We start from the raw sequence: 144,179 nt of genomic DNA, 5'->3' as shown, positions 1-144,179 counted from the left end.
AGACAAGCAGACACCCTCGGGAAGAGCTCAGATAAATGCTGTGTCTGCTTCACGGGGCGACGCGATCCTCCCTGCCCTCTTACAGCTCTCGGGGCACTTTTGGGCGCGCCTCCCGCTCCTCGCTCTGAGGGCTCTCGGCCGCCCTGCCCCGCTCGGCAGCGGTGCGGAGCGCTCCCTCCGGTGCGCAGCGCTCCAGGCTGGCCCTGGGGGTTCCCGCCAGGGCAGAGGCGAGCCCGGGAGCGGGAGCTGAGCCCTGAGCCCCGTCGGGGCCGCGGGCAGCGCGGCTGCGGCCCCGCACTCGGACGCGGGGCTGGCGGCGGCCCAGGGGCGCTCTGCAGCCCCTCACGGCGGGTTCGGGAATCGGGGCCCCGGCTGGGGGGCGACTGCTGTGTCCCCCCCGCTCTCAGCCTCCCACGTGGGGGTCGGCACAGTTCCGGCGGGGCTGAGCGGGATTTGCACGGCAGCCTGCCTCGGGAGGAGAGGCGAGAACGGGCCGGGGGGGCTGGAAACTTTCTTTCGCCTGGCGAGGAAGAAGAGGAGCGAGGCGAGCAGGAAGGCTGGCCCATTGTCCACAGAGGGTGCATTTTTGTCAGGCTGGCGTTGGTTGCTATAGTGAGGAGGGAAGGGGAGAGAGAGAGGAGGGAGAGGGAAAGAAAAAAAAAATACCCGACCCTAAACCAAACAGAGGAGCACAGTTCGCCTCCCTTCGCTCACCCGGCTCCAGCCGGTAGCGCTCCCCGCTCCCAACCAAAATAAGAGCGGGCCGCGGGCCGAGCAGGGCTCCCGGTGGGGCGAGCAGCGTCCGCAGCCCCGGCCCGGCCCTGGGCGCAGCCGCCCCGCCCGCCCCGCGCCCCCTGCGCTGCCCGGCCCGGCCCGGCCCGGAGGCTCCGAGCGCTGCGGGCTGAGCTCAGAAACCCCCAGCGCCGCGGCGGGATGCCCCGAGCGGCACAGCACCACAGCACACCTGAGCCAGCCCGGTCATAGTGCTTCGCACCCCGCAGAGCATCCGTGACACTGATCCTGACACGGACTGCTGGAGGCTTTGTGGGGTGTCCTTTATTTTATTTTTTTTGGTGCCTAAATAATTCAAAGCAGGGGAAAAAATAACTTCTTCCGATGCAAATGAGCAGGTCTTTAATTTTAAAAGAGACTCTTATTTTGCAGCAGTGTTTTTTGTTGCCTTGCTATTGAACTTTGAAAATCGTGTGGTGGGGGAAGGCAATAATGAAGGGTCTCGAAGGCTTAAGATTTAGTTAAGTGAGTGACTCAAGATTGCACAAAGAAAGTTAGTTACTTAGTTAATTGAGAATTATTCACCTTCTGAGATCGGCGCAGCAGTTTGTTCAGATGACAGTGCGAACTTGGGGCGGGGGGTGGCAGGAGGCCGACAGGGGAGGAGGCAAGCTCTCACTTGGGAGTTTTTATCTCTCTCCCTCTTTTTTTTTTTTTTTTTTTTTTTTCCTCCCAGGACAAGTTAAATTGCAGCTGAAGGAGAGAGGTCAGTATCTTTTCAAATCAATCTCTCTGTCGGTCCGCCTATGTCCCCAGCTATTCCCTGTAAAGGGAAAAGCTCCAACTTTGTTCCTCCATCTGTTCTGTATCATCTGCAATCGACAGTTCTTTAGATTGCATGCACTTTTGCTCCCGATGAAGTGAAACTTCTTAGGTGTATAGTCACTTATCTGAAATAGGGAAAAAAGGGAAGTCGTCTTTTTCAATCTCAGAGGAGAATTGTTTTCTTTCCTTGCAGCTGTTTATTCTCTCTCCCTATCTTCTTTCTTTCTTTCTTTCTTTCTTTCTTTCTTTCTTTCTTTCTTTCTTTCTTTCTTTCTTTCTTTCTTTCTTTCTTTCTTTCTTTCTCTCTTCTTTTCTTTTCTTTTCTTTTCTTTTCTTTTCTTTTCTTTTCTTTTCTTTTCTTTTCTTTTCTTTTCTTTTCTTTTCTTCTTATAATTTTCGAATTGTAGTTGACAAGTTTTATTTAAAAAACACTTTACAAGCTACCACTTAATGCATTATTGACATTTTTAAAAAAAATGCTTGAGAGAAATCACGTTAATGAAGAGAACATTTGTAGTAATTTGGTGATAATTATCAGAATCACCAAATATTCGCAAAGGCTTTAACATTACGTGTTGGAAGAAAAGCAAAACACATTACTTTAATAGTCTGATATGCAAACTATGGACCATTCAATTACATGGCTTAATAATGCATACATGATGTGATCTTGTTATTGGGATAGGAAGGGCTGCAGTAATTCACTCCGAAGACCAAGTGTGCTCTTACATTCAGTAAAATCCATTGCCATGGATCAGGGGGCCCTGCCAAACTACATTTAAGAGAATAAAAATTAATGACTGAGAATTTGAGCGTTAAATTAACATTAATTATATGACCTGCCTGCTGGAAAGATTAAATTTCTTACGCCCTAATTAGATAACGTCTCCTCATACATCAAACAATTTCCATTTCCAGATTTCAGGATTAAAATGCAGGCTGGGGACACCGGACTTGTTCGGCGACCGGCAGCGGGCGGCCTCGCAGCGAGCTCCCGGCCCGTCCCGCTCCTCCCGAACCCCGGGGGCTCTCCGCGGGCTGGCATCGGGGAGCAGCTCTGGGTCAGCCCTTCTGCAACTTGAATTTCCCTCACCCACCGCCCCGGATGTGGTGGCGAGGCCGGGTGGGGCGGAGAGCGCCGGGAGCGGAGGGGATGCGGGAGAGGAGGGGATGCGGGAAAGGAGGGGATGCGGGAGTGGAGGGGATGCGGGAGAGGACGGGATGCGGGAGCGGAGGGGATGCGGGAAAGGAGGGGATGCGGGAGAGGAGGGGATGCGGGAGGGGAGGGGATGCGGGAGTGGAGGGGATGCGGGAGCGGGTGGATGAGGGAGATGAGGGGATGGGGGAGAACAGGAGATGCGAGAGCGGAGGGGATGCGTGTGTGCGGAGGGGATGCGGGAGAGGGGGGGATGCGGGAGAGGGGGGATGCGGGAGCGGGTGCGGGGGGATGCGGGAGCGGGAGCGGGGGGATGCGGGAGCGGGTGCGAGGGGGTGCGGGAGCGGGGGGATGCGGGAGCGGGTGCGGGGGGGTGCGGGAGCGCCTCGCCGGCGCCCGGGGATGCTCCGAGGAGCGGCCCCAGGGCTGTCCCCGCCGGCCGCCCCAGGAGTAAGGACAGACAGACGGGGCTATCCTCCCAGATCATGAGTGCAACCAATTTCAGTTTGCTTCTCGCAAGGATAAAACCTCAGCGGTTCTCCCTCCCTCCCTCCTCCACGCAGGCACACGGGGTCCTGCCTTTCCTGCCCATGTGAAACCCCCTGGCTCTCCCCTGCTCCCTCACCCCTCCGGCCCCGCGGTCACCCACGCACACCCGCGGGTCGCGGTCACCCCAGCAGCAGCAGCCGCAGCCTGGGCTGGCCCCGTCCCCTGCCCGCTCCTCCTCCCGGCCCGGGCACGGAGCGGACACGGGCGGGCGTGGCGGGGCCGCGCCACCGGCGGGGCCAGGCGGCTCGGTTTCAGGGCTTCGGGTTTCAGGGCTTTAACCTCGACTTCTGCAGGGGAAAATAAATTGGAAAAAAAAAAAAAAAAAAAAAAGGAAAAGGAAAAGGAGAGGCGGGAGCGTGTGGCAGGGGCAGGGTGCTCACCCGCGGGGCGGAGGATGCCGGGGGAAGGCGACCCTGCCGGCTCCGTCCTCCTGGCAGCATCCCCGGCCTGGTGGTGGGATACTGGCTGTCCTTCCTGGTGTCTGCCTTTGTGCTGAGCCTCCCGGAAAGCTCCTGAAGAAAAGTCCGAGGAAGCCAGGCTGAGACAAACTTTACTACCCAGAGGCTGTTTTGGGCGAGCAACTGTGCAGCAGAGCTGAGGTGGCCTTTGGTAGCTTCATGGTTAAATGCAAAAGTCATAGCAACCCCCTACCCACCTCGAAAAACTGTTAGGAAGAGGAATCATAACATTATAAAATGTTTCCTTGTTCTCACTTCATTCTATAGTACCAGATAATTGCTTTTTCAACTCAATTTAAACTCAGTTTCTGTTATTGCAGTGTTACTGCCCCTCCATGAGCTTCAGCATTTGTCAAAAACATCCATTTCTTGTCTATTAATGCCTCTTGCCCACTTTCTGGACTGGATTGATAACCATTTATGTTTAATGCTATGTTAAGTAACAGCTTCGAGAAATGGAGTAGGTGAGGAGGCTGTGGAAGAGATAAGGGTAAATTGTCTTGTTCCTTGGTCCTGCTCTCCAGAAGCACCTCTCCTTCATGTCTGAAGCTAGGCCATGCAGTCAGACCAATGCTAGAAACAAGTAATTATTCCCCAGGGAGTTAATCTTTCCAATAAATAACAAATACCTTTTATCTTAAATTTGTTGGCAAACAAAGTTGGATAGATAGGGGACCAGAGGCACTGAGGGCAGTAAAAGTTAGCTTGTGGCACACAAGCAGTCTACAAGCTTTAACAGCATCTTCAGCAACACATCCACACTCCAGTAAAGAGAACCTTCACCAGAAACAGCTGAAAAACACATTTAACAGAAGCAGATGCAGAAACCACACAAAAGAATATTGTGGCAATCAGCTAAAAAAGTAGCAACCTGCAGAGCTCCCACTGCTTGCCACTGTTTCCAGCTTTAGAACTACTAACTCTGTAGGAACTTTCTGCCTCTGGTCAAGGTGATGTGTGTTCCTCCATATCCTCCTGTCAGCTTCAGTGGCAGAGCTGAAAATAGTGTTGAAGAGGGCAGAAGTGACGGGGTGGTAGTGATCTTCAACTAAAACACACTGGCACTCCTCTGGTTACCAAGTTACCACAGTGGGAGTGCAATAGCCTATTTGTCATAAAAATCTAATAACTGATCTACAAGTTTCATATTGAGAGGAGGCTACAGCTGACATAACAGTTTCTCCCCTGAAAACACAGATGTGGATGTGCTGGGATGCCCCTTTCTCTCTGCTGTGGTGAGTGACAGCTCAAAGTTTAATTTTAAGTATCTTTCAGTCCGACTTGTTTTCTCACATTTGTGTGAATCCAGTGGTGAGAAGCAAGCTCAGTCACCCCCTTGCTGTGAGTGCAGGGTGGGCAGGGACCGTGGCTGCTACAGGTGATGTGAGAGCTGCACTTGCACAGCTCTGCTGGGCTCTCTGGGGGTGCTGACACCCGCTGGAGCAGCAGGGATTGCTCTGTGCTCCCACACACAGCCCCTGAAAGGCAATCAGTCTTCCTAGGGAACAGCTCAAATAATTCATGTACTGCAATAATTGTACATTCCCACTAAAGTGACACTGAGCAGTCGATCCTTCAATGAAAAAGATTTGCCCATCGCCCCAGATGATTGCTGAAGTGTTACATTTCTAAAAAAAAATCCTTAAACCCCATGATGATATGCATGTATGTAAAAATTAGTGGTGATAACTGAGCCTAGAGCTCTGTGGCTGAAACAAGAGTCTCTGCACAAGAGCTGGGTGGCAGAAATGAGCCTGGATCCATTCCCTTTGCCTGCTAGACCCTTCATACCATGAAGACTGGGTCGTACATCTGCCCCCCTCCACTTTCTGCTGTGCAGACATATGGTTGGTGTTTCCTCAGTGGGGAGCCCCCAGCTGAGAGTGCACCTGTGGTAGAGTCAGCAGTGAACAGGAGTAAAGAGTTAACGCACTTATGCACACCGAGAGAGGTGAGTTTATCCACTTTTATTTACTGCTACACCACCGGCCTGCGCTTCAGCATAAATTGGTTCAAGGTGCCTTGTTTCAGCAGTCGTACTGAGAACCGGCTTCTTAGTTATTCTGTAACTCAAAGGTGTGCAAAATCACTGCCTAACTGGGAATAAAATTATCATAAGCACAATTATGCCTGTGCTGAAAGGACAAGGTCAGAAGAGAGAATCCAGAATGTCAACAAGACTAGTTCGTGATGGATTGTCCCAGACAAAGCTGTCTGATGCTATATATCACAAAAAGTTAAAAGATGATGCAATTTATATGTTAGATTCATTGTCAATTCACACCCAAACCGGAGGAATGGCAAAATCCATTGTCGTATTTTGGGCCATATGGAACATTTTGGGATGTGTGGTGAGGGTGGTTGGCAATATGGAATTTTTATCATTGGCATGTCAGTAAAGCATTTTGTGAGCTGACAGTAGCTTCTGTGTTTGGCACCAGTAATCCTGGGGGACCCTGTGTCAGTGTGTTTTCCCTGCCATGCCTTCACAACAACTTGTTCCCTGCTCAAAATAAAAGATCTTCATGCAGCCAAAAGGGTCTCTGATTTAGTCCTTTTGCTCCAGAGTTTTGGCATTGTTAGTTCAAACCTTTTGGGATGGTGAAAAATGGTTAGGCTGCACTACTCAAGGGCAGTTTGGTGGCGTAGTGGCTTCTGCCAGCTCTCCCAAATTTCTTGCAGGGTTTCTTATACTCCACCCCCATTATTTCCTTTCTTCATATTTTTATAGTCCTTTTTTATATTATACAAACATATTTATCCAGCAACTATCCAGAAAAGCTTGGTCAACATCCAGTGCTCATACATTATTTTGAAAGAGGTCCATATTCATTGCTGTTGACAAAAAATAAATGCAGTAATTAAAAAATCTGCCTGCTTTGGTTTTAAGGGTAGGAGAGGAAGACCTCACTCTTTTCTTTGCCTCCTCTCTGAATGCATCCTGGTCATTACAGGTGGGAATGGGAGACTTGCCCCTTGCTATAGTTGTATGATACTTCCAGTTAAAGATTTTTGGTTTTGTAATGTTGCGAGATATCATCAACAAGGTCCAGATTTTCTATTGCCATGCAGCACTTTAGGAATGTGGACAAAAAATTTTCATTTTATAGATTTTAATCTACAATGGGGCAAAGAAAAAAGTCTAGGGAGTGGGGAAAGGATTGAAAGGGACTGGCTTCAGATGTTATGCTACATGCATAGCATACCCTTGTATGTATATACATAGCTATGCACGTAGCATAACAGAGCTGTGTACATAGCATCTATAACAGATAACAGATCTAGCTCTTCCAGATCACCCAGCTTGATGCTGTATGTCCTGTAGGCATGCTGAAGGTGGAAACTGGGGCCATTTGGAAATTACATGCCTTCACATTCTAAGTGCATGGTTGACACAATGACTGTGAATGGTTGTTCCTCTTTTCTAGGGGTGTGCAGTCCTGGGCCATTCGTTGGACTGTATTTATCATCTTAGGTTGGTCTGCAAAAGCCAAGACCGTAGACATTGCTTCTTGATTTGAATTTAATTTGTAGGTAATGTATTATATCCATAAAGAAAAAGGCACATCCTACATAGAGGTCCAGCATGATGTGGTAAAATCAAAAGTTAAACAGCTTAGGACATCCACAAGCCCTCTTCCCTCCCTTGTGTTTGCTGAAGGTACAGAAAAGAGACTGGCCATGCACTTTAGGCTAGATACCTAGAGGGAGACTGAAACTCAGGGTTGCAATACCTAATTTTTATATACCTGGCTTTCCAAGGGAATTCTCAGCCTGGAAGTGCACTCCAGGTTATCCCAATTACAATCCTCACCTTGAACAGGGCATGCTTGAGCCTGCTGATAGGAAATGGAAGCAGAGACAGCTGGTCATCTCTTACCAGGAATTGCTCTCTGCTCCTCCCTGGGTAGCTCTGGAGAGAAGGATGACGGCAGGAGGGTGATGGCAATATCCCCTAACTCCTGCTGTCTGCAGTGCAGGGCAGCCAAGAGGAGGCACAGCTCATCTGCTGTGCTCTGTGTCTGCTCTGGGAGCAAGTGCAGTGCCTGGGGTAACTCACTCAGATACAGCTGACTATGCCACGGATGCTAAAGTTAAGCAAAATTAATGTGACACCCTAGTTAAAAAGCTAGGCATTTCCAGTGATAAATAACAAGCTTTGAGGATGTAAATTTTGAGCATGTTTGTCTCCAGGGATGAATCAGTGCCCAGCCATGTGTATCCAGAAAGTTGAGCCAGTGTAGTTTTCCTTCATATCTGGTGCTGTTGATGTAAAGGATCAGAGCTCCTATTTGTGTTTTTATTGTGTTTCTGTGTTTGAATCAGGGTTTGTAGCAACCTTAGGCTGCACTTTCAAAAAGCTTGAATCAGAAAGTGAGTCCAGGTTTTTTTGAGTAATGTTTTTCAATTCAAGCACCAGAGCAAATGGCAGTTTTCTAAGGGTTCATCTTCAGTGAGGCAGGAGGAAACTACCTCTCTTGCTATTAACTGGTTTGAATGGGACCTTGCAAAGTATCCACAGAAAGACTGTGTTCACATGATTGGGACAGTTAGAAGGGGTTTTGATGAGTGGTAAATGAAGGAATATGTATGCTTATACACAGTAATATTTGTCTCCCACACCTGAGATATTTTTCTCTATTAGTTATGGGTGAGGTGTCTTTTCTGCTTGACACTGCTGCCACTTCAGAACAGTTTTGGGCAATGGGTCTGTGAGGCCTACAGATAGAAAAACCTCTGAAAACCTTTTACAGCTAAATTAAGTGTTGGCATCTCTCTCAGGACTTTATTGCAATTTTTTTTCCTCCTCAAATCTCCTACTGTTGGATTAATGTAATTAAATTACAATCTCAGTTCTTGTGAAAAATAATAAATATGGTTTCTATACATCATGATTCTAGAGGGATGTTTTAAAAAGTGATTTGAAAGTACCCTGAATGTGCAGCAACCAACAGAGAAATAGAATGAAAACCACATTTATTATTAGGAAAAAAATCTCGAAACTTTTAACCATACTTATCATTTTTAAAGTTGACTTATGGTTTAGATGAGACATTAAGAACAGCTTTCTAACTTTCAGTTGCACAGCACAAGAATAGATTGCCTAGAGTGACAGTGGGAGGATTTTGAAAATAGATTGGATGAATGTCTGCTGGGAATGGTTTAGCTGCAGTCGATCCAGGCCAGTGCCAAAGGATGCTCAAGTGACCTCTAATTCTGCCGAGCTGCTGCCCGGCTTGGCTCAGTCCCTGAGCGCCGGCAGGGCTGTGGGACACTGTGGGACACTGTCAGGGCTGTGGGACACTGGCTGGGCTGTGGGACACTGAGGGCTGTGGGACACTGAGGGCTCTGGGACACTGTCAGGGCTGTGGGACACTGGCTGGGCTGTGGGACACTGTGGGACACTGTGGGACACTGTGGGACACTGTGGGACACTGGCTGGGCTGTGGGACACTGTGAGGGCTGTGGGACACTGTGAGGGCTGTGGGACACTGAGGGCTGTGGGACACTGTGGGACACTGCGGGACACTGAGGGCTGTGGGACACTGAGGGCTGTGGGACACTGTGGGCTGTGGGACACTGAGGTCTGTGGGACACTGTGGGCTGTGGGACACTGAGGGCTGTGGGACACTGGCTGGGCTGGGCTGTGGGACACTGTGAGGGCTGTGGGACACTGTGAGGGCTGTGGGACACTGAGGGCTGTGGGACACTGTGGGACACTGTGGGACACTGTGGGACACTGTGGGACACTGTGGGCTGTGGGACACTGAGGTCTGTGGGACACTGTGGGCTGTGGGACACTGTGGGACACTGCGGGACACTGAGGGCTGTGGGACACTGGCTGGGCTGTGCCCAGGCCCGGGGCTGGCAGGGGCAGGTGGGCACTCCCCGCCCTGCCCAGGAGGAGAGCAGAGCCGGGCCGTGCTCACGGCAGCGCTGTCACGGCTGGGATTCACCTCTCGCCCTCCCTGACCTCTTTGCTTGGCTTCTCCGAGCACATTTCTGGTCATAAGCAGCTCCTCGGGCGGCCAGGAGGGAGGCAGGGAGTCACCTTCTCTGCAGATGTTATACATGAATAAACACCTTCCTGGGCTTGCTTACCCGCAGTCCACCGTGTGCCTGGCTCCCTGCTGACACACCATTAGCATCTGAAGCATCTATATTTCCTGAATCGAAACAGAGATAACTTATCATTCTCCAGCTGCTTATCTCAGACCTGCCCTGTGGATTTGGTGGAAAGATTTCCCCATTAGCACATAACAACAGGTGCCTGATACTCACTTTGAAATGTTCCCCTCTTTAAGAATAAGAAGGTTTGGGATCCTTGCCTTCTACTTTTTGCATCTTTTTTTCCATCTCTATGCCCATGTAGCCCAGTTTATTACTGGACCTTTGTCCCGTATCTTGCTGACAGTGCTATCAGTTTCACACAAACTTGTCCCAGGAGAAGTTCTGGATATGTTAGCATCATCCTTGCATTGCAGTGGCCAAAGTCAGTGTGCCATTTAAAAAGGGGTTAGGTACATGTTGAGGAAACTCTTCTGGAAGCTACTGGAATATAGAAGTACAGGAACAAGCATACAGTTGCTGTTTTTATATCTGTTTTTTCTCTCAACAAATCCCGGGGGTATCAAGTCAGCACATGTAGTGCTATGCATATGTTTACTTTCTGGAAAAAGGGTCAGCAGGGGCAGAAGTGCCCACAGCAGCCAGTGGGATGGAGAGTGGGACTGCAGAGGGGCGTACCCTGGAGACATCCCTTCTTCCATCTTCCAAAGAGTTTCACCCTGCTTCCCAGGGCAGCCAAACGTGGCATCTCTGGAAGCAGCTTTTTCAGCAAGCTCTCCAGCATCCTTTCTTGTAAATGTAGCAGACAGGGATGTGTTTCTTCTCCCCACTGTAGCCTGGAGTGCCAGGGAGCCCCTGGAGCACTTGGGGCTGCACACAGGTGTGCTCACTGATGCCCATTCTTCTGTGGACCCTGGCCCCAAAAGGGTCTGACCCCTCTCAGGCATTGCTCATGTAAGCTGCTGCCTCAGCCGTGGTCCTTTGTACTTCACTGGGGCTTGTTGGGGTTGCTACTGGTTTAGAAAGGTTACAGCTCTTTTTTTATCGTGGCTTTAGGTAGGAAAATAGACATAATGCAAAGAAAGGAGTAGATCAGGGCAAGAAGCTGAACTCTCTTCTTGCTTTCTGAGTACTGGTAGCCCTAAATCACTTTTTTGTCGTGCAGTGAAATCTTATCCAAAGCACTGGAAAGGAGCACATAACTAACCACAGAGCTGAGATTCATTGGCTGGAATTTTATCCTAAGAGATATGAGGAGCTTGATAGACACACTGGTGCTATCACCTATAGATATGTTCCTTGATGCTTTTCATCATGAAATTCTGCTTCCTCTTGCTTATATAGTTGTGCCATCTGTCTTGATTTGAGTGTTTCAGTGCTTGATGTTTTCATCCAGATCAAGATCCAGGAGACAAGTGAAAATATAAGCAGCCTATCTTTCATTTCAAAAGAAAAGCTTCTTGACTTTGCAAAGTTGCAAAGTTTGGAAGGGGAGCCTTGCAAATGCAATGAGAAAGCTTAAAGCACCTCAACGACAGGTGTCTGTTTTTACTGGTATTTAAAAAACCCCAAACAAACTCATTTTTTACAGCTAATCTATAAAGCTTTTTGTGCATGTCCTGATTTGTACTTTCTTAATGCACAGGACTGGCAGTATTGTTTATAGCTCTGTCAAACTTATAAAAATTAAAGAGCTTTTTCTGGTTAGTCTCTGACTCAAGGCAAACTGTCCTGGAAGCAGTCACTTTCATGGTTCCATGGTTTCAGAGAATGAAATTAAGGCAAAACTCATACACTTGAACATCCTAAAAAAAAAATCACTATTATTTCATTGTGAAAGTCTAGCACATCAATATTTGGTAGAGAAGAGCAGAATTTTGCTTTTAACCAAACTCTGATATTTCTGAAAATGTGAGTTTACAGCTGGCTGCTTATCTTGGGCCAGACACAGTCCTTGCAGGCTCCAGGTACCTTTAACAGACTTCAGCTTGTCCCTCCCCTGGTCATGACCAGGCTCTGGATGGAGCAAGGTGAGTGGGCTGGGGGAGGTCTTCCCTGCAACCCCTGCTTGTGATGACTTTATATTTCTGTGTTTCTGGGCAGGGGAATAGCCAGTAAGGGTTGCTCTCTTGTGATCTTATGTGTTTGATCTTATGGCAGGAGGCAGGAGTACTGGGAGGAGGAGAACTGCCAGAAGTGTGGAAAGATGGTGGGAGAATGGGGGTTCACACAAGGGAAAAGAGGAGGAAGGTGGAAAGTCAGGATGAAATTAAGAGGATGAGGGAAATATCAGGGCCCAAAATAGGACAGAATATGACATTGAAGGGGGATAGAGGGAAGGAGGCCAAAGGGTGTGCAGCTCCCTAAGGGATCCACAGCAGGATCCAAGAGTGCCATCGCTCTGCATTTGTGTTCTGACTTGCAAGCAGAAATCTTGAACATGCTCCCATACACCCATGCTCTAATGCACCTCTGGTGAGCAGCATTTCAAAGATAACAGCCTGTTACTGCCATTATTTCAAGCAAGGAATGATGTCACAGACTTCATTGTGAGTGGAGGACTTAATTCTCCTACCCAGTGATATGTTTATTTTAAAACAAGTCATAAAGTTTTCCTCCTCCTGAACTCCATCTGTTTGAGGGGTATGAAGGGTGAATAATTGAGCCTTCAAAAGTTACAGGATGTCAGAATTAAGTTTCTTCTCTTGTGTACATAAATTGAAATGTGCTTGTGTGATTACATATGTGGTCCCAGTTGACTAAGACTGGTCATCTAAAGGGGAGTGACCTCTTGGGAGGAATTGATAAAATGATCAAATTAGTTTTAGGTTTTAATTCTATATGGCAATGATAGATAATAACTATACATTGTGTGTGCATTATTTTTATTCCAAAGCCTCCCTTATAATGTGGGTGGAACACTACTAGCCCTCATCAGCATATGAAATCTGACCTGTTACTTGCTGGAACACAAGCTCGTTATACTCAGTCTTCTAGCTGGAAGTGAAAGAAAGTATCAATGTTTTAATTTGTTGGGGAGAATAGAGAATAGCATTGTGAAATGAGTTATCCTCACTGGGTATCCCAAACTTCTAAAGTGTAGGTGAGCCATGGTCACTGGTTAATACCCCACTAGAACAGGATGGAGAAGTTTCTGATGGTCCAACTTGTCCATGAGAACGGGCAAGGAGCAGCTGCAGGAGCATCATAGCCAGGGCCCTGGTTTGATGCCTGTTTGTCTCCTCCTTCTCAATCAAGCTCCAAAATGACAATTTGAGGTGGCCAGAGTGAGCAAAATGAGTGGGAACAGAGGTTTGGTATTTTTCTGGACTTACAAGCTTAATAATTTCCAGGGAGGGCACAGCAAAGACAGAAGTCTTGGTTGCACACTGAATATTCAACACAGTTCTGCATCTACTAATTTTTAAGTGGAGATGAGCCATTGCTGCACCAAGGAAAATTAGGTTTGCCAGTTCATTCACATTTTAAAAACAATCTTATAAATCTGCAGTCTCTCCATCCTACCCATAGCTCCTCTGTCTCCAGCTTTGCACAGCACAAGCCCCAGGTTACCTGGGTGCCTGCAGTACATGCAGAACACACAGTGATCAGTTCAGTTTTAATGCAGAGCATTTCCAAAATTAATTACCCAGAAGCAAATATTAAATGACTCTTCTGTAGAATACAGGAAGAAGAATTATTGCAGAGCAGTGAAGGAAGGCTGTTATGAATGTTGCCCTTGTGCTCTGGGGTGCAGCCTCCCCACCCCCCTGAATGGAAATGTAATAGCAACGAGAGCTGATCTGCTCTCATGGTTTAGGTGTGGGCCTGATTTCCAGCAGGTGGGTGATGCTGGTGATCTGATGTGCCCTGAATTAAGCACGTCTTTAAAGTGTTTTTTTTTCCTCCTTTCTGAATAGAGACTTCCAGGTCTGTTATACTGAGGCTGGCAGTGGCTTCAATTAACTCTGGATGTGACTGCAGGACCTGGACGTTCCCAGCTTCCTCTCAGGCTTTGCCAAACTGCTGCTAACAAGTTTATTATCTTTTGCCCTGATGTTTTATATATCAGTTAGGGTGGGGATTCTGTGTGTGAATCTTAAAAAAAAAAAGAAAGAAAAGAAAGAAATTACAAGAAAAATTGAAAGCCATACGGTCACAGGTGTAGGTGGGCTTAGGTAACAAGGATTATATTGCAAAATCTAATATGAAGATGGGTTATATCTAGCCCTTGCCAAAATTAAAAAAAGGAAATCTGATCAGCATGGTAGGCAACTGAGTTTGACCCAAAGACTTACGGAATAAAGTGTCATTTGCACCCCTCTTCTGCAGTCTCAAAGAGGTAATAAATAGAGCAATAGAAAAGTGGCAGTGGAATGACTAATTTTAAAACTTTTTTATATTAGTCTGTTTTCAAAAGGAATACAATAAGAAACTGAAGGTAAACAGTTCTTTTTAATACACAAAACATATATAAAATGAGCCATAAGATTTATGGTTTTATGTTTATACTTCTTTGATGACAGCAAAAAACCGATGAGAATGAAGAAGTGACCTTCATATTTTTTTTACTGTGCATTTCACATGCATCTTTCTTTTCCTACGGTGTCTTGGCATCAGAAACCCCTTGCAATATACATGATACAGGGATTTACTGTGATACACTTTTACCAAATAACAGAGTATTTAGGAGACTGCATGTGCAGTAAATGGAACCTAAGTATTATGTTATGCAGTAGGAATTAAAAATAAGACGGTCTGTCTCCCCCTGTCTGCCCTCCCAGCAGAATGCCTGGCTGACCCTGTGCCTGCCACCCAGAGCTCAGGGGGCAGTGCCTGTCTGGGCTGACTGCGCTGTGCTGGCCCCCTCCTCCCTGGCACCTGGCATGGCCAACAAGGACTGGGGTTTGGAAGGGTTTGCCCAATGTCTTGGGACTGGTGTTTTAAAAGAATTTGACTTTAATGCACAAATCTCACTCAGATTTTTAGAAGAGCTTTGCTGCTGGGTTCTGGGCTGCTTGGAGATGCAGGTGTTTCCTTTGGGTGCCTGTACAGGAGTACAGGCAGAGGCAGGTCTGTGGAGAGCTGCAGTCCATGGCGGGATCTCTGTCCCAAGGGAACACTTCCAGAGCAGCAGTGCCAGCCAGCATGGCTGGGACACACACAGGAATGGTGCTGTGTGTCCTGCAGGCTGGGCCTCCTTTGGGCAGCGCTCACAAATGCTGTCAGAATGAAGCAGAGCACTCAAAGTACATTTAGGGTGGAAGACCCACCCTGAGTGAGGGTCATGGGCCTTTTGCTGCTAATTGAAGTGAGGTGAGCTTCTTCTGATGAAGAGCCAACACTCATTACTGAAAGCTTTGAATAAATCTTTGAATGAAGTGCAGTATGTCTGCAGCTACAAACCACACTTGTGCTCGTATGGAAAATGATGAAAAAAGTGTGTTTGTAAGGACACTCATAGGCTGTACAATGCTGTGCTGAAAATGTTATTACATTGATTCAAATAATTTCTGCAGTTTATGTAAAGTAATCTTTCTGTATCTCATGGAATTTGCATCCTGGGAGTGATTGATACTCTGAGTGGGATGAAGCCGGCTTCCATTCCCTACCACACAGGTGTGTGATGAATCCTGGTTTGAGGTGTGCTATTATTTACTGCCAAGGTTATTTCATAAATTCAGTTTCACACTTCTAATTCAGACTTGCATGCTTTCTGTGAGGAGGGCTCTTATTAAACCATCGTTTCCTGAGCAAGCTAAACCAAACTGAAAGGCACCAGTAACAGACTGGTTTTATTCCCCTCCATAAATGTGTGAAATATTTTTTTTATGCATTAAAAGTGTGATTAGGTGAGATGGCATCTTTGGACAATGGACAAGTGCCACTCTTCATTACTAACTTTACACTGTGTGTGGATCACTTTTAGTTATCTAGGTGATTTGGTAACGGGATTGAAAAAACTAACACACCGACTGGGAAGGAGAAAACCAAGTATGTAAAACTGCCACAGAGATTAGTATTAATTTTCAGACTACCTGAATATTGGTGTATGTATATCACTTGCTGTTATAAAGCCAATACTCTTATGAAGCAATTATTTCCCACATTAGGAACAGGGAAATAGCAAAGCTTCTTGGAGAAGAATGCACTCAGAGAGCACAAACTGTTACTGCTGGCAGCTCAACCACAACCACTGGATTCCCTGTCTTTGCTTTACCACCAAAAAAGTATTTGTGGTTGGCCAGGTAGTTGCAGAATTCAGCCTTTATAACCTCTTCCAAGAATAAAAACAGGGCAGAACTTTTAGAAAGGAAGGAAGTCTGGTGTTGGTTTAGCCTAGAAGCAGATTATAGAGGATGAGAACACACTTATGGGTAGGCTCAGTCATGAAACAACTCTTTTTGCACACTACTCTTCCAAGCTCAGCTTGGAATAGCCTGTGTACTTATTTGGTCTTGATTTATTTGGAGTCTTTCAGGCATCTAAAGAACAGAATCATCCCCATCTTTTTGTTCTCTGAGATATACAGGATAGTATTTTTTTTCTCTTTTAGACCTTTATTTAGAGCACTCAGAATATTTTGTGCCCTGGATCTGTGATCTGCAGCAATTTAATTCCTGTATTCTTGTTCCTCATGTGTCTGTCTACATGTGAGGCAGAAGAGCAACTGCCTGGCTCCAGCTGTGCCATGTGAGCCAAGCAGGCACTGTACAGGCTGGATGCTCAGCACAGGGGTAGACATGAACTTTATGGGTGCTTTTGTCCTTTTGCTAGGTCTGGCCTCATGCAACACTGTTCATACCTTGCTAAGTTGTTTTGAGTACAGTGACTTCTAGCTATATCCTCCACAAAGTTTATTTGGATGTTTAAGGCTGTTCCTTAAGTCCTTGTCTGAAAATTTTCAATGAAAAAATTATTCCACTACTTTAAAAGATGAGAACAATTGAAATATCAGTTGATCTTCCCTCTCTTTCTCTTTTCCCGAATACTGCTTCAGGTGTGCATCCCTTTGCACTGCATCCCTCACCTGCTTTCCATACTACATTCCCACTGTTTCCTTTCTGCACAAATAGAGGGAACGTGATTTCCAACAGCAGTGGCTCACTAGGCATCTCCACAGTCACTGTGTGAGTAACCTTTGTTATGAGCTTCTGTCTTGGTGGTGGGGTCGGCCAGGCAAAGCAGGGACTTGGCTGGTGCTGGGTGTGTAATGCGCTGGCCCCTGATGAACAGAATTGGTGGCAAGCTGTCAGAAACTAGGAAGCCACTGAGAAGGGAAAGATCTAAGCAGGCATTAATCAGCCGACCTCTGTCTTTTGCATTGAGAATCAAAATTAGGCTTCTAAATTGACTTTGTCATGGTCCTCTAGACCTGTATAATTAGCTTTCCAGCTGAGGTGTCAACTCTATTTTCTTCTCTTGGCTTTTACTTTTGTTGGTTATCATCTGATGGTGTGCACATCTTACTATAGAGTTCACCTTCTTGAGAAGGAATCTACCAGTGTCTGACTGCCCATTTGTCCTGATGACAGGGAAACTTGGCACAGCTCTCCAAAATAATCCTTGCAACACAGAAGCCTGAAGTGTGGAAGTGATTGTGGTGTGAGTCCAAATCAGCTTTTAATACAATAAATTATCATGTTCTATGTAAGTAAGAAGTAGTTTATTTTTCTTCAGACCTTCAGCAGTTCTTTCACATCTGTCTTCAGAAAGGATATTTTTTATGGGCAGTGGAGTAAGAAGTGCGCTCAGACACAGACATGAATTTTCTGTACAGATAGTACAGTAATCCACATGGAAAAATTAGTGCAAAGACCACTCATTCTGAAGATGTGAACATAGCTAATATGCTGTCTATTTTACCCCTTTTAAAGTAGAATATGTGTGGCACTTGATTAGAATGAACACTTGGCATTGCTGTCAGAGTAAATTCATATACTTCCCTTATATTAGATCACTGTTTTATTTCCAGAGTTACATGCATCCAGGATGACAGCAAGCTGATTTTCCAAATTGCTCTGCTTTGTCACTGTTAACTCCCAGCACTGGGCCATCTAGGGACTCTGTTCCTGAGGTGTGCTCTGCCAGTTCCAGAGCTCTTCCTCTGTTGTAGTGTGTTCTGTTAGTTTATTTAATTACTCCCCTATTTTCTGTATCACTCCCCCATTTTTCTGTAATGGTTCTGCCCTCACCAGTTCTTCCCGCCATGGTATTGTCTGTCATTTGGCTACCTTGGTTACTCCCGCCTTAGTTTATGTCAATCCTCTCTGTTATATAATTTCCCCTCCCCTGTGTTTCCTTATATGTGAATTTGTTCTCCTCCCTGGGCCCAGTCAATCACTCCCCTCTCCTCCTAGTTTGCCAGAATCTTCTGTGCTTAGGGACACTTGATTGGCTGTGGCTCTGGGGCCCCTCCTTTACATTGTTTCTATTGGGTTTTCTCTCATGCCCGTTATCCTAAGTCCACTCCCTTGCCTTCCCCTATTGGTTCCTTGTAAACCCCTCCCATGAATTCCTTCCCCCTTTATAACCCTGTTGCACCCTTTGTTCGAGGTCACTCGCTGGAAGACACGTTAGGTTCAACATCTGGGTGTCTGTCACTCCCTGGTTGACAGTAAATCTGACAAGTCCCCAGTGAGTGTCCGGACTCTTTACTCTCGTTGGCCAGCTGCGATTCCATCCGCTGTGAGCACAGCCCGAAGCCTTCTGACGCCGAGGGGTGCTCACACATTTGCAGTTGGGTGTTGGCTGCCCTCTTGCTAGCCAGACAGACACCGTATTAAGGCCTCACCTTGCCGCATTCCTCCAACTGCATCACCTTTCTGAAGGTTATTTGTGCTTCTATAGTAAATGCTACATTAAATTTCTTCTTTTTGTTCCTTTTCTTTTCATAAATAATATTTTCGTAGCCCTAAAAAACATGCTCTCTCACAAAATAGTGCTCTGCTGAGAAACAATAGGAAAGAACCTATCAAGGCATGGGACTTATCATTGCCTCTGATTTCTATGAATATTGTCCACCACAAGGATCCTATTAAACAAAATGGTATTTTGAATAAAATACTTCTCAGGATTTTTTGGTTTTCAATATGACCTGTCTGGCATACCAGGAATCACCTATCAGGATAAATATTTTCCAAGCAACAGAGAGGAAGGATTGGAAGTGCTGAGGAGGCAGAAGCACTGAGGAGGGAAAAAAACCAATGCTTTCTGTTTTGCCGATAATTTCTTGGCTGCCAATTTCCACATAGAGCTGCAGATGTTACATGGGGGTGGAAACTTTCAGATAGTGTCACACAACTCTTGAGATTCACTGCCACTGAAAATATAATTAGAGATCTGGTTATCCAGCTAGAGGTCAGAAAACCAGAGTTAATTGCTAACCTGTTTATCCTACTCAAGGGATAAAGCACATAAATACAGTTAGAAGCTGCTTAAAGCCTAAGAGACCTCAGCTGAAATCCTGCTGCAGGCTTAATGCAGCAGTTTTGCAAGGGCCTGAGGGAATGAAGGATGTGGGATGGCAGCAGGTCTGGTACCCTGCCCGTGCTGGTACATCCAGCCCTGCAGCCTGTGGGGGTTCTGCAGAGCCCCAGCCCCACTCACTGAGAGCCTCCCCCAGCCCAGCACAGCCCCTGTCATCCAGCATGGAAGGGGTAGATGCAGCCTAAATAACTTAAGAGGGGAAGGTCCTTCAGAAAACCAGACTTAGGTGCTCTAGAAAAAGGTGCCTTGGACTTCTGTTGAAGCAGCTGGGGTTCACAGGCCCAGTCCTCCAAAGCCTTACTTCTGTGAATAGTCCTTACCCTGCAGCCCAGTGTGGCTGAAATTAATGCCTCTTCACATGCCCCTGTCATGCTAAAATGGCAGGAGCCACAAGTCATTTGTTTCCTGTCCTTTTCACCACCTGATTTCTTACATTAAAACCCTCCCATCTCTCTTTTCTGAGCAGGCAGTGAAATCCCTTATGCCTGTACAATACAATCCACTTTCAAATGGAAGAGTTTTTGTTACCCCTCATTCCTATTTAAGTAACTCCTGTGCATATAAAGAATTTGGTTATCAAGCCCACATAATGCAGCCAAAACTGAACAGGACATCCATGGAGCTGGAGAAAGTCCCTCCATCACTCCCTAAGGGCAACTTTCTTTCCAAGTATCTTCCCTCTCCTTAGGAATACTTCTAGGCTACAGCACTTGTAAGAAGCAAGAAGAATTATTTTTATACCAGGGAAATGCCATTTTATTTTTATTCTGTTCATACTGGAGAAAAACCTACTTTTTTAAAATCAAAAATTTGAGAAACATTTTTCTCTAGTGCACGCTGAGCATGGTACTCCTCTTCCCTCATTTTCACTATTGAGAAGCCAGCAGCCTGGTTCAAGCCACTTGCCTGGGCTCCATCAGCAGCTATTGGGAATTCTTGGAGGGGAGAGGGGAGAAGGGGCTCAGGGAGCTCCCAGCACTCTGCTGTATGGCAGATAAAAGGGCAGCTGCTAAGGTGAGTCTCACACAAACCACGAGGATGAGGAGCAATTGTAAATCAGGAAGGTTTTGCTGGCATCAGCTGGAGTGACATTTCTGCCCCTGCATTCAGGATGATATGTAGGTATATGACAAAATTGTAAGTACCTGGTCACTGCTGGCAAAGAAGATTCAGAATGTGCTTTGGCTCTGCCCTCTCACTGACACACTCACCCTGACACACCATAAGAGAGTTCTGGTGCCTGTTGCTTAATACAAACGTGATGGAGTCTTGATTCATATTATTTAATAAGAAGATGACTGTTCTGCATTGTCTGTTTGCATCCTAGGAGCAGTAAAATGAATCCATTAACTTATTAACTTTTATTTTGAAATCTTTCATGCAACTGTCATGTTATTTTGATTTGAGTAAGCGATTCATCTTTTTTAACAACTACTTTTTTGGTCCAGGGAGACTCATGTACTTCTGTTAATAGGTCAGAATTATGAGATGTATCACTCATGTTCAGAATCTTTTTTGTAGCGTATAGCTTATTAATAATAGATTTGAATATCAAAAATAATGATATGCTGTTTCAGCATTTAATTTTGGGGAAACATTCAGACGATTTCCCCCTTGTGCTGGCACAGTCAGTGATGGAGACAGAGGGAGACGAACTGTACTGTAGGTGGGAGCAGAGACGCTGCAGCAGCTAATGTGAGGTTGAGCTTTAAATTTTTATGACAATTCATAAACTATTTTTCTAGTCAAGACTCTGGCTAATCGCAGCCTTTCCCTGACAAGTTCCTTGTTCTGATTCTCATGGATTTACCGGAACTCGTGGGGGGTGAGCCGGCTGAGATAGCTGCTCTTGTAAGCTGCTTAGGCTTGTGTACATTTTTCTTCAGGAGTGTCAGGTCTTCAGCAAGCTGTTTGCAGGAGACTGATTCCTCTCCTCTTAATTCTTGTCTGTTTAATGCTTTTACTAGTGGAGGGTGGACATGTGGATTCAAAGTGATGACTCTGAAGCCTTTATTCTTGGCAAAATTCTACTGGGTAGTTATCTTTTACATCTGGTATCTCTGTGCCTCTTCTCCCATCTCCTTTCCACCCCCAGCCCCCATCCCCTTGGGGTCCTCTCCAATGCTTGCCATATCTTCCTTTCCAGTTTTACTCTGCAAAACTCTTCTCATCTCTCACCTTGATTAATGTCATCTTTTCCTTTGTACATCCACACAGCAACTCCAGCATCTCCTCACCTTTCCCTCCATCTAACTTTCCCACCCTTCAGGGAGAAAGAGAAGACATCACAAATATGATTTTTCTAGTCTGAGATTTTAATTTCCCCAGTTTTGACCTTGCCAGCAATAGCTCTTACACTGCAGGTGAGGACTCCTAACACTTTTCATTTGTGGGGAGCTACTGGCAGCCTCCTAAGTCACTGCTCTTCCCTTTGGAGGGCAGAAAGGACTTTGCTCCTCACCACTGCAGCAGGGTTGGGTGACTCAAAGGCTTTCCACTGTTAGGCAGTTCTTTGGATCTTTTTTGGCGCAGTTTCTCCACTGCCAGCTCTGCATTATCCTGGCACTGGTGCCCTGTGGTGTTTAGTGTTGTACCCACAGTGTTTGCTGTTGTTTTCCATACTATGTGCCAGGACAAGATGGTGGAGCAGAACATGATTTTATAATGGGTACAGATTTCCCCCTGGTGTGGTGAGAGTGCCTTTGGCTATGCATCCCAGTTATCCCTGTTGGGATCATCATTCTCACTGGTCTTTCACATCACATTTCTCCCTTTAACCTCACACCTTGAATCTCTCAACCATTCCACTCTCCACCTTATTGAGTGCAACTTTCCTGTCCTCAGTGAGACATAGGGCAGCTCCAACATCTTCCTGATCACTGTTGTGCCTTTCTTTAGCAGTTCCTGATTGCCAGTGCCGGCATCTGATGCTCCTGTCTCTGTGCAGGGGCTGTCCTTTCTGAGCCAGCCAGCTCAGCCACTGCCACCCCACCTCCACAATTCTCAATGCCATTTCAGCTGAAATTTGCAAAAATTGCCTCCTGCTTACAGCCAGGAATCTTAAGCCCTTTAAAAATATCTTTTTTGGATATGCTTTTAAAAGATGTTTGGATATATCCCTGGCTAACTCTAGCCTCCAGAAGAGTCTCTCTAACCCCAGTTCCTGCTGCTCTTCCCAACATCATTCTCCCTCCTATAATTCAGGCTGCTCAGTTCCACCTTTTAGCTGCAACCTGCATGAAACAGGTGCTTTTCCTCCTCATGTGTGTCCTTCAATTACTTTTCCCCAGTGAGTATGGACAACCTCTGGTGATTCAAGGCTTGGCATGGGAAGGGAGGGGGCTCCCACTGGCTCCTCCCAGCCCCCTGCTCCTCAGGGCTTTGGATGCAGCTCCTCTTCAGCCATAGGGGGACGTAGACTGGGACAAATCCCTCTTAAGGTGCTGCAGAGTGGCATTGCTGGGGTGTGTCTGCCAACCTCCACCTTCCACAGTGCCAGGAAAAGCAGCCTTGTGTCATTTACCCCAGGACGCTGGCACTGGCAGCCATCGAACTTGCCCAGCCAAAAAATTGTTTCCCAGTGCACACTTTGGACTGTGGCATGCCCACTTTGTTGGAAGACATCTGCAAGTTAAAACCCTTCCCAGCTGGAGCAAAGGACTTTGTCATGGAGAAGTGTTTAGCTGGAACCAAAACATTTTACTGCAGGGACTTTCAGTGAATTTATGCTTTGAGTAAATTTAAGCTCCCACCATGGAGCTTCAGGTTTGATTGCTGTGTTGACTACACAGCATAAAACACACAAGAACAAAAAATTGATGTATGTACAATGGCCATATGATAAATGCTGCTGGCCCTGAGGTAACAAAGTGAAATTAAAGGCAGAGCAGAACTTGTCCTTACGGCTTCTTCTCCACCTGCTGCCCCTTTTCTCCCACTGCAGTTCCACCCTGTGAAGGATTTGTGCCCAAATATTCTAAGTGTTTCCTTCCCCATCTTTTACATATATAACACATATGCCTTACATTAGTGAAAAGCTTTAAAATTTTTGTGTGGCTTACCTCACCCTCTCAAGCAGGCATTTCATAAATAAATCACTGTCTTTCAAACCTTTTTTGCAGATTGCATCTGTCTAAAGCGTGTGCGCTTCAATAAGTGTGCCTGACAGAGAAATTAAAAAGAAAAATCATCTCCCAAACAGAAACTATAAGAGGCATGTTGAGCTAAACACTTGCTGCACATTATTACAAGGGAAATATGATTTGAGAAAGAGTGTTTAGAAAGTAAAGGTGACATTTTGTTTCTCTGAGCTCAGTGGGCCAGAACTTCACCTGGGGTAGACTGACACAAGTTCATTGAAATCAGCAGCTGATTTGCACTCACTGGGACTAGTTCTGGTGTATTTTAGCCATTGGTTATTGAAGGGCTACGTTTTTCCTAAGGAACGAAATATTCCTTCCTAATATGTCCTGCTGTTGGTATTTGTTCAGTTTTCCGTGAGCAATTCAAAAGGGATTTTTCATTGAGACTGTTTTTCACTAGAAATGTGGGTTCTTAACTAAAAAAAAAAGATTTTTAGAAGCAAAACATAAGCCTTTCCTGGAAAAAAATTTGCCAAGTAAATAGATGTCTTGAAAAAAAATGTTTTATTTTTTGTTAAGACTGAGAAAATTAAGTTGAAAGTGACCCCACATTTGATCTGGGAATACTGTGCCAAAGCTTGATGGGAAGTGTAGTTTGGGGGTGTAAAACCTCTGCTTCCCTGTGAATGCTGTGTTCCCTCTCTTTGCAGGGTCTGCAGCCTGCCCAGGACAGGAGCCTGTGGCGCTCCCTGGGTGAGCACAGCCTGCAGGGCCAGCCCAGGAGGCACCACCACGCCCCTGAGGTTTGGCCAATTTCCCTTCAGCTGGAGCATCACTGCCTTGAGAAACCCCGGAATCTTTGCCATGGTGTCCACTGCCAGCCTCTGTGTAAGGAGCAGGCCTTGTTCTTACTCAGAGTTGGCACCTGTGGTTCATACAGCTGAGCAGTGATTGTGAGCCAAAGTGTATTTTTGGCAAATAATAAGCCTTTATGCCGTACCTGTTTTCATTTGGAAGCACTGTGGATAATCTGAGTGATGCTCATTTGCCAAAATACCACTACACACCAGGACCTTAAAATGACAAATGTTAATTTTGCCCCCTCTTTAAGAATTTTGTTTATTGCCAGAAGGTGTGAAAGTCCCTTCTGTTAAAGAGATTATTTATTCCAAAGGCAGTTTTTCTTAAAACCTGCAGGAAGGATATTTTTCTGTGTTCCCCCAGATTCTTGTTTGCATCATGCTCAGAAGTAATATATTTAGTATAAACACTAAATATACAGTCTTCTCTTTGTTTTCCAAGTAGACAACATGGGGTTGCCCTGACTGCTTCCAGCAGGTCTCAGCATCCCTCTGTGCCTCTCACCTTGCTTGAGCTGTGTGTGAAAAGCTCTGCTGCTGTGGCCTTGGGATCACCCGAAAAGCAACATTGCTTAAAGAAGGCGTGTTCATACTTAGAAGGAGCTTTGCTGCATTTTAATTGCCAGATCCCTAAACCTATAAATATACCCTAATGCTAAAATCAAATTTGAACTTTTAAACTTGATTTTAAGGCTGCCTTTTCTTCCCTCTCCTTTGCAGAATTGTGAAAAAAGACTCCAACAAAAGTCTGCATAGTGATTGTGTGCTGTAAGTTGCTGTGCTCTTTTGCATAAAAGATTTTCCATATTACAGCAGGGGGCCTTCCCCGGTATGTCAGGAAGAAGAAGAAAATTCATTTCCTACACCCGCCTGTCATTTGCCCTTTTATGATTGAACCACACACCGTCAGACAACCACGAAAGTGACAAAAGCTTTTGCAACTGAATACATCTGATAATTGCAGTGTTTGGCTAAATTTAGGACTACAGCAGTTGATACTGCAGTGTCCAAGAGAGAAAAATAAAAAAAAAAAAAAGAAATGTTGTGTAATCCTATTTTACAGTCTGAGAGTTCAGTGATTACCTTACATGATCCATCACCTTAAATAGTGTTTCTATTTTGTTAATCTTCTAGACTTTAAGGAATTTTTTTTTTTATTTTAAGGAATTTTAATATAATTATTTTTTTAATAGAAACCAAGACTCTAAACAATTCAGAGAAGCAGGTCCACATGAGATTACCTTTTTTGTTTATGAATTTTGAGGTAAAAAGTAATCCACATTTGCAGAGCCCTGCACAATATGCCCAGTCCTTGGGGTTCACACATCATTGGAGCATGAGGGCTACGGGATCTTCCCAAGAAACAAATTTGTTTTAATGATACTGTGGGGAGTTTTGGACAAGTGAGAGAGGTTTGGCAAACAAAAGCCTCACACAGCATTTTCCCTTTATATGAGGATTAGGGTTATGATTGTAACACAATGATTATGGGCTGTCTTTGGAAGTGTCCTGTGCAAGCACGTTCCAGGTGCTTGTGTTTACCAAAATACTGTATATATTCACATGAAGAATAGAAGAATAGTAGGAGAAATGGAATTGTAGAATAGTTCAAAGAAACAGGCTCAAGATTTTGATGCATTAATAAAATGATTTCAACGACTCAAGAAAATTTATTCTATAGTAATTATTGCGTGACTCAATTAAACATAATCCAGCAAAATATAAACCATTTGGGGGACCCTGCTATGCACCTTGCCCAGCCCAAAACTCCTGTGAGAGGTTTTTCATAAGATGTGAAATGCTAAAGCTTTGAAAACTCCAACAGTCGATAGTCAAACATGAATCAATATAACTAATAGTATTAGACAGATATTACAAACAAATATTTTTCTTCTAGAGCAGAAAAATATTTCCATCAGACCATAAGAGGGTACTGAAGTGAGAAATGATTTTATATGGAGCTCTTTCCAATGTTTATCATTCTTATATGTAGCTATTTAGTGTTTTCTGAGAGTAGTTTGAAGTTCTTTTTATTGATTTGATGTATTTCAATGTATTTTCATGACCTTTCAAAACACATTGTTAAAAGTTTTATATTTACTTTGTTGCTGTGTAAAGACATTGATATAATGAATATTTAGCCCATATACCACCAATATAAATCCTTTCTTCCTCATCCCCATCATATTCATAGCAGTCAGGAACATTGTCCCTCCCCATTCCTGCTGAATTGGAGAGAAGCACCAGGATCTAAGAGGGGTGAAGTAAACAAGGAAGGAGGTGACAGAGGTGGCAGGCACCAGTCATGTCAGAGGAGGGTGCTTAAAAATATTTTTCAAGTTCCAGATGTAAGTTTCATGGCTATTAATTCATCAGGAAACTTGGAGGACAGTGAAAACATGTTTGTATTAGTGTAGGATGGGAGAGAAGAAGGTGCTGGGTGGCTGAATAATGGGGTTTGTCAGACCTGTTCCAGCGGCACCAAGAAGGGACCAGAAGCAGCCTCAGGGTGTTTGTGCTGATGGAACCTGATGGGATATTGAGATTTTCATCCTATTCTAGAACTTGCAGCTTTTAGCTCTCTATGAAAGGAAATGATAAAGCAGGCCAAGAAGAGGAACCTAGAGGTCCTGGGTGCGTTTATCAGGATAAAGTTATTAATGGGACTGTAGCAGTGATGTAAACCCAAGCCATTGACTTTAGTAATGGTTGATGATAATATTATTAATATGGACATTTCACACTCTATTTTTTATTTCAGACTGTATCTTTAAATATTTAAAATGGTCCTTTAAGTATGGCTATTATTAGGACTTACCTGATGCTATGCTAGATTGTCATGTCCTTTGGATATAGTACATACATACAGGAGCTATGGAACTCACTCCATCAAATATCCTCCCTGGAATTCCATATGCAAATTATGGGACTGTAAAATTTGAAGTAATATGTTTTTAATGTGGAATATGTAAAAATTATTGTTGGGGCTGCAATGTAGCTTTAATGAAGGATGGACAATATTTACTATCCCCATGTTAAGGTTTTGCTGCCTCAGTTCTGGAAGGCTGAGGTGCCTCTGGTTTCTGATGGGGCTTAGTCATCCTCTGCACAATCAGAGCTCTCCTACACTGTGTGCTGCAGCACAGGACCAGTCCCCATGGCCAAATGCACAAGGGCTTTGCTGAGCTGAAGTTTTAACCTTGCCAGAGGTGACGTTCAATGCAGAGTGGATTGATTCGCTCCCTTGGCCGTGGTTGAGTGATAGCATTTGTATAAAGGAGCCATAGGCAGGGAGTGAGTGTGCAGGCCCAGCAGATGTGGAGAGCCTGTGGGGCTGCAGCAGCTGGACAATGGGCTATGGAGCTGAGGGAAGAGGGGCTGGGGCCCAGGGGGTCCCAGCTCACCCTTGCACCAGTCATATTGTGCATATTTTTACACTCCTTGTGCTCCTGGGCTTGGGAAGGTTTTGGGAGCTTTAGAGCCAGTTTGAGTTTGTGGGGTGGGGAGACCCAGCCTCTGTGAACTGGCTGAAATGGGCCTCAGTGTAGCTTGTCAGCATCAAAGGGGTGACCAGCTGCTGTGGCTCTGACAAGCTAAACTCAAACTCAGCATCTCTGCGCTCGAGTCTCCTCTGCCTTGTCTCGCCCGAGCCGGGCAGATGGAGAGCACACGTCTTGCCAGAGGTCAGACAGTAAGTCAATAGCTTTACCAAGCTGAGATACCAGCACCTTTCATTTTCTCAAAACCATATGCTCCTCTCTTTTACGTCTTCTGGGAGTGGCAGATGGGCAGAAGCCACCTCCTTTCAGAGCAAAGGTGGCTGGTGACAGTGCGAATGCCACTACAGCCTCCCAGAGGGTGCTGTGCTTTCTTTGCCACTTACACAATAGAGAGGGCTTTGGGGAGGATGGGAACAATTTTTAGCACCAATTTAGCTTCTGTTCTAGGTTTGCTGGCACTCTTTAGCCTAGTGGAATGCCACCTCCTAGTTTTTACCCAGTAAGGTTTTCTGGAGTGTTGGTTGAAATACACAACTCAGTACAACTAGTGGACACTAGCTACCCTCTGGAAATCCTGATGGGTGTTCATGGAGTAACCAGAAGATTTTATACTGTCAGATAACAATGTCTGGATGGACACGGTCTCTGCCCTTCTCTGGTTGTCACTTAGTCCCCTTCCTGCAGCCATGTGATGAGGCACCATTGGAAGATGGTTTCCCAGAAATTCTCCCTGGAAGCAAAGTTTTCTCTTTGAACCAAAATTTTGTGCCTTACTTGGCTCAGCTTCTCCTCCCCACAACCTCCTTCAGGATCCTGTGGGCTGCTCTCTCCCTCTCTCTTCCCCAGATATTGGCTCTGTTGCTAGCACCCCTCTGCCCTCTGCAACCTCTGCAGGGCTGCCATCACCCCCAGGCTTGCAGAGCCACTGGAGCCCTGGGGGCTGGCAGAGTTGGTTAGTGACTGTCTCCAGCAAAGGGTTTTAGAGACACCCAAGGCAGCTGAAGCAGGGCTGGAACTGGCACAAATCACCTGCAGAGGGACAGCAAGGGGGGCTGTGTGCTGTGGCATTACAGGGTGTCACACCTCTGGAGGAGCAGGAGCCCTCTTCCCTCCTGAAAACCAACAGCAGCTTTCCCTGAGAGGCTCATATTTTACAGGAGGCATGTAAAGTTGCTGTCCTGATTATACAGCTGCTAGCCTAGTTCTGGGAAATGAGTGCACGAAAATGTGTGCAGAAAATGAGCCTTCTAATAAGGCTCAAAGACTTTGAACTTCCCCTATTGTCACCGTAGGTCTTCCCCTACTTGCTTAGCAGAGGGAGAACTATTCAGCTACAATCAAATAATGCAAATGACCTGAAGGAAATTCATCCTAGAGACACTTGCTGGATAAACTGCTAATATGGTTTCCTCTCTTTCACTATTCAACCAGAATCTAGGATGACCTTTCCAATGAAACATAAAACCTACAATGTGCACCCTTACTAATGTATTCTAATGCAATTAGTTCATACAAAAGGCTTGTTAAATTTGCAGTATCTGCTTTCACCTTTACAATAATTGCTAGTGATCCCAAACCATAAGTGTGTGTCATTCTGCAAGGCTCCTGAACTGTAAATAAAATGGAAAGTTTATTTGATAACTGTCCTGCCTGTCTCCTAAATGGTCCTGCTTTTCTCACAGAGGTATCAGCATGAAGCTTACCAGAGGCTCAAATCTGCTCAGGAGAGAGGGTCAAAAGCAAAGGTATATACTGTAGTCAGGCACTAGGGCAGGAGAGATACTGTCAGTCCACATAATTGTGCTTTTTGAGGGGCAAGAAAGGAAATGCTGAGGTTAATGAGAAATAAGGAGGCTTAGAACGATGCTGGGTGGTGACTCCATTTTACTGGGGAATTAAAGGAGGGCACTCCTCCCTCAGTTGTGTTCATCAGATTGCAATCCCTTCTAAATAGTTTTGTCACAGAGAAAAACCAGTGAATAATTACCTCCTTATAGCTCTTGAATTTTGCAGGAAAGCTGCCATCCCAAATGAATGTCCACTATTCCATTTAGCTGCTGTGTGACTGATTTCTAAGGGCTTCTGGAGGAGTGTGACACTTGGGTGGGTGGGATGGTGCCACAAGCAAGCCTGCTCCATTAACCAAAGCCAATTCATCAGGCTCACTGGGCTGACACCAGCATCACTGATTGAGACAAGCCTGTCTGGCTTCTCCCTGGTGGTAGAAAATCCACCTGCAGTGGGGTGACAGCACTGCAAATACCCTGAGCATCTGGGTGCTTCAGAAGGATTTGAGACAATAATTTTGGCCCATAAAGTGGATGAAAGCAATGCTAGTGTAGTAATTCTATCACAATTTCTGCTGTTAGTATATGCTGCCTGAAGTGTCAGAGGCAGAAACAGGGATGATCTTGCACTTTTTGCTCTAAATTGTTACTATTACTTGAATTGCTGCTGATATTTTGGTAAACCTTTCCTAGCATGAAGCCTTTTTTCTTCTCAAAATAAAACTTTGCTACAAACACTGTCACTGTGATGCACTGAAACAGGGTTACATTTCCATTTCCCTACTCCTGTGAAGTCACAGGAAGGGAGGGATCCCTTTTCCAAGGGATAGAGATGAGGTCAGGGAAAACAGTTCTTTTCACAATCCAGTAGCTCTTTGTGTTCAGCTACAGCAGAACCAGGGTTTCCCCGATCTCCTGTGAGATTGAGGAATTTTTGGTAATTTTTGGAGGTAGGAAGCCACAGATGAGGTACCTATGTCTAGTGGAGGACTCCCACAAAGAACATAAGGCCATACAAAGATGGTTTCTCTGTGGCTGATTGTCTTCCCCAACCTAGAATACTTCCTAAGGAGGATTTTGGAGCAGGTGCACATTTGCTGAGGATTTCCAGCCCCTGGCTGCCCTACCCCTGCTATGGCTGCAAGCAGGCTGTGGCACACACAATGAGCACAAGCATCCTCTGTGGCACAGCTCAGAGGCTCCACTCCAGGCTGAATGATGGCCCAAGCCCTGCCCTGTGCACTGGACACAGGCTGAGATACTTCTGGCTCAGTTGTTTTTTCCCTTCAGAGACTGAAACCACCTTGTGCTCTGCAGCCAGACATCCACACCTCCCACGCAGCAGGGCGCCCAGGAATTTTGATGATGCAGGGCTTGAAATTGCTGCTAGTGCAGCCACTAAAGGATTCACCTACAGTGAGTCACAGGCTCAAGTGAACTCCAAGGATGAGCAAAGAGCTGGGCTGAAATACTGCTGGACCTGGGCAAGTGGCTTTGTCAGTCCTACCTGGACTTGTCCTGCTGCAGCTATAGGAGCTGAGGAGGGGTTTTGTTGAGACAAGAGCTGGCTCAGTGTCCACCTTGTGTAAACCTTGCCCCTTTCCTTTGTGTTCCAGTAGGTTTGGCTGAAGAATTGGCAGATTGCAGCTGATAATCTCAGTATATGTTGTCTTTTTATCCCATTTGTTTGTATAGGTGCTCAGTTACAGAGAAAGGAATGAATGCTGTAAGCACACAATGAAGAGTTTATCCTTCTTTGTTATGAGCTCTTTACTATTCACATTCTCATGTGTCCTGTGTTTTTTGATGCAAAGCCTTACTGTCTAAACAGGGAAGTGCTGGGATTTATTTATTTTTAACATCAATATTTAATTGTGGGCAGTTCCTAATTATCTACTGCTAATTTACAACGGGAAGATGAAATCCTTGATTTGACAAACTGCCTTCTGAAGCCAAGAGAAATGTTGTTGTGCAATAACTGTGTCCTGCACATGCTGAGAAATAGGTTTTATTTGCATTTACCTTAAGTGTAGCATCTGCAATGGCTGACTTGAAAATCCCTCCTCAAATACATTGTCAAACCACAGTAACAGAAAAGTATTTGACCTGCTTTTCTTTGGTTGTTATTATAAGAAGAGAGGGAGGAGCAGGTTTTCAGGAGCAGGTATAAATGGATGAAATCAGTGCAGGAATACAGCCGGGGATCTGGTCCTCTGCCTCTGGTGGGGAGGAAATGAACTCTTTACATTTTGCCCCTGGGGCAGGGATAAAGCACTGCCTGGTGATGGAACCTTTGCTGGGTTCTGCTGTTTGCTTTCCCAAACCTGCGTGTGCCCCTGCAGGTGTGGGTCCCGCAGGTGTGCCATGCCCAGCCCCGTGCCTGGATTTCCCTGCCCGGCACCCGGATCAGCTCATCCCAAACTCGAGCTGAGGACCTGGGTGGACACTCAGGGATCTGAGCTCCAATGAAGTCAGAGCCTGCAGGACCACGCTGCTTGTGAAAGCATCTTTATTCCTGATCTGCAGCAAAGATTTCTCGTGCTGCTTTCTGTGCAGAACAGATGGGCTGGGGATCGCTGTCTGCCAGGTGACAGCTCACAGGGGGTGTGTGATTAGAGAGGACCCCAAGGTGAGCCCATCCCAAGGGGGCTTGCAAGGGAGCACATCCTGCTGAAGCAGCGCTCATTGCTGGCTTCCACTGCTGGGAAGGCAGGGCTGGCATCACTGCAGACACTCCCCACCAGTGGATGTTGCTGCAGGCACATCAGAATTTCTTAATGTAGTGAAGAAGAAAGGGGAAAGAGGACAGCAGGGAAGAGAAATCAGGGGAAAAATGTATAAAAAATTCACTACATAAATTAGCTGCGCTTCTTGCAGCAAAACTAACAGTTTCTTTTGAATGTGAATTCTGTTGCTTCTCTTAACTAAATGCCTAAAGGAATTGTATCACATAATATACAAGGGTAATTATTAAAAATGCATAAATAGTCTTGTAGGTACAAAAAGTTGCAACTTGTCTCCTGCAAAACATTAAAAGGTTTGCATATGTCAATGAATTACAGGCTGTTTGCTTTTAATCGCTGCTATTTTGGGAGTTCCTGTAAGGATGTTTTTAGAAGAAACACATTTGGTAATTGGAGGAGGCTGCCCCATTGTAGTGGGCAGTTGAAACCCAGAGGAGGCCTGGCGGGGATTATTCAGGGTGTCTAACGGTTCTGGCTCTGGCTTTGGGTGTTAAGTATCGGCTAACATGTTTATGCCTGGCCTTCAGATGTCCAAACACAAAGGCCCTTTTCTTCTGCTCCTGGCAAGAATCCAGGCCAATCTTAGAATATTTGCCCATCCTCCTCTTCTGTATCCGACCCATCATTGAGGACAGTGTTTCTCTTGGAGTTTCATCTGAAAAACACTACAGCAAAGGAATGTTCACTGACCCAGAAGCCCAGTGACAAGAAGAGGGAATTATATGTGTATGAATGTCTGCCTTTGGGAAAAAAAGCACACGGAAAGAAAGCTACAACAAATCCAAAGTTTCTTTCCAAATTGAGCCACCTGGATTATTTCTTTTTAAAAGTCAGTTCTGGTGGGATACTCTTGTAGTTTTTTTTAAGCAAAATATTATGTGAAGACAGCCTGCTTAGCATTACAGCTCTGAGATGGAAGAAATGGAAAATGTGCATTTGTGTTCAAGAGCACAGACATCAGTTCAGATTGATACTTGGAGATTATCTTGAACTAGAATAATGTATTTATGACTAGGGTCAAAGGGATTACCTACATGAATAAGACCTAGCTGGATCAGGCTCTGCTGCTTGCAGCCAGCCAGGAATGGATAATGTGATATGAAAACAGACCTTTTTGGATGTTTTTTTCAAGCTTATACATGTTTCTATCTCTGTGTTTGAAGCTATTGAAAGCATTTGATGCAGTCCATAAATTTAATCAATATTTTAATTTAATTGCATATTTTGGACCTCACTCTTGTAGTTGTTTCTATCTCTGTGTTTGAAGCTTTTAAAAGCATTCCATGCAGTCCTTAAATTTGGTAAATACTTCCTTTTACTTGCATATTTTTGACCCAAGTCCTGTAGTTCCAGGCAATAGAAAAAAAAGGTGTGTGCTTCTTGCAAGCAGCTAGAAGCCAGTTTCCAAGGACCTGTGCTATTTGTAAGAGGAAGGATCACCAGCATGAACACCCAGATCAGCCCCTGGGTTTGTCGTATGAGTGCTCCGAGGCTTCTGTTAGCAAAGATCAGGCAGAGAAAACCTGCATTCAGCTATGTCCTCATGCTCCCAGTCATGCAGCTCTGCACAATATCTGTAACACATCTCCTTGGTTTAAAGTCTGATGTGCTACAATGACTGGCCATGATGGGATACAATAAATGCATTTTACTGCCTAACAAGATGGGAAAGAAAATGAAAAGCATTCTTAAGTCTTAGTCATTGGCTTCTGTATTCAGGCTTTGTTTCAATAAGCACAATTCATCAGCTGCTTACAAGAAGTGTTTAGTTATTGAGAGTATTTGCATTCTGTGTACATGTCCTTCTAATGTAGTTAATGAGTTTGTTTTTATTACAGAAGAACCCTGATTCTTTTGATGTTCATACAACTCTGTATCTGCTGAAAGGGCCTCTCCTTTCCTTAATCCAGATTACCAGTCAGTGCATGAATTTCAGATTTTTAGTAAGGAAGAGCAATGGAAGAGAAGTTAACTGACAGTAGAAAAGCTGGAAGGCAGGTTGCTCCAATTACACAGGTAGTGTTTCCAGCACTGTTGTGTCTGCCTTCTGCCATTAAACAGTGATTAGAATGGAAAGACTGAGGGACCAGCCATCATTAACACCCTTACAAAAGCTGCTCCTTCCCCCTCTGCTGCTGAAGCAAAAACTCCCAACTGATTTGAAGAGGAGCAGGATTGGGCCCTTAGGCTGTACACAAGTGTCTGTGTTGGAAAAGAGAATGTACAGTGTTGGGTGCTTCATATAATATAAGATTAGATCAAATCCCTTCAATGTCCTGAAGCACCGAATGCTGGGCTACCTGTGGCAGATAGCGAGTGAGTGTCTGTCAACATGGATCATCCTCTCTAAACATGTACAATTCTCGTTTTGCAGCAGTTGAGATCTTTTAAAAAGTAGTCTAGGGGGAATAGAATGTAACATCAAGACACAGAATTCACAGAATGACTAACTAGAAGAGACCTTCAAGATCATTGAGTCCGACCCATGCCCTAACACCTTAACTAAACCATGGCACCGAGTGCCACATCCAGTCTATTTTTATCACATCCAGGGATGGTGACTCCACCACCTCCCCAGGGAGGTCATTCCACTACTTTATCACTCTTTCTGTAAAAAAAAAATATTTCCTTATATCCAACCTATATTTCCCTTGATGGAGCTTGAGACTGCATCCTCTCGTTCTGTCAGTGGCTGCCTGGAGAAAGAGCCCAACCCCACCTGAGCACAGTCACCTTCCAGAGAGTTGTAGAGAATGATAAGGGCACCCCTGAGTCTCCTTTTCTCCAGGCTGAACACCCCCAGCTCCCTCAGTCATTCCTCTCAGGGTTTGTGTTCCAAGCCCCTCACCAGCTTCTTTGCCCTCCTCTAGACACACTCAAGGGTCTCAATGTCCTTCCCAAACTGAGGGGCCCGAACGGGACTCAAGGTGTGGCCTCACCAGTGCTGAGTTCAGGGGAAGGATGACCTCCCTGCTCCTGCTGGCCACACTGTTCCTGATCCAGGTCAGGACACCATTGGCCTTCCTGGCCACCAGGGCACTCTGCTGGCTCGTGCTCAGCTGGCTGCCACCAGCACCCCCAGGTCCCTTTCAGCCTGAGCACTGTCCAACCACACCATCCCCAGCCCCCTATAACATTGTAGGGGGTTATTGTGGCCAAAATGCAGGACTTGGCACTTGGACTTCTTAAACTTCATCCTATTGGACTCTGTCCATCCATCCAACCATTCCAGGTCTCTCTGAAGAGCCCTTCTACCCTCCAACAGATCAACACACACTCCCAGCTTAGTGTCATCTGCAAATTTACTGATGAAAGACTCAATGCCCTCCTCAATGTCATCAATAAAAATATTGAACAGAACTGGCCCCAGCACAGAGCCCGGGGGACACCACTGGTGGCTGGCTGCCAGCAGCATGCCACCACCACGTTCACCAGCACTCCCTGGGCCCGGCCATCCAGCCAGTCCCTAGCCCAGCAAAGAGTGCTCCTGTCTGAGCTGTGGGCTGCCGGCTTTTCCAGGAGGATGCTGTGGGACCAGCAGTGTCAGTGTCTTGCTGAAGGCCAAAAATACAAGAAGACAAAAGGACAAGTAGCTTCAATTTTTACGTGATCATTGGCACGGTCAAAGAGTTTTACATATGGAGATGCCTGACAACCAATCAATGGGCAGTCAGAAAACCAGTTAGACTATCAAATCTTTCTGTTGAGGTATATAAAAATTATATGTAGCTAATGTGAGTGAATGGCTCACTGGGCAAATAAATGGGTGTTTTCAGCAAAAGCAAAAATATGATGATCAGGTGAAAGGAATTTCCCCTGTCCCATCTCTAATCTGCCTGGGAAGGAAACGTTTCCTTGGCTCACTAGTACTCCAATGGCCACAGCTCCAAAACACGTCCCCTTGCCATCACTCTTTAGGCTGGCTGACAGACTCTGTACCTGAGCTCCCATGCAGGGGCCAGCACCCAAGGCCATCCCAGCTTCAGTGATGACACAGCCACAGTAGGAAACTGAGAAATATGGTGATTCCACCTGATTATAAAGATATAATATATAAATATATAAACAAAATAGAGCATAGGACAATAACCACATGCTAGCATGTGTTGTAGGAGCCTTCCTGGAGTGTTTAGATGTCCAAATGTATTGACTTTGGGCAGCTGACAGGCCCTTCCCCCGGTGCGTTTCTATGTTTGAGGACAGCACTTCGCTTTTTGTTTCACACCTCATCTTCCCTTCATGGCCACACTTTAGGGACCAGACACTCCCCAGAAAACAGGCTCACCTTCACACCAAACCCCAGAGTGCAATGGGCTGGGGCATGGGGCACAGGGTAGCTCAAGGGAGCAGCACTTTATCCTCCCCAAACCCGGTGTGCTTTCAGCTGCCTTCCCCTCATAGCCCAGGCTGTCCCCAGGCACTGGGTAGGATGTGTGCTGCTACCTGCAGAGCTGGGCATCTTGTGCTTTGTCCCTGCCTCATTTGCAGGTGTGGGCACTTCACAGAGTGATGCTCAGGTGCCCTCACCACCCCTTTACTCTCTGGCAGAGGAGAAATCTGTGCAAGGCTGATGGCTCCTGGGCTGAGGTACAGAGGTGAACCCTGCAGACCCCTGCCCTGCATTTTATGCTGGAGTAGGACAGAGTTGAAATGAGACTAAGTGTTTCCACCCCACACTATCATGACTGGAATTTTGAGCCATTAATTTTTTTTGGAATTAAAAGCTGCTTTTTACATAAGTAATATACAATAAGTCGGTGAATACCAATTAAAAGCATATTTCACAAAATTAGACTTTCAGTTGCCTGTTCTATTGAATATCAGTAGGTAATAATAAGCTTTCCTCATTTCCCTGAGCATGTAATTTTTCCCTTGAATTCTTGAGTCACTGCTTTGATCACTTCTTGATTGCTTAAAGGCTGTGAGTCAGTAATATTTCCCAGTTTCGTTGTCACATCAAAGATCTTTGAGGGGCTTTCTCCATTAGAAGGCAGCCAAGGTTCCTGGTTGACATAGTTCATCACCATGCCAAAGCTGCGCTGCACAAATGAAAATAGGGAATAATGCAACACTTTTAGCCATTCGTGTAATCACTTGAATAATATGTATCACCTCCTTAAATGGGCCAGCTGCTACACAGCAATTTTTTTTGCTTGAATTTCTACACTTGAAAATATGGAAGACAAACACTAAACAGGAAAGGTGATTTTTTTCCAGACATGCTGATCAGTGGAAGCAAAGGCAATTGCTTTCCTCCATTTAGAGACTTTAGCTGTTGCTTTATTCAGGCATTTATGACATGAACAATTCCAGCACTGAAAAGCCTCACATCTTTACAGAAATATCATTTAATGTGATAATATGAAAAAGAAATTATTTGTGCAGGATTCTGACTTTCAGTTTGGTACAGGAATTCGTATCCCACAGTGGCAGTTTGGATCAGCTGAAGCCATTAATGTGGCTCCCACAGCATGCCAGACCCTGACATCCTTGGTCCACTTTGTCTTGGGTTCCTCTTGGGCAAAAGTCAAGAGATTTCCAAAGAAGCTGGGTTTGAGAAAAATGAGGGTCAGTTTACCATGGAGACTCATCAGAGTTTTCCTTGGCTTGCAGGAAGGGGAAAGTCTGTTTCCCCAGCAGCTGCTCTGTCCTGTGGAGGCAGTGACACCAGAGCCTCTGGACTTTCATCTTTGGATGTGAAACCCTGCCCAGCCCCACCTGAGCTGCCTGAACCTTCTTGTTCCTCCCTCGGAGGGAGAGTCAGGGTGTGCACAAGCACCCTGTAGGGATGGGTTGGGGTCCCATGTCCCACAGAGGGAGAAATGTGTAGGGGAAGAGACTTGCTTTGGGATGACCTGAAAGCAAAAGCTCTCTCTGAGGAAGGGTGTGAAACTTGTGGCAAATTTGACTTCTTCAGGAGCTGCAAGTATTTCCAGTGTGAACCTCATCCCTGAAGCAAATAAATTACATTGGGAAGGCATTTAAAGGGACACTGTCACCTTACAGCTCCTATGTTGAAAACAAACAAATGCCTTTACCTGTGCTACAAATCCCACCTTAACATTATTAAAAGTGAAAGAATTTTTAAAAATCCAATTTACTTGTCACTCTTTCTGTTTTGTTTACCAGTTGTGTTTTCTCACTGTGGACAATAGAAATCAATGAAGTCAGGTTTGCCTGTGTCTGAGTCACTTTCACTTTTAGGTTTTCAGGCTTAGGGTGGAAAGTTCAGGGGAATGGTTATTTCATCAAATACGACTGTTTTCATTTGCAATTAAAAAAAATCAATGCCAATGTTTCTATTCAGACATATGTTTGTAAAAGTCTGCTTCTGTGAGATTTAAACTTTGGACCAACCTTGGCAGTGTTCTTTCAAAGATGTAGCTAAGTAAAACCATAGTGGCAATAAAGGAATTCTTTCCATTATCATGGCAGATTGGAGACCAGTTATGCAGCAGGGCTCCATCTTTATAGGTATCACAAATGTAGGAGATAAAATATGGTCACAGCCTCTGAAACAAGGGGCAGATACATCCCTAACAAGAAAAAAGATAATGAGATTCTAATGTTCAGCCCTATGAGCCACGATTTCAGCAGCCCAAGAAAGCACAGCTGCTGCAGATAGCATTGCAAAGGTTTCTCTGGAAAGAAATGTGAAAGCAGATAAAGGAGTAACTTTGCAGATATTTACATGAGATTCTCATAAGCACAAGGGGCAGCTTTTGATCAAAGGATATAAATCTGGGTGAATCTAAATGTGGTTTTTTTCCTACAGTGGAGTTCTCTGTTCTGTGCTACTTCAGGAGGGCTCAATTTAAGTCCTCATAATGGTATGCAAAACTTGCAAAATGTATCCCAGCTGGGGCATGCTCTCTTGCTAAGGCTTCCTTCTTGCTCCAGCAGGACTTCATTTCAGAGTGAAACACAGAATAGCAAGTGCTGTTTGCATTCTGGGAAGTAGCCCCAGCCTTCTGCTTCCACCCATGTCAGAAAGGATTTCAGGACTGGGCCTAAGGCTTCTGGCCCTGAATCTAAATGTCAGCAAGTGTACACAATTTGAATAATTAAGAACTGGTCTATTTATTAAAAAAATGTAGAGTCAAACCAAAGAATTTGCAATCTGAAGTATTTTTTCATTCATAACATCTTAATGGAAGTGACATTAATTCCAGGGGCTAGGTTTTGTGGTTTCATATTGGCTGGGATGTACCCCAGGTGTGGCAGAGTGCCCCTGGGGACCCAAAAGACTCACCCCTCTTCCTTGCTGAAGTGACAAGTGTTGGACACAAAAGTCCCTCCCCAGCATGATGGGCACTGCTGGCCAGTGACTCACACGGATAGGCTGCTCATTTGTGCTGTGTTTGGCACACACTACAAAATTCTGCACAAGTCAAAATAGCAGAGGTAGCTGTTAAGGGACAGATTCTTCTTTTACTTAGAGAAGTAATGAAGCTCCTAAATCGAGGCTGAAAACAATAGAAAATGGTAGCTCTCAGTTTCAAATGCAAAGCATTGGGAGATGCTTGTGCCAGAGCCCTTTATTGTTCCCCTTCTGGACTGAGTGTTAAAGGTCTCATCCAAAAGGAGCTGCTTTTTGTTTAAAAATGCTGAGAGTAGAGATTTCATCGAGTGAACACCACTTCATCAAGGAGCTGTCTGCGTGCCTTTCAGTCACTGCTCCTCCTGACAAGCTCATGTTCTTACAGGCAGCGTCTAATTGCTATAAATACCTGCAACGTATCATTCACTTCTCCTCCTTAACACAAAACTTTGGCTTTAGAGGAAAATTGAATCTGTTATTCCTGATGTTTCTTAGCCTCTTGCGGCTGCTAGATGATACCAGGCAGGGTGGCAGCAGGAGGAGATCAGGTTGCTTCCAGGTAAACTGGCAAATGCTTCTGCAGACCCGGCAGGGGCCACCAGGTCCCCTCCAAGGCTATAGGTATCATGGGGAGGGAATTCCCAGACAGTGAACCCTCTTGTACTGGCAGACTGGGAGTTGTTTTTAAAGGGGGGAGAAATGGGGGATAAGAAAAGAAGACCTTGTAGAAAATTCCAGTCCCTATTCATAAGGCTTGTGCTAAAAATGACCTCGTGTTTCATAGTGCAGCAAACAGAGTTGAAGAATGCAGTCTTGTGGCCAAGAGGAGGGTGTTTCAGTGACCACTTAGGAATATTTGAATCACACAGTGGCTTATTTTGCTGTTCTTTCTTATTCCTGACAGCACAGTGTTTAGAGAGGCTCTTTGAGTGGGATGAAGACACTGAGATTTTAGTATGGATAATTCAGCTGCACTCTTCCAGTGGTACACAGCTTTGCAGAAGGAGGGACCAGATTTTCGGCCTTCTAAGACATCTCATAATCTATCTATGTCACAGATTCAATCCTTCGAGCTATGATCCTAAAAGCCCTCAGGGGCCAAACCTCTTGGGGAATGAAGCACTTAACACAGGGTCTTCTGCAATCGATACTTCAATACTAAAAATGCTTTTAAAATACTTTTATTTTCTTAAAAGAGAAAAGAACCAGCAGAGTTGAAACCCACTCATCTCTTACTTTATTGCTATTATAAGCAATTTCTACAAAGCTTAGAGTGACCAGTGACATTTCTCTTTGGGTGACATGTTTGTGAACTTCACTGTTCTTTCATTTGCACCACACAGCATCAGTTACTTTGTCTTTCCAAAGCAAATGGGTCTATGAGCACTGACTGGATTGCCTGGTTTCTCAGCCCAGCTCCCATCCAAAACTGTCCAAGAAAAAATGGCCTCTTGCTTCCTACAGCCAGGTTCAGGCTCTGAGACATGGGATGACCACTTGCTCAGCATGTAAATCCAGAGATCCCAAACCTGTGTCAGCAGTGGTATGCTCAGGACAGGACAAATGTAGCTTTTGATTGTGATGTGTCATTCGCTGCTCAGTCCTTAGCAACATTTCCAACTGCAGTACTTTTGACTTTTTCCTTACCTGCAGCTTTGCAGAGATCTGCCCTGGGATGGAGGTTGGCGGCAATTGCAAACTCCATCTCCTGTAACCAAACCTCTCACAGCTGCCTGCTCCTGGCTCTTTGTCTGCTTTTTTGGAGAGGCCCTACTATCCTGTGTAGACACAAGAGATTTCAGCTGAAACACAGGTCTCCCCTCTGCTGTCTGCCCCCTCTTCTCAAGACTTAAGAGGAAATCAAATGCTGCAATATAAGCATGCAGGTTACACTTGTATTTAGTTCAATGGCCTCTCCTTTCTAACAGTTTACTTTGTCTCTTCTAATTCAAGCATGTCAGTAGCAAGTATCATATCTGTGACATCGATAATAAAAATCCCATTGTAAATGCCGGGGTGTCATTTTCCATTCTGCCTAAACAATCCCGAGCTTTGTGCCTTCTGGAGCGGCCCCTGTCCCTCACAGGTGACATTTGCAGATGGGGACCCGCAGGTGTGAGGCACGCAGCTGAGCCTCTCATTTCCATACGGACAGCCTGGCATAAGTGCACTTTGTGTCAACCAAGAGGCCAGTCTGCAGCAGCTGGAAATTTGACCACTCTGGATATACAGGGCCCTATCCCTCCCCAGGAGTGCCAGCCTGGCGGAGGCAGTGGAGGAGCACTGCGCAGTACCCGGCATTTTCACGTGCAACTCCATGTGCTTTGTTTGGAGGGGAAAATCAGGAAAACCATCCACAGATTGTGTGCTTTGACTCTGAAATGCGTTCATTGGCATGCTTTGGCCCAAGGGTGCCTAGGGAAGTTGACACCTGACTTGTGTGGAAAGCAGCCAGTGGTGGCACTTCAGAGCTCTAGAGCAGCTGGACTGCTCTGCAGGGTCTCAGAGGTGTGGAAGATGCAGCTCCCAGATGGACAGGGCTCCTTTGGAAACAACCAACACCTTTTCTGCATCACCGCCATGGCTGCTTCTGTGGCTCTGTCACTGTTGCAGTGGCATTGTGGAAAGGACAGCGCTCCCTTCTCAGAAGAAAATAAATGAATAATTTTCAGAAAATGTGACCCTTGGGAAGGCTTAGTTTACAGAGTAGGGTGTCAAAATTGTGGTTTTTTTTTGTGATCTTACCCTTCTTAGAATTACCTCATCATTTATATACTCTCCTAAATCACACCAATTACTCTAAATATGTACAGACATATACCAAAGTAGCTAAAAAAGGAACAATTACGATACTATTTGGCATGGTTACAGCATCTGTGAAAAAGACATCTTTTATATGTAACACAATTTGTCCAGAATTAATGAAAATATCCAGGGCTGTTTTTATGAAGTAATTTGTCACATTAAACTAAAAAAACCTAAGGTTATGTTGGACATGAAAAGAAACTCCCTGAAGGTCAAAGCAATTAAACATTGAAACAACCCATCAACCCAGGGGTCACCGAGGCCTCATCTAATGAGAACGTTCAAACGGGAGGAAATCCTGCAATCGTCTCTACTCATTTCTGCGCCAGGTTAAATACCCATTTGAAGTCTTGGCACAGCAGAGCCAATGGAAAAATTCCCATGGGCTTGATTGCGACTGTGTTTTTTTTTCCCCTCACATTTTAATAAAACCTTTGTATTTCAATCGGATCTGGAATAGTTTGCATCTTCTGTGAATTCCTGTAAACCAAAAGACCAGTAAGCTTAGTAGTAGCATCTTCGATAGTTTTTTCTTCCTTCTTCTGTATAAATATTAACAGCTAACATTTGGTTGTTGCAAATAGATTCAGATTTAGTTGTTTCTGAGGGAATCTGTGTGTGTTGTATTCACAATCAAAAAAGAGCTACTGCAGAAAGCTTCTTTAGAAGAGAGCACTCCAGCAGGAGGAGTGTTCATATTGATCTGGCAAGATTATAGTGTGACTTTAGCATTCAGTCAAATATTTTCATAGTTTGGTAATCTTGATAATAAAAAGGACTCATCACTAACAAACTGAGAATGTGTGTGTTGCCCTAACCTTCTGGAATTAGATATAAGAAGACCTATAAATACCTCTCCTTTAAAACTGGTTTTGAAAAATGCCAGGTAAGCTCATGCAGGTTTGTAGAAAGAACTATGTGGGTCAGGTGCTACCAATTTCTTTGTGAGCCTCACACTGGAAAACTGTTTTATATCTGGTAATGATAGCACAGCACAGAGCAGTTTCTCAATGCATCTTCCCTTTTGTGCCTTACTGTTTTGGTATTGTCATTAACACTGCTCCCTCTTGTTTTCCACTCTTCCTTCCTATTCTTGGTGTATGAATATATGAAAAGTGTATGTTACTCAGTTATCAGTACTATGTTCCATAAGCTATAATTTCCACAGGCAATTCCCTGCTTTGGAGCAGGTTCTTTTACTATAAACTGACAAAGCCAAGGAAAAAGAAACTAATGTCTTTGTGAAATATTTGTGCGTTCAACATATTTTTATATTAGACAGAAGGATAAAAGACAAAATAATTGCTTCTGATTATGTACCACAATCCGTCCAGAGTACAGAGGTTCAGGGGATTCTTTGCAGGGACTGGGAGTAAAATCAGAGCAAGTTTGGAATTCATTAAGTGGTGATGAAACATGTGATAGCTTTTCATTTGTAGCAGCTGAAGCCGTGATCCAGTTAGATTAGGAACATGCATTGTTTATGAGACAAAATTTGGTATTATATGCTGTTTGGATAAGTGGGATATAATGCATTCCTCTTTTTGACACTTGACTGCTCATCAACTTTTAGTTCAGATGGAACAAAATTGGTATTTTGTAGTGTGGAGATGGTGTTACATGTAAAGAGTGCAGCAATCACTGATGCTGATGTTTTATAAGTGATCACCATATACAAACAGGAAATGGCTCAAAATACACTTCATAATGATTTATCCATAACTAATTCTCCACTGCTAAGTAGTGATATCAGTGCTCTAACCATGTCAGATGTCATTTATGTCTTGGTTTCCTTCCACCGTTGTTAAGGTTGAGGGTTCATTTAATGGGCTTTCTCTGGTAGAACACATGGAGCTGGCAGTGATGAAACGTAGTGGTACAAGGACATGGAAGTACATTTAGGAAAGGGAAAATTCAAAATCTACTTCCCCACTGTCAGAAGCTCCACAGAAAATCAGTTTGAGACACCGATTTTCCTAAAGGAATTAGGATTTAGACACGCCACAATCATTAATATTGTCAATGCATAAAACAGCTCAGCAATGTTTCATGTCTGAGGAGTTTTTTTATGTCCTGTCACTGTCTTTACAGGATGCACATACATGGCCAGCCAGGTCTCAGGCACTGTCTGCAGGGGAAGGAAGAAGCTGGCGAGTTCCTGTAAAACTGTTCAGCTTTAAAAGGAATGTTTTTAGGGCTAAATGGGTGCCCTTCAAAAAAGAAGAAATCAGAAGGTTCCACCAGATTAAGAAACCGATATTTTGAACATTTCTGAATAAAAATACTACAAAAGGTGTTAACCAAAAGTTTGCAGAAAACAAAGGCAAGGTCTGAACCTGTGTTCACTCTGCCAGGCAAGCTCACAGCCCAGTGGAGCAGGGCAGGGCAGAGCGGGGGTACCCAAGGCATGGCAGGAACCACACTGTGCTGTGGGAGCATTGTGCTGGCAAAAGGGATTCTGCCAACAACAAGAAAAGACAACCAGGGAATGTTTGTTTCCCCCAGGAGCTGTTCTCTGCCCCAGACATTGCTTCTTCAAAGCCTGCATTCAGAGCTGGCAGCAGCACCTTCCTGTCATCTCTCCCTTCAGTGCCTGCAAAGGAATGCATTTTCCTCTGAGATGGTACTTATTGTCTGCTTCTCCTGGCAGAAAATATATGCAATTTTAGGGCATGATTCCTCTTATCTACTACTGCTTGAGGAGAAGGATTACTTTTTGGTTTGATAAGTCAGACTCCAAAGCCTTTGCGGAGATCTATGTTTTCTGGGGCTTATGTTGACCCATAAAGTTTTTCTCCTTTTCCTCTTTCCAACATTTTCCTTCTTCTTTTATCAGGCTGTAAAGCCCTACAATCTGAAAGGAAAAGTTTGACATTTAATTTTTGGTCTTTGGTGTTCTCCAGCTTAAATGATTCCATGATTATAAATGAACACAGAACCATGGCTGACTGAAACCTTGTCCAGATTCTGTGACCAGGGCCTGGTTCTGTGTGAACCAGAGATGAGGAGATGCCTCATGAGCTCAGACTCACCCACACAGTCCCACAGGGAAAGCTTCACGTTCTAGCTTTCACTTTCAGTGGTTTGCTATGGAAATAGAAGTGTTTTTTCACAGCTTGTTCTACCCCACCAGCACAGCCCAGTTTCTTCCAGCTCCTGCCTTTTTTACACTTGGTTGATAAAATTGCAAAGTGTATTGAATTTTACCATTTTACAAATGGTATTTATAGATGGAGCTAATACCAGTTTTGGAACCAGGCAAAACAGGAGTGCAACCCATGCAGATAATGACAGACAACAGGGAGCAGTGGGCTCTGATCTCGCAGGGGTTCCCAGGAGTAACTGGGGAATCTGCCTTGTTTCGAAACTCTCCCTCCTCCAGCCACTAAATGGAGGAAAGATAATGAGCTTTTGTAATAGGCATGGGACTGCTAATAAAAGCTTGTCTTGCTGACATCCCTTTATTGAAATTATTACGTGTTCCTTTTCATGTTGAAGCAAGATTAAAACAACCCTAGGATATTACTTTTTTATTGGAGCCAGAAATCTACACAGTGCCAGAAGAGACAAAAATCTAACCCAAATTCATACCTACAAGTTGGAGGTGAGTATTTAATCATCTTTTCCAACAGACACCATCAGACAAAGTGATCTTTTAAAAAGAGGCTGACATTTTGTTGACAGAGATGGACAGAGACATTGAATGATCTCAGTGCCAAAACTGAAAGAATGATGTAGCTGGATCAGCAAAATGTCATGGTTGATAGTATCAAAAGCCACCAAAATAATTAAAAAGCAATAGGTCAGTCACATTGCCACACTCTGAAGACTGTAATAAATAATTAAAAATTCAAACCAACCCAGCCTCAGTATTATGGAAATCAAACTGGACTTCAGGGAAATTTTTTTGTGACTAGATGGTCAGACATAGGACCATTTTTCCCTTCAAACCACCCCCCCCAGTTCTTTTCCAAGCTCTTAAACAAGGGAGGTTAAAGAAAAGGTGATAATCCAAGATGATTAGGAGACAATGGCAATTTACTTATGACACCTGAATAACAGCAACACAATTCAAAACAGATAAAACAGAATCACAAACAAGTTGTAGGATTACCCATGTTGAAATAAAAGGATCAAACACTCACAGAGGCATTGATTGCACTTGGGGGTATTTTGAATCTGGATCATGTAAAGCTTTTGCATGAACTTAATTTATTCCCATTAGCTCAGAGAATGTCAATGGAGAAACTCCAGCACACCCAATTATATGTGTGCCTAGATGGTTGCAGCATCAGACTGGAGGGTGAATATCACCAACACAAGTTGAAATAATCAGCTAAAAGTCAGTCAGAAAAGAGAGATGGGATATGCAAATAGTTAAAAGGCAACAGGAAAAGGCAGCAAAATTTCTGCAGATGTTTCAAAAAGGAGTTTTGCTGTATAAGAAATCTTGATCAACTTGAAATAACTTAGTAGGACTGGAAGGGTACCCAGGCTTTTGCTTTCTAAAACTGACACTGTCAAACATTTGAGTATATTGTCATCTAATTATATTTTATAAAACAAAACTGAAATTTGCTTTTGATTTATTTTCCTGTTATTCAGCTCCAGAGACACAGAAATACAAAATTCATCCCATGAAGATGAACTATTGAGTCACTGAGATTACTGACGTGACTTCCCAGGCACTTGGCCACGCAGGCAGCAGGAGGAGCTGCATTTGTTCCGTGGGTCAGAGCCATTGTTGGGGCACTATGTGCTGCCTTGACAATGTGCCCTGCCTGCTGTGGCTCCCCAGGCCAGGTGGGCCTCTCTGGCCATTTTGCTGTCCACAGTTAATTTTACATGATTAGGTGAAACAGCAAACCAAAGTACAGAAATAACCCAAATCTGTAAGTCCTTACTCATGTAAGGAGATAGTACCTTACAGCCAACCTTATCAACAAAGTAGGTATGAAAGAAGGCAAAAGATGCCTTTTGACATCTACCTGAGCTTCTCCCACTAGAGCTGTCAAAGGAAAGTGTATCAAAATCCCTTCTGATCCAGTTGGCTCATTAATCAGCTCTTTTCTTGACAATTTCACCATTAACTGAATGATCCATTCCAAGATTGGTCCATAAATCCAGTTTAATGATTTTTCAGTAGAATGGAGGAATTCCAAAATCTCTTCACCAAAATCCTGAGTCATACCACTGTTAGTTTTGAATTAAAGTTTAAATAGGCTAGAATACAGAAAGACATAGGACCAGATTTCACGTCTGTTGCAATGGCATCAATTTGAGTTCCATTTGCATCCATTTCAATTCCACTGAATTCAGTTGAATTGTAAAACACCCATGATTTCTGCTGAAGCTGAATTTGATTAATAAATCTGGCTGTTGGTAGATAGCATAGCATATTATCCTTACTGACACTTTGCACATTGTTTTCGGCTGCAGATCCCAAAATGCACACTGGACACTGAAGATCCCAGTTGTGACCTTGATGCCAGCAAACCCATAAAATGTCAAGACTCATACAGAGGTTTTTATGATGTTAGTAGGAATATGTAGGTCTCAAAGCCATAAGGGACAGGGTGTCATAACAAACACAGTGGGCCAAATTCACTGCTGACATTGACCATGGTGAAACGTCAGCACAGATAAGATCTGAGACTGGTGCAAGTGGTTCAAAATGTAACACACTGATTCCATACTGATTCTGAGTCAAAGGATCCTGTGAAGCTGAAAGTAACAACTAGCAGAGCAAGAGGACAATGTACAGACATTGATTAACCAAAACATTGCCTTCACCAGCACCTTTTTGTGTTACAGCCTTTTAAAGGCTCCTCCATTGGAGGAGCAGGGTGGTGCTAGCATGAGAACATCCAGAGAGGTCATGATTCTGCTTTTCTGCATACATCCCTCGCATCCCTTGGTCCCCCAGGCTTCTGTAAGTTGCTAACTTAAACAATTTGCTACAACTTCTTAAACAACTTGGTGCCTACATAATGACTTTCTGCTCGGGTCTACCCATCCAGTTTACAGCTGCTGTAGAACTTATGCTGGACATCAGAGTTTGTTTAGCTGCTCTTTTTTTCCGAATTCCCCAGGAAATTGATTAATAGGGAAATACCTCCACATCTTTTCCCCCAGTCTAGCAATCTTATCCACAAACCAATTATACTAACTTGTGATTACATTTTATTAAAAAAAAAAAAATTGGTTGGAGTTTTGATTCAGAGAAAAGTACAAGATAGGGAGAAATCTTGTGTCTTTGCAATAAACATCAATTAATGTTGCAACTACATAAACAGAATCAGAAAAGAGTGGTGCCCCTGCTCCAGTTTGTCCTGAAACAGATGTAGCAAGATACAGTCATCCTCAAAATAACGTTACATTTTTTTTTTTTTTCCAGAAAAGGTGCTTGCTGGAAGCAAAGCTAATAAGTTGCTCTGTTAGCACTGAGATTTACAAAAATTGATTTCCTATTGCACTGTGTCTTCTGACTGGACCCTACGGTGTCTGGTAGGGCTTAAGGAATGAGCAGAGTGTCAGTGGGGGTTGGGGTGTTTTTCCCTCTCAATGCCTTCTCCTGACACCTCTTGGTGGGCACAAGCAGCTGTAGCTGCCTGCTCAGAGAGGGCCCTGCAAAGGTCTGTCTCTTCTGCCTTTTGCTTCTCTGCATGAAACATTCAGGAAGAAGAATGGCTTTGAACATTGTGCACTTCTGCTGGGTTAAGCTGAAAGTGCTCATGAGTTCAGGAGGGAGGTGGGGCAGAGGGGCAATGGTACCTCTGTCTTTCGCACCCACAAGAACACAATTTGTGCAAAACCTCCATGACCATTCAGGCCTTTTTTTCTTAAGAAAGCTAGATTCAAAAATTCCCATTGACTTTGCAGAGCTCTAAGCCAGGATTGTTGTTAGGTATCCACAGAGGGTCAGCTGGGTTGGTACTAGAATTACATTGAGAGTTACACTAAATGTGCTGAGCATCATAGGATGGGCATCTTACACGGGTTGTTATCCTTGTGGTAGATAAAGAGTATTTCCAGGCTGTGCAGGACAAACCTGCAGGACACTGCAGGGACACAAAGGATAGCAGGGCTGAGGAGGTGGGATGCATAAACCTGGTGCTGAGGAGATCATCCCAGATGTAGTTCTAATGTCACATCCACCTGACACAAGGACCAGGGAGAAAAGGATCCCTTTGGGTCAGCAGACAGAGGAAAAGCACGTGGCTCAATGGGTTAAGGAACAGGCGAGTACAGGCCCGGCCCAGAGGGTGGTGGATGAATGAGCTTCCTCCCCTCTCCGGATTCCTTTCCCAGCCCGCCCCCGGGATTCCTTGGGCAGGGGGAGCAGAGCAGCCCTTTCTGTCTTGGGCAGGGGGAGCAGGGAGCAGAGCAGCCCTTTCTGTCTTGGGCAGGGGGAGCAGGGAGCAGAGCAGCCCTTTCTCTGGTGGGCAGGGGGAGCAGGGAGCAGAGCAGCCCTTTCTCTGGGCGGGCAGGGGGAGCAGGGAGCAGAGCAGCCCTTTCTCTGGGTGGGCAGGGGGAGCAGGGAGCAGAGCAGCCCTTTCTGTCTTGGGCAGGGGGAGCAGGGAGCAGAGCAGCCCTTTCTCTGGGCGGGCAGGGGGAGCAGGGAGCAGAGCAGCCCTTTCTCTGGTGGGCAGGGGGAGCAGGGAGCAGAGCAGCCCTTTCTCTGGTGGGCAGGGGGAGCAGGGAGCAGAGCAGCCCTTTCTCTGGGCGGGCAGCAGGGCACGGAGCAGCTCCCGCCCGCGCATCCCCAGCGCCCTGGGCTGGCTCTGGGTGCTGAGGATGGCAGCTGAGAGCTGCTCTTACAGAATGAAAATACATTTTCAGGACTTTCCCTTCCATTGAGGGCAAAGACAATCCAAGTGAGGAAAGGCACACGACTGAAATTTAATGTTTACCGTGGTCTGTTCAAGCAGAAAGATGAATTGAGACCCCTTTGAAAATGTGGTCCTTATGATTCTTAGAGCAGAATAAGTAAGGTGGCTGCAGCTAATATTACTTTTCTAACCCTGTCACCTGGGGGTTTCAGCACATTTCTGAACTTTCCACACTTACCTCTCTTAGAACCCACCTCTGAAGATGGCAATTATTACTTTCTTCATTTTGGAGGGGGAAATTCTAAGTGCTAATGAAAGGTTTTCCCCAAATACTTCAGGAAACCTGTAGCAGAGAGACAAAGCAAAATAATTGGAAAAATTATTTTGCCCTTTCACATTTGCATGATTGTTTCCTTTTAATTCGAATAACTTCAGAGATTTGCATTGCAACAGACATTTTCCAGGGCACTTTCTAACATCCTGAGCCCACTGAAGTGTACCAAACCCACTGAAGTCAAAACCCCACCCTTATACTATGTTGCTCTGTGAACTTGTCATAATTTGGCTTAGGATCAATAGCCCACAATAACACAGGGGCCAAGAGATTGTAAACATTAATCTTGACTCAGAACTGTTTAGGATCATTGGCCAACCCAACAGAAAGTCAGTCTGTAAATTTAATTCAACTTAAAAACATTATCTTCTTCACATCATTTTAAAATATCCTTTAACCTTTCCCTGAGAAGAAGAGGTCTTAGCACACTGGACATAGTTAGAAATGCATTTCTCTCTGGTGTATTCTATCTTTGTCAGTAAATCCTACTGTGGTGCACAATTGATGAAAAAGCAGACCTTGGTTTTCATTTTTTTTTCGTTTGGCGGATGATTAAAATGTGTGGCATGTTGGCCAACAGCCAGCCATACCAGTCATGCTTTGCTGGTTGCATGTGTACCCACTGATAGACAGTGTTTAGAAACAAATTAGAGGGCTGAGTATGAGCAGAGTCACAGATTTGGTCTTTTGCATCCAATGGTGGAAGCAACTGTATGCGAGCATTTGTGACTTTTTCAGGAGTTTTCAGTGCTATTGTAAACACTTCCAGTTTAAACCCAGGTCATAGATCAATATCTTCTTAGAGGCATACCAATGTCTTATCTGGAGATGCATTTGTGTCCCTTAGCCACGTTTACAAGACTCTGTTTTGGGCCAAAATATTCCAAAATACCATCTTGTATGTGCTTCAGCCTGTCAACCGGAAAGCAATCTTCTTCCCCTTCTACTCCCCTCTTCTCTTACCATTGCATATTCTGGATAAATTGGTGCTGAGGTTTATGGGGGAAAAAGAAAGAAAAAGAGTAAAAAAAATTATCTGGGTAATAACTGGGTGGTAGTTTCTCCTGCTGCAGTCATTTCAATGTGTTGGCTGAACTTGGTATCACTTTCTCTCCAGCTGGTTCACTGAAGAAGCAGGTGTCACCAGACCTGCACAAAGCTGATTTGGGACTGCTGAGATGCCTTTTCCCATCCATGTCAGGCATGTGGCAGAACTGGTCAACACGAAACCCTGTGTGAGCTGAGACCCAAGTGCTGGGGGATGGAGTCACGGCTCACCTTGTGCTCTGCTCCTCGCTCCAGCAAAGAGGAACAGTGTGGGGAGCAGAGGAAAAGAGATCCTGGCACTGAACTGCAGGTATGGAAGGAAGGAGGGAAGGAAGGAGGGAAGGAAGGAAGGAAAGGAAGGAAGGAAGGAAGGAAGGAAGGAAGGAAGGAAGGAAGGAAGGAAGGAAGGAAGGAAGGAAGGAAGGAAGGAAGGAAGGAGGGAAGGAGGGAAGGAAGGAAGGAAGGAAGGAAGGAAGGAAGGAAGGAAGGAAGGAAGGAAGGAAGGAAGGAAGGAAGGAAGGAAGGAAGGAAGGAAGGAAGGAAGGAAGGAAGGAAGGAGGGAAGGAGGGAAGGAAGGAAGGAGGGAAGGAAGGAAGGAAGGAAGGAAGGAAGGAAGGAAGGAAGGAAGGAAGGAAGGAAGGAAGGAAGGAAGGAAGGAAGGAACTGCAGGGATGCATTCCCAAAATGATGTCTGGTTTAGCACGTCTGGTTGCAGTGTTTAGCATGTCTGCATGTCTGGTTGTATGGGTGCACCTTCATGGAAGATGAGACAGTTGCACCTGTTTACACCAGAGACACTTTTGGAATAAAAGACACAAAGAAGCAAATCTCAGAGAAGCAGAAATCTAGAGACAGAATTATAGATACTACTGAATCCCTGATGTATTTTTAAACTTCATTTTAAAGGGAAAACAATGGGAAAAAAGCCTCAAAGGCACATATTTAAGTGTTAGTTTCAAAGTAATACCTCCTCAGAGATCTGACTTTATCACTAGTGAAGGGAGAAAGCAGAAAATGGAATTGTTTTTGTTGTTCTATCATGTTTATGACATGACAAAAACGTGGAGTTCTTCTGCCTTTTGCTTTTCACCTTGTTGCCCTGCTGTCAGACTTCTGTAAATCGTTTGCACCATAAACAAGCTTTGTGAGTGAAAGGGCAAGTGCTGAGAAAAGCCAAAGGCAGAGACTTTATATTGAATTTTTTCTTACAGAGATAACTGACTTCAGCATGGACCAGCTTCACCTAGATCTGTGAAAAAAGCCAAGCACCACTGACGGCAGCAGCATAATGAAGCTCAAGCAACAACAAATGGGCTAAGACTCTGAATGTGTTGGTTTTATTCTTAGGCAAAGAGTAAGATAATTGCAGCTGAGAGGATTTGGTCTTGAGCAAGAGCTACTGCCTTGTTTCTCCTTAGCATTTCAGCCACAGATGTGGAAAGACTGACATCCCTTACACAGGAGTACTACCTGGAAACTGCCCGCTGTTGTGAAGCCCTGACTGTTACTAATTGAAATGTAATTGTAATTACTTTGGAGGACTATCTGTCCGTGCACACCAGTGATGGGATGCAGAGCTAGGAGGAGGAGAGGATGCATTTTTCTCGCACATGTGGCTGTTGCAGTGTCAGGATCCAGCACAGCAGGCAGTTCTGTTCCTTTGGCAGAGAGCCATCACCAAGGAAAAGGCATTGGTGTGGTTTGGGCATGGCAATGACAGGCTGGGATAACCTGGTCCCATGGGGACTGCTGCTTGTTTCAGTGCAAAGGGAGAGGCTTAGCAGGGGAATGTGCTTCTGTTTTATCTTGCTAGGTCTTGCTGTACAGAAGCACAGGAAGAAGGCTGGAGAGGTAGGGCCACACAAATAAATGCATCTTCAGCTCACTGAAGATTGCATAAGTTCTGTCTGTTCCCATAGTGTCCTCTTTGCAAGTATGGTACTCCAGGCAGATGGAGAATAGTACTTAAGGAGCTTGAGAGCCATTACTGATCTCAATGGATAAACCCAAATCCACCTGTGCTGGAGCCCACTAAATCCAGGCACATCTCATGCAAATACCTGCAGGCTGAGTTCAGCTTGTGCCTCCAAGGGAGAAATTTTTGTGATTGGTCTCTTCAGTCGTTCAAGGTGCAAAAATGTTTCTGTCTTACATGCTTAGCTCTGCTTTGCTTGTTACATCTGGGACCTTTCAGAAAATGTGACACAGTCCAATACTAATTACTTTTCTTTAAACATCTTTTTTTTTTTCTTCCCAATTTGCTGCCACCCTTTCACCACTGCTTCAGTATGTCTACCTGATTTATGTAACAGGTGTCTTAATGTAACAGTGAACTCTTAAAAATATTGCAATCTCAATAACTGACAACAAAAAGCACAAATACATATCTTAGAAATGAATAAAAAAGGCACAGAGCCTGAGTTTAACTGGTTCTATGAAGTTTCAGAGGGCTGTCCACTGCTGGGTGCTCTTGGCTGGCTATTCTGCCTTTGGAGAGCTTAAGATTTTGACACCAGGGATTCTTTCTATAAATCCACTATGAATATGGAACTCAGATTAATTATCTGCTGTTCTTACTTCCTTACAAGGGAAGAAACTGAGGAAGGGCTGGGTGAGACCTCTCCACCTGAAACAGATTAATGATAGAAACTTCTGCTGATGAGAAATTCAAATAGAGATCATTAGGGAAAAGAGGTGGATTTGGCTTAGAGAAAACCCATTTTTCCTATCTAATCCAGAAGGGGAGAAAAAAAAAAAAAGATAGAGATGTGTGTCTGAAGAAGCTGATCAGAAGTTCACACAATTAAAGGACATACAGGTTATAGAAAAAAGGATTTCTTAGGAGACACTGGCAAAACACAGGTGAAAGACTGACCAAGCACGTCCTGCCCACCAGCCAGGAAGGCACCTTCCAGGTGGTCTGAAGGATGTCAGGGGCAGAGAGGAAGACCAAAAGGATCTGGTTGTAGCAGTATGTCTCTTCAAACCAATGGACAAGGTGAGGAGAAAAAAGATCTGAAGAGGAGAGAGGGATCATAAAGATTTATGTTCTTTAGGTCTGTACATTGCTGTGTCACTAAAGACAAGAAGTGTGATTCTGGAACTCCTGGCTATTTCATCTCAGATGGCTACCTAAGGTACATGGCCTGAATTCCTTCTTGGAGATGCTTGCTTCTCACCATGGGCTGCATATGGAGTCTCGGTAGGAGGAACCTGTCCTTCAATACTCCTGATTTTTGTCTACAAATAATGATCTTGTGGTTTTCTTGAGTAAAACTGGCAGTCTGAATCTTGTCCCCAGTATGTTTCTTAATTGCACTATAGCTGTTAAGCTGTAGAGATGCTCCTTGAAGAATGGTCTGAAAATAAAGCTCAGAATAAACTCAGATGCCTTGCTGAAGCAGAGCCTAAGTACTAATTTTTAAAGGCAAGACCCCAAACACCTTTGTCTTAGCCTCTAAGTGACTATGAAATGTGTGAGGATTACGAAAAAGAAACAATATGCATTTATGGGGTAAGAAGTCGAATTATGATTGGCACTAGCAATCTTTGTATCCCACATGGCTTGAGAATGCTCTGGTGGATTGCATTGATATCCACTTCATTCAAACAGGCATCAAAAATGCCTTTACATCCCGTTTCCAGGAGTTGTGGCTCACTCCAAAGGGTGAGCTCAGCTCAAGCCCGGGGTCAATTCTGCAGCCATGGGTAGTGCTAAGGAGAGCCTGGCAGGAGATTAGACAGAAATGTACATTCAATAAAATCAAAAGGATTTTGTCTCCCTAAAGGTTTGTAAGAAATGAGTTTATAGATAACTGTTTGCCCTATGGACATCATTCTTTAACTTTCACTGAGGCAGCACATGCTGTTATCCTATAGATGTCCAACGAAGCAAATTATAAGGAATAGATGATTTTCCTGGCCAGTTCTGTAGCACATTTAATTCTTATTTAAGGACAGATCTTCTATGAAACTTGTATCAACTTCAAGGTTATTTTTAATGGCTTTACAGTTTGCCAGCTACTAATGGTATTTCTTTGGAAGCCTTCAAAACCACCCCAAACCTCCACTTTCAGACTTTCATTTAATTGTCCAAGAGCCTGTAACTCTGAAGACAAAGTCCCACAGCTTTGATCTTCTTGATCCTTCTTTGACTTCAGCTTGACATTTGGATTTTTCTGTCTCACCCTTATGCAAGTGAATTAGAAGCATTTTCTTTCAGAATCAATATATTTGATAATTTTCTACATGGCTTAAAACTCAGAAATTAATTGATAACATAGTCTTTTTAAAGCCAAGTTAAAGATTAAAAGTTAGTTTCTTAGTGAGCAATAGAGTAATTCCTAAAATATTTTTTGTTTCCTTGCCTACTCTTTCCTTGCTTTCTTCCCTTGTCTCTCCTGCTCCTGGACAAGGTGTACTGAACCCTTCACAGAAAGATATCACCCCACTGACTAGGTGCTTTCAATTATTTTTTTTTTTCTCAGAAATTTTTTGGGACTCCCATTTGAAAGTTGATCTGAAAATTTTATTTTGATTTAGAAATGCTGAACTGACTTTCTGAAAACCCCCCTTTATCATTACAGAGACATTACTAGTTAATCCTCTTTTGAAAAGGCATTTCTTGCTCCAAAACTCTGATATTCTACTTTACTGTCAGAAACAGGTTTCATGTTCCCTTCTCTGTTTGAATTTTATCTTCTTTGCAGGAAGGACTGAATAAAAGACTTGCAATAAGCAGTGTATTTGGTGATTTTATTCCCCCTTTTTGGGATTGCCAGTGAACAAAGCTCTCAGAAATTAAAAGATAAGTAGATGATTACTGGTCACCAGGCTGTGTGACATTTCATGGGGCCACCAGCACAAATCAGCTGCTGCTGTACAGCATATTTCTAATTGGAACGTTGGGTGGTTCCCCCAGCTGGACAGGACAGCTGGGCAGCTGCTGAGCTCACTCATCACTGAGGGTGTTTGGTGTGGAGGGACCAGGCCAGGCTGCTCTGAGTGTCCCTGTCACAATCTGTGTGTATGCTGAGCTTCATGAACTTCTCCTCTTGCTGCCACCTATGGCTGTGACAGGACAGACCATGGAAACTCTGTGTGAGCTGTTTCTTTGTGAAGGGTGGGTGTTGACACAGTGAGGCAGCATTTATACAGTAGAGCATCCTGTGGTTGTCACCTGGGGAGCATTTCCTGAGACACAGACAGCAGCTGGACATAGCTGAGTGATTTATGGCAAACTTGGGCTGAAAGGATGAAATACTGTGGCTGCTGCTGCTTCTTGGTGGAGTCAGAGAAAATAATGGGGTGAGGTTAATTCATCTCATCCCACAGAACCAGAATAGGAGCCTCAGGATTTGCAAGCAAAGCCAGGGGCCTTTGTGGCACTGCCTGGTGTGCAGAGCTTGCCCTGACCCTCTTCCCACAACATGTCTGAAGAAAGGGATGCAGCAAGGAATTGGCACTCGGTTTCATATTTGGGATCAGCTAATTCCTCATTAGTTGTATTTCAGGTGCCTCTCTGCTGTCAGGAAGAACTTTGCACCACATGTACTAGCAGTCTTTGAGGAAGAGAAGGCATTGAAAGCAGGACAGTGCTGTTGGCAGCTGTCTAACTTGGCCAGTGCCATATTTATGCTTTAGATGATGTGCCCTGCACACTTGCTAGGCTCATGCAGAGTATTTTTATTTGGCACTCTCTCTGCACACTGGAAGTTATTGATTTGCAGGTCTGGTACAGGTAAGCAGAACTTGTCTGCCCCATCACTGTGGGTATGCATGGAGAGGGAAGGAAGCAAAGGGCTCCATGCAAGTCAGGGTAAACACCATGGGATGCATTAAGGTGAGACTTACATGGTTTGAACTGATTTAATCAATTTTTAATCAGCTTTAACTACACAACAGCAATTTACTACAGGAGTTATGTGATTATAGACTTACTGAGATTTTATTTGTTGGCTTACCATAGTTTTTATGGGTTTATGATGGTTTTAGGTTTTATGTGCTAATGACATTTTCCAACTTTGCTAAATGCATATCTGTACAATGTCCCTGTTACCCTTGTCTTGGCAGAAGAGAACATTGCTACAGGCTGTCCCATTTATTAACCAAATATTCAAATCAGGGAGAAAATAATTTAACATGCATTACAGACTTTTTATAAATGCAGAATAAGTGATGTTTCACAAACACTGTGCAAATGCATGCACCTGTAGCCACATGTGCTTGCATAGCATATTCAATGCTGTAAAAGGACAGGAAACTCGAAGCCCTGAGCATCAAGGTGCTCCATCTGGAAGGTGCATTTGTTCCTTCAGAAGCTGCCAGGCTGACAAGACTTCTACAGTGGTGGAATGGAGCCTAGGTGCCAGAGCTGTCTCCAGAAATTCCTGTTTTTATCACCTCTGCTACTGAACAGAAGGAGCTTCTCCAGCCACAGGGAGCAGGACAAAAGGATTTTGAGTGCTCAGGGACAACTTCTGAGGTTTTGTTCAGTGGATAGCTTATTGGTGACCTGGTAACTCTTGAGACAGCACCAGTGTGGTCCTGGCATGAGGAAACTGCCCAGAGGCTTCATGAACATGCTGCTGATACCAATGGGCACAGTGAACTCACAGCCTAACTAAGGCAAAGCAGTAAAACTGAAGGAAAAGTGGAGTTTCTCAAAGTTGTGGACTCTTCTGTAGATTATGCCATAATTGCAGCACCTGTAGCATTCACATCACAGTACCTTGGATCTGGCTGAGCTGCTCAGGGACTGGCACAGGCAGGGGCAGGGGATACAAGGCAGCAAGTAGCATGGGGTGTGTGCACAGACAACTACAAGTATGGTTGTTAAGGACTGTATTGACTGGACTCTAACAACCCCTCATGACACTCTCTGAGATTTGCCCACAGTTTTGTGTGTGGACTCTTCCTTGCCCACAAAGCAAACCCTCTGGTTTGGGTACAGATGTCCCCTCCCTCCACCCTCCAGAGCATGCTTAAAAGTTTTGAGGGGAAGTTGGGGGCCTCACTGCACGCCACAACACTTGATACTTCAATTTCAAAATGAACTTTATAAAGAGACCAATCTAATCTACCTAAGCCACGGAGCTCTCCAGCGCCTGAGGAGGGTGTCAGGAGGAGGATGGCACAGTATGTCTGAGGACACTTTGGCACAATCTTGCAATTCAGGACGTTATCTATTCCAAGCTTCCCTTGTGCTAGTCTAGATACAGGCAAAAGATGCCGTGGGCTGTTGTGAGCAGAAAGGTTATCCTGGCTTTGCTGCTTGCTTTGCCTGTGTCACAGCCTGAGAGAAGCCAGCAGGCTGCTGCTGAGCATGAGATCAAATAGAGATGGCCACGGCGGGGAACAGCAGCAGCCAGCCCAGCTCTGCAGATCTTTCCCCAGGCTCCTTGTCCCAGCTCCATCCCTTCTGCCTTCCCTCCGAGTCCTGGGGCAAGAGATGCCCCAGATGTTCTCTGCCTGGTAGGGAAACCCCACTGTGTCAGTGGCACTGTGACCCTTTGGGCTGGCTTTGGCTCTGAGATTCTCTACACTTTGCTGGGTGGGAGGCTCCCAAAAAGCAGTTAAAACATCCTGGGAATAAACCTCAAACAAATAAATTTGCCTTACTGGTCAGCATTGCATTTTTATTTTCCATTTCTCTGTTCAGTGTCATGAGGAAATAAAGCATGATTTAGTATTGTAAGCCAGCATTCATGTGAACCCCATCATCTGTTTCAGTCACTCAGACTACTAAGGTTGGCTTTTAGGGTGATTCTCGTGTCAGAGATGAGAAAATTACACAACAGACATTAGAGAATCACTTTCAAACCCTCCACAATCCTGCATTGAAATCCCATGCAGTAAGGGAGAGACCCAGCCCTCGGCTGGCTGAGGCGCAGTCACATGAGTGTCCAAAACAATGAACACACAGTGTCGACAGCTGAGGCCATTGAACTTTATGTCACTTCCCAACTGCAGCATTTCTCATAATTTATGGTTATACTCGCCTTTCAACCTTTAAAACCTTTTCCCAAGTATTTGCAGCATTCTCACATAAATATTGCTACAATAAGTAACATCAACATTTAGTAGCTGTTTTTCAAGAATAGCCGTGTGACACTATTATGGCATTCCATTAAACCAGCTGCAATGTGGGGAAGGCCTAAATCAAATCATGCCCACTAAAGGTAACGTTTACACATATACAAGGGAACAATGGATGGGAAAAGTTTATTCTGTTTCAAGACTTAAATGACAGTTCTGTCTCCTTTCATGGTTATGCAAGATGCCTCTCTCCGGTGAAATGACCCAGAGTGGACACAGACAGCAGCTTACATTCCAGTGCTAGCTGTTATCTCCTTGAGAAAAGTTGCAGTTGCAAAATCTATGGTTTGGTCTATTTATTTATTGTGGTATTTTTAGGGAGAAAACCTTATTTCAAAGGAACAGAGAATGTTGTCTTTTCCTTAAAGCTATCAAATGTTGTGAAATGATTAGTAAAAAAATTCCTTGCCAGAATTGTTCACTGTCCAAAATGCATCACAACGACTAAATGTAAATGACAGATAGCTAGCTTGCATATAGATACGTGCTTAATTGCCTCCATCCCTCCTGTCTGAAGAATGCACTTAAGCATATGCTCATTTAAACACATATGTTTCGTTTCTGTTTAGGTCAACAGGAATTGAGCGCGTGCTTAAACATAAGCAAATGCTGAAGTGCTCCTCTTGAATAGGGATGCTTTTCTGGGGCAAAGCCAGAAAATACTCTGGTGTAATATTTCTTCTTACCTTAGCCCGCCTCTTGCTCCAGCTGCACTGCTGGGGTGCTGCTTCTCCTCCTTCCCAAAAACCAGCTTTCCTTCCCTCCTCATCCCCCCCGGGGTGGTGTCAGACACGCACAGACCCCATCGTTCTGCCAGCTCACCTTGTACATGGGGCTGGCAGGGCTGCCCGTGGGGGCGACAGGCGAGGGGCAGGGGCAGAGGTGTGTGCACGGACAGAAGGGAAGATGCAGTGAGGGACGCACAGAGGTGTGTGCACAAACAGAAAGGAAGATGCACTGGGGAACGCACAGAGGTGTGTGCACAAACAGAAGGGAAGATGCAGTGAGGGACGCACAGAGGTGTGTGCACGGACAGAAGGGAAGATGCAGTGAGGGACGCACAGAGGTGTGTGCACAAACAGAAGGGAAGATGCACTGGGGAACGCACAGAGGTGTGTGCACGGAGAGAGGGCAGCTGCACTGAGGACTGCACATTCTTCCCCGAGCAGGGCAAACATCGGCAGTGCTGAGAGGGCGAGAGAGGCCAGCAGCCCCTCGCTTGTGCCCAGCTTGCCGTCCCGCAGGTGCAGGGACTGGGTGCTGTGTGTGTCTGACATCTGGGTGCTGTGTATGTCTGACATCGGGACTCTGTTCCCGCATGGCCCCAGGCCAGGCTAGCCCGTCCCTCTGCCTCCGGCAGGGCTGGCTGATCTCACATCGCCTGGCTGTAACTTTTGCGTGCATCCTGCCCCCTCCCCGCCCAGCCGTGCCTCGCTGCGGGCTGCGGCTGCTGCAGATGGAGCCTCTGCTCGCAGCTGGACGTGGGTGCCTCGCTGCCGACACCCGAGGCTGGGCTGCGGAGCCGCGTGGGTTCCCTGCAGGAGAGACACCAAACCTCCTGGCAGCGACGAAACCTTGCCGCAAAGCGCAGGGCGATGCGGGGCTCGGTCCCTGCTCGGCAGCAGGTGCTGCCCGGCCGGGCGGCGAGAGCCCCGCACACACACGGGAGTGCCAGAGAGAGCCCGCAGCGCTCTGCGCTCCCCGCAGCTGCACTTCGGAGCTGGATCTGTTGAGCCTTGTCAGCTTAGTTAAGATAAGGATATGGAGTTTATGCTGTATTTCCGTAAATGACAGGGCAGGGATATGAATGATTTATGTGGCATTAATTGTACTTGTGAAACTTATGTCTGTCGATATGCATTAATAAAACCATCGTTTGAATCCAAGTAAGGGAATGAAAGTACAAAGCTGTTTTTTTTTTTTCCTCAACAACTTTCAAAAGTCTGCTGTTTGCAAAAACAACCAACATGCAAACATGCAATGGGCAAAAAGTTGGAAGGGTCAGAGTTTGGACCCCCTGGGCAATAATTAACAAAAACACATCCAAAGGCAACTTTAGGGAGTGAATTTGATTCAGTGAAAGAAGACTGGCTCCTCTCCCTGCCCCGCAGGTAATGTGTGTTTGCCTGTGACGACAGCAGATTATTTGTTCGTTTTTTTTTTTTTTTTTTTTTCTTTTTTTTTTTCCTGCCACCGAACTAAAGAATGCATTGTGGGAAAACCGTCCTGACACATGACACTGTGCAAAGGAGGATCACAGCGTGAGGCAGCATCAAGGGGCTTACTTGGTCTTGATGCACTCTTGCACAGCATGGGGCTCCAGAGATGAGTGTCTCTTCCAACGAAAGCACTGGTGCAATTTGCACAACTCTCATGAGAGCGCACGGTGAAGCTGCTCTCAAAGCCCTCATGTAAACAGGGCCGGGGAAAGAAAAGGGAGAGTAAAAGAGCCTGCACCATGCACGGGAAAAAGCACAAAAGGAGATGGTTCAAAAGAGCCTGAGCTAAGGAGGAGGGGAGTTGTGAGGCTGGTGGGCATGGGGCGGGGAGGAGAAGGGGCAGAAAATTAAATCCAAATATTAGAAGCAGAAGGGAAAGTCTCGGTAAGGAAATGGAACAGTTAGCAGCAACACAGCGACGGGAGCGGTCCGGAGAAGCGGAGTGTGGGAAGACACTGGATGGCAATGCACAACTAGAGATTTAGCTTCCAAGGCAAAACCGCAGCTGAGATGCACTCTGAAGACTGTGCCTCAGATATGCAGCCCCTAAACTTCTTCAAAACCTCCTAAGTTCAGATAATAAGTTTGCATAAAGAGAGAGAGGGAGGGAGGGGAAGAGAAAAAATAAAGGCGGCTGTAAGTGCTCCTCACTAGCCTGTCTCTGAGCAACAGGCCCTCCTGTACTCACTCTCCCTTGTTGCTCCTGCTTATCATAATATGCCACTTTTGCGCATCAAATTTACATTTCAAAAAATGCTGTATCGCTGCTCTAAAATTAATTATTAATCTTTCATCAGTCCCTTCCACAGATACATTTTTAACTTTGATTTTGCTACCCGTTCGGGGGAGGGATGGGAGAAGGGGGTGGGGGAGAGAAGATCCTTTAATCTTGTCACTTTTCTGTGGGGTTCTCCTCTCGTGTGCTGCTACTTCCAGGCCTGCCTGTCCCCTAAGCACTCTGGAGGTACAACTTCAGTTCTTCTGCTTGCTCGGAGAAGAATCTTCCCACACTTTAGAGAGCATGAATATTTTCACCCTGCAGGATGCAAGGCAGAGAAGTGCCTGCTCCTCTTGTTTGACCTGCCATTTCAGCCTCAGTGAGGTGAAGCTGTGCTGATAAATCGAGTACCCCAGGCTAAAGAGGTGAGTGGATTACATGCCCATGCAGGGGAAAGAGATCCATGTGGGGTTTATAGGGCCTTCCTAGAGTGCAGAATGACCTTATTCACCAATCAGCTCATCACTTGTAGGCAATGATCTGAACTTTAGTTATTTACTGTTCAAGGTAAGCAAGTACTGGAAATGAGGAAGGGATATTGGCTCTTAGTTATTGAAGACTGAGTCCTTCTCCTGCCTGAAGTGTAAAAGAAAGAGGAGCTAAGAGGGAACGATGTGCATCAGATGGATACCGGAGAGATGTGAGCTGCTGGCAAACCCACATTTGACCCACCCTGGTCTGGAGTTGTGGCAAATGCTATAACCTGTCTGAAGGAGGGGGAAAGGGCTCACAGAAGATGCAGTTACCATGAGATGCTTTTATGAGTTACAGAATAAACACATTCCTTTTTACCTCTACACTGTGAACATACTGATCAGTGTCTTCATAGCCAAATGCACGAGTGTAGGTGTCCCCACACACACAGACACACAGACACACAGACACACAGACACACGTGTGCTTTTACTCACCCCTTCCCCCAGAAATGTGCCATCTGGACATTCATGAAACTGAAGTGCTGTGTGTAGGCTGCTTCCTCGAGTTAAGGTGGAAAGTCGATGCATCCCACCATATTCATTGCCTCTTGCTCAAAAGGGACAAAAAACTATCACATTGGAAGACAGATGTCAGCACAACATGGCATCTAGTTACAGGCCAAATTGTCCCAGTTATAAACAACTATACTTTACATTGCACTTTTTATTTTTCTACTCACACGTACAGCACAGAATGTGTACTCTTTTCAGAAGCTCCTGTGCTGTGAGCTGCTGGGTGTATGCGTGGGTGAATGTCTCTCAGGATGTTGGACTTAATCAGAGGTGAATTTGGATCAATAGACTATCACTTACTAGAAAATCAGATAAAGTATAGGGTGAAAAGAAAGCTAAAAATTCAGAGCAAAACACACTATGCTTGTGTTCCAGACCCACATCCCCTGCATGTTTCTTTCCTGGTAGTACTTGCCCAGATTATCAATTTATCCCTGTGGTCGTCACCTCCAGGCTGTGCGTAGGTTATGCAGCCCTCCCAGATAAAAATCTGCAGTGCCAACCAGCAGATCCACTTTGAAGGCTGCATGCTGTAACACTTTCATCTGGGCTACACTTCACCAGTAATAAATTAGCATTCACACAGATGCAGCCAATAGCTCTCACAGCACACCTCTACATAAACATTATCCCCTCTGCCTTTCACAGTTGGAGAAACCCAGCCAGCAAAGTTGCTGGAGGTGAAGAGGGAGTCAGCAGCAGCTCTGGATCAAAACTGAAGCCTTGCTCAATCACACCTTTCTTCTCCATCTTCTAGACAGTATCTGAATACAGCTGCACATCTCCTCTATGTGATTTATTCTGTGTAATAACACGGATTTTTTTTCAAAGCAGACTTTGATTTCAGTTTGTTGACACTAGTTCTGCATATATGTGTAATTATGTAGGATTATCAGTGTGCTACAGAAGGCCCACTTTGTATATTATGCCTCTACAAACCACTGGAAATTAAGTGCTGTGATTCTCCTTGCAGATTCTCATTTGGGGGATGCAAAGTGAGAGCCAGTAACTGTAAGCATAGCTCATGTTTCATAAAAATAAACAATGCTTCTGTGGATGTGTGACAGATGTTACACCTTGTGGAAAGCATTGAAATCCTTTTAGCCAAGTAAAAAAAAGTGACATCACATAGGCCTCAGAGTAAATGTGGTTTCAGTAGGAATGCAGCTCTTGCAAAAATCCACTACTGGCCTTGGGAAATGCCCCTTTTTATTCTCATAAGAGCTGAAAAATGTTCACAGCTGAAAATGCTAAGGATTCTTCATTGTGCACAGTCTCTCCTCAATCAAAACACAGGCTCCATTTTCAGTGAGCTACCCTCTCTGCCTGCCCAGCCTGCCAGCCTAGCTGACAAGCTGCATGTGTCAGAAGGACACAGAAAGAATTTTCTTCTTCTCAGAGCATTTTCTTTCCTTTTGAAATGTTACAGTTGTTGTTTTTTTATTTCATCTCAGATTCTTCTACGGGTTAATCTTGGGCAATTTTTTTCAATTGATCCAGGAGATTGCCTTGATTCTTTTCTTTTCTTTGTTGCTTGGGACAGGTCTTTTCAGTAGAGTGGGGCCATAACAACATTTCCTGATGAACAAAAAGTATGGCTGGCATGGGCAGGACAAATAAGGGAAGGCAGTAGGTCTTCAGCACTTGAGACATGAGTCTCCAGAGAAAACATAAGCAGATCAGAAGCATTTATCCCATATGTCATAGCTATGCTACAACACCACTCTCCCTAGCAGAAGTACGCCTGCTGGTCCAGGACCAGGACATCATTATTCTTCCCCACCTGCATTCCCCTTCTCGCACCATGGGCCTGTGTAAAGACTTTAGGCCAGTGCTGCCTTCCCCCACCCACAGCTCTCCCCTCCAGAGTGTGCTGGAAAGAGACCATTTAGCTCCTTGCTCCTGCTCCTGTCCTTGCAGTGGGACAAGGATCCAATCCTGCAAGTGGCTTTTCTGTCCTGTGAGCTCACTGGTCTGTGGGCAGCCTCAGGTGAAGGAGGCACTGGCTCTGTGCTGCCAGAGCCCAGGCTCCGCTGGTGGCTGCTAGCCAGTCCCACACCTGCTGAGCAATGCTCATTCAGAGCTTGGGGTGGTGGAGCTACCCACTGTTTGCATGTGGGGAAAGGACAATTGCCCAGAGCTGGCTGCCTGAAGTACCAAAAGGTGCTGTCCTCCTCAGTGCCCTGCTCCCTGGGGAGCTCAGCAGCTGCAGGAGCCTTGTGGTGCCTGCAGCTGCATCTCCAGGAGAGATGTGAAAGTGAAAGTCAGCATCCTTCTGCAGCTTCTTGCTGTGTCACCCTCCCCGTCCTGTATGACTCTTTGAGCTATGCTTCGCAGCACTGCTAATTACAAAGTGAAGCCATCACAAAAACCTTGGACTGAAATAGAGTGGAAGTCACAGCAGCAGGGTATTTGAGGGCAACTGACTCAGGAAAGGCAGAGGAACAGGGGCAAGCTCTTGGAAGCTGGAGTGCAAAACTGCAGCATGTCATGCTTCCCAGACTACAGACATGCTGTCCCAGCCAAGAGTTTCCTTCCCAATGGACACTGGATACCTCACATGAAAGTCCAGCAAATTATCCAGGAGGTTTCTGCATGGAAATAATTTCAGTATAGCTGACACATTGCAAGCTCACGTCCTAGCTGGTAAGGTCAGCATCCTCTTTGGCTCACACACTTGCCAAGCTATTTGTAAAGGTGGGCCCATACACTGAGGTTAAAAAGGATGCATTAAATTAGAGGACTGAATCTTAAAGCCTGGGGAAAAAAGAGCATTGTCAAACTCACATGCCCCCTTTGGTGCAATCAGCCTTGGCAAATGACATCCAATTGGATTTAAAGGGATCCAGAAGTGCAGACAAATTCCTTGCATCTAACTCTCCTTCCAGGCTTGGGACTAAGGTCATTATTGCAGGGCAGCAGCACTGGAAAAGGCCTATGGTCATTGTCCTCTTCCTATAAGCATCTTTTGGATCAAAGTTGGTTTTTTGTTTGTTTTTTTTTTTTTTTCCTCTATGGAGAAGTAGAAAGAGGAAATGTTCCTTAATTTTGAAATTCTTGCCAGTGAGAGAGTTTGGATGGTTGGAGAAAAAGCATCAAAGATATTTCACATCTGTACAATCCAAAGAAGTGAAAGTTTATCTCTCTGCATCCCACTCCTCTCTCAGTTTGTACCATGCTGCAGAAAATGTTGCAATGAGTCCAACAGTTGGGAATGCTTCCCTGAGTGTTGTGGAGCTTCTGCAGACTACCTTCCCTCCACAGGGGACTGCCTGCCTGTGTTTGGTCCTGTGAGTGCCCCACAGGGCTGTGCCACAGGGCTGTGCCACAGAGCATCCTGGGGTGGCAGGGACTGCCTCTGGCTCTGAGTGAGCTGACAGAGCAGTGGCCACAGGAGTGCTCTGTTCTGGTCCATCTTGCTGCAGGAGACATGATGGGGTGATGAAGGATCTGCAAAACTGCTCCAACTCACCTGGCATTAGGGCCATAGTGTTAGACAAGATGCATTTTATTTTCTTGTGACTGACGATTTGTTTGGTAAAAACTCCCTCTTTTTTAAAAATACACTTTATAATATATTAAAATATTCTCCAATGAAGAAAAGAATTTGAGAGTTGAAGAAAACTATCAGAGCATGTGAAGTAAAACATTTAATATTTATTTGGTGAAATGAACCAAAATGAGGAAGGGGGCAGGACAGAATGAGAGGGAGAAGGGAAAGATTAAAAATAGACTGATTGCAAAGTGTTTCTAAACATTTTGTTTACTGATGCATTTACCTCTTGCCCACACAGGCTTGAAGAAGACGGTTTTGTCATTCAGGCACAGACGTACCCTGTGGGCTGGGAAGCAACGTGCTGTGGTGAATGGGGAGTAGGTGGGAAGGTGGGCACTCCTCCATGCTGAGTGCTTCTCTGCTGAGGCTCTGCTGATCCAGCCTGGGGCAACTTCCTTCCACCAGTCACCCTCCTGAATGCCAAGGAAGGGCAGCAGTAGGCTGCACCATTTGCACCCCTCTGCTCCCACCAGGAGTGAGTCAGGTGCAGTGGGATTCACCTCTGAGGATGGGCTGGACCTCCACCTAGAGATTACTGTCTGCCTCCACTTTTTATAGAAAGAGGCCAGGAGCCAAATCTTGAAAAAGCTAAAATCAGGTGAGGCAGTGACTCTTCCTCATTATATCAGTAAGGAGCAGCACCTGGAGCACAGTAAATGGGTATAAGCCTGCTGTAGTCATTCAGAATAAGTCCCCTTGTTCAGCAGCTGTGTGAGGAGGCAGAAGGGGCAGACAGACAGGCTTACAGGGGTTCAGCAAAACCCCCTGGTGACTGTGTAAAAGCCTCCAATGGGCATTAAAAACTCAAGGGTGGCACTACAGGTATTCACAACAAGGTGGCAGTTCCATTGCTCCTCTAAGAGCAGTCTGAATGTCCTTGCCAGAGTGCCCAAAAGGGGAAGCTGAACTCGTCAGGGTAAATGTGCATGGTACCCACCACTGGAATCAGAGCTATGTGCTGGTAACTGGGGAAAGCCCTTTGTGAGCTGGTATCTCCACATTTACACTTATCTGTGAGAGACCTAAGAAGGAACATTTAAGCATGGCTGTGTTTGCCATGTGCTCCAGCATTAGAGAGTGGAGAAGCAGCAAAGGCAGAGCCCTTGGCCTTAGCACTGTCTTGCACCATTAGCATTTTTAGCTGGGAACATCCAGAAGGAATGAGAAAAGGTGCCTGCTCTGCATGCTAGCACCAGCAAGGGAAGAAGAAGATGTCATCTAACAAGGACATCTCACTTCTACTGAACAGCCCAGCAGGAGTATGCTGGCAATTAGGAAATCAAATATAATTTTAAATGCCCCAAATCAAACAAAATGAAGTCTGAGTCTGAGACCAGATGGAGCTTGTTGAGACTCAGGACAACATTCCTCTGTGTAGGCCACTGCCACCTCCAGACTGTTTTGGTTTCTCCTGAAACATGAAGACAATCTGTCTGGTTGGTTTTTTTTGGGTTTTTTTTTTTTTTTTTTTTTTTTAATGTGTTTTGAATGGCTTGGCCAATAGCTGTGAAACAATATTTAACTATTGGCAAAAGCAGCTTCTATTTATTCTGGAAACTGTATTTTCATATACTGTATTTTTCTGCTTTTGTATTTTGAGCAAGTAATCTCAGTTACTTGACTGGGGATCACAATTCTCCCCTGCTCCAACTCTCAAGTCCCCTGCACCGGCCCACGGTGTGGAGATGGTCACCCTAATGGGCTGAATGATTAAACTATACATACATTTTCTTCTGCAGAATAAACCTGTCTTATTCTCTTTTGTCTCTGCTCTACCATACCACATATGTGCTAATTGCATTATTTCAGTGGTCTCAGGAGTCCTTTAGAGAACAAGAAGTGCCCATGTTAGTGGGATAAAGGCATTTATGCTTTATTGGCCAGTATTTTCCACAGGCATAATGCTAAAGCTGAATAAATAGGCCAGCCCTAAATGCACACAAATCCACAATAGGCAGCTTAGAGCTGCCAGACCTGGCTCTGCCTTGAGCAGGTTTGCAGGGTCTCCCCAGGTGCAGGGCCGTTCCCCAGCACTCCACAGAAAGCCCAGATGTCTCAGGAGGGTCCTCACTGATAAACAATCACAACCTTTGCACATCACATGGATCAAGGGCTTTACATTGGAAATGGGTGATCCAAGGCAGACTGTTCCTCTCCCTGTACCTCATGAACACTTCCTGTGAGACAGACCCTCCTGCAGGCTTTGAAACCAGCAGATGAACAGCATGGTGTTCACATCCAAAAGGTTATATTAGGAATAGAGCTCCTGGCACAAAGCTTCCTTTTAGCTACATCAAGAAAGCAATACTAAGAATCCACATTTTCCTTGAGCATCTAATAAATAGCACTTAATTCCTATGTAACACTTCTCAGACTTCTGAGTGCTTTACAAAAGGGATCAGTGTCAGATGAGGAAGAGGAAGCAAATACCATCATCAGGGTCACTGATGTCTCCTGTTTCATCTCTGACCATAGATTTTATTCCTTTCACAGGTTCTGTAAGACTGTGGGGGACCTGATGCTCTTTTAGGGCCTGTTTTCAGCTGCTCTGAACAGCCCTAGACTGTGCCCAGTACATGGAATTGGGAAATGATGGGAACTGTACTGAGTGTAAGGGCACAGAAACATAGGGACACATGAAAGTTTAATTCTCTTCAACATCTTATAATCATCTATATATCTATTCTCTAACTACCTTTCTCCAGAGAACATAATTCCTACCCTTCTGTGGATGAAAAAGGCAGTGTTCTTTCCACTAGCCTCTCCTCCAGAAGGGCTAGTGATGCAGACCCAGTCTAGAAAGGGGCTCATGCTCACTCTCCCACAGCCCAGGCAAGCAGCCATCCTTGCTCCAGCCCTTCCTGACCAACAGTGTAAGCAAACCCATCCACAGCTGCCTGCAGAAAAGCTCTCAGCCTCTACAGAACAGGCATCACTATTTGCCCCTTAAGGTAGTAATAGAAAGCTAATTAGAATGGCAAGTAAAGTGTACAAAAGGAAAGAAAAAAGAAGAGAGAGGAGTGAAAATGGAGTTTCGTTTGACTATACAAGTAGACAAAGAGGTAAAACTTGGATAGCAGCAGAGGAGTTTCAAAAAGCTTTTGGTGCATTCAATCTATTGCCTCTCTACTCCTGGTGGAAAAGATCACACATATCATCTTACAGTGTTTGTTGTTCTCTCTAAAGATCTGCTCTGATGGAGCTCTCACACTGGCTTCATACTCCATTGTATTGGCTTCTTGTTAACACTTATCAGCTGAAACAACATTACAGCAACCCAGAGTCCAGAAGGAGTGTATTTTACAATACCGCTAGAAGGCTGTGTGTATGTGTAGAGAGAAATACACTTTTTTTCCCTTTAAAAAAGAAAAGTATGGTAATACAACCCCCAGCAGATGCAAATAATTTGAGCCAGACCTGCTGGTTGCCCAAAAGTAGCTGTTGACATAAAACAGTTTTGCAAAGGCTACAATTTAGTAAGTTGGGACCTTTTCTAATTACAGCAGGTGCAGTCCTTTCATGATGTGTAAAGGACAAGACGGGATGGATGAAAGACCTACTTCTGCATTTTTTCCTTACAATTTCTGAGGTGTATGCCCTGTGAGCATAAGGGTATTTGATTGCCTAAATACAGGAAAGAATGGCACCCTGGAAATCAACAGTGGAACAGCCTTTGCCACTGCTTTATCACATCCTAGTAATAAAAAATAAAGCTGCATGGAAAAGCATGGAGAAATTCTACTGTGTTCAGTACACAAGATCATGACCTAGCCACTGTCAATAGGAGAAATGTCTTCCAGTTTTCTGTGATGCTGTAACCTAAGTTCCAGCTTACAGGTTATTCGAGTTCAAATATCTATTGTTGGCAGTGCCTGAGCAGGCTGTCTGCTGCAGGCTTGTGGATGAGGGGTACAAAGATTTCCAGTTAAACACTAACCAGAGAAAATGGTCTGGATCCACTGGATCCACTGCAGTTTGAGCAGTGATGCAGGAACATGTGTGTGTCATGCCGTACCTTCTGCATCCTGGTGTGTGTGATACCATTAGGCCTTAGGAAAATGCAGTCAACAAAATGAACTCTCTCACTTGTCTTGTGAAGGCAATGAACTGAATGAAGTGTATAATGGAGCACAGAAAAAGCACATAATGATTTATTTGCATGTTTCTTCCAGGGAATAGGCTCTGTAACAATTACAGCTTACACACAAACAAAATACAAACATGTATTCTTACAACAGAGCAGTTGCAGTCTATCTGAGTTTTATTAATACCAACCAGTGAACAAAAACAGTTGGTCAGAAGTCTCAAATACATATTTTCTGTAAATCTGTTGTTTGTCCTCTATTTAAAACATATGGTTAGTCTCTTACACGTGCTTTCTTGGATCAGGGACAAGACATCCTTTTGAACAAAAATGAGACACACTAGAGATGTGTCTCTAGTGCAGAAGGGAAGGGATCGATGGGATATGGTGGATTTACCCAAAAATCACCCTAAGGATCAGGATGCCTATGAGAGAATTCTCTGTCACCCTTCCTTTCAGGCTTACAAACACCCAGCTACCCCTTCTTAGAATGAACAGTGTAGCCAGCTGAGAAAAGCATCTATATGAGAGCCTTGTATACATCCCTCAGTGCAGGGAAAGCAAAGGGTGAATATAGAAAACTGCAAATTTGGTTCAGTTCAGAGTAAAAAGAGGTGTGCTACTGATCCTTCCCAGATTCCTTTCTCTTGCAAATGTTTCCCAATTACACATAATATATCCCAATTACATATAATTCTCCCTTAAAGTACTACAAGTGTTTTATTACGGACTCTGGAAACTGACCCTAGAGGAATTACTTGAAATTATTTCCTTAAATGAAATGAAAAAAAAATTCATTCTTGAAATGAAACACAGGTTCTTCATGGATTCTACTATTCCATAAACAAATCTAAGCTGTTTTCATTGGTCTTCAACAAGAACACAAACTCCATTTCTGGTTTAATGCTAATCAGAGTTATTAAACAAAATAAGACAGAACTGGAACAGGTCTCTGGATCACTGTCTGAGTCCTTTGCCACTGACTTCAGTGTGGTGTTTTCCCCTTCATTTACTCATCAGGCTCTGACAATTGCCATGTCTTAGATAGACTTGATGGCTTTTCCTCCTCAAATAAAAGTCACTTCCTCAAGGCAGTTCCAAGACAAGGGCAAGATAAAATCCAAGCATCTTCAGTCTCAGTCACTCACTCTGCTACAATGCCAAAACCAAAACATGTCCCAAATAATGTTGAAGATGGATCATGCTCATAAGATATATAGGGAAAAAATGGATTTATTTTTTCTCCAATTCACTGGAATTCTCATGAGAGAACAATATCCAAGATAAAAGCTCAGCAAAGACAAATAAAGAAACAACTCCACCTCTTCCTGAAAAGATGTGAAAATAATGTTAACTGGAGAGAGCTTTGTTTTGCTTCGCTTCCTCTACAACACAGAGAATGTTAATGAATTACACTGTTAACTGGAACATAATCTTGTCTGTAAGGAATCAGGGGAAATTTAGATGTGGGACTATCAGATAATGAGAGGCAACTGGGAGTCTTTGGAGGAGTTGAGATATTGGCATATGAAAATAATAATTATAGATTTTACAGTATTTACTGACAAACACTGTGGAAGAAACCTCTTTATTTTTAACTGTGAACCTTGGTAGAAAGGGAATTAGGATACCTGGCGTTAAAATCTCCTCAAATCCTTCAAAGATTTAACTGAAGATCTAATGCTTTAACTGGTACACTGGAGTTTGCTTAGCTGATACAAATCATATTTCCAGGAAAATTTGTACATTATAGTCCCAGATGTCAGCCAGATGATACAAGGATATTTAGGCTTGGAAGCTTCTTTTCTCCTTTTCTGTTTTGCTTAAGAAGAAAAGAATTGCTTGTATGTTGTTTACAAAGATTTCAGCATGATGACTGTTATTTTACCCACTAACACAAAAAAACCCTTGACAATCAGAATGCATTTTTTCAACCTTCTTCATCCAGACAAGTAAGCAGTCATCAATTACAGTCCCACACATGAAATACAAATTTAGCAGTACAGAAATGAAAACTAAAGCAATTTGTACCTTTACTATTCCAAAGGGGATTCATTCTTGCTCCGCTTAGTATGAAATATTTCCTCTCTTGAAGTCAAAGTTACATCAATGTCACCAACCTTAAGCTGAATCATAGTAAGAAGATGATATCCTGGCATTCCTGGCACCATCTCTTCATTATTGAGCTTTCTATTTACCATGTGTTTTAAAACAATGCTCAAGCATTTGTTTTCCTTAGGTTGCAGTCAAGTTTGATTTATTTGAGTTGATATCATCAAATTTAACACTAAAATGTGCATTTTATAAAACCTAATTTTTAATTGATGTCCTTGAATGAATTAACTTTATCAGCAAAATATGTGAAATGTTTTTTACCCACTACATAACATTTCTTAATAACAGCTGTCATGACACTAACAATCTGAAATGCAAAGGCATATGAATGTCTATGGAAACATAGGTTTGTGTGAACAGCTTGGAAAACAGAAAGACATTTCTGACTGAACATTCCTATTTCACTTCCTGCTCTTATCCTTCTTTTGTCTTGGAAAAAGCCAGAATATTAATATGGGTGTTCATTCTTCTACTGTTGATAAAATTTTTTCCCTTTTTATAAAATGATTGCTCCCAGTAATACAGCATTTCCCACCTGGATGTGCACGCACACACATCCCCACACCCATACACACATACAGCCCCCTATACACAGACACATGCTGATCACAGCACATTCTAAATTAGCAGGGGAAATAAATGAAGAGAGCTGTGTGTATTGCTGGCTCTTTCAGGAAGCCACATCTCATAAAATGCAAGGGAAATGCTCTGAGTGGGGCACCTCAATCCCCTACTCACCTGAAGGTCCTCTGTGCCTTCACTGCTGGAGTGCACGCTTGAGTGTATGGGCACAGTTACCCTGAGCTTCTCAACACTTTCCTGGGTCCAACACAAAAAACTTTATCACTCTGCTGCCCAACCCACATGTCTTAATAAACTTCTGCAGCTCAGCTCCTAACCAACTCCAGCATGGTGAATGAAGCCACTCAGGATTTAGACTTATTTAAATGAAGGCTGAGAAGGTGCCTCTGCACCCTCCTCTTTCCCACAAAGCTCTTCAAAGCTATTTCACTGCCCTTCTTCCCTTTTAAAACTCTACTCCTGGTGATGACTGAAAACATAGGTGACTAAACACCAATTCTACTGATTGGTGTTACCCCTTATTTGCCTTCTTTTTGGTTTGCTCCATCTATTCTTCCACTCAAACTGCTTGTAACAGGGATCCCCTCTGGGCTGCTCTGACACAGACCAAATGCAATGTGGCTCTGCAACTTCCCTAGGCTACTTGGGCACTAAGGGCCATGCTCATCCTTCTTTATTCTAGGGAGAAATGCAGATGCTGAATTTGGGAATGTGTCCACACTTCTATCTTCACTGAGGTGAAAACAGCATTTTGTCAAGACAACTAAGCCTCAGTAATATCTGGAGAAGTTTTAAAGTTCTTCTCTCCCTCCTTGATCTAGAGAGAAAATCTAGAGCAGATATGGCTCACAGAGCATCAAAAACTAGTTGGAATACTGGGCTTATGTAACAAATATAAAAACCTTCATGTACCATATCACAGTCCACAATATCCACCCTCCCTGTGCAGGGCTCTGTTGTACTACCCCAGCAAAGCTAATTTTGTGTGATAGGCTGGCATGGAATTATCATCCTCATTTTCCTTGAACATGAGGCCAGAATTTAAATCCAAACCCTGATGGGCTTTTTCATACAGTATTTATTGGTCTGTTTGTATGGGAAAGTCAAAATAACTGCATCAGTTCCTAAGATATTTGGCTGAACCTGATGTCTCTATTTTTGAGCATATGGTTTATTGAATTGTAATACTTTTCAAGATAATTCCAACTGCCCTGTTCTGAAGGATTAGTATTCTCAAGTAGAACATGCATAAGAATAAAGATTTTGATTGCAGCTTTAATATCAAAGTAATACGTTTCAATTGACTAAGCAGGCCACTAACAATTTAGATAAAGGAATGCAATATAACAATTAATGAGCTATACACAAATTCCTCATTGTTCATTAACCCTTCAGAAGCTGCCTACTTGCATAAACCCCATATCTTCCCTCCCTTTTGTCCACACTCCAAAACATGGTAGAGTACTCAAAATATGTTGCTAAGAGGTTGCTTTAATGTATGGTAAGCTATTATGAAATAATACGTACAAAGCACTGGTAATGGTCCTAACAGGGGTAATGGAATTTACTGTAATTTCTACAGGGTAAAATTCTAGATAATATCCATTACAAAATCAGCTATTTCAGTCAGAGCTGGGTTTACAAGATCAGTCAACCTGGGACAAAATTCTACTTGAAAGACCAGCAGGATAGGAAAATTTCTAGGGAATGGGTTGAGCACATCTTTATTCTTGAATTCAGGCCCAGCAAAAAGCAAAACAACCCAAGGCCTACTCTGTTAGTTTGTGCAGTATTTTTCTTTAGCAGCATGGCAAACACCTCGTGCTATTGCTGCACATGTTGCAGCAACTGGTTTGACCTGGAAAGGCCCACATTCAGCAGTCACATGGTTTCACGAAAACCATCACTTTTCTCATGTAGTTCTTTGACCTTGTGAGTTGTAGTAAAAAGGCTGGAATTATGAACCCCGAAAAGCATCATAAAAGTCCAAATTATTTCTTCCCTTTTGTTTTCTGGACTCTGCCAAGATTTCTTTCCGAGGTCCTTGGGGTGGGAGCATCAGAGTCGGTTACCACAGCCGCATCTCTCCTTTGGATGTTGTCATTTCTCCCTATCCTTTTGGCTCTATTTGCCATTTGTTTGATTATTTGGCAGAGTAGTTTAGGTTGGAAATGGTATATAAATATAGATATATATTAGGAGGAGTAAGTAAGAGTATTTCTACTGATGACAGGGGATTACAACTAAGAACTTTTACACAGTGGGTTACAACTTAGAACTTTTCATTACTGAATTTGACATTCAAGTGACCTACCTACAAATGACACAAAATTACCATTCCTGTTTCACAGATGGGGCGCAGAGATGTGAGGTATATTAAAGAGGTTTTCCCAAGGACGCACTGCAAGTCTTTAACCAAGCCGGAGCTCAAGCAAAGGCTCCTGGAGGCCATCCCAGCATCCCATCCTCCTGGCAACTGAAAACACTAAAAGGTCATAAAAGTGTATGAGACAACTGAGTGAATCATGTCCGTAATTCATTCACTCAAGCTTTGTTTTCATTCATAAACTCATCAAAGATCAGAGCCCCTGAAGTGAGTTATAGTGCCGTCTCCACTGAAAAGCTGTTTGTTAATCTCAGACAGACCTTTGCCTTTATGGCTATGCAGTGGGTGCAGTTAATATACTTTCATTTCCCTTTTTATTGTTAGCTCAGATATTAATGATGTCAGCTGTAATCCCAGCTCCAGCAATAGGCTGGGGTTAAGCCACAACAAGAATACCTGTACAGAGCAGTGTCCCACCTGCACGATGAATGGATCACCTTTTCTACAGTGCTTGTGCAAATGTCCCTCCAAACCCACGGTAGTCAGAGACCCTTCAAATTAAATGGATTTTGGGCCAACTCTACTCTTCCTAGCTCTGAATCCCCAACCAATTTATTGGACCAATATTGCTTGATGTTCACACACAGATATGAAATAGCCTCTTTTAGCTCTTCATCTGAGCCTCAGAAAGTTGGGAGTGGAGGAGTCTGCAGGGCAGGAGCTAGTTTTTCCAATGGAGCAGAGCAGCCCAGGAAGAGATGTCTTGTGGCTGTGGCTTCCTCACAGCTCATGGACAAGGTAGCAATCCTATTGCAAATTAAAGGCTTATCCCAGGCAAGTTATTAAATTTTTTCCTTAGACAGAGAAGGAAAGGTCTGCATTCACAAAGGAAAAGACTCCCTTGCTCTAAGTAGCACTTAGTGACCAGTAAAGATAGAGAATATATTCTTAAAAATAAGTACTTTCTCATAAAACAGAAGACCTTTGACAACCTGGTTCCAAAGCATTTGTAATTGCTAAAAATTGCTAATTGTAAGGAAATTAGTGCACTAGGATTGCATTATCACCAGAGATTGTGGTCATGTAGGTTCCTGTGGCTGACAGGTGTGCTTGGTAGCTTTTTCAGTTGTTTCATATAACATTTGTAGGTATAGCAAAAATGAAATTGTTACTGAGATTCACCAGTACCATGAAATTATAAATTTTAATTTCAAAATTTACAAAAATGTTTGTATACAATGAAACAAATTCAAGGTGGACAGTAACAATATTCAAGGTACAAGTAAATATAAAAGGAGACAGACAAAAAATAACCCATCATGTTACAGCTGGGACTCTTGACTACTTTGGAAAAAAGATTTCAGAAAAAATCCTACTCTGCATTTTCTCCCCTGGTACATCAAAGTTAAAAATCAAATCAATACCATCTTAGTATTAGATGGTGGTGACAGCATGAGGACATCACTGTTGTAATTAAAAAGCCATTCAGCTCAGTTAGTAAAATGTAATTTTAGCTGTAGTCACTGGCTGTTTCTAAGCAATCTATTTACCCCAAAAGGTCCTCAGGCATGGACTGAAGAGTGTGAAATGATCGAGTTTTAGTTATCCTCATACATAACAAATTTCAATTATAATTCCTACTGTAAAAAATGTTACAATAATATTACGCTAAGTCCCTGTGCTAACTGACAGCAGGGACAGAAGAAGAGGAAGAAACTTTCTCTGCTTTACTGCTTTCATTAGTCTCATTTTCCATGGGACTTCTTCCCTGAACCTGTAGAGGGGCTAATCCCAGCTGGTGATGAGACAACACCCTGTGCTGCTCCTGTCCATGGCCCACACCAAGAGACCATCGTGGAAAAATTGCTGTGAGATTTCCCCCTGCTCTGACAAGGACAGTCACAGGAATGTCCCTCATTGCTTAAAGACTGGCAGAGCTCTGGCTTCAGATGCTGCTCACAGGAAAAGCTTAGGGCCACTCATTAAAATAGCAGCTAAATTATTGGTAAGCAAAACTAAGTGAAATGCACATAGCATTTAACTTTCTAAGCTAATACCATCAACCAATTAAACCAACTAGCATGCCTGAATTAAATATTAAGCTTATTTACAGATAAGAAAACTGAGGCAGAAAATCAAAAGGCCAGTTTTGAGGCTAGCTCTTAAAAACTGTTCTACAATCAGCATTTCTTTTGGGTTAACTTATTTCTTTCTAAAATGCTGTGTGCCCATAAGCAACTTTGTCACAGTTGTAAATCATTTGATGTTCTACTGCACATTATGAAATCCACAGAGATGGACCTGTCCTCAATGCCACAGGTGTGCTTGCATTCCCAACCCCATCCATACCCATATCCCCATCTGTATCTACCCCTCCTTCACTGTTTGCACATCTGCTTGCTTCTCCAGCTGCTTGGCCAGCTCCAAAGGTCCCCTCCACTGTGTCACCCTGCCACAGACTTATCCTGGAGGGAGCCACCTGGATGGTTAAAAGCAAGTGCTGCTTCAGAACCCCTGAACCCCTGAACCCCTTCAGTGATCACTATTTCTCCCTGCTCTCTTCTCAGCGGGCCAGGGGCAGTGGGATACTCTTCCCCATCAATCACAGAAAAAACTGTTGCACCAACACATGGAACTGAGGGTGTGCAGGCTTTTGGAATGGTTTATAAACATCTTCCAGAGTGTGACAAGACTTCTAGACCTCAGGAGATCTGTGTCTGTATTAGCTAGTTGTTGTAGCCAAGGGCTTCACAACTCATCTCCATGTACCAGTGGGGTGCAATGCAGGCCAGCAGACTGGTTTTGAAAGCCAGAGCTTATCAATCTGATAAAATCACAATCTGTCAGAGACTTGGAGATCCAGCAGGTCCCCAAATCACAGGTCGGACTGGTTGGCACAGGGAATGTAAGTTCAGTAGTAAAAGCAATAATTTTGGGTAAATATGGAATAAAAGGTTCTTTTTTTTTTTTCCAGGAAGGGCAGAAATAAAACTAGAAGCAGAGATATAATCCATGTGCTTAATTCTGTGCTAGACCTTACAGTAAAAATAGGAGATGTTCAGATAAAAAGACAAATCACACTGCAATATGCAGTGCAAATGCATATGCAACTTGTCATTTTCTACTCTCTATTCTTGTCATAGTAGGTATTATTCTCTCACCTTTGCTCGGTGGCACTAGCAAAAGCAGTGGTGGGCAGCTAGGAATACCATATATGTTACAAGGCAGATGGTCAGAAGCACAGCCACTTCAATTGTAGTGTCAGGTAAAAAGTTTAGAACCATTTTCCCGACTCTCAATTTCATCAGCACCCTCAGACTCGAGGCAATGAGCTAAATGGGCCAAGTCTCACAGAACAGAGGTTTCCATCCCTTTGGGCTGCTGTAGGATGCAGGTTATTGTATGCTGCATGTTAAGAAGTGAAAACATTAATCAGACAGTGTGCCATACTCTGGCATGCAGATGACTCCTGTTCCTGCAGCAAAGAGGAGGCACCAGGCAAGCAGCAGCAAGAAAGGAAATTCTCTTGGTTTCTCACATCCTCTCTCTGCAGAACTCTTCACTCCTTGGGGGGAGGTGCTGCACAGTGGCATCCTTGAAAGGAAGGTCAGCTTGCAGAAACACACGTACAATTACTGCCCTGCCTCTGCTGCTTCTCTTTAGCTAGTCAAGCCAAGTCCCTAACAACCCTATTACACCTGGCATTTTTTCCTTTTCCTTGAAAATTGCCATAGCTGCTCTGTTTCCTTTCCATATGTTTCCTTCTTATGACAGCTCAGAAGGTCTACCAGAATGGGGGATCTTATGCTATGTCTGTCACAGTTTGCCATGGCCAAACCCAGTGAAAACTGAGTAGAAACATTCCCAAATGTATGAAAAAAAAAAATCACAATTTTATCACTGTTTGCATGGCCAGGTTAAAATTTAGGGGCAAGCTGCTTGGATTTTAGAGCAGCTGCTGACACAGAGAAGTGACCAGAGAGTGGGGCCCTCACTGTCTTTGATTTGCATCAGAGGGAAAATGAACCCAGAGAAGAGAGGACGTGTTCAGACAACGCTCACACACATCCCAAGGGAAGGGTGAAATGGTGGAAGAATACAATGATGTGTTCTGAAGCATGGTAAATGGGAGAGAAAAGGACAGAGAAGGGTTAGAGGGAGCTCATAAGGATGACTGAGAGGCAAACAGACCACCCTGGTGGCTATTGGGGAGGGCAAAAAGCCTTCCTCAGCCTTTGGTGCAGCACAGTCTCCAGCCTGTCAAACTGCCTAATTTTGGGGTACAAATCTCCCTCTATTCCTGCAAGGCAGCAAGGACAAGGGGAGTCCTGGAATGCTCCAAATGTCCCCTTTTGCTGTCCTCTGAGAAGAGAATATCCATTAGCTTCCCATCTGCGTTGCTTCATATGGTCTTGAAGGCACAAACTTATCTGTGCAATGGTTATTTTTGGGTTTTTAAAAGATTCTAACTTACTGTATTGACATACAGTGATCACTATTTCTCCCTGCTGTCAATAGTTAAAACAACATTAATTGACTTTGGATTTATATGCATGGTATGTATCTGGAGGAATTAATTAAAATGTCCAGGTTTACTGCCATAAAAACCAAATATGGACTAAAGCAGATGTAATGTACAGTCTTGTAGGACCCCTGTGATGCACTGGAAGGGTTTCTCATCACAAAGTGACCAGTACCTTACTCATTACCCACATGTGCCTATCTATTCAAAATTAAGAGCAAAATATGTTCCTCACCCTTTCCTAGACGCCTTCTTCATTTCTGTGTACAACATTCAGCTGAACAAGCTGTTAAGTGGGAAAAGGAGTAGGAGGTGACCAGCTTTCCCTTCATCCTTTCAACTAGTGAGCAAAACAGCACACAGTAACTATCAGGGGGAGCACATATTTTTTAGTAGCCTGCAGGCTAAACATCCCTCCTCCATCTACCTGTCTATCTTCCCAGTGCATGTTGCACTGTCACTCCCTAAGTGCTCAGAATATGCAAAAAGAGCTCCCAGGAAAGCCTGAGGAGCAGAACTCAACCTGGCTCTTCCCGGATAGTTAGATGAATATCAGTACTTCCTTTTTCTGCCCATATATATAAGAAAAAATGTCATTTTATCACTGCAACAGACAACGCAGTATTTCTCAAGACTGAAGGATCCTAAGCTATCAAATACCTAAACTACAAACTGCTGATATTCAGGAAAGTGTAAGAGGGCTTTTGTACTGATTTTGTACTGCTCCCTAGATATCCCTTCCTGGCCACTGTTGGGCACAGGCTACTCAGTAAGGTGGCTCTTTGGTCAGACTTGATGCTGGGAAGTTCCCTAAGAGCTTAAATGATTTCCAGACTTCTGAAACACCTTAGTATTGGTGAACCTTCTATGCCAAGCATTGCAGCAGGATGAGGAGATGGTCTAATGTGCTCACAGAGTGCAAAACGTGGTGCCTAGGACACAGAGTATCTGTATTAATAACCTCAGCACACTTTGGATGCATTTATATGGGTGAATCAAACATGCCCATGACTGTTTTCTGGCCAACTGGCCTGGAACAGCTTAAATCCATAAATACACAGACTGCCTAATGGGAATGGTCTCGGGACTGACCTAACTTCTGTAGCATGTCCAGAAATTGGGAGAGCACTAGTAGGACTGGTCAAAACTGTGCCAAGGACCCTTCTAGCAATTTAATGGTTCAGACAATCAAGTTTCAGTGCCAGAAGATTTTCATTCAAGTTGTTTAATTTACTTGGGTAGCATTAGCCTTAGGGAATCCAAAAGTCTAAGCTCATTGACAGCCTTCTATATATCATCTACTGTTATTAGCAAGAGTAATAGCACTTTCTTGATTGATGTACATATCTTCCTTACACCAGCTTTGAAATGGTCTGCTCTGAAGGAGCAATCAGGAGTGGCAAGTTTCCAGGTAGTCCCATCTACTGCCAGTCAGCCTAGGTCTGAAGCTCTATTGTCCCTGCCAGCTGGACAAGCCTAAAAGAACCAAACAAAATTGTTCATAGAAAGAAATAGGTCAGCAGCCTTCACATCTTTTCCTCCTTAATACTTTGGTTGAGAGCATGGGTGCCCATATGTTTGCAGTGACCTGCTTGTGGCTGGCACCCCGGCCATCTTTCCTCCAGGGTGCCTGATCCTGCCCTGGAGGTGGTGCTGGCTGCAGAGAGCAGAGGGGTGTTGGGATAAACTAGGACAGCTATGGAAGCTGTATTTTTTGACACTAGAATTCCTTTGACTTTTACAGAGAAGAAAATGTCACCCAAAAAAGCATAATGGAACACCCTATGAAATGGGAATTTTTACCATGGAGCTAGCAAGAACAGAGCTCTGCACTGAGTTTCTATCCCTGTTCTTTAGCAGCTGACTGCGTGCTGTTTTGCCATTCTTTTAGCAGATGGCAAAGGCACTTAATCTGAAACAGCAGGACTTCTCTCTCAAACAAATACAAACATTTCCTGCAGAACACAACATGATGTAAACCCAGTGGCCAGAGTGGTTTTCTGCTGATGTGTTCCCAGGGCTCTAAGCAGTATTTGCAGACAGGCAGCTCTTGAGTCCCAGGCCATGGTGAATAGTGGGAAGCTTTCACAGCAGAGCCACTGTGTGGGGAGGACTCTGCTCCAGGAACTCCACCATGGGTCCCATCTGAAGCACCCCACCAGTGCAGGCCCAATCCTGCATTTCAGACTGGTATAGGTCTCACAGAAGTAATCTGGGAATCTTTTCAGTTGATTTGTAGTGTCATGCAGGCTCTCATCCCTAGGAATGCATGAACCGAAGGTCTCCAAGTCATACTGAGAGCACAGGAAATCACTGGATCCCCATTTTTTTTCTTTATAATTGAGACAGATTAGAGACAGTGTACCCTGTTCTTGGCCATCTCACATTTCCATCTTTTTCCCAGCTTTGGCTAAGCAGAGACAGCATTTAGCTCAGAGCCGGACTTACACTCTGATGCAGGATAGTTGCATAATGTCATGTGTTCTCTTCTGTTCTCCTTCCTCACCTCACTGGGGATCTCTTGTGATAAAAACAGTAAAAGGCTCTTGATTTATTTTGCTGACTAGAACATTTCATTATATTGATTCAGCTCATGAAAGCCCCACAAGGAAATGGAAAATAGCCCATTATTTTTAATTTCCAATTGGAAAAGTTACAACACATTTCTATTTATGATGTGCTTTTTTTTTTCTTTTTTAATCTAAATCATCAAATTCAGCACTTATTTTTAGAACAGTCTATTTCCATCGTTAAGGAAAGACTAAGGTTTGAACTCGTGTTTCTCTGTATCACAAGCTGCTGAGGTTCAAAGAAATTATTCATATATATTTTGCAGAGAGTTGGTGAGGAGGTGAAACTGCCAAATATCCTGAACTTCTCTATTTTGGGAAAAATGGTGGGCTAGGATGATCTTATAAAATATATTCACGGCTTAAATTGAACAATTTAACACTCTGAAGCTTAAGTAAAAAATTAATAGAAGGCAAATCTTTGAAGTGGTGGCATGTGTGTAAGCCTCTTGTCCCCTGCAGCCAAAAAAAAAGTCATCAAGGCTTCAGACAAGCAGTATTAAGCATTTGAATTCTCCACAAAAGTATTCGTGATGTAGAGCAATTACTTGTTTCTGATATTAGCGAGAAGTTGCTCAAATGTGTTTATTTTGCCTTTTTCTGTATAATATCCTTTGGAATATGTGCTTTACATGACTTCTGCCTCATGGTAGATTCATCTTTTGTGGTGTAATCATATACCTCCATGCACATTCACATGTGTACACATATTTATACACACACACACTCACAGAGAACAAATAAACGAGATGGCCAGAAATTCTTGGCATGCTCTCTGTTATTTCTGTGTTGCTCTTGCTTGAAGCACATTTAACATTTTACTTGACTTGAAAACTTAGTAAGGTAGATGGATTAAAGAAAAAAAAGCCAAAGGTTGAAAGGATGAATAGCTTAGAGAATAAAGCATCGGGCACTTACAGTACTGCTGGCACTGAATGCAAGGAATCAGTCCTGCAGACCTCAAAAGGGTGAGGAATGAAACTCAAACACACCCAGTTTGGTCAGCCCCGAAAACCTAACTGAACAAAGACATCCCAAACCTGCAGCTTGGGTTAAAGAGCTAAGACACTAATCCAGTACAAAGGGCTTTATTCAGACTGTTTACCCTTTTGTATGTATGTATATACAATCAAAACTAATTTTTTTTCAGACCCTGATGTGAACCAGTGCTCTATACAAATCTGTGGGGAAAAAGTCCAGCAAGTTATTTCACTGACAAAAGTGGCCTTTATGTTGCTTCAAAAGTGGCCTTTACTCTTTGCAAAGTTCCTTTAGAATAAGGTCTGCGAGGAATTTTGTGGAAAACAGAGCTACTTTACAGTATTTTCTCCGCATTGACTCTTTAAACATACTAAATCTGTGCTTTGTTAACTCAGCATTCAAATGTAGAGAAATCCAAAGAGCAGGTCAACTTTCTGTCCCTAACGACAGCCTTCCCTCTCAACCGGCCAATGGCCTGGTCACACAACCTAACCTCCTGCCCTGGAAGATTTATCATCAGCTTTGCATATGTCCTTGTCACTTTGAACTAAATGAGGCTGCTCAACTGTGCCCTAAAACCTAGTGCCTGTGTGTGCCTTTGCTTGACTGAACCCCGAAGAGCTCTAAGTGCTGAAAGCCAATTGTAGGTGTTTTGCTCTCCATAGTGTATCCCAAATTTAGTGTAGCATGTGTCTTGCTGTCTTGATTAAGGGCAAGCTCTTCAGGGAATGAGCCACCTTTTATTCTCTGTAGTTTTCAGAACACCAGGACTCTAACTTCAGATGGGGCCTTTAGGTGCTACCATGATATGGAAAAATAAAAAACAATACAAAATGGTGCCAGCAAAGGAAATGAAAGATGTGAAAGGTAATAAATAAAGCTAATTTAATCCATCTGAAAACAACTGATTAAACCAGCAAACAGATCAGAAATAAGGTAAAAAATGGAAATCTTTCCATAAACATTTTCTACCTTTCTCAGAGGAGCAGTGCAAAGATGATGTATCACTCATCCCTAGACAAACCTTGCTTTGATTTATTACCTCTTAAATAAAAAAAAAAGACAACCTCTGTGATTTTTGTAGCAAACTGTTTTTGCATCGCTTCTCAAGAGAAATCCATGCCTGTACTCACAGACCTTACACATATCTCCTTAACTTGTAAAAATACAAGCTTCCAAGACTTTCCAGAAGCTGGATAAGGAAAAAATAACATGGATCCAAACCTTCTGCTTCTTGTCTGCGGACATTAAGTATATTGCTGTGAATATAGAGCTGAAAGACTATTCAGATGCAAGAAGGCAATACTCAATTTCTCCTCCCAAAGACAGTTTCTTTGTCAGAATTAGAGGAATTCTAAAGGGCTTTTCACTTGCACAAAAGGCCGCCTGCCAGCAATGATCATGGTTAAACAAAAAGCATGTCCAATAGAGCAAGCCACTCATGTGACTATCATTTGCAACCCAGGTACTGGGAGCAAACGCTGGCTACATACTTTGATCTAAATATACCCCAATTAAGGTTTGACTGATTATCTGTGCTCACAGAGTGCAGGTAGGCAAATTTAACAAATGGCAATGAGGAAACTTGGGTTTATGGAGTAATTTAACAAAGGCAACATAATGGCAATAACATAGGAGCAGCAGACCACCTGCTCCTCGGCTGGGTTCACTTTCTCATGGACCTGTCACACTGTAGAGCTCCTCACACAAATAAAACAAGAAATAAAAAAAAAATTGCTCCTGGAGAGCAATTGTTAAACCACCAGTCCTGAAATACACCGTGATGGAAACTGATCTTAAGAGACATTTTTTAAACCTGTTTGAGGAAATCAAAGGTCTCATTGATTAAAGCAGAGGTTTTAACCAAGAGAAGTGTGAAAACAACCATTTCTCCCTTTGAAAAACATATATGGATATTGCCAAAAACCTCTAAGTGCAGAATACCTTCATGAAAACAGCCTACACTAGATAATGGAACACATTAGCTTTTCTTTAAGCTCTTTAATATCACTATTTAACATGATTGTCAGAGATTCAGATTTTTGTTATTTGGGTAAGTTATAATAAGATTTTTTTTTTATCTTGTGTTGGCTGTTATGGAATTATTAACGTATTTGTTTAATCACTACTGAGCAACACAGACTGAAATTTAGAAGTAAGAAGTACAATAACACATCTTAAAATCAGGTTGTGCCATAAGAGTGATACCAATCGATCTAGAGGACAAAACTGTGATGTGAATTACCTTTCTTGTTTTGGTGGATGGGAGGAAAGAGGCTAAAATGTAATGGAAATGTGGCATAACCAGACAAAGCTCTGAAAACACTATTAGCAGGAGGTTATTTTACATTTGTAAAGGAAAAGATAGGGAAAAAAATCAGCCACTAACAGTTGCTTCAAAGATTCAAAGACTGTTGAGATGGGATATTTCCCCAGAACATTTGGCCTAGATCCTAAGGGATTAATTTTATTTTCAGGTGACCTATGGATGTGAGTCAGCACCTCGGGTAAGCATTTGAAAACAGATGCCCATGCACCATTTATTCCTTGCCTCTTGCCACTGAAATAAATGACAATTAATATGCACATCTGAACATGCATACTCACTGTGGGACTGCAGGCACCAGAGACCTTTGCTTTATTGTCATAATGTGCTTTTTCCCATGAGTAAATTTACTGCTAATTCTTTCAGCTCTCAAAACTGAGCATTGTTAAAAACAGAAAAGAAATTTAAAAAAAGAAAAAATATTGCTCAGACACTGTTGGTGAGAAATCCTAAAGTTTTGATTAAAAAGATGTTGACACAGATGTTGGGAGAGCCTGCAGACTGGATTTCCTGGAGAGAGTAAGCAGAGTAAGGATTTAACTCACCTCATTTCAGAAGGCTGAAACATAGATATCCTAGCCACTCTGTTTTTTTCTTCAGTGAGGGTAGAGAAAAAAAAAATCTTTTCAGTGAACCATTCACCTTAAGATTTTAGCTACACTGCTCAAATTGCCTCTAGAGGGGCCTATTTTCCACCATTACAGTGAAAGTCTAAATTAAGGAGCTTCAGCTGAGATGACTAACTCCTAGGCATCAGCTTTAGGGTAGATCTCTTCCAAATATCCATGGAGCTTTCTTGCATGTCAGGAAGGCTCTGGTTGGTGTATGCTGGGGTACTGGATGCCTCCAGGGAAGCCTGGACATGAAGGTAAAGCAGATGGCTCCCAAACTTACAAACAAATTGTGAGGAAAGAAAAGGGATCTGTTCGGAATGGAGCTGGCTGTGAGAGGCTCAAATCTGGATCTAGACCTGGACTTTGGGATACAACAGCCACTGGAAAAGAGAGGCCAAAATTTGGCTCAGGGTTGGCACTGCTCTGCCAGTGGTCACAAGAAGTCTCAGGTCAGTGCTTGGTGCTTAGTGCCACGTGCAGCAAAGGGCCTCCACACTGTGGGAGCAGCTCAGGGACATGTGTCAGCATAAACTCACAATTTCTTCTCTTTATTAGCTAGTGTCACAACTGGAACATTACTTTAAGGCAGCAGAGATTCGGGGGGTGTGTCTGTTAATCTTACTTTACTGCGAAATGTTCATGATAGTCCTTTTGCTATCAAGATGTAATGCTGCTGATTAAATTACAAATGACACACTACATCAATTCTTATTAGAGATGCTCAGGTCTTTGAGTATGTACACTCATGTGGCTGATACCCTTCCTGCCCATTTCTCATACCATTCAAGCCAGTAATTATCAGCAAAGATTTCAGAGCAGACTTGAGGCAGTCACGCATCTCACTGTCAGTCAAGGGTTTTATTTTTTTTGGCAATGTTTATGTGATATCAGGGGTCAGAGGTTTTTAACCCTACTTCCCCTGGTGAACTATTACAATCCTCTGCTGGATTCTGCTGGGAAAGGAACATATCCTATTATGCTGCTATCAATTCTTCATCTTGTAGCATCGCTTCACAATTCACAGATATGATATCATTAAGGCTGAAATTCTACCGTATGTTGAACCCTTTGTTTATTTCACTAAGACCTGAAAGATCTTGGGACTAGGCTTCAGATACGATGAGACCTGTCAAAAATGAATTCACCAGTTTTTGTGTACTATCAATATTTTATTACTTAATGATAGTTTAAGGCTGTACTAGATACAGCTTGTTTGTAACTAGTCTGAAAAATGAGATTATCTTTTGCAAACAGTTGCCTTTTATCCTTTTCACCCAAAACACAAATACATTTGGCTGAAAACTGAAAACGTTTCATTATTTAATGTGATTGTTAAATTTTTTTATTGTGATAGGTAAGAACTTTCTGTGGGAAAAAAAAAAAAAGAAGTTATGAAATGAACAGGTTATTCAGTGAAAAAAATCCACTTTGGTAGAAAATTCTTGGCCAGGCTGTTTCTTTACAATCATTAGAGCCCTGCACATGCACTCTATGAAAAGTTTATAAGTCCTGGATAACCTCTATATGTGGATAAACCAAAAAATGCAGCATGGTAGTTACTGAGAGTGGCACTTCAGCTATTCTGGTTTTATGGCTGATTTAAAAAATAATATACATATGTAGTAGTAGTAGTAGTAGTAGTAGTAGTAGTAGTAGTAGTAGTAATAACAACAACAATAACAACAACAACAATAATAATAACAACAACAATAATCCCTTTTTAATTTTCTACCAAGCTACAATATGATGAGAACACAAAGTTCCCCTCAGTAGAATTCTCCAGCACAAACTTGGCAAAAATTTTTAAGCAGTGCTGTGACAGCAGAGCTGAGAAAATGAAACACATACAATTGTTGACAAAAGTAATGTGATTCTTAACAGAATAATAAATAGAAGCCACCAAAGCATTTTGACCAATAAAAGAGTAGTTCCTTTGTATAAAATTGACTTACAAACACATAAGACAGAGAAGAGTGGGTTTTTAGTGTGATGCTGCAGAGGCACAAGGCACTGACACAGTCCGAGAGTCGCCTTTTAATAAGTGAAGTGTTAGGGGGCTGGGGAGCCCACGGGGGTGACACGGAGCCGCTTGCTTCCAGGTCACTGCTCTGGATCTGGCCCCTGCTGATGCCAGTGAGAGCCGTAACTCTCTGATGCCTGCTTGGTGGCCTTCAAAACTTGTCCTTTCTTGGGTGCAGCACCAGTGGGTGCTTGCTGCACTGGCGAGCCCTGTCTCTGTGGCAGGAGCAGAATGGGGACTGTGGGGCTGGGCCTGGTGCTCTGTGCACAGAGGGAGGGTATGGGCAGAACACGCTGCTCCTGAGCCCACAACCCTGTGCATCGACTGCTCTGCGGGTGCAGCCGTGTTGGCAAAGATGCTCCCTGCAGAACTCCAGTCTTGAGGACAGAGTGCTTTATTCTGCATGGCTGTTCCTCAATATCATTCCTGGAAAGTTTTCAGTAAGTGACCTAATCCTAAAAAAATTTTAGAGTAGGTCATTCTTATGCCATTTTATGTCTATTCTCCCACCTCCCATACTGTGCACCACCTGGGAGCCGAAGAGCAAACTCATAAAACAGTATAATATTTTCTAGCTATTTATTTATTTGCTACACTTACTTTCTAATGGAGTGTGTGCAGCATCATATTTAAAACATGACCTTAGAAACTTAAAAACACATCCATTTTTCCCAAAGAATATACAGCTGCCAGAGAAAAGGGGACATTCAGTAAACTGCATGTCACTATCAGCTATTGATAGCCAGTGATTTGTTCTGAATCCAAAGGCTAAACCAACCCTCATGCTGCTGTATGTCAGATGCAATTGGTCCAAAGTCAAAGTTTTACAGCTCAGACAGGGCGCACTTTATCCTTCAGGCTGCTACTTAAGATAGCCATGACCCTGAGGAGAACCAGTCAACAAAACAGACAGACAAGAGGATGTGATTTGTATGCATCCCTGAGCCTGCTCAAATCACCTCTGACCTTCAGGTCAGGCTGCAAATGACAGCAGAGTGCATGCACCTGATCAGACAGCACATTCTCATTAGAAAGCCTGGGAAAAGGGGGCAGCTACACTGTGTTTACTCATAGACCAAATGCAATCTACCCAGGAAATGAGAAGAAAAAAGATCAATTTAGCTCAACAGAAGGATGTGAGCAACATGTAAGTATGTTATGAAATTCCATATCAAACTGCTTATTCTTATAAACCCAGATGGGAGCTCTCTGCCTGGGTGAGTCACCAAGAAGACAGGTTAGCAACAAAAAATGGGTATTTATTTGCTGCACAATACCATCCTAGGAATCTTTACTGGGGTGCATAACTTCTAATAGACTGAGATCCATGGTCAAAGACATTTATAGGCTTGATTTGCTGCTGGTACCAGTTGATGATCAGTGCAGTTTGCTGATTTGACTATTTGTATAGTCGTTGCTGCTAATTTACATCAGTAAATGTGAATTTACCCAGTAGAGAGGGCTGGATTTATCCAGCAGAAGGGCAGTGTTCACATGGAAATCCAGGCACTCCTAGATGTGGCTGTTTGGATATGGCAGCCTGTCAAGTTACCAGAAAGAACAAACCTATGATTTTTCTGCCAGGCTCCTGGAGGTATCTGTGCTGAGGTTTTGGTTTTGGACAATTTCCAGCACACTCGGACCAAGTCTGTGATTTGAAGGGTGAGTGTGTTTGGTGACTGTGTTACTTTGTGCAGAGACTGAGGGCCACTCTTCATTGGTCCAAGTTGGCATTACATTTCTAATAAATTTCATCTGGCATTAGACTGAAGGCTGCAGTGCTGCCACGACCCATCTATGCTAACCAGGCCTGCCGATGGCAGCGAGGGACCTGTGGCACGGCACACGGCATCGCTCGTGCAGACACTGAGGGAATGTGACTCATGCCTCCACTTGTCAGGGGCTGCAAGGACTGCTCTGGCCTCAGCATCAGGGGCTGTGTGGGGAAAGTGCTGCCCACCTATTGCCTCGGTCCCAATGGAGATCAGCTTAGCGTGCAACTCATCCGACTCAGCCGCTTCTGCTTCCAGCCCTTGCCGTGCCACCTCCCTGCTCCATCCCACTTCTCTGCCCAGGCATGAGACATGGCACTGATTGTGCCAGGCAAGAATTCTGCTGCAGTCTGACTGCAAACTGACTACAGCATGGAGGCTACACCTCAGCAGTAAATTTAGAGAGTCCTCCTGGATCCAATCTATCTCTAAGACACACTAGAAGCATACACTGATAGGCTTCCTGAGTGTCTGGCTCGTGAAGCTGCTGGCAGAGGTCAGCACCATTACCTATAACTACTCTCTTCTGAGAACAAAACTGAATGGTTTTATGCAGTAATGAATGATGCTCCTTGCTAGACATGAGATTTTGCCATAAACATGAGATGGGAAACAAGGCTGAAACAGGATTTAAGACTGGTCCTTTGCTTGGGTTGAGTTGGGACTCAGTGTGTGAAGCTTAGTTATTTTGCATTTTCCACACAGATCCACACATTTATGACACTTTTTAACTATGACATTTAGATTCATGTTTTCCTCTGGTGATATCCATGTCAGCAGAAAGTAAAGGAATCCTACACAGTGGGGTTATTTTAGTATCATTCCTGTGAATTAAATAAGTGCCTTTTCTAAAGCTCTCAGTATAGACAATATCTGGTGACAGACATATTCTGGAGAGGAGCCATCCTTACTTTTACATAGGTGTCAAACTACCCATGTTATGACATTAATGTTGTTTGCAGGCTTACTAGACAACCACGGAGGCCTGTGAGTATATTTCCTCCTGACTGTAAGGCATTTCAGCACCCTGAGCTGGAGAAGACAGAGAATGCCTCTGACACAGCTATCCTGTGCAGACAAAGAAAGAAAAAAAGTGTCCCTGCGTGTACCATGAACACTCACAGCAGTCTGGATTCCTAGTAAAATCCTTTCCAGTGTGCTGGCCACAGTTCTAGGGAGACGAATAAAAATAGACTTTGTTGCTGGAATAAAATAAGAACAGAGGAACAAGAGAACAGCTGTACTGAACGAGACCAAAGGTCCTTCTGCTCCTGTCCCTGACAGTGTCTAGTAATAACTGCTCAGGGAAAGACTGTGAGGAGAACAGCATGGAGTGACCCTTCCCATGGCAGTCTGCTTTCAGCTATCTATAATTTAGGAATTTACTGACACAGATGTGGTTATCCACTGGACTTTTATTTTCTGGCTTTGTGTAGTTGCTTTTAGAGCCCATTTACCTTCCACATCCTCTTTTAGGGTGGAGTTACACGGTACAAGGAGCCCAAGCATGCCTTATGTTAAAGGAGGCTTTTGTTTGTCTTAGAATTACATTTAGTAATTTCATTTGGTTGTTTCTCAATTACCAGACCAAGAGAAATTGCAAGATCCTGATCAGACTAGGATGAAAACTCACAAAGCCAGAAAATCATCCTGTTGTTTTTCTTTGTCGTGGTTTCTTCTGCTTTACAAGCCACACAGTCGGTGAGCTGCATTGTGCTAATATCAGCATATTAAAAGTACAAGAAGTGACAGCAAAGTCTGGAAAGAAATGCATTTTTGTATTGCACGTGCACCTGTAGGTGTGTGCCCAAGATCTGGGAAAAAGATTTTGAGTGCTTACTGCAATGTGTCTCACAAACTGCACATCCACTTTCAAAGGCAATGGAAAGCCAGGCATTTTACAGGGATCTTTCTCCCAAAAGAAGAAGAACGTGGCCAAATACTTTTGTTTCATCTTTGGTAATAATTTCATTGCAATTTGTTTCTCTGCTTTGTCACCCATAAAATTTAGCTAATTACATCCCAACTATGAGCCCTGCACAATAGTAACATGTATAATGGATAGGATATAGATTATTGTAGAAGTCCATCCGAAAATCCTTCATTTTTTGCCTCACAATTGTCATGAGAAAAGACTACCGAAGGGTTAAAGCTGCTGAGCTGGTTGGGAAAGAAAGTCTCCTGCTTATCTAGTGTGTTCACAAGTGATGTTTGAAGAACACGCCATGCTGTACTCGAGGGGGGCATGCTGCCCTTTTCTGGACAATTGAACTGGACTTTCTTCCAAACTCCTGATCTGGCTGGACTGAGCTCTGGGGTGGCTCCCCCCCCCGCTCCATGAGAAGACCCCTCTTGCCTGTCTTCAACCACCGTGACGGACCAACAGAGATGCGAATCCCCTCATCAAGGAACCAAGAACCCCTCTGGCACCCTATTGGCACCCCCATGGCAACCTCCTTCCAGAGACTGGGACTGTACCCCCTCCCAACTCAGGGAGGGGGAAAAACCTAACGTACCTGTGAGCATTCGGCCATGAAAACAATGGACTTCTCCCCTCCATAGAAACCTAATTTCAGCTACCCTTCCCCCAACCAAGAACAGTATATATATTGGGGTTCGGTCCGACTGTCCTTTGAGTACTCCCCAAGACGTGTACCAGCGAGTTTCGGCGGCGGGACCCCGAAGACATCACGTTTTGGTAGCTATACCCCATTCCCTGACCTTCTTTCCTTCCTTTTTTCCTTGTCTTACCCTTCTCTTCCCCGGATCCCTTAACCAAACGCATATTTAGCTGTGGTAATAATCAATAAAATTGCACCTTGTTGATTTGTTACTGCAAAACCCCTGTGCCTTTGTTGGTTATTTTGCACCCAAAAATCATTCGTCACCCGTTCATTTCGGGCGGACCTTCACAATTATGGAGAGCTAGGCAAAGCAGAGAGATTGCTGTTTTCTTCACGTTTCAGCAGTGACTACAAGTAGAGAGGTTTATGTTTTTGTGAACCACTGGGCTTTCCAAGTTTTCCAGGCAAACTGATCAATTCATATGTAAATAAAATATATCATATCCTATAAGAAAAGAGCAGTTGATAAAGAGGATCTAGCGCTGAGGGTCTTTATGACCAAGAGAGGGAAGAATTTCTTTGTGTCACTACAAAATGTTACTCTGCCCCTCAAAGGAAGGAGACAGAAGGCTAGCTCTATGCAAAAGCCTGACTGCATGTGACTGACCCAGCAGGAGAAGGGCTGGCTCTCTTTCTCGGGCTCCTTCTGTTGCAAGACACAGATCCTAAGTACGTGCCGGATGCCTCTGCCTGGTTTCTGGGGGTATTCAGGCCCAGTGATACATTTTAGAACAAGAAGGGGAATGAGCAGACCAAAAATGTAAAGCACAAGCTGTTTCTCTTGAACTCTGTTGCTCTGCTGAAAGCAGAGCATAGCAAGTACATGTGCGTTTCACTTCTTTTACGTTACACACCAATGGTGACTCCTGCTCTTGTTACTATAAAAGATTTCATCCTTTTCGTTCGTTTTTCCTTTTAAACAGCAGTTCTTATTTAAAATTATCTTGTCCCTTCTGAAATGTGCTTTTTCAGGGTGAGTGAGCCTAGAACAGCTTGAGAAAAAATACAGTCCTTCCAAGTTGGACTGCATCTCATCAAAGTGTTTTTCCCCTTAGGATTTTATGGAATGTTACCTCACTTTATGACAGTTCACATCACAGTGTAAATGCTGAACATTTCTGTAAGTGAGGCAATGCACTGTGAAATGTCAGGCAAACGATAAAATCAATAATCTGCAAGTTACCAAAGAGAAACGAAATTCATGGATGTCAGTAGTTTTTGGGTCAAAGGCAGATGCTCCAGAACAGAGCAGTTTGGAATGGCCAAACACTTCTGGGCTGTTTTTGTTTAAGTTTTACTCTCAAAGAGCACTGAAAAATGACTCTATTCTGAGCAACTAGGAGCATCTTTGCATACACTTCTTCCATCTTTTATTCTTTTAGCTGAGAAGGTGAGATTGAAAAAGTACTTGTTTTCTTTTGTATCATCTTTTTATGCCCTGGATGTATGTTCTGTAACGAAGTTAACTTGTATTCTTAACAAGCACAGAAAGAAACCTTTGAACAATACCTACCTGAGATCAATGGTACATTTCTTTTCCACTCAGACCTGACTCCAAAATAAAAAAATGAGGATTGGGATTCTGTTGGAACTAAAAACACGTTAGACAAAGATTTTAGCCAAGAAAGAAAAACATTCATAGAAGTGTTCTGTGCAAGTCTGAAAATGAAAAATGTCAGAGTAAGCATCTTTTTGTATTTTTTTCTCATAAATTAAATATTTGAAACCAAAATTGATTTTTGACGTATCAGCACTGAAAGACTTTTTAGCCTAGTTGTTCAGTTCTGGCTTTCAGTTTTTAACTGAAAAAAACAACATTTTTATGAAAATCTCCTCACAATTTCCTCTGAACAATTATAGCTACTTTTCAGACAGCTCTATTTCATTTCTTAGATGGCCATGTTCAGGAAAGAAATCCTATTGGAGCTTCCCATATTCACTTTAAAATATATCAGGGGAAATGCATTTAACACTGGGCTTACAGCATGTTCTGGGTCACAGAACAAGTAAAATAAAACCGACTGTTGGTATGTTTACTGAGCTGTGCTTATTTATGTGCAGGCTTCTGAAAATAGAATACCTTTGGAAAACTTGTAGGATAGGTATAGCGGCTGCTGAAATATCTGCAGATCCACTGACAGATGTACGGCATATAGTGCTTCCAAAAAAAATGTGCAAAGTATGGATATGGATGCTTTCATCAACCCAAACCAAAAAATTCCCTGGCAAAGCCAGGCAAGTGAAAACATCCCGGTACAGTGATGTACAGTGACGGCTAAAAGGTCAATCACCGTGGCTAAAAGTTATCAAGATCATTACTGCTAACGCCTTGGCTGGGGAAAATAGGCACGGCCACGGAAGCTGCTCAGCTTTGCATCCCTCGCAGCCTTGGGAGAGCTCCTCTGGCCAGGCATTATTTTATCGATAGAAAAGGCTTCGGGCTTTCTAAGCGCCGCACCTGCGGTCCCGCGGCCCCTCGGGGAATCATTCGGGAGAGGGGAGGCCAGCACGGCCCTCCGACATCAAAAGTCCCCTCTCCTCTCGCTCTCCCCTTTCAGCGGCTCCCTCCCTCCCTCCCTCCCCTCTCTCCGGGCGGCTGCCCGCGGCCTGGGGAACCTCTCACTTTTTGTCCTCTCCCGACCCTTCTGGACCACATTCTATGTTTTTATTCAGGCCATCTGCTCGCCGGGGAAGGGAGAGCGGCTGCGGCGGCCGCCGGCCCCACGGCCCCTCCTGGCACTTCTCTGCCCAGCGACGGTGCCGCTCCCGCCGACCGCGGCCCGGCCCGCGCAGGCTGGCGCTGGCCCGGCGGGATTTTATTTCCGCTTAAATATAGACGGCGAGGGGTAGGTTTGTGTTGGTGGCCTCCCCCTGCTCCCCCGGAGTGGTACGGCCGCCTTGTTCCTGACAGAAGTCTTTCTAAAGACCTGCTCAAGCCTCACTAAGCAGCTGTGAGTTAGGTCATTTTCCCAGGAGTTTTACATGTGGAAAACCGGGCATTAGGAAGGCCTCAGAAAAGGACACCATCTGGCCCCAGTGAAAAAAAGGATCATGACACTTTCTGTGGTACCAACAGGCCCTGATGAACCATAAAGGAATTCAGGCCTCGACTGTGATCCGATGGTGACTGGCCCAACAATCCCCCCCGTGACAGCCTCCCCCATTCAGCCCCGCAGTTATCTCATAGCACAATGGACTTTTGTGCCACGCTGTTTACCGGGGGCGTCGTCAAATCCAGTCGGATTTCTGGGCTCGGCTTCAGCGGCCCTGCTCTTTGCTGCAACATGTAACACGCATCGGGAGAGATAAGGACACAAAGAAGGCGGCTTTTTTTTTTTCTCTTCTTTTTTTTTTTTTTTTTTGCTTTGCCTTTTCTCCCCCCGCCCCCCCCCCCCCCCCCCCCCCCAGCATTCAAACCCCCTTGCATTTCTTTCACTGTACGATGGAATAAAGACTAAGGCTCTGCAGTGGATGCAAGAAAGATCTTTGCTGGGAATCAAGAAATCTCCTCCCATCACCCCCCAAGTTAAGTCAGACTTCGTGGATTAAGGGGAATTTGCACCACTGTTTTCTAAAAGTGAAATTTAATTAATGCAGGTCAGGATTTACAGCTTACATGGGCTTGTTGTGAGAAAATAAATGGATTTGTTTATTTTTTTCTAACCAACATGTCACTATTTCCTCATTTTGATTTTGGAATAATTTCTGTCTTGGTAAAAAAAAAATAAATTACTATTAACAATATTGGATATACCATGCTATTAATTTTGTGTCCTGGTTTCAATGTGTGGGTGTTTATTCTTTAATACAGGAAGTGTCTTAATTAGTTTGTACACTGGGTGCAAGCTCTGTACGGCCACAAGCAGAAGTAAGCCCCCCTTGCCTCCCTCACAAAGGATGCTACCTTCTCCCTGCCATTGTCGTCCCTCTGCCCCACTCCCACTGCAAGAGAGAGCCTGGGAAAATAAACAGGCGTTGTAGCTTGCCCTCAAGGTCACTGCATTGACCTTGAAAGGGTAGGGGGTACCAAAATCCAGACTCAGGGAGCCTGCAGGGAAAGAGACCTGCTGCCTCCCTCCCCTGACTCCCCAGTTTAACCCAGTCTTGGTGGTGCTTCTGCTCTCCAGGCTCCCATGGCACCACTGGTGGTGAGGACATCTCTGTTGCTGGCACCCCGAACTAGACATGGATCCTGATGCAAACCCAGCAACTCTGACATCATCAGAAAGCTGTCAGGGGGCTGACACAGCTTGGGCAGCAAGGACTGGAGGACAAATGCGACATGTGGATCCCTGTTAGGGATAAAATGGGCTAAATTTGACAGGAGGTTTTGGGCATGCTGCAACTCCCCAAGAAAGATCTGGTGCTGACATCTTGGGGGTATGGTGTGGTCATGATTGACTTTCATTTGAAATGCTGACAGACATCAGTGTGGCTGTTTGTCCTTCCAATTTTGTGTTTGTGTGCCCATCAAGGGAGCATTTCTTGTGCCCAGCTTGCTGCCCTCTCCATTCTGTGCTGCAATCCCTTTAGAGCCTGGATGCCCTGGGTGTGAAAGGGAGCAGGCAAGCAAGCCAGAGCATGACTGTATGTGACAACTAACAGAGGTGTCCCCAGGGACAGAAATACCATTTATCCTTCTTTTGGGAAGGAGAGAGGAGGAACTGAGGCATTGAGGGCTCTCAACAAGTCATTGCAGAGAGGGGTAATAAACTACATCTCCTGAAGTGTCAGCCTGATGCATTAAGGTATTTATGCAAGTTTCTCTTAAAACAGATCTCCAAACTCTTGAGTGCCTAATTGAGCTTTGTGCACCCAAACAGAGGTAGGGAGGGCTGGGGAAACATTTCATTGAGGTTTCATAGATTGCCTTAATTGGTGACCTCAGGCAGCAGTGCATTATACCTGTGGCTTCATTACACTGCTCATTACACGAGCCTCCCCAGCACGAAAAGCAGACCTGTGCAAACAGCCCTGTATTATCCAGCATGTGCCTAAGAGCACATGTGATGGCAACCCACAGCTTTTAATGGCATCACTCATTCTCTCATTTCACCATTCTTTTACTACCACAGGTAATGTTTTGCTCCCCGTTTAAAGAAGAAAAAACAGAAAGAAGAAAACCACCGGAGTAATCACATCCAAGTAAAACATTGCAGAACTTCTACAAAGAGAGGACTCTGCTCACTGCTGAATTAGCACATTATTTGGCAAGAAGCCATATTTAAAATCAAATACCAAGGTGATTTTAAGAAAAGGCTGGTTCTTAGAGGAATTGCTTTAATATTTTATTTTTGAGACAATGATCCCATTTCCTACGGGTCATAATCTCTACCTGTAGCTATTTATGGCTCCCAGTAAGTAGAGGATTTACAGTTTATGTATTCTGACTTTTGTGCATGCTGCACTGAGAGATGTCAGAAAGGAAGAGCTTGACTCTGAGACAAGGAACCGCGTGTTTGCAAAGGTGTAAAGATGAGGTCTGCAGCAGCTCATATCCACTTACTGAAGTGTTTTTGCAATTATGCACACAGTTATTGATCCTATTATGAGTTGCAGCCTTTCAGAGGTTGCCTTGAGCTGCTCAAATGAGAAAACCACCAATGCTACTCTGAGCCAAGCAGGAGGGAGAGCAGCCCTTGGCATGGGTGTGCAATGACAATCAGCTGAGCCCAGCTCATGGTAAAGCCCCAGCGAGCCCTGGTCTTGCAAAGGGCTTTGGGGGCCAGGAAGAGCCCCAGCTAAAACAGGAAAGAGCAGGAGGAGGAGTCTGGGATACCTTTGGGCTTCGATCTGCCACCACAAAAGACACTTACCTAGTCTATTGGCAACTCTTTCAACAGACTGAAAACCCAGAGGAAGACTTTATCATGCAAATAGTTAAATGTTCTGTAATCTGGGGTACATGCTTACTTTTTATTCAGAAAGCCCTGCTCACTGTAATGAAAAATGTCAGGCTCTTTTAATAAAAGAACAATTTGAAAACTTGATATATCACAAAACCATTAATTTTAGCTATTATCTGTTTGACACTTTTCATAGCAACGATTTCACTCTGTAACATGCTTCCCGAGGATTAAAATGATTTTAAAGGATTAAAATGTTAATTAAAAATATAATAGAAATATCAGTCGCTGGGAAGACCAACATAAGTATTTGTCTCTTTAACTGTATAATCATGCTGCTGCCGTTTCCTCCTGACTCTTTACAGTTTGGAGTTTGAGTTTGTGAGGAGGTAAATGACAGATCCAGGAGCAATTCTGTTCTTTAACTATTTGACAATGCATCTGTTTACACTTCACAAAGGCAGCGTTATGTCCTTGAAATTTCTAAAGGTCATTGTTAATGGTATTTTTTTTCCTTTTTTTTCCCCCTTTTTTTTTTGGTGCCAACTGTGTCTTTCTTAGCTTGTAAGAGCACTATTCCCGGAGAGAGGCTGGAGGGGGTTGGAGCAGGCAGGTCCAGCAAATTCCATGTGACCAGTTCAGCTGCAATAATCTCTTTTCTCCTTCTGGTCCAAGCTACACATGAGAGCACTCTAGTGTCTTTCATCATTATTTGTCACCCTTTTGTGTTGAGCAACTTATATCCACAGCCATTCCAGCAATTAAAATAAAAAAGGACCAAACATTATTCGCAGTGAATAGCTCTGAGACCAGTGACATCAAGTACCAACCAAGCCATTGAAGAGTGGGTACCTGATATCCCTGGAGTATTTTATGGAGTGAAGAGAAAATGCAGCCCAAGCTCAAATCCAGCAAACACACCGTATATGGAGATTTCAGAGCCTGATTAAAAGATAGTCTCTCTACAACAATTTGTCTTACACGTTCCTAGTAATGAGAGGAGAGGGGAGTGGGGCAGAGGGGTGAGAGGACAAGCTCTCAGTTACTGTACAGCTAACTTTTAACACCTTCAAAGATTATTTATGTGTTCAGGCACCTAAATGGACCACAGGGCTGCATCATCTGCACCCGCCTTCTCACATGCTGTAATTTAGGAAACCTTTGTCATCAGTGCTCTGACAAAGTTAAGATTTTCTCTGGTGCTTTTCAAGTGAATGAGTGACAGAGCCCCCCTCAGTTTTTCCTCTCTGTGCAATTGCCTTCCCTGTACATGTGCTGTGAGCAGGAGCAGGGGGATTTGTATGCCTAGGGAGATACGGCTCCTTCCCCACCTGACCAGGTAAACAACTATTCATCTTCTGGAAGCTGATTGTTTTCTATCCCATATATTCATTTTCCTTTCAGAACAGCACAACCCTGAACAAATCCTTGGCTTCAATTTCTCCTAAAATATTAAGAAAAAGCATGTTCTTGTATTTTTAAAGGGTCTTCAGGGTAAAATGACTGAAATAATAAAAAAAAAAAAATCCCAGCCACCCCAACAACAATGCATTTATGCTGTATCTCTTAGAGCCTGGATTAATATGCCTAGGTATGCACAGTGGCATGAAGAGAAATGATTCTTTTGGCAACAAGAGGAGGCAAGAGATTCATCTATTTATGGAAGAGGACTGATTGTCTAACCTTGGAGCTGTGTGGGGCTTTCTGGAATTATTAATTAACAATTTCTGCAGTGAACACATAAATACTTCATGGTGTTTAAAAGGCTACCAAATCCTTTATAATTACTCAATTAGTTAATTAATAGCACTGTTAAAGAAATGTCCTTTATTTCTGATCATAATTTGTGAAGACTGACTTTTCAGGTTCAGATTGTCAGGCCTCTTCTGCATTGGAGAGCCATCTGCTATCAGGAAACTTCCTTCTTTTTAGCAGGTGGAGCTTTGTATGGCATAAATTTGCTCTTACCCTTTTCTTGAAGAAAATGAACACATCAAATTATCTAACTTCTTACCACACAGTGGAATATTCCATAATTCTTAATGAATAATAATAGTTTTCTGGATTATTTTCACATTTTTCCTATATGTGTTTTGAAGTGGCTGAAAGATGGGGACAATATTCCAGTAATGTTCTCAGTGGTGCTGTTTAGACACAATTCACTTCTCTGTTTGATATTCCTCTGCTTAGAAATTTACTGTCCCTCACAGCCAAAGCACTGGACTGGGAGATTTGCAATGGTACATAATACCAGCATTAAGTGGGTTTTTAGGGTCAGTGCAGTCTGGGCCAAGGGATTTGCATCTTGTGAGTCTGAAATTAATTAATTTTTTTTTTTTTTGTTCCGAGATGAATTACATCATGTTTGGAATATCAATAACTTTTGATGTTCAAAGGACACTACTTTATCAAGCAATCCAGATTGCTTTGTTCACCTCACCTGCCTCTATCATTAATTTAGGACTGCACCAACTTTGAATCACTACTTAACCTTATTGCAAAAAATTCATACTTTTTTTCCCAGAGCACTTTTAAGGTATCATGTGAAAATAAACAGAAACTGGATCCTGACAACACTGTTCTAGAAGCTTTCTTACTGAGGTTGTCCTTTTCATTATTTTGTATTTGTTCCTCTCCTGGATCTGGACATGAGTCTGGGAAGCTGGCAAGTGGATGGTGACTGTGTTGAAAATATTCCCAACTTTTGGCTACTTTAGTGGTCCAGCCAGTAGATGTTGCACAGATTTGTCACAGTGCTGCATTTTAGGCATTGACATTTGGTGATGGCAGAGATTCTGCCCCTGATTCTGGGGAACTGAGCTGGGGAAACTCAGGGCTCTCAGTCTCTGGGGGAGATCAATGTCTCATTGAGGGAGGAGAGGAAAATGCAAACTTGAGAGAGAGTTCCCACCTGTACTTTCACTGGACAAGCTCTGTGCCTCTGGAAGGATGGGATGCAGGGTAAACCTCCTGGGGCTCTGTCTGTGCAACCTGTTCTTGGGGAGGTTTGGGTGGGGAATGTGTGTGCCTGCTATTGCCTCAGAGGGCTTCTGCCATTACGTTTGAGCTCACAGATGCAGAAGGAATCTTAATTTATAAGCGTTTTTTAAAGGGCAAAAGAGGAGAAAAAATACTGACATTGGCAAGGATATCTTTCTGTTTACAAATGACATGAATAAAATAGTGATATATTAAATGCAGTGCTCTGTTTGGACCAGACACTTTCCATTTGTGAAAAATGACCATGCTTCTCTCCCTAGGAAAACCAATCTTTTTCTTTAATGCTATTTATGAAAGAAATCACCATTTGTACATTACTTTTAAAACTTGGGGCACTAAAGAAGAATGCTCTTAGAAGTTTCCTCAACTTTGGTGAAGGCTGAGCTGTTTGTAGAGATGTCAGCTACAAGATTGGTGGGGAAAGATAGCAGGTTGCATTCAGAATGGCTCTCTGTCTGTTTTCAATTTGAAAGGAACTGGCTAAAGTGTTGCAAACACTTGAAGCCATGCATTCTGCATTACAATAAAAGTGGTGTCATTATGCACATTACCCTCAATAACAGCTTCCTTTTTAATATATACAGGACATCATCATCAAAATCTGCTGAGTATAAATCACAGGAAGGAAAAATCCAATCGAGACAACACTGGATGGACCAAACTTTGTAGCCAGTGCTGTGTTCATGGCTTTTTGCCAGTGATGTTGCCATAACTTATACATAATAAAAATATGTGTTTTTAAAGTAATGCGTTAGTGATAGCTGTCAAAAAAGACATTCAGGATAACTTCTGTTTCATTTTCTTTACTTTTCAATAAAACAATATATGCAGCATATACAGTGACCAAAAAAATCCTAAGCAATGCATGCACCACCATGACTCCACTGTGAACTAAAGGCCAAAGTCATATTGACACAGCCTAGTATGGATCCTTCTTGTTCATTCCTGAGAAGATGAGAAGTCTAGAGCTGGAAATAGCAAATCCATTGGTACATTGGCTGCCTAAGCCCTTGTGATAGGTGACCCATTTTTGTTCTCTGAGAAGATTTCTTTTGAAATCCCAGGTCTCCCCCAGCAATAATTCTCCTGGTGAGATATTTGATCAGAAGTAGCTATTTCCATCCTTTCTTCTTTGTAGACAAATACAGAAATGAGCAGAGTAGTGCTAGACAAGTGCTTAAAATTTTTATTCCTGAGATTTACTTGGGAGTAAGTTTTATTTTTACTATTTTCCAGTGGAATAAATAGGGACAAAAACTCCCATGTTACTTGAATGGCAGAGTTGCACATTGAGTTGACAGGATAAGGCACCTGAGAGCTCCTTTCTTGGTGTCAGACTCCCAGGGCCACCCCTGACCATCACCTGGCCATCCTTGACAGAGCAACATCTGAACTAAGACTCTGACCAAGACTCCTGCCTCTGGATAAGATGAACAAGAAGTATTTTCCCAGATGAGTTTTAATCAAGCCTTTAGCAGAAATGTCACCAGCTGAGTTTGTCTCTAATAGGCAGAATCATAAATGCAGGAATCCTCAGGAGTGCTCAGAATAAAACCCCCCATTTTCACCGTGAAGAAAAGTCAGTGTCATTGTGGGAGGTGATGGTGGGAGAGAGGGCACATTGGCCGAACATATTTATTTTGTTGGAAACAGTTTGATTATCTTACAAAGAGATCTGCCACTGCTTTGCTTTCCAGAACACTTGTATTAGAAACCATCTCCCTGTAAACATCATAATAAATTGGAGAAGGAACAAGAGAATATTGTTGAGCAGATAAATCTTCTCCATGTTTGTTTCCATCCTTGTAAGGACCAACTTTCACTTGGCTTCCCACCATGTACTAGGATGGGAACAGAAAGAGGAGAGGTTGTTTACTCTACAGTGTTACATCTTTTCTGAAATGCAAGATTTTGCCACTGGCTGTTTTGTTGAACTGGGTATGCAAAGAACACATGGTAAAATTTGCACTTACAGCAAAGAGACAAGGACTGAACACTTCTAGAAATCCTGCTTTGTGCTCACAGAACTATTGTGGAACATCTGAAAAACTTTAGATACAAGTTACTTACTGGAATGCAAATGTGTGATTTTTTAAAATGCCATTTCTGAAAAGACAGAACATAGGAGCAACATTTAAGTGTGTTTTGGAGAATACAATTCAAAACTAATTGCACTTATCAGTTGAATTCATACTCAGCCATTCTGGATCAGAATGCAATGTGATTTATATTATGTTTTTAGATATCTTCAGTCAATTAAACGTCAGAGTATTCGTGTTGTTGATCAATTCAATATTTGACCCTATGTTCATTTTGTGGACCCTTCACCAAATTCTCATCTTGACATACTTTTGTGGCTGATATATGGATTAAAAAAAAAAAAAGCCCCACAAAATTTTGACAATACTGGGGGTTACAGAGAAGACTAATGAGCAAGAAAAGAACTCTGAAATGGGGTAAAAATCAAAGTGATATGTGCTATTTAAATATTTTTAAATTCAAGGGCTTCTCTTTTTCCATACTTCCTTGCCACATTCTAGTTATTTTCCTAAAAACTGGATAAAAGACATGTCTTTCATATGTGAAAAACTTTAATGAGAAGATGAACTTTCTTAGTGATGGGATTAACTGTTTCTCTGAATGCTATCCATACTTCCTGACAGCTCTTCAGTAAAAGGTCCATGAGCCAGCATGGAAGGGGCATCACAACATCAAAATGAGGGAAGGCAGCAGGTACTGAAGAAGAAAACTGGGGCTTGGACAGGAAGCTCCAATGGATTGAATAAAGCTCTAAAACCGAGAAGAACAGGACATAGAAACATATCCTTCACTGACTTCACCTTACTGAAAACACCACCATGCTCAGGACAGGTTTAGTTCTGCCTGATTGGGATTGCTGTTAATAGAATTGGCAAATAACTTGTAAAAGGGACATAGCAATAAATCTCAACTGCTTGCATGTACCTGGCTTCCATCCCAGCAATGAGACATGGCATTATTTGGAAAACATGGAGTGAGACTTGAAGGGATGGTTTTGTACTCAAATCCCTACAAAAGTCTGTGGTAATGGAGCAGTCTTTGGTTCCAGCTCTTTGGGAGGCAGGAGTGAAAGAGGAGGGCATGAGGGACTTAGCACTGACTTGCAGTGGGAAGCAACAGAGCCCTTTGTGCTTGAAAGACTCAGACATGGCACTTGGGAATTTGCTAAAGTTATGCCTTTATTTACAACGAGACCTTTGTCAATTGCCAGTGCCCACACTCATAGTCCTTGGAGCAAAGGCAGCCACAGCACAGGCGTAAAAATATTTCAGGTGCAGATTCTCATCTCACATATCTCAGTGTTGATCTGCTGTGTGATGGTATGGGTAAGTGAAAGTTCTGATCCCCAGGGATCATCTATTGGGGTCCTTCTGACAATCTGGAAATTCCTGTGTGGGTAAAAGGGGCATAGAGAATTTCAGTCATACAGACCTGGCCATCATTCAGTTGACCTTCTTGACTGTTCAGTAAAGAATTCCAGGATACATTTTCTGCTCCTTTAATTGGTGCAGCAGGCAGCAGCACTAGCAATAGGATTTTCATGCTCCCTTGGGTGGATGGAGAAAACTTCCACTGGGTCTAGCTCAAGATGTTACTGAGGCCAGGAACTTGGGAGGATTCGAAGAAATGGTTTATTGTTCATGCATACATCCTGGTATTAGTCAGTATAAATTAACTATACTGATAGTAACTTTTATTTACAACATCAAGCCAGGGAAAAAACCACTCATTTTATAGGTTTAAGATGACACTTTGCATCTGGGAAGGATAGTTGGTTATTTTCCAGGATATTAACAATTTTGTATTTCTCTTTTGTTTCCTAAAATCTACTTTGGTTGTTGTTCCAGAAAAAAAAAATTTTGCTAGAAGAACCATTTTCTTTATTCTCTTTCACATCTCGTGTTTGTGGCTGGTCTTGATCAGGGTCTTGCAGTGGGTGTGGGGAGACACCTGGCCCTTGAGTGGAGCACAACAACGAGTCCCCATGAGCACTGGGTGCTGCTGCCCTTGTCCAGAAAGGGAAGTGTGAAGAGGTGGATCAGCCTTCCAGTCTAGCTGATGAAAAGAGAAGAAATCTGGCCAGTTGTAATGCTTTCCTAAATGCTAAGCTTTATAGGGATGCAGAGAACAAACCTTCCCCAGCAGTGAAGCAACATGGCCCCAAACTCTACCACAGAGTGTTGTGGAAATTACACAACCTAGTCACACACACACACAAATCCACTGTGCCTGCGATGTGTTATTTGATGTTTCATGGAAGAGCTGATCTCTCCTCTTGGGGATCAGGGATAATACCAAAGGGGTCCAGTGCTTTTTCTTTTGGCCTGGTGGGTAGCAGGAGCTCGTATACTAAATAAGTTATCTGCTAGGAAATGTAGGTGTGCCGCTCCTTCGGAGTGTCTGTGGGATGTTAATTCAGAAGTGGTGGGAGCTGATGGCTAGCGGCACTGCACAGGGCTTCTGGGGACAGGCAGAATCCTTTGCAGTGTACTTCAAAGGGGGATTCTCAGTTAAGGGAAAAAAAAGCATAGATTTTGAAGTTTCTTTCTGCCAGAAGGCTTTACTGTGAGCCCCTGAAGTTCTTTTTTTTTTATAATCAGGGATGAGATAGGTACTTTTTCTTTCTTTTCTGCTTAATTTGGGCCAATGCATTTTGAGCCCTGTGTAAGCTCTTTGAGGAGAAGACTGGATGTTATGTTTATTTTTTCATGTTGATCAGGTTTCTTGTTTATTTATTTTAAATTAGAAACTGAGCCTTGAAAGATGTTTACAAGGAGACCTTAACCACTGGTTTGACATTCAATCGACATACATTCCCAAAGTCAGTGGAATTATTGTTTGGCATTAAACATTGTATGAAAATAATGATTTGCTGTACTCAACTGAGTGAGTCACCATCTTCCAGGACTGAGCCCCAACCTTTTGATACATTCACCTTCACTCTACTTGAGGGCACATGAGATGCATCAGATCAGGCTCATCCCTGATCTGGGTGATGAATTATCACTGTTTTTCAGCTCTCTTTCTCCTCTCCTTCTCGTTAGTTTCTCCTCTAGCCTTCCTAATGAAAAGTGACTTTACCAAGTGAGAGACCTTCAAGTTCTTGTATTTTGAAAACAATTTTTGTCCTGGATCAGGATTGGAACGGGATACTTGACTTACACCTGCATCCAGTAATACAGTACTCTCCCAGGTCCCAACTAGAATGCTGGTTGCATGCATAGTTGCAGTGGGAATATTCTCTGAGACCACAGGGGCTGGACAGAACACATGCAGTGGCCCAGGCCTCTTGGTTTCTCAACCTTTTACAGAGCACATGAGGAGGTGATTTATTTTTCCTGTTAACCACCTTGAATTGAGTGGTTTGTTAATGATGTGTGGATGGGCGTTGGGAGCTCTTTGGATGTCTCCTGGCCATGTCTTCCCAATGGCATTGTGTTGTTTGCCTCAAGTCTCTCTCTCAGACAGGCTCATGATGTGGAAGTTTGAAAAATGTCAAAGTCTAGTTCAGAATGGGATATAACAGGCCTGGAAGTAGACATCCTATTGCAAATGAACAGGTACAACTTTGGGCACAACAGAATCCAACAGATCATTTCAGAGTGAAAGTCCTTCTTAATTAAAAGGTCTTTGAGATATGTTTTGGATTTTTCAAAAATCATTCTCTTGAGCCACATCTCTTTCAGAGCTGGAAATGTTCCAGCCTGTCATCACGAAGTTCAGACTAAATTTTGCTTTCTCAGAAGGTCTTACAACATTTTTCTCACATTGTCATACTATTTATTAACTGCTTGCACTAATTGTGGTGAAGTCTGCAGATCCATGCAATGAATTAGAGCTTGATATAGCAGAAAAAGTTTTTTCCAGATGCATGTAGAGACCTTCTGTGACCTAAAAAGTGCACCTTGAGTAAAATTTAGCCCTCAGTTTATGAAAAATAACTGACTGTAAATGGTGTTCAGATTAGATGGTACTTTTAGTGGCATCAGAATCTATTTGTACTCTGTCGTTCTATTCTGGAAATAAAATCAGAAGACTTTGTTATTTTCAGGGATAAGACTAAATATTTTTTCACTGTATATACAGAGAGCCAAGTAAGTCATGTTGGCTGACTTATTTTGCAGTCTATATCAGCAAAATATTATCAGATTCTAGAGAGGAGTGATAGTTCCACGTGAATTACTGGTGGTGCAGTTTGTGTTGCTCTATGATTTTATGTAGCTACAGTAACTACTATCTGATCCATTTTAAATTTTTAATTTATTTCAGTCAACAAGGTTTAATCTTGCAGGAAGATTAAAAAAAAAATCACAATTTTTTCAAGGCCACCAAAGGACCAACAGCCTTTCATTTAATCCCTCATAAGCTGAATGCCTTGAAAAGACGTGTGACTTGTTTGGCGCTGACCCTAGCAGAGTATGATATTAATAGGTTATTGACTTGGTAGGTCTTAAACAGCCAGAGGGAACATCATTTGCAGGAGCTGCAATGCACTGGAGGTTTGTTTCATTGATTGTGCTGTTTAACCCATCATCTCCAGGCATTTAAACAATGATATACACTTGACAAACCTAATATTTCATTCTCTATCTGGGGACCAAGAAACAGAAATTAAAGGAAAGAAAAAGATAACTGGACAGATACATAGCAGAAAATGATGATAAATGAGAGTGAAAAAGCCAGACAGATAAAAGGCCCAAAATTTGGAATGTGCCATAACTAAAAAATGGATCAAAAAAGGGACAATTTTCTATGAGAAATGTGGGGAAATGATAGCAAATACATCTGAGTGCTGAAAGACTCAGAATTAGCATGAATTTTGAAATCTTTGGAAATTAGGAATTCTTTTGCTGTCTGCTGTCAGGAAATTTTGATGGGGCAAGTAGTGCATTGAAAGACATGGCTCTTTCTATTTACCAAAAAATATGTCAAATATAAATAATGTGTTGAGCATGGACAGCATGAACTGAAGGAAAAGAACTTAATTTTCAGGACTGATGCTCACCTATGAGTAAAGATAATTTTAGTAACAACAATAATGATAATAATGGTGGGCTTCTCTCTATGAATAGATAGAATATTATACTGAAGGTCCACCTGTGATATTTAAAATACTGGTTGTGTCATGAGCTGTGTGTGTGTGCAGATGAAGTAGGAAAAAATATTGGAAATTTATTTGTATTTTACTATCTTGGCTCTGTTAGAAGAACACAACTACATTATAGGGGCTCCTCAATATGTTTTCACAAAAATTGTAGGTCATAAATTTATAGGAAAAATCTCAACATGGATTCTGTTCTAATAAAATTAAAACCCCTCTTTCAGTCAGAATCTCATTTATACTAGGTGCTAATAAAACATCAAGAAACAGGCCCCAATAGTAAAGCTGGGATTCACTTAGTTAGGTGATCAGTGTGTAGGAGCAGTGAGATTCACTCCACTTCTGTCCGTACCCTGGAAAGTCAAGTGCCTTGGGCACTGGAATGAATCTCCAGCTGTTTAAAAATCAGGCATTCATTTTGAGTCAGGCACCAAGAGAGAGTCTGTGATTGGCTGAGTGAGGTTCATGGGCACCTCTGAGAGCAGCCTTTGTGAGACATAAACCACCCCCTGGAGATGCTGCTCTTTTTCCACTGACCACTGGCACAGTCTGATGCTCAGACAGCTAAACAGCCTGGGTGAGCATGGCTGGTTTGGGATCCCTTCATCCCACTGTCTTTCCTTAAGTAACCCACTCACTGTATGAGCAGAAAGGTTTTGGCCTCACTTTTGCAAGGTAAAGTGCCCTGGCTACATTTGAAAACCCCAACATATTCCCACACTGAAACAGATCTAGCAAGAGTCTCCAGCACCCAGCCAGGGCAGAGAGAAGGCTCCATGGTCTTGAGAGATGGCTCTGATGAAAATTATTGAATGGAAAATGAAACAACAGTGTAAGACTTACACAGCCACTTGCACACTGTGCAAAAGAAGAAAAAAAAAAAAAGAGAAGATGTTTGAAGATGTTTCTGGGTAATCCTGAAATGCACATGGGAAGAAACAGTTGAAAAATTAAGAAAGGACTGTTACGATTGTTCTTATTTTTAATTTGCCACTTCCAAAAGGCCTGAACAGAAAATAAATCACTCAATGGCATAATCATTGCCTACATTTTGGCATCTGAGAGTTGGTACCTGATCTAGCTCAGCTATCTAAGCTCTCTTTCTGGTCATGAAGATGGAAAGGGACTTTGAGAAGGTGCCTCCTCTCACTGGTACTAGACGCACACATAAGAATTGTGTGCATGATTGCCTAAAGTCACAAAGCAAGTGACACTGTCATTGCTCTTGTCATTACTCTTTCACCACAAGAAACTAACTGTCCCAGATTATAAAACCAACTCTTAGATGTTTAAAGTTGGGCTAGAGAAAATCGTCATTTTGTGAATATTTTCCATCTGCTTTCATAGCCTCTGCTCTTCTCTGTTTAGCTTTTAAGTAATTTAGAAAAATGGAAAAAGAAGTGAAACAGATAAAGATTGTAATTGCAATATGTATGATTTTGCACAGTGGATCAAGTGGATGAGTTGACTTGGGGATCTTAGACACCTTTAGTATCAATGAATCTATGTAAAATTGCAGTTGTGAGGGATGCCTCATTTACAATATGGATTGTATTAATATTTACCTACACACTTGTCATATTCTGTATCACTGAATATATTGCATGGCTTTTCCTTTGTTTTCCCAGAAGAGAAAAACTGAAACTACTAGATTTTACTGGCTGAGGTACTTTAAGTTCTTTAAAAATTATTTCCTTGATTTTAGAATATACAAACATAAGAAATGCAGGACTATGGTTAATATGGAGCAAAAATCTGTATCTGAAGTTGTGATTTTCACTAGAAATATCAAGGTGTTACTGTTGTGTTTATGAGAAAAACTGTCTGAAATGCCAAGTTTCATCAATAAAGTATGGTAACACAGGGCTTAGTAGATGATTGCTGTTCCCAATGTATGAAATTCTGACTGTGAATTTTACTTAATTTAATAGATTTTTTCCACTAGTTTCAGGTGGGTCAAGAAAGGTCCATAGGATGCAGAAGCTTAAATGGAAGAAAGTATTTCTGTTTTCCTAACAACATGATAAGAATTGAACACATTCATGTGAATTTGTAAGGAAGAATCTTCTTAATTCATTCTGTCCATGCAGTTGAGGCTTATTTTCTCCTCTACCCTTCTTCAGTAATCTAGGCACCACTGTTAAAACAGCAAGACTAGCTATGTGCTCCTGTATTATTCCTTAAAAACATACGTCCTGCTCCTGAAACACCACTGTTCAATATAACACAAGAAATGTGTTGTCTCCACACAAGAAAGTACTCTGCCTAAATTGCAGATATACAGTCCTGATCTGCCCCAGCAGATCTTCAGCAGAAGCTGAAAGCAGAAGTTGAGTGCACATTGAGAGGGAATTGTGAATTATTTTAGTAATATCACATAAGAAGGTTCAGAGGGGAGAAAGACCCTCTTTAAACAAATATTTACTAATGGAGTCCTGAGCAGGTGCTATGAAAGCATCATAAGCATTTCTGAACATTTACTATAATGATAAATCTTTATTGTTACTAATTAATTTTCCTTTGCTAGTACCAGCTGGTATTTATGTGTATACTTCCCTCTTCAGTAACTGGGTAGTTGGTTAGGTTGTACAAACCTCTCCCTGCCCTGAACTGGCTGCATTAGCTCTCTTATTGCAGCAAAGTTACAAATACATAGCCTTTATCTACTGCATGCAGATGTGAAACATGAGACCTGAGAATCAGCACAGAGATTACTCATTTTTAAAAATCTCATGTCATGGCAGTGTTGAAGTTTAACTCCAGTTGGCAACACAGCTCCACACATCCAGTTGCTCGCTTCCCCATGTTCATGAGGATACTTGGGGCATAAATCTGCTGTGTGAATTACATCATACCACTCTGAGAAATTGTTTTCTGCTGAGTAAACCTAACATGGGACTACACATGTAGGTTGACCATGGGAGGCATATTTCCTACAAGGCAGCCTTGCTTAAATCAGCTAAAGATACGCATAGCATATATGTAACTTTGAACCAATTTATACATGAGCTACCCAATAGCACACTCTATGGAATCAATCCTCCCATTTACTCAGAAAATGTTTAAATTAAGAAGGATGTGTTAGAGATGTAGTTTATCTCTAAGACTGTAAGCAAATATGTCCCACATGGCATCCATTTAAAGTACAAAATACACGTTCTGCAAGATCAAGCTCTTACAATTATGTATCTGTATGTAATTCTGTGCATACACAGTTCTAGTTATCCATGCTCCTTAACTACTAATGCTCCTGAGCATTCTGTGTCTGGAGAAATACCTTCCTTTTTGCTTCACCTTTCTGGTTGTATGTTAATTTACTAACACACTCCATCATTAGTGCAAATGTTAAAAGTACAGGTAGCCAAGCACTTAGGCTCTGTTAAGAGTCACTCAGAAAACAGACCTTTTCACAGACTAATAGAAGAGCAGAGGAAGAGACGTGGGACACTCCTGTCGTATCTGCCAAGTTGATGAGGAGACCCCTACCATAACATCTGCTGGCAGGACCCCTCTTTACCCCACTGCCTCTGTGGTAAGGAGGGGTGGAAGTGTGAAAGCATTTTGATCATTATTCAGGGCTGAAACTGCCTCCTAACTTCCCTCTGACGTTCTTAAAAGAGAAAATCTAGACCAGCAGTGAAAGGAGGGAAATGTAGAGCATCAGCCTCTGGTAGCTCCAGAGGCAGAAGTGAGAACCAGATATGTGAATGGAAAATGTGCCTTGCTTCACCCAAATCCTTTAACACTGATGGAGTAAAAGGGATTGTTCACTCCGGAAATTAGAGAGCTCTGTGCTTCCCCTTGGCTCCTTTGCCGAGTCCCCAATGTGATGAACATCTCCCAGGTGGAAGGAGGCCTGTTGTGTTGCTTTTGAGAACCAATGGAGAGCTAAACTCCAAATAATCCACCCTATTTCTCTCTTCAGGGAAGGAAGGGACAATAAACAAGGGAGGTGCCAGGGTCCACCACTCCCTTTGCCTGAGTGAGCCAGATGAAATGGGCTCCCTTCTTGTTCTGGCTACATGAAACCATGCTGCAAACCATGCTGAAACTATGCCCTGGCTATGACATAAAATGATATCTGACAAAACAGAGCTGACAGCTCCACCCTCTTGTGTCTGTACCCAGGACACCTGTTCAGAAAAGAATGGATTGATGCTACTTAGGTATTCCCATTACATATTTAGAGGAAACGTTATTTTGGTTGAAATCTGATCTGAGTCAGGCTGAGAGGAACAGTCTGAACTGCTTTTTAGCCATTCCTCTATTTGTTTCTAAATGTATATGAAAGTGTGGAACTTAAAAGTCTTCTTCATGAGTCACTTTGACTTGATGTCCCTGCTAGAGGTCACTAAAGTTAAAACAGAAACTCTACCACTGAATCATTTAATGACTGGAAATTGGAGGTAATAGACTTGAAAACGTATTCTCATTTCTGTAATTCAAAACCCTTTATCTGTGCCATGTAGTCCTGCTAGAAAGAGCAAAATGGCCTTTAACAAAGTCTATTTGCAGAATAGTAAGAAGTGTTAAGATGCCAGATGCATCTCATTATGAATTTTAATGAGTAGATTCACACCTTGTCTTCCATTAAATAAATTACATGGTCTTTTCCAAACTCTTATCTGGCAAATTTGAAATTTGTTTCTAAAAAGTAGACTTTAGAAGAGTTTGGGATTGTGCATCCTGGGTCCAGGACCTGTGGTCCACAGTCAGCCAAGGAGGGAAAAGGGGTTGTGCTCACTCATGTGGCAGCACCCCAGAGCTCCTCTGTGCCATTGACACAGACAGCACTGCCTGGAACATGATTAAAAGTGAGAGTCAGAAAGCAAGATATTCTGGATTGCAATTAAAAGAGAAATCAATCATCTCATTTTCTTTTTATCTCAGGAAATAAAGAGCTAAATTCATCTTCATCATGCAGAAACCTCCAGAAAAAGAAAACAGATATTATAGGGAATAGTGAAGCATATTCTAGTCCCATTATCACAGCAAATGCAATCTTTTTCAAAACCATTTTTCTTTTGGAACATGGTCAGAGATATTTGTTTCACAATAGCAAAGTAAGAGAGTATTTGTGGCTGAACTCTTCTATGCCACTTCACCTCTGAACAGGTTTGAAGCTTACAGAGCCCTTGAAGTTAGACATTGATTGTGGTGAGGGATGTTTGCAACACTGCACTCTTCGGGAGTGAAACTGAGAGGAGGAAAGAAGCCTCCTTTTCTTTGCATCCTGAAAGGAAGGATATTGAATGCAGTTGTTCAGACTACTGATAATTGCAAAGATGAGTCGTAAAATTGAAAATATGAGACATTATACTGCTTTGAATCAGTGTAGTTTCACAGAAACCAGTAGCTGCACAGTGATGCAGAGAAGCAGAGGACTTGGTCGTTCTCTCTTGTATAATCATGTTTCAATTTTTTTCTCTATTTATGGATAGTCAGGTCTATTTCTGCAGAAATAGGTAACAGACAACCTCCCTGAAATAAGCTCCTGTGCCCATGGTCAGAATTCCTCTTGTGAGTAACAAAACCTGTGAAATCAGTGGGATGCCCCATTTTACTCTAACCCTTCCTCATGAGAAAGAGGGACAGTTCAAAAGTTCTAAGCACAGCAATAAAAACTGCAAAATTTCACTAAATATTAAGAGCTAATTAAGAGCTTGCAGCAAATATCCAAGCAGAAAACACATGCATACTCTTATCATCCTGGAATAACTTGAATCTGGTTTTTGCCTTTAATTCCTTCAGTCTACCCAAGTTCTGTATTTTGCATATCAGATACAGAATATTTATAATTTTATTCTTTCTGACATAGAGATGAATGCAATCATCACACACTTACATATATGGGAGCATATCTTTTTAAACAGTGCACACAGTGTCAATAGGATAATGAATGATGCTGAAGAAAAGTAATGTCTTTGTCAGGAAACATCTGCTTTAGGTTAAGGGGAAGAATTCAGGTACTACATTAAATCCTATGCATTGCATATACAGGTATGTATACATAAAGAACATTATTGAATATGTGGATCTGGCTTTAAATATACCCCATTGAATGTAGGGACTATCTGATGGCCAGACTTTATCCCCATATTATACATTTCCACGTCTGTCTGTGTTGACAGAAAAAAATAATCTGCCAAATTCTAGTACCTAATTTCTAGTTCAAGAAGCAAAGCAAAAAATGTTGGGTTTGCTTGTTTATTTCAAAGGGGAAATATCAGAAATTAATTACTACATTTTTCTGGGTCAGGCAAATACAGGTGAATGAGATGAACAGGAAACCAAGTGCAAGCACCAACTATCACTAAAGCACCACTAGTTAAGATACGGGAGATTTATGAGCTTTATTTTCTACCTAAGGCCTGTCATATTTTTTCACCTTTATGTTAGTTAATTGCAGAGTAACATAAATTAACTTTTGGAACACAGCAAAAATGGGAACTTTATTTATGAATTTCTTGGATTTCTTTACCCCAAGCCAAACAACTAAATTGCTACTTAGCATAAATTATTTATTGGCCCTGGCTCAATACCATCCAACACCAGCCCCTGGAGGTCTGGGAGATATAAAAGATTTAAAGCATCTGTGCGACAGCATTGGTGCAGCCACAAAGCCATGTTTCTTTCCAGAAGGGTCCACTTTATTTTGTTGTAAATAAATAGAGCCTAAATTTCAGGGGAGGGCTGGGTAGCTTCTAGCAGGACTGTGGTGTTTTGCATATGTTAATTACCCATAGTTGCATGACAGAGAGATATACACTGTTTGCACAACTGTTCTGGAGAGACCTGTTGGCAAAAGGATGCATTTTAATCTGCACATAATACAGGAATGCTATGATTTTCTATCACTCTGTTTTATGCAGAGCAAAAGCATTGCAAAGCAATCATATATACATACAGTCACTTTGTAATCTATCTTTATCACAATTATCATTATAATCTTTACCTTTATCTTATTTATGTATCTCTACATACATGGAAAGTAATTATGAATAAAACCAGAGTGAATTTGCAAAAGGGAATATGCCATTCAGGACATGTTGATGTGAAAAGCTAATCTCTAATCTGCCAAATATGTCCAAACTATGCCCCCCTCTAGGGTCTGCAAACTGCAGCTGATGCCATCCTGAGCTTGCTCTCCTTTGATGCACCATCTCTATGTGTGCACTGGCTTAGCCCTTCCCCTTGCAGGCTCATTTTCCATCGTGCTCTCCTCAAATTCCACACACCCCCTCACTCTGGCAGCTGCAGGGGCCTGCACATGGCAGGATGCAGGATCCCATTGTGCTGGCCCCTCTCTCCTGAGAGAAAGTTCCTGAGTGTCAGAGCTGAAAATGAATATATAGGTCATAACTCAAGCTCTGAGGGACCCTGTACACAGATGAACAATTTTCTGCACACTGACTGTTGGCCATACAGCTGGGCACTTCTAAAAGTACAGGTACAGAACATATTTTATTGTACTGTAGAAGGATTGGCTTCTACAAACTTAAGTGTACAATTTAGTTGTCTCCTGTTATTTTTTCAAAAACCATCTTATTTTTCTGTCAAAAATTTTAAAAGGAGGCACAATAAAATTTTACAGAAAGTTCTAGAAAAACTTGGAAAGACTTGTGGAATTATAAAGTGGTTTTTTGTTATTGTTTCTGGAAATGGGAAGTCCTTCTATCAACAGAGAACAAGTACAGCAACACCAGTACAACAGTCTTTAACAATGGACCTTATTCCATATACATACATGTATGCTTAGCTTGTATTTCCTTGGCCAGTACTGTTGGTTTCACAGTGAATCTGGTTTTCAGGACTGGAGCTCAGGTAACATGTTCACAGTAGGGTCTTTATATCACTGGATATGAATTTACAAGACTATTTTAATACCTAAGAACAACAAAGGAAAATTTTAAATTGCCTTCTTAATTATTTTTACAAGCTTTAAAAAGAAATCCATTTTCAGTTCCATTAGCACTTAGAGAAACTGAAAAAGATAACTGCTCCAAGCAGCCTACAAGCAAGCAGAAAAATATTTACTTCTCTCAACATCTTAAAGCCAACACATAAAAAACTGATGAAGAGTGAAGAATGAAGAGTGTTTCAAGAGGAAACAGGGCTGTGAGGTGATTCACAACTTGTTGCAGAACAGAGCAGAATAGTTTGGATGAACAGATTTCCTCTCTGCCAATTCCTTGCCCCATCCACTAGAACAAGCATCTCATCAAAAAGATAGCTAAAATCCTGAAAGGCTGTAATGATTTTTAAATACAAACCCACTGCCACCTTCTGTCCATGGACTTGTTCCAAGAACTGAAAATGAACACAGGCAATTATTGTGCAGAGAGTTATTTTCATAGTTAATAGACATGAAGAGCGAGAGATTCCAGTGGGTCTGAAAGCAAGGCCGTGTTTACTTGGAAATAGCCCTGGAACCCAATTTCATCATGGAGCCCCCATCAAGGGGACAGTCATGATGTGCAGTGAGCAGTCATCATCTGGGCATACAAATATTTTTTGTGTAGGCTGGCACCCCAGTACCATTAACAGAGTAACACAACACTAAAACATGTACATCCTCTTCTTAAGACCTCTCTGTATTTTACAATATTAGTAATGAGAAAGAAACAGAACTCCAAAACTCCAGCAAATTTAAATACAAATTGAACCATCAGACAACTTTTACTTTATTTATAATACTTTTTTTATTGATGTGACTATAGAATTTCTAAATAAATAGCTTACGCTGTTGGAGCCATAGAGCTAATAAAATTATAAAACTGATTGGGAGAAAAAAAAAGCAATTATGCAGGGGTGAAAATGCTGTTTTTGAGGCATATCCAGAAAATCCATAATCATCAATAAGTTTGGCCGATGTGCATTCAATAAACCCTTTGCATGTACTCAAAATTATTTCATGCAAATAATGATTTCTTACATAAAAATCTTTCTTCTTCATCATCTTTCTTGTCTTTCTTTGACAGTATGTTTTTTAATCACGTCCACTTTAGTGAGTTTAATTAATCAACCTGTGTCTCTGAAGAGACAATTTTATAAAAGCTCTGCAGAACTGTAGAGGCCCTGCTTATTTTCTCTCAGTGCTCATTCAAAAAAGAAGACCTCTAACCCTATCTAGGGCTATTCACACTTACTGACTCCCCATTGGTAATTCAGCTCAGAGTTTGGCATCACTGCTCATGAGGTCTGCCAAGGAACCACATCTCCTGCTTCTGTGTTCAACACAATTTGCTCCTTGCTGGGTGTTTGGGATCTGAAAGTCCTGCTCTCGGTATGCCAAGTGTTTTGTTGCTACTCATGTTCAACGCAATCCTTTATGACAGCAAAGCCAAGGAAAATCTTTCCTGCATTTAAAATACACTCTTTAAACAGCCGTAGCCGTTTCCCTATGTATTCTTAAAGACTTTGCTTTAGATCAACATTAAAACCAATCTGTCTAGGGTCTGCTTCCTTGTTTATGAAGAAGGGATATAGAAGGCCATTCATGATCTGGCATCGTTTAGTACTGAACCATTAGAAAAAACAAGCTTGGATAAAGGCATTCTAGTGGTGACCTAAATAAAAGAAACTAGCTGTGAATCAGGAAACTTCTTCCCTTGCTGACTATGCTCTTACTATCTATTTGTTTAGAGGCATTGAATTCTTCTCGATGCTTACATTTTTTACAATAACCTTTGCTCACATATAATTAAAATTTGCAAATGAAAAATCAAAATAGCACTAAGTTTTAAATAAACCTAGATATATAAAACCATCTCTGAGCTCTGTTTTTTGTTCATGTTGACAGTTTTTCTCTCTCTGTACCAACATGAAAAATACCCTGATACTTCAATGCAAGCTGTCACACAGAATCCTCAGCTGCCAGTATCCAGCGTACTTGAAAAGTATGAGAAAAAACTGTCAGTGCCAACAGATTCCCTAATAAAAAATAATAATGAAGTCTTGAGAACTGTCAGTCCTTCAATTATGTAGCTCTGACAGTGGCTGCACATTTGCAAGAATCTAACCTTGCTACTGGAGGGCATAAAAAGGCCAATTGAGCTTTGTCAGAGCTAGACACAGTCAGGGACAATGTTTTTGTTCTGTCCTAAAGTGGACAACCATATCTTCAGAAAGTTTAGTGTTCAATCCAGGATCAGCTTTGCTGACATCCAGAACTGAATAAGTTAAACATAAGTGAATTTTAATCCTGACACAAGGGAAAAAGAAGCAGCATAGTGAAATGCTCAGAATTAGTCTTGTAGAGCTCCTTGGATGAGAGCTCTCAGTGACATTAAATTAAGCAGCTAGTTAAAAACCAGGTAGAGCCAAGAGAAAAATATGATCTATTCTTCTACACTGTCTCTAAAACTAAGGTCAGGTACAACTTTTGTTGGGAAAATAACATTAGGAGGACATTTGTTTTGAGCCTGTCATTACTTTGGTAAGGCTGACCCTGAAACTAGTAATCAGTGAAATTGGAGGGATCATATTTCTTGTTTGAAAAAGAGCAAGATACTGACACAATGGAAGAATCCATCCCAATTTGTTCTGGTATTTCCTGATTGAGATCTATAAAAATGGTATCCCTTGCTCAGTCATAACTTAGGTGTAACTTTCAGAGAAAGCCACTGTCAAAGTGAGATTTAAGGCATAATTATCCATGACTGGTAGAGGTCAATCTTTCTCCTTTTGTTTAGCCAATTAGAAAGTGACTCCAATTTTATTTAAAATGAAGTCACTTTCTAATTGGTTAAACAAAAGACAACTATTAAAGCATGAAGTCTTGTAATACTCTCTTGTAATGTTCACTAACCCAGCATATTCCTCTGCAATTGGTCAAATTTAAAAAGGGATCAAATACTTCTCTTGCCCTTTGCTGGTAGAAAATCAGGATGTGAGTATCCTTTCCACACCCAAGATTTCCCCCTAACCTTCTCTATTGGGTAGGTTTTTGGGTTTCTCAAATAAATCATCCTGAAGGGAATGTCTGAAGGGCTGAGGGAGCTAATAATAATGTGTTTCTCACTGTGCATCCATGAAGCTACTGGACCTGAGCAGATGTCTCTGTCTCTGACATTAAAGTAATGTAATTCCTATGCCAAGGAATTAACTAGTGGCATCTTTTAGCTACCGATAGTCAAAGACAGGCCACTGCATATTCTGCTCCTTCACATCACAGTGTGCAGGAAGGTAGCTTGACTTTTCTTCTTCTAGCATCCTGAACAACATACAAGATCCTAAAAAAGAGTGAGAAATTGCTCCAGCCAGACATACCTGCCTTTAAAAAAACCACGACTACTTTTCACAGTGATATGATGTGACAGAGTTTCTGATTGTTCCTTCTCCCCCTCCTCAATAAAATACACACTTGCGATACTTGGTACACAATAAGGATTTCTCTGGAGGGGAAATGTAGCACTGACAGGAGTGCTTCAGTTTAATCCTCCTTTCTCTCTTTCTACTCTCCCTTCCCCAGCCTCCTCCCGCCTCTTCACCCACCCTGGAGGCTCTTATGGGATTTTCCAGGTAACTAAAGGCTTGCAAAGTCAGTGCATCAGAGCGACAGACAAGACAGCAGCAACATTTAGGAGTGAGTGACGCATCATTTCTTTAACTCTCCCTCCTCCTGAGTCACTCACAATAAGGCTCCAAGTTATTCTGTACATTATATATGGTTCTATTACTTTTTTGGTAGGGGATTGGTGATATTGTATGTTGTAGCAGGCACTTGTCAATGAATTCCTGTGTATCAGTGTATACCCTGGCTATAGAATGATGACTTACTCAAAAACATTGCATAGAGGAGTGGTGACTATCAGTTTATTTTATTGGTTTTGGTCAATAAGAGTCAAATTTTGGTCAGCAGAAATTTCACTGCACCAGATATTTCAATTTTTAAAGTATATATTCAGTAACACATGACTTTTGTTATAGTAAAAATGTGTACCTTTTTTCCCCTTTTTCCTTGGTGTAACAGATATGGACAATGAAGTTGTCCTAACACACTGCAGAGATGACCACAATAGCTTTTAAGATCTCAGAAAGGCCCAGGATCATAGAATGTTAAGGACTTGGAATTGACCTCAAAGATCACCTAGTCCCAAACCTCTGTGCCATGGGCAGGAATGATGATATCTAAAGCTAAGGGCTCCTTGGGAAGAACTTAGTGCAGGATGGTGCAACACCATCTTATCAGGCATGGCTGGATGGTCCTCAATGGGATGAAGATTTCAGCCTCAGTGATAAGCAAACAGCTCAGGTGGATTGGGGAAAATTGTCTCTATTCCAGCTGATTTCTTTGTTGTTGGGGTAAAAGATGAGGCTCAAGCACCAATGCATCAAACCCACTTGTCCCTTCCCAGTATTGTGGGACAGTTTGGCCCATCAGAAAATGCATTTCCTGCAATTAATTTTGGGAATTTTGAATAATTTCAAAGAGGATGCAAATCTGAGAGGTTTGTCTGAGGACAAGGAGTGCCCATCCAACTCTGCACCAGGCAGCTTGGTGAGGAGCTCTACATAGCTTGGTTAGCTTCTCTTCCTGGCATGGAGCTGCTCACTGGCTAATGCACAGCAGTGAGCAGGGCTGCACAGTGCTGTGGGAGTGCACATGCTCCCCATCTTTCATTAACACAGCAAGCTGGTGTTCTCACACTGTCCTCGGTGCACAGAGCTACCCCAGAGCCTCTGTGCTCTCCTCTGTGGCAACACCAGTGGTCTCCCTGCCTGCTGACAGCAGACCTGAGAAATGTTTCAGCATAATTTATAGAATAGCTGTAGGTGACAAAATGTCTGTATCACAGTGATGCAGAGGGAACTGAAAGTGCCTGTTATCACTCAGGAAGCACCAGGGAAGGGGACCATTTATTTAGCAGATTCCCTCTCTGGAAAGGATGTTCTTATCCACCCTGGGGGTGACTTTGCCGACAGATCTTTCCATCCTCAGGGGAGCAGAGGAGGGCTCAAGCACCTGCTCTCTGTATTTTCTGTACTATCACAATGATCAAGAAGGAAATCATTAGACAGACCAGACTTCCAGCTTCCATTATTTTTAACAGGCATTGCACATCTAATTTGAAGTGCACAATGCAAATATTTACCTTCAAGTGTCAAAGGAGACTATAAAGATCTTTATGGATCTTCACACTTCAAGGACTTAATTCATTAAAAATAATTATACATATGTGGGGATTACTTCCATGGTGGAGCTGAGATGTGCCATCAGTTGCCAAGTCGGAAAGTACAGTGTGCATGCTATACATCTGTGTGTCAGCTTTTATGTGAGAGAGAAGGGCTCTTGTGCATCAGAACATATGTGTGTAAACAGGGCTGAGAGGAGATCTCGCTGCAATTTGCTGCTGAATAAATTAGAGAAAGTCACTGTGTGGCATTGCAGACTCCCAATGCTGCAGAAAAACTCTTTTGTGCTTGCCCATCTCCTTCACCTCAACCCAAATACTCCACATGCCTCTTCATTTTAGAATGAGAGCAGTTTCACAAAGAAAAACATTAGAAATTGGCTTTGATTTTTCTTTGCCCCTCAGAGATTTCAAGGTGTCCAGTGATTTGTTTCCAACAGTGCCAGTTTTACAAGATTGAGGCTTTTAGCCTTAAATTTTGCTTTATTTTGAGAATGGACTGACACTTTCCCATCCTTGAATTGTGCAGGCTGTTTAAGGGGCAGATGCTGCTATTTTGAGCAGGTAACTGGAAAAAAATTTACTGCTGAAGTCAACGGCCGAGAGGAGGCAGTCAATTAAATTCTCAGACACTAATAATCTGTTCTAACCTGTAAATCATGAGGACTCTGTTTTAAGGGTTTGGAAAACTTCAAGCATGAATTATGCGATAACAAGTGCCTTATTTTTCAAAAATAATATTAATAATTTAGGCTGTCTGTTTTACTGCAAGGAGCACGTATTGATCTGACCTACTTGTGTGCCACCACCAGCCCAAGCCGTGAGAGTGTCCCAGCTCTCCTCACACGCACAAGGAAGCAGCGGGAAAAGAATTTCTCTCCTGCCTCACTGCTCGTGCTTGAGGTGTGGTTTTGGAGAACAGCTGTCATAAACAGGCATTTATTTCTCCTTGTCAAGAATTCCCGTGGCCATTTACCTGGTCTTGCCTCAGAGAACTTGCACACCTCTGCCCAGCCCCTGCAGAATTCCTGCTGGTTGCACTCGCCAGCCTGCTGGCACTGTCCCTTCCCTGGGTGCCAGGGACTCTGCCACCCTGGGGACCACGCTGGGACAGGGAGGAAAGGCTCCCAGAGGGTCAGGACAGAGCCAGGGAGATCTTGCAGTGCTGTTCCACACATTCCTAATGCTCTGTGTTAATGCTTGCCCGTGCTCAGGACACAGCTCTGACACTAGAGCCTGAGGATGGAGGGGTCACAGCAACGTGTGCTGTTCAGTACATTTTCAGATCAATTTGCACCAGTTGGTGAAGCCCTGAGACTACAGGAATTTTGTCCACTTTTCAGATAATGGATCTTACTTTTCTTCATAGAATATGTTTACACTTCATAAAATCTTACAGAATGTAGGAACACAGCCCAACTGCTGTTGCTGGTAGTGAAAGTTTTGCAGCATATGAAGTGCATTAGGACATTATTTGGAATCTACTGCAACATCAGACATTTGCCTTTGACATCAGAAGGGTGGTAATGATGAAATGTGCTCCGAGGGTACATCTTATTTAATAGTGCCTATTACAGTTGACACACACAAGCATGAACCATGTTATCTTGCATTTTTGCAAATAATATTTATTCCACAAAGAAGTTCATGCATGCAGAATAAATAGCACCTTCCTGGTGAAAGCATATAATTAGCTGAAATCCAAGAAGTGACAAATATTTGCTTTGCCTGAAAGTTACTGCATGAGATTCTCAAGTTTGAAGTATTTCAGAGACAGAAATGACAGCCTTCACTGTTTCATGATTATTTGGTGCTGCTAATTAGCAGTGGTTGAAGGTAGCAAATTTCTGCCTCATGCAGAAATTATATTCCCTGTTCCACCTCTCAATTCTCTTCTCACTTCCCTTTTGCTTTCTTGCAGCTCTGCACACCTCCATTCTTATGGAGAATTCAGGGAAGCTGTAGCACCTTCCAATTATCATGGACCAAACCCCATCAGCTGTTCTTCAAGTTCCCTGAAAATGTTGTTGTTGCAACTGAATTAACCCAAATTTATATGTCTACATTTTTGTTTTTATTTATTCGCAGAATAAAAAAGAGAAAGAAAGCTTTTCCATTTTGACATTCACGATAGTTCAGGTTTTAAATTTTGAAATAACTTTTGTTATCAAATGTTTAAATGTATCAAAGTAAAATGAACTGTGACCCCAAATATTTATGAAAAATCCAGTGCCTACTGATTTGATCTGATAAGCCACAGGAGATTAATTAGTCTTGGTTATGTGACTTTTCAAGCACTAAATATGGCTGAAGGGGTTTTGATTTTTTTAGTTTAAGCCTGTATTTTCATGTAGTCAATATTAAATATATAACATATAGGGGAATTTGCTACATGGCAGCATTTACCACTGGTATGATGACTTTACCCCGAATATGAAAATCTCCATGTCATCAAGAGCTATAAGGCTATTTTCATAATGAGAGTAAGTCTATGTAATTTTTCACCATTAAATCAAAACTATTCCTTTTCAATTGCTTTAAATGAATTTTGTATAATAATTGAAAAACTAGTATGAAAATAGCCTTTATTTCTCTTTTGAAGTCAGAAGGCACAATATACACACTGAGCAATCTAGATGAAATTTTTTTCTAAGATACAGGCTACAGTATCTTAAAATAGACTTCTCTTCTCTTAAAAAAATGAAAGAAAACTCCTCAAAAAGCAACAGAGGACTCTGCCCCAAAGATACTCAGAATTGACTGCTCTTGTGTCCTGCTTCACATTGAGAAGGTCTGACATATGTCCACGCTGTTTTTTAGCTCTAGACAAACATCTAATTCTTATGTTAAAATTAGAAGAAATTAAACTTCCATAAATTCCACTAAAAGTCTTTTCTTTTCAATGGGTTTTGTGATTTAAGGATATGCTGTGTTGGGGTTGGGGTTTTTCTAGAGCTGTGAATGTCTTTCCTCATTTGGCTTGTGGACAGCCCTTTCACAGTGTGGTGCTGTTGCAGATGAGGGGCATCTGTGCCTCTGCCAGGCAGGTGTTTGATAAGGATGTTGACAGGTCAGAGGTTGTCACCATCAATCCCAAAAAGCTATTTCTGACTAACCATCATGACAGAAACACTCTGTATTAAGACTACCAGGTTCAGTATTGATTTCCCATCTAATATAATATCGTGATTGTATATTACTTGTTTTTTGCACTTTATTATTCCCTAGGATATTAACTTTGAAGTTTTAAAAGCACTTAGTTCTACAGCTGCAATCCTTAACACCTCTGCAGACTTGTATGCATCACTTTGTCACCTTCCTCTCCCCCAAGTGCTCAGCTGACCTGGTGCAGTAGAAAAACCCTTTCTATTCACTCAATCAGGAGGTACTGTCTCCTGAAACAACAAAACAGAATTTTAAAAGATGTAGCACTATTAGAAAAGGGCTTAAAATAAAATAATAACTAATCATCTGTATTCCCTGGAACATCTTTACAGAGTAAGAGGAAGTTTCATCAGAGACTCCTGCACTCATGGGGACTTCAGGAGACTTGACTTCACTGTTGACTCTCAGAAGGGGCCAATTGCTTTCTCCTGGTCCATCTCCTCATGGTCTCTCTTTTGTCTGTCTTACTGCTGGGGATGTTGAGGTCTTAGGGATCTTCTTCTGCTGAATGCTCTTATCCATCCATCAGCTGGGCTCTCCTACAAGCTGCTGTAGATATCTATAGCAATCCAAGTCAATTAGAATACAAAATGATTAATTGAATTCTCCTTTGTTCCCTGGTGATATTCAGGAGGGCAGCACATGGTACCTGCAGATGGATGGCAGCTAAATAACCTTTTAAAGCTGCAAGCAGAAGTGGAAGTTTGTTTTCATTCATTTTCTCTCTCTCGTTCAGATACAGCAAAACATTTATTAATCCTCCTCCAAACCATATGCCATGTGTCTAATGAGTGGTAGGTTAAGTTAATCATATACAACCAACCAAGTGTAGTAGAGAAAACATTGCAGAGTAGGTGAAAAAACTAATACTGTAGATCTGAGTTACTTAAGTAAGCGAAAGAGATGAGGAATATGCCGGGTCAGGCCCTCAAGGAAGTTCAAATAAATATTGAGTCAGACAAAATTCTTCTGGGTTCTTGAGGTGCTCTCTTGGTAACTTTTGAACTTCTAGCAGGGACATCTTCACATCTTTTGTGAAGGCTCATGCTACAAGTATTGCTGGTCCTGCTTTTTTACGTTTAGGGGTTATTCTGAAGGCTTAGCATGTATAGATATACATAGAGGACCTCATCATATCGTTGCTTTGGTCTTTAAGGAACCAGTAGAAAACTGAACCAAGAGATTTCCCACACTTACCTGTGGGGTATCTGAATTACTGAATGAACCCATACTTAAGTTTTCCAGACATATTTTATTGATGAAGTGTCATGACTGCTCATAAACTGTGATAACACAGAACATCTGCAAACTTAGCAAGGAAGAGCTGGAGAAATTTTTTTTTTTCACTATTTCACCAGTTTTACCAGGTTGTGGTATCTGTTATGATCTTCTTGCTGGGACAGCAAATGCTGACTGTGAAAAATGAGTGTTGACAAATTCTGTGCAAATTTCTGTGCGTTGTTCAGTGCCAAGTTATAACTTGTAACAGCTCTTCTATTCTCAAGAAATTAGCCTGCAATGCTTGCCAAACTAGAGCAGTTTTGTGGCAGGACTAGGAAGACACCATTGTACTTGTTTCATTTGAGCCCTAATTTGACCCAGAGATTTGATTTCCAGCTTCCATAAATTCACTAACTACTAACCCACTCTTCCAGCTAGACCCTTGAGTCCTTTACTCGCTGTAAATTATGCTCCTATTTAATTATAAATATTTATAAAACCTCTGTGATCCTTAAAAATGTGAGAACTAGCTCGTGTTTATAATTGTTATAAAAAATATCCCAAACCCACTAATTGAATGAATCTTTCAAATGTGAGTAATTTTTTATTTGAATTCTACATCCTTATGTATTATGTAACAATTAGTAATGATGTGATGGATAATTTTTTTGGAACAGTTCCTGATTCCATTACTCAACTACTCGATCGACCAGTAATTATGAATCATATCTTTAATTAGCTGCCGCTCTTCAGAAACATATGAAAGCCAAGGGCATAAAGTAATTGGCATAAAAGTTTTCCTAATTAATTTATCTGTCTATGTGAGTAACCGGGACTGGAGTCAGGGGAACATTTATAACTCCAGGAAGGCCAGCCCTAAAACCCAATGTCAAATGAGATTTATATTTCTGAATTATAAAAAGAACAACAACAAGCCACAAAATTACATTATCCCCAACTCCAACAATAAAGCACATAATGCGTTGTTCAGAGATGAGCAAAAACTTCTTATTGATCCAATTCATTTTCATCGTATTCTCCAGTGGGTCTTTCAAATCTCTCTGGCTATTTCCCTCATTCCACATAGTAACAGTAATCAAGCACATTAAGCAATTCATTAAACAACAGCCCCACTGACCACAGGGAGTATTACAGCTAACATTCATTAGGCAACTAGCAACTTTATTTAAGCAGAAGAGAGCTGGGGAGTGCAAGTCTCAATTCTTTGTCTTTTGGGAGCCTATGGCCCACCGTGGCAGTGCTGGATCTGCTTTTCACAAACTATAAAACCTTTAAGCTTGCTGGCACAGACAGTGCCTTTTTCAAGGAGCCGCCTGGGAGAGAAGACAAAACTGAGTGTGTGCTGGTTTAATTCTCAGCCTGCCAAAGATTAAGTTAAAATCTGAGCTCATTGTTAAGTGCGGGTTGTTAAGATTTATGCCTGATATAAAACTAAAACCTTACAGTATTGATATTTAGGTCCTATATTTTTCAGATCTGATTTCAAGCGGGCAAAAGCTGTAAAACATCCAGGTTTGTTCATTTGAATATCCTGGTTTGCCTGGCACTTTGCAGTAAAAATGATATATATTGTCCTTCATAATAACAGAGGAAAGGCCAAAACAACAATGGAAAAGAAGTCTTTCTACAAACAACAATTAGAAAAGTGTTAGAAAAGTTAAACTGATAGTGTTTATGGCCTAATTAATGAAGAACCTAAGATTCATGTTTGGTGCAAAGTGCCTGACAATGAGAAAAGTCATATTGAGCAAATGCACTGCTGTTCTCTTGCTTGTTCATTTATTTTTTCCAATTGGTCCATATTACTGGAAAGAGGAAATTATACAATATTACTTGGCATTATGTTTTTGTATAAGGATTCCTACAGATATCCAAGCTATTTTCATAAAAAGTTTACAGTGCAAAATCATTAACCCAGAATTTTAAGTAGCTATTCTTCACCATCTACTATATGAACCCACAGAATGAACATAATTTGCATGAATCAGGGAAAAACCCACCTTCTCCTTCTGTAGTGTTATTATTTTCTATTCACAGAATTGTTATGGTTGGGAAAAAACCTCTGGAGATCCTCTAGTCCAACCCCTCTGGCACAACCAAGTTTGGCACAGTTACTGTTAAATTATACAATTTATACACATGACTTGGCATCTTGTGTGGTGTAACAGAGTACAACTGTTACTGGTTTCAGAGGAACTACATAAGCCAAAAAGTTTATTTTTTAGTCATGGCCTTATTCTGGCTTTAAAATCTTCAACTACAGCATTCATGTTATTCCCTGTTACTGACAAAGAAATTATTCAGATGATTCAAAAGAATTAATGGCATTACTGATTACTGACACTTATAACTAGAAGGTAAATACAACTCTGCTATAGTTTGAAAATACATTTCTGGGGTGTTTAATAATTTGAAATCTGATAATTAAACCTTCAAACCAACTTCTACAGAGTAATTTGCCATCATGGCCAGAAACATGGTAAGAGGCTCTTGCCAGAATTCAGATGTTCTTCCCATCTGGATGGACCCCTATCTAGGGATAGCAGTAATCTCTCACTGAGGGAAAGTCACTGGACAAGCTCATTTCCCTGCATTAAGAAGATGAAGCTTGGCAATGGATGGAGTTTCATCCTAGAAGCCAGCTGGGAAGGTAACTTAATTTTTGTTACCTACTTGTAGTGAAAGTTGCATAGAGGTGGAGAGGTGGTGGGCCAAAATGCTGGTACAAAAATGAGCTCCAGTAAATGGGATGGGCTGTTGGAAGAGCATGAAAGACAAATTCAGCCCATGGGGCCCTGCTGCCTCCTGTGCTCCACCACTTATCAGCACCATAATTCATAAGAAACCATCAGAAAATAAGACATTTATCTCACCTAGACATCTTGACAGCCCCCATGAGCAGAAAGCATTTGGTTGTGTGACCGAATATTTTGGGGTAACGTGGACCCTGGGTCCACATTTCTGGCCAGGCAATTCAGAGCCCATACAATAGCTGAAGCTCTGACCTTGTTACAAGACGTAAAGGGCATAGAGGGTATTGTGGTACTGTGCTTATTCATGGCACAGAGCCTGCAATTTCAGCTCTGCCAAACTACCCCTGGAAGAGAACTGGTGACTTATTTTGGTAGCAACAGAAAGTATTACAAAAAGTGTGTCTAACATATACAGTTGACTACTTGTATTTCCTGTACTCGTTTCCAATAGTGGCATATAAATGCATTTATACTAAGGCGGGGAGTTTATTACATATGATGGATGGCACTGAAATACCAGTTTTATCCTTCCTGTAAAAACAAGGGCCATAACTCGTGACAGGTGCAGCCTCCAGATGCCAACAGTAGTAGTGGTTTCAGGGCCAGGACCAGGAAGACACAGATAATTTTGCTAATTTCCTCCATTATATTATTATATTCTTACCTGCAGTGTGAGACAGCTTATCATGGAATCCCCCGACTGAAAATGTATCTTTAATGTTTACTACCAAAATTTAAATGTGTGCTGCAATTCAAACACTTTTCCAACATTATGCATTATACAGAGAACTCTCTTCAGTGAATGCAAAGGTTTTGATCTTTGTAAATTTATTTTTGGTAACTGGATATTTAAATACGATCTTTTTATGTTAGGAACTTTTAAATGTGTTCACCATCAGATCGGGGCATGGAAGAGCTTATTTCATTCATATATATATATATATATATGATCAGTGTCATAGGCCCCAGAACAAATGTTCCTGATTTTTTCTTTCTCGTTCCTCCTGAGTTTTCCCTTCTAGACAGGGACTACTAGTAGAATTTACTACATAGGAGAATTTACTACATAGTAACAAGTCCTATTGAAATGGAGGGACGTTGTCACTTCATTTACATTCATTTACTATAGGATCTCTGAGGAACTTGTTCTGCGTTTCTTTAAAACCTTGATTACATCCCCCAGAATTAGTAAAATACTGCAGTTCTTGCTTTATAGGTAAGATAAGGCACAAAAAGGAACTTACATGTCCAAAATTACCATAGGGAAACTCTAATAGTGCATTGATGTAAACCAGGGTCACCCAAGCTCCAGGTAAATGCCATAACCCCTGAACAAGGGGGAATTTAACAGCACTATATTCATCCTTATTCCTTTTTCTCTTCTGTTTTTCCACCACTTCACTACCTCATTGATTTCAAAGAGCTCCCACTGTCTCTTGGGAAAATTTGAAAAGCACTCAGTTTTAGAAACAATTTTGCTGATTTGTAGTTTACCTTATATAGCTTTCTTCCTTTATTATTATGCAAATGCCTTTGGAAGAATAAGCATACTGCTGAAGAATTGCCCTGCTAATACTGCTTTTTTGTGTCTGCAGACATTCTCATTTTGCTCTTGTCAACACGAGCAACAAGTATGGAACACAGAGGAGAACAGACCACGAATCAAGTTCACATATTCCTAAAATATTTTGTGGAGGCATCTTGAGAACACTGAGTTTGCAGGTCTACATCATCTGAGGCTTGGATTTTATTTTCACAGAGTATTTACAAAAATGGTCTCTATAAGAAAAGATTTGGCTGCATTAGAGTTGCACCCTCCTGCTGATCTCTGGTATGACAGAGGGGATCAGCTGAGCCACTTTAAATGACAGTCTCTGCAGGAAAACAGAGAAGGAGACTTGCCATTACTTACAACCAATCAAAACACAAATCTGACTTCAGTAAGATCTTCACAGTGTCCAGCATAACCTTCACACACACTATCCAACAAAATACAGCCTAAATCACTATGGGGTGAGACCAAACTAGTTGAGGGCTTCTGTTTTGAGAACAGTCACCAGTTTCTTTCTGTCATTAGAAGACCCAGGCAGGCTCTGCAACACATGGTGAGGAGCCCACGAGAGGCTTGAGTGGAGGCAGGTCTCTTCATCATGCCCACGAGGGAGGACAACACAAAAGTTAGAAGCGAGGGTGAGTGTGGGAGGGGTAGCAAACCTTGGAGAAGACAGAGTTGAGGGAAGATACTGGAAATTACCTGCTTGATTCTGCACCCATCTTCTCCCCTCCTAAATGTTTCTAGACCTTAGTTTGAATTGCTTTTCATCCCTTCCCTCTCTGCTTTCCACAAACACAAATGGTTAATGGAAAATTGCCATGCTCATATGGTGAGAAATATGGGTTGCCCTGGTTGCATCCCAGTGCAGGGGTTGAGACAGCAAATCCCTGTAAGATTGCAATGTTCCTATGGTGTTTTCAAGCCATCATTACATTCACTTTGATAACCTCATCCATTTCTGTTCCCTTGTTCTTACTCTATTTTGTCCATAGAGTTTAAACTCTCAAGCTACCAAGTGTCACTGTGTTTGTATGGGGGCCAGCAGCAGGGTCTTGTTCTTGGTAGGTCTCCAGATACAAGTGTATAAACCCAATTAATAATAATGTACCATTCAATTACAGTTGATATGCACATGGGCAGTATGAAAACATTTTTCTTGGAATTTAAAAATGTATAAAATTATATTGACAATGAATTGTTTAATTGTCAGGCTTCTCATCACTAGGTCTCACTCACAAACTGAGATCTTCAAAGACACTTTGTTGCTCAATTCCCCTTCCATTTTACCAAATATTTTTAAGAACATGGAAATAAATTTCTAGAATCTACACTATAAATCCAGGATCCACCAAGATTTCATTTGAGCTTTTTCCTTGACATGTCTGATTTTGTTCTTGCATGAGACCCATCTCAGTGGGTGGATATTATTACAGGAAGCAACTGACTTAATTAAGTTATAATAATAGTTTATCATCATTATTTAGTCCTTTTCAACTCTTTATTAGTAACAAGTATTCCTAGTAGTGTCCTATATTCCCCAGTAGTAAGAAAACAGGAAAACAAAAAGCAAATATATCCTCACTGAGATGCAAGTCCAGAATGACAGCTTATATCTTTATTTTTTTTTACCCTACTAAAAAAGACTTAATGAGTGTAGATGTGGTTTTGCCAGTTTTTCTTACACTTTTCCTTAAATTTACTGAAGTATATTGTATTGTTACTTTTAAATCACTGTTTGAAAAACAATGGAGCAAGAGAATTACTTACTGTAGCACTGTATTTCTCTATCATCTAATATTAACAATTATTTTCTGCACATTTCTTTCTGCTGACACACACTCATACAAATCAACCCAGACACTTCTATATATACAACCTGATACAAAACTCTTCCTAATTAGAAAGTGATTCACTGTTTCCAATAGAGATATGTAATGAGAACTTCCATTGCACGAAAGCTTGGAAAGTTTGAAGGGTTTTTCCAAGCTTTACCAGTTGGATCTATGAATAACTTCATCCTGACTTTGGCAGGAATGTTGTGCAAAGAAAGACTAGATGTAGAAAAATAAAATCTTGTCTGAGGCTGTCCTGGACTTTTATGCAAGGAGCTCGGTGGTGCCCTGGCAGATTTGTGTCATTTTAAGGGTTTCTGCCAGCTGAGCGCAGGAGCCAGCGGGAGCAGGGAGATGGTACCTGAGCTGGAGCTGATGTTCCTGAACCCTTGGCTGTCCCCTGGGAAACCTGGAGCAGAGCAGAGGGCAGATTTGGCAGTGCTCTCAGCTGAGCCATTTGAACCCAGCCCTGGTGCTGAAATTCAATGCTAAACATCTACATCAAAAAGAAAATAAGCTGGTGTGAGACACATGCCCAGTGCTGCAATTCAATAAAGACTGCCTCTCTGAAAGCTTTACTTTCCTTTGCAGCTGCTCCACACATCTTTATTTGGCACATGCCTTAGATCTTTTAAGTGTGTACATGTCAGTTTTGTTCTTCTCAGCCAGTTCTTGTTCTTCTCTTGCCCTTAACACTTCCCCTTGTCCACTCTTTCCCCCCTCGCACCCACATCCACCAACTTCTCCTCCCCCCCACCTCTGGCACTACAGAACCACTGCCTCAAACTGTATAAAACCCTTGGCCTCAAACCAGAGAAGACCTAAATGCAGGAAAGTAAGGATAAATTAAAGTGACAGGGTCTCAGCAGTGGAAATTAGTGCAACTCTTCTAATTGCATGTCTAGCCTGAATGATGGGATACTTAATTCTTACACATCCCAGACAATTGCTTTATACTAACATGAGCTCTGGGAAAAAGGCAGATTCCAGAGACATATGGAGCAGTAGATGGAGTGGAAAAATAAATCAGTTGTCCCAGACACAGTGGAAAAAGTGCTTTATCTGCACTGTTAATATAAGGTGTTGCCACTGTTAAACAAAACTAGTAATGTCTCCTTCATCCATTCTTACTATGAAAATAGAGCATTAAATAATTAAGTGGCAAAGTGGGCTTTAGGTTCTATTTATTGTTACTTGAACAAGAAATGAGCTTTGGGTGAGGAGGTTACATTCCTCTAGTTAGTGGACACAGTCCTAAATACAGGATTCTGAGAGAGACGTAGTCAGGGGAGCAGAATGCTCTACTTCACTTCTATGAGGACTGCTAATAAAAGGCTTCAAAACTAGCATGGGTTCTTATATCTATTTAACCTTTTGCCCCAAGAAGCAAAGAGCATCTGGTTAAGTGGAGAGTAAAAGCACAGCTACTTTTCATTATCAGGGCTTAGAGCCAGCCTATGTGGAAGCCTGAGCTGCCAAGCCTGGGTTAAATGCTTGTTGCCTTCACTGCCTGAGGCCATCTAGCGTGTTTAGAAATGATTAAGTACTGCAGCCTAGAAAGGACCTGTCCTGAGCGTTCATCTCTGACTTCCAGCAGAAAAGAGAGCCTGGCAATGACAGAGGCAGATGGATGAGTCTCATTAGTATGGTGAAGCAGCGAACCAGACTGCCTTCACAGAGCTGTCCAAAAAAAAGCGAGCAAATTAAAATAGGAGCTGAGAAAACCAATGAGCAAGTGTTTTAACTCTCTGCTACCTGGATTCGTCTCCAGCAGGTTAGGGCAGCTGGCTGTTCTTCCCAAGAATCTCTGATCCATAAGCAGGTGATGAGCACTTGGTAGGCGTGGAAATTTCCACCTGTCCATATTTTATTTTTGCATCTTTTTTTTGGCAAGCTTTTTAAAAATGTAGGATCCTTATACATACTATACCTCACACACACATACTTTGAATATTCTATAGCATGGCAAGTGCAAACTAAACATTCTGCATTTATAAGATTCCATTCATGCTTATACTATTATCAAAACTCACATGGTAATTAGGTTCTGACAGAGAGTTTTGGCATACAACATGGCAGGAGGATGTCAAATATCTTACATATAAAAAGTGTTACATTCAGAAGACTGGTAAAGATATGCTGCTGCATTCCACTAATACATGGGATTATTACCTTTCTGAACAAGGACATCTTGCTCACCACAGTTTTATCTGCAACATCCTTGTGCAATAAAATAGCAAATATAGCCCTGAAGGGCAGGGAGCCCCAGTACAAAAGTGTGGTGGCTCACTGGCATCACACCCATCACCCTGGAAGTCTTCTTCATAGTGTGATGGACTGGCAAACCTGCAGCTATTTTGAATGAGATTTTCTGCAAGACTGATGGGAAATTCTATCAATTTGTTACCCACTTTGATTTGTTTAAGTTGATTCAGGCACCATCAAACTATGAAAAGAGAAAGAAAAAGCATTTGAATAATTCAGAGTGCAATTGCAGTATGCAAGGCAGCCATTTTGCTTTGTCTTTTCATGCAAGATGAAAAGTGTAGCACAGTAGAAATGTACCTAATGCCCTTCATTTTTCTTTTGATGAAATAAAGTAGGATCAGAATCCACAATTTGGAAGAACTGTGAAAGAAGTCAAAGATCTTGGGCCTTCTCACTGTAAAAGAGCCAGCAGAAGCGTCCCGTCCCCCCCCCCCCCCCCCCAAAAAAAAAGACACCACAACAGATCCTTAAATAAATGGAATTTTTATAAATAAAACTGTAGGTTACAGTGTTGGTATCAGAATCCTTACTCAAGAGTATGCTGGAGGAGGTGTTGAAGAAAGTTTCATTCTCCACTACAGGTCTCTGCAGTCCTTGAGGGGATGGATGAAGTAATATAAGAAAATGAATCTCACAGAAGTTTTGTTTTGCATGAAGACATAGAAAAGTAATTTCATAATTGCTGTAGAAACTAGGATATTCAGGCAGTCTTTAATATCTCTGTAGTCTACAAGGACATGATTTTCAGACATGTTAACATCTCTGAGCAGTCCCACTTGTTTCCTACTCAGCACTTTTGCCTTGCGATGCTTTGTGTTTGCTCAGAAACTTCATTCCACCCTTGTCATCGTGCCCAGGAGAGTCTGGAAAGAGAGATGCTATTTCATTTTTTTTTTTTTAATTTGACTTTTTCTATTCAGAATGAAACATCAGTGCTCAAGGGGCATTAGAAACCTGCATTTTTTAGGTCTTTTCTGAGGAGGAAGAACAAAATTACTTTTCTCCTCTGGTGAAAATGAACCATTTCAAGAAGAATTGGGAAACTATGGGAGCTGCAGTCTCCTCTCTAGCCCCTATGTTATTTTGCATTAAAAACAGGACAGATGACCTAACAGATCATCTTTGTTATCCCTTTATTTTAATTTAGCACCTTCTTCTCTGCACTTTCTTCTACTTGTCATTGCCAGCCAACTGATCTGTAGCACTGCTCATTTGCTTGTTCTGGGTCAGGCTAGTGCTGTTAAGGCCACAGTTACACAGGAGAATATTCTTCTTTCTTAATCACCTCATGAAGATGATCGTGGGATCATGAAAGGCCTATGGAAATATTTTTTGTTCATTTTCTTTTGTTTTGTTTTTTTAAGCTAGTAGAGATCAATACCGTTTCCCCCCTCCAATTTAAGGTTATGTTAAGTCAGTGATTAACTTTCAGGTTTCAGGGCAGACTATAGTGGGCAGGTAATCTGGGCTGTGATATAACAAGAGTACAGACAATACTGATTTCTTATATTTAATACTTGTTTAAACTAGAGCATTTCCTTTTCTGAAAATCTAATATTGAATCAAAAGCTACTTGAGATGGTGAATTAAAAGCAGTTCTTAATAAGTTCTTCCAGTGGTCAAATGCTTTTGATATTAGATAATTATAATTCCTCACTAATCTGAATTTATCAAGTTTTAACACTGAGCCATTCATCTGAGAGCCTAAGACATTTTGAAAGAATAGTGGCTATAGTAAATGATTTAGGCTTCAAACTGTGATTTTTCAGATGGGTGCCTGGAAGATGTAGGGCTTGGTAATAAAAGGAAGACTTTTAAATAAATTGCCTTAAAACCTAACTGCTAGCCACAGAAAATGACTTGGGTATTTAAAGTACACTTAAACTTACATCTCTGAAAATCTCATTTGAGATATTACCTAACACTGGAAATACTAGAAAACACAGTGTCTGTCATTTTTCACAATTACATTTCTCACAAGTGCCTCAATATTGCCAAGGCAGAACAATCAGATGCCTTGTTCATACCTAAAGCCTATCATCATCCACAAGTCAGATGTTCTCCCACTTAGCTTCATGCAAGATCTGAGCTAAACACACCCAATTGCACTCCTCCAAAGAGCAGGCCGCTTTCTCTAAGAGCCCAGACTGAGCTAAGTTTCCAGGTCAGTTTCTCTTTAGAGGACCATTCCCAGATGCAGGAAGTTGTCATAAATTTTGTTATCAGCTTCATAAGATTCCATCTTACCCTACCTGTAGCCAGCTCTACACTTTTCCAGAGTGTAGGATATTCTCCTTCTAGCCTTTGAAATGGTGCCATTATGCAGATAATCACTATTTGTCTTAACTTCACCACTTAAAGTTCATCATAGGCTACTTTTTTTTTTTTTTCATGAAGCATCCCTATTTTCTACTCTTGTGGTCCCGTCATAATAAATTTCTCCTGACTGCAAACAATATTCAGGACATTTTTTTGGTCCCTGCCAGTACAAAAGTTTTTCTTTTTCTTTGACAAAAGCCAGTGAGGGAGTGAGTGGAACCACAGTTACAGGAGTAGGCAGAGTCAGCTCTGCAGTAACAGTGGTAGCAGGAGGCAGAAGGAAGACTGGACATCTTCAGTACATACCTGGCTCCTCCACCCCTGCAGCTGGGTCAGAAAGGAGAAGCTTTGGTGCAGGAATGGTGAAAAAAGGAGAAAACTGTCTGGGAAACTCCTGTGCTGCAAAGGAGCATTGGGGAGCTCTGGTGCATCACCTGCCCAGTCATCACTGCTGAAGACATCACGGTCTGAAGACAAGAAAAGCAAACAAGATTATTGCCCTCTCTCAGGGATTTTGGGAACACAGCAGTCCTAAATTAGTCTTTACTGATAGGCACATCTGGCAGTGAGAAGGTGAAGGGGGAAGGAGGAAACTGGTAAATGGGAAGAGGGTTGGTGGAACTGAACTACACGTACAGCTCTCACCATGGCCTGAGGATTTCCACCCACGTGGCACCCTGTGGATGCAGTGCAGGTACTGATACTGCAACCACTCCAAGAAATGCCTGACTGCACCTTGTGGGAGCACTGACAGCATGTCACTAAGCTGGGCCCCACATTCAGGCATGCTCCTGAGCAGCCCCCTACAGACAGGCAGGTGGGGAAAGACCAGCAAAGCCAGCACCAAACTCCCAGGGGGCAGCTGTGATGGGGACTGGGCCCTGGCACGAATGACATTTGGGGATGGGAATCTGTACGACTGACTTATCAGCTCCCACACAGAAGCAATCTGACAGCTGAAGGCTAGGGAAAAGAGATAGCTCCTCCAAAACAGTATTTGGTGCCAGTTATAAGAAATGCTCATGGACAGGGGTCAGGAATTATACTGCTCTGCTGACCTCTGAAGAAGAGAGAAATAGCAGTAGGTTTACAATCAGATTTAATTACACATTCCAAATTGACCATGAAATTTTATCATTAGGTAACTAACCTCTTTTAAGTAGGAAAGGTGAATGATTGAGACTGCCTCATTGACTATTATTGCTTTACCTGGATTCTTCTGTCTCCCTAATGCATCTACTAATCCTTTAGTTTAACTCAATATGAGGAAGAATTCAGCTTTGTTCATTCCATTTGCAAAATGAGAAGATGCCAACTTTTCCCCTTATAGACTGGTATTTATTTTAACTAACAACATGAAAAAGAGCACTAGAGTTAATCACTTTCAATCAATGTCAACTACATTATTAGTTAATGGGAGTTTATACTGCATATTATTTGTCTGTGAGACATTTTCTGATGTGTTACATCTAGTTAAATGCCTTATCCTTGTGTATTTTAAATAGAGAAAAAAATGAAGGCTAGATTCAGTGAATTTGTAAACACTGACATACAGAATTAATTTTACTTAATCATAATGAGGACACTAGTTAGGAATGTGAGACTTCTGGAAAATGTGTAGTATGCTGTATGCAGAGCTAAATTTTGCTTATTAAGTATTTTGCCAACTCATTCTGAGTAGATCATTATTCTACAATCTGATCTTTAAAAGTATTTGTATATATATAAATATAATTTATATATAAATCTAGCAATTTCTATGTTTTACAGAGCTGTGCAAGCTCCTTAACCTCTTTCCCCCTGCCCTCTCTTCCTATACTTCAGCTTCTGGCATACACATTGCATCTTCTTCTTCTTGTTATAGTCTCATTTTTGTTGTCTGAGGATCTGGGAGAACATTCCAAACCTGAAGATATGACTTGAAATCAGCAAACTCAAATAAGAAAAAAGGAGCACATTTTAATGAACTTGTCTATTGCTGAGTATTGTACCTACCAACATTTCCACTTGTATTTTGACCTTATATTCCTTCTTCACTCTCATACATTTCCTTTTCCTTAGCACCCTCCCAGTCATGAACTCAGTGGTTCTCAGCAGAAGTAGAGTAACAAGTAGATGGAGCCTGAGTGAGAAGGGAATGAACTATATGTGACACAAGGCCCTTTTTTAAAAAGGACTTCCTGTTCCGTTATTACTTTATACAACGACAAAGGCCTGACCTGAAAGTTAATAAAGAGAGCATGTTTACTAATTAGGCTTTATTCTCATTGGCCCATGTTAATTGCAAAATATCAATCTATCTCACTTATGAATATGCAAATGTTATGTCAGAGTGGCATAAGTTTCCAGCACATAGTACTCTGCTAGCTTTAATTAGATCAAAAGTGGGTCCAGCTCAATTCAACAAGATGGGCCCTACTCTTTAATCAGGAAAATAAGTTTGTCTCTTAACAGTATCTTCTTTTGACAGTCAGCAAACACTAATTAACAGACATAGCTGTATTAATTGCATTACTCCACTGTATTCTTATCAGCTGGCTGATGTTGCCTGTTTGCTAATGCAAATAGTTGCTGCTTTGGTAAAGTCAACTTGCAAAAGTCTTTCTAATGCTAACTAGCAATCAATGCATATAAGATTTCTAAGATTTCTGTAGGGAATTCTGCATAATAGATGTATTCTGTCTTTTGAGGTATCCACGGCCATTTAGTATAATTATTCCTTAGAGCTACACCTATCATATTATCAGCTTTTTGGAGGATAAAGAACACAACTTATTTGTTTAAGAACAAAGGACTATTATAATTTCCTTTAGGAATCACTAAATCACTATGTTAAATGAAGATGTATGACCCAATGGAAAACTTGCATTTATAGTAATTATGTATTTTTTTTCCTTAAGATTCTTTTAGCGTCTTTTAAAAGGCAACTTACTGCTTTTTTAAAGCCTGGACAGCCTTGGAGACTGTAATCCCATGGAATGGGTTTTATAGGGACTGTGTTAGGCAAAGTCTCCCAAGGTGCTGTCCATGCATTTCGCCTTCAGCCCTATTCTTTGAGAGCCACTGGGAAGGCCCAGAGGCCAATCCAGTCTCTATGTTCTCTGTGCGCTGAAAGCAGTCTTGTGGAGAAGGACTTGGGAGGTGATTCTACCCCTCTGCTCTCATGAGATCCCACCTGGAGGACTGAGTCCAGCTCCAGGGCACCCCATGTAAGATGGACATGGCCCTGTTGGAGCAATTCTTCAGGAGCTCATCAAGATTATCAGAAGGATGAAGCATATCTCCTAAGGAAACAGGCTGGGAGAGTTGGGGCTGTTTTGCCTGGAGAACAGAGGGTTCCAGGGAGACTTCATAGCACCTTCTAGTACTTAAAGGGGGCTTACAAGGAAGATGGAGAGGGACTTTTTACCAGGGCGTGTAGTGACAGGACAAGGGTAAAAGGCTTAAAAATGAAAGAGGGTAGATTTAGATTAGATAATAGGAAGAAATTGTGAAGGTCAGTTTTGACAGTGCTTGAATAACCCGGTGTAGTGGAAGGTGTCCCTGTCTATGTCAGAGATATTGGAAGTAAATGATCTTTAAGGTCCCTTCCAACCAAAATAATCCTGTATTTCAGCTCCTAAACTCTCTTGATTGCTGGCCTGGGTGTTGATTAATTCAAGGGAGTTTTTATCAGCCAATTGGCTGCCATGAGCAGGGCTGAGACCATCCACCCCTTTCACACAGACTCCAAGCAGCTGTCCCCAGGTTGTTAGCGTTTTCTCCACACTAGCTAGCACTGTTATCCTGAGAGATGCAGTCATCTAGCAGGTGACATCTCCCTGCATCCAGACTGAGCTCTCCCACCTTTGCCCAAACATAAAGCAGACCATGATAAAGGGATCCTGGTAAATGTATATGGAACATACATAATTAGCCATGTTCTCATAGTCTGGGCAAAGCTAGGCACTCAAGTTTGGGCAACACCATAACTAAGATGGCCCGTACAAACATATAACCGTACTTTCTTAACAACAGTGCCTTCTTGTACCTGGCTGTGGGATGACCTAAAATGGGAGTTCATCTACCCAGTCCAAACATGCAGGGATAATCAGCTGGAGACCACCATTAGATCTAATTGAGCTGGTGTTATTTCAAGGCCACAGCTCTTAACTTTTTGATGTGGAAGGCAACAAAGTCCACAGGGCTCCCAAACCACAGGATGTCAGCTCGGTGTGAGGCTACTGAAGGAAAAGCCATGTGTCCACTTTGTATTGCAGCACCAACATTATTACTACCAGTGGAGTCACACCGAAGCAGAATAATGCTTATGATTTTCCCTGGTATAAGCAAGACTAAAATGGTTTGGGGCTAGTATTCCCGAGTGGAATCTGCAAATGGAATTATTATGTATTATTTATATATTTACGGGTATACCTTCACACAGCTGACATTTTAATGAATCCCTACAGGGAAGGAGTGGAAGTGATAATGAAGCCTCCATGTCAAAGACTCTCCAGTTTTCCAGTGAAGCTGCAATACCCCTTAATTCTCCCCCAATACTTTGTTTACCTTTCCCTTTATTTATTCTGGATAGGAAAATGAAGTTGAAAACATATGGTCAAACACATTTAAAGTTTAAGATTAATAATATTATGAACAATAAGGACATTTTTCAGATCCTCTACATTTTTAAAATAATGTTTTAAATTTAGGTGTACAAACATAAGGGAAAATTGCAGCACCGGTTCTGATTAACTCTTTGCCATTTTTTCCTTCTGTTATGGTATTTAGGGTATGGAATCATAGGGTATGAAACCTGAGGACTGTTTCATTGCAGGATGAATTTTGAATAGGAGTGTCAGATGGGCCTCAGCTTTTGCAAAATATATTGCAAGATTCAAAGATTCTTGTTTTACCACCAGCCTTTTATACATGTAAAGCTGGTTGCTTTGTGTGTCACACCTCAATATTACAGTAGTAGATTCATTAAAGTAACTTTGCTAAACTCTATGTGATTATAAATTTCCATTCAGGAGAGTAAAAACATTTTATTCTAGGTTTCAGTTAAAACTGGCAGATAATTTCTGAAGAGAATGCTAGTGAAAAATATGTTTTCATATGTCAAATAGGTCTAATGGTTTAAAAACTGTTCAATGATGTAAACTTTCAGGCAGGTACTTCATGCTTGTCTGAGACAGTTTGTTGGGAGTAAAAGATATACCTATTGTTCTCTCCATTAAAAATGTGCTTGAATTTGGAAAAAATAGAGCCTTTGAAGGAAACCTATATGTAGGTTTCATGTGTTCTCTAGATGCTTTGTGGACAGTCTTCACAGCTAAATGTATTGCACTTTAATCATTACTAAGACATAGCAAGAAAGTTAGCCAAAACTTCTAGTCCCATGACTTTCTCAGCAAATTAGGCTTAAAGACAAGTAAGAATTATGCTCTGGGTTTCAGTGTAAAAGGCAGAACAACTTGAAGAGTTAGGCACTAGCTCAGGATCCTACTTGGAACCCGCAGTAGGCAAAGAAGGAAAGACAATCCAGGTGGTTCTGTTTTCAAACAACTGGCATGATCTACACTTGACTTACCTGCCAGTGCTGTCTGACTTTTGTTTTCAATACTGAAATGGATACCAATGCTACCAAACTGATACCAGTTTATGTTTCTCTGGCATGCTGACAGGGATCATCACCCAAGAATCACTGAATGAGTCACTGAATGACACCTCAGCCAGTCTGGAGTGAAAGTGTCAACATGATGCAGCAGAGAAATCCCTACCTAAAACAACTGCTGTTCCCTAGAGAGGCTGAAGCTTGGTTCCTGGTAAGAGAAAAGTGATTACCAACTGGGGTAAACAGACATGGATGCCATCTTCTGCAGCTGATTTGGGATTCAGCCTTTCACATTTTCTGTTTGTGCCATGGGAGAGTAAAGCAAAATACTGTATTATCCTTAAAAGAATGATCCAAATGAAATATTTCAGGCTGGCTTGCTAAGGAAATGGAGCCTCTGTCCTTCTGCTTCTCCACTTTTCTGACAGTAAGTCTCCTTTACAACTTTTTAGTCTGTTAGGCAATTTAACTACAATTTGAAAGAGAAGCAGAAGTCTTGGAGACAATTAACTGCATTTTTTTTAAAATCTGCAGCTGGGAAGTAGAGAGAGGCTCAGC

Source organism: Melozone crissalis, unplaced genomic scaffold (assembly GCF_028551555.1).
Source record: "Melozone crissalis strain CALT ecotype California unplaced genomic scaffold, PUWL_Pcris_2 ptg000027l_1, whole genome shotgun sequence".
Lineage (NCBI taxonomy): Eukaryota > Metazoa > Chordata > Aves > Passeriformes > Passerellidae > Melozone > Melozone crissalis.
The sequence above is the reverse complement of the archived record's forward strand: the minus strand, read 5'-3'. Positions refer to the sequence as shown.